The 119932-nt window shown below is 40.8% G+C and overlaps 9 protein-coding genes across 23 annotated transcripts in view; 6 read left to right on the top strand and 3 right to left on the bottom strand.

Moving 5' to 3' along the window:
- Positions 1-21932: 21932 nt before the first annotated feature.
- si:ch211-214j24.15 (GTPase IMAP family member 8) lies at positions 21933-29787 on the bottom strand. The gene is made up of 7 exons (XM_028599934.1): positions 29766-29787; positions 29211-29237; positions 28959-29006; positions 27195-27878; positions 25259-25969; positions 24442-25086; positions 21933-22744 (listed from the first exon to the last, which is right to left on the bottom strand). Exons 3-7 carry the CDS (start codon positions 28993-28995, stop codon positions 22005-22007), a joined length of 2817 nt encoding a protein of 938 aa, XP_028455735.1. The 5' UTR covers positions 28996-29006; positions 29211-29237; positions 29766-29787; the 3' UTR covers positions 21933-22004.
- Positions 29788-30795: 1008 nt separating this feature from the next.
- Positions 30796-33627, top strand: selenow2a (selenoprotein W, 2a). The gene is made up of 4 exons (XM_028599935.1): positions 30796-30934; positions 31204-31301; positions 31465-31541; positions 32621-33627. Exons 1-4 carry the CDS (start codon positions 30903-30905, stop codon positions 32702-32704), a joined length of 291 nt encoding a protein of 96 aa, XP_028455736.1. The 5' UTR covers positions 30796-30902; the 3' UTR covers positions 32705-33627.
- Positions 33628-42093: 8466 nt separating this feature from the next.
- On the top strand, positions 42094-54985 carry slc4a1a (solute carrier family 4 member 1a (Diego blood group)). The gene is made up of 21 exons (XM_028599071.1): positions 42094-42243; positions 43462-43534; positions 43774-43829; positions 46725-46819; positions 47499-47545; positions 47644-47809; positions 48029-48164; positions 48267-48336; positions 48441-48483; positions 48569-48753; positions 48890-49097; positions 49434-49637; positions 49736-49884; positions 49994-50188; positions 50301-50546; positions 50643-50732; positions 51863-52029; positions 52443-52684; positions 52773-52942; positions 53851-54024; positions 54125-54985. Exons 2-21 carry the CDS (start codon positions 43511-43513, stop codon positions 54200-54202), a joined length of 2745 nt encoding a protein of 914 aa, XP_028454872.1. The 5' UTR covers positions 42094-42243; positions 43462-43510; the 3' UTR covers positions 54203-54985.
- A 1236-nt stretch (positions 54986-56221) lies between these two features.
- On the top strand, positions 56222-66897 carry ubtf (upstream binding transcription factor). Of its 13 annotated transcripts, none has more exons than XM_028598810.1 (21): positions 56222-56597; positions 58967-59024; positions 59397-59569; positions 59655-59738; positions 59841-59996; positions 60098-60162; positions 60282-60408; positions 60489-60599; positions 60717-60850; positions 60956-61097; positions 61188-61229; positions 61365-61472; positions 61744-61899; positions 62028-62174; positions 62692-62802; positions 62890-62978; positions 63071-63260; positions 63353-63400; positions 63537-63590; positions 63678-63800; positions 63899-66897. In XM_028598810.1, the coding sequence occupies exons 2-21, from the start codon at positions 58988-58990 to the stop codon at positions 64007-64009; spliced, it is 2208 nt and encodes a 735-aa protein (XP_028454611.1). In that variant the 5' UTR covers positions 56222-56597; positions 58967-58987; the 3' UTR covers positions 64010-66897. The 13 variants fall into 13 exon arrangements, with proteins under 13 accessions (XP_028454611.1, XP_028454606.1, XP_028454613.1 ...); XM_028598805.1 differs by having other exon boundaries at positions 56227-56597; positions 58967-59039; XM_028598812.1 differs by lacking the exon at positions 56222-56597 and adding an exon at positions 56661-56844.
- Positions 66898-68202: 1305 nt separating this feature from the next.
- atxn7l3a (ataxin 7 like 3a) lies at positions 68203-75512 on the top strand (the record flags this gene model as incomplete). Its single annotated transcript, XM_028600225.1, has 14 exons — positions 68203-68444; positions 69719-69761; positions 69912-70011; positions 70206-70338; positions 70441-70612; positions 70711-70808; positions 70921-70943; positions 71060-71105; positions 71663-71700; positions 71793-71861; positions 71984-72027; positions 72608-72679; positions 74000-74136; positions 75379-75512. Coding segments are annotated over exons 3-14 (1017 nt in total), but the record flags the coding sequence as incomplete, so codon positions are not given.
- A 3803-nt stretch (positions 75513-79315) lies between these two features.
- On the bottom strand, positions 79316-83694 carry tmub2 (transmembrane and ubiquitin-like domain containing 2). The gene is made up of 3 exons (XM_028599801.1): positions 83584-83694; positions 81233-81912; positions 79316-80520 (listed from the first exon to the last, which is right to left on the bottom strand). Exons 2-3 carry the CDS (start codon positions 81895-81897, stop codon positions 80127-80129), a joined length of 1059 nt encoding a protein of 352 aa, XP_028455602.1. The 5' UTR covers positions 81898-81912; positions 83584-83694; the 3' UTR covers positions 79316-80126.
- Positions 83695-86722: 3028 nt separating this feature from the next.
- asb16 (ankyrin repeat and SOCS box containing 16) lies at positions 86723-90981 on the bottom strand. Of its 3 annotated transcripts, none has more exons than XM_028599992.1 (7): positions 90811-90981; positions 90284-90647; positions 89502-89769; positions 88178-88586; positions 87923-88006; positions 87036-87146; positions 86723-86954 (listed from the first exon to the last, which is right to left on the bottom strand). In XM_028599992.1, the coding sequence occupies exons 2-7, from the start codon at positions 90618-90620 to the stop codon at positions 86769-86771; spliced, it is 1395 nt and encodes a 464-aa protein (XP_028455793.1). In that variant the 5' UTR covers positions 90621-90647; positions 90811-90981; the 3' UTR covers positions 86723-86768. The 3 variants fall into 3 exon arrangements, with proteins under 3 accessions (XP_028455793.1, XP_028455794.1, XP_028455795.1); XM_028599993.1 differs by having other exon boundaries at positions 90284-90625; XM_028599994.1 differs by lacking the exon at positions 87923-88006 and having other exon boundaries at positions 90284-90981.
- Positions 90982-91602: 621 nt separating this feature from the next.
- Positions 91603-105940, top strand: hrob (homologous recombination factor with OB-fold). The gene is made up of 10 exons (XM_028599754.1): positions 91603-92155; positions 92334-92384; positions 92570-93544; positions 93849-93932; positions 96234-96368; positions 97880-97988; positions 101199-101284; positions 101417-101539; positions 101670-101898; positions 105395-105940. The coding sequence occupies exons 1-10, from the start codon at positions 92144-92146 to the stop codon at positions 105448-105450; spliced, it is 1860 nt and encodes a 619-aa protein (XP_028455555.1). The 5' UTR covers positions 91603-92143; the 3' UTR covers positions 105451-105940.
- A 4386-nt stretch (positions 105941-110326) lies between these two features.
- Positions 110327-119932, top strand: part of asic2 (acid-sensing (proton-gated) ion channel 2) — a 386638-nt gene continuing 377032 nt past the window's right edge. Inside the window, exons 1-2 of the mRNA XM_028599294.1 lie at positions 110327-110559; positions 113503-114123. Of these exons, the coding sequence (XP_028455095.1) occupies positions 113548-114123 (576 nt within the window). The 5' untranslated portion in view covers positions 110327-110559; positions 113503-113547. The remainder of the gene's footprint in view (positions 110560-113502; positions 114124-119932) is intronic.

Genomic DNA, 119932 nt, shown 5'->3' with positions numbered 1-119932 from the left:
GTAAGGACCAACATCTTCTCTCTATCTCTTTATTATATACGATGTGGCCAAAAGTATGTAGACACATCTACTTTTGTGGATTTTTGGTCTGGAGCTGTTTTTCATGTATTTCTCTTGTCCCAGTGGGGACTCTCTTGTCCATTTTAAGGGAAATCTTAATGATGCAGCATACTGTACAACCATATTTTGTGGCAATGTAACCTCACTAATGCTCTTGTGGCTGAAATGGAGCAAATCCCTGCAGTTTTTTACATGACATATGCTACATGCATTACATGTTTAACAATAACTTAGGGTGTAATATCAGACTGTCCACATATTTTTGGCCATATAGTGTATGACCTAATGTAATTTCCAATAGTTGTTGACACTGTGCCGTTATTGTGCTGGATTGAATTATCTTTACGTGTGTTTCTGATATTTTTTTCTTCCCCAAATATGTAAATGAGGCAGACAAAATATTAGAAACACCTTATGCACTCCAAAACAAGACCACCACAGAGTACAGCCTCAAAACTTGTCCTGAGAACTGGGTCAGCACACAAACAACTAAAGAAACCTCAATGACTGTAGGGCTAACAGGTGTTTTTTATTTTTCTATTTATTACATTTTTTGCTCTCCAAATCTGACAAGTAAATTATACAAAATCCAACTTTTTAAAGGAACTCTGTGACTTTGTGTTAGTGCAAAAACAAATGCTTGTGTGTCTCAGCTAATTACTGAGCAACATCAAAGTCCCAACATATTCCCATCAGTCAACTTCCAAAGGTACATTATCATCATGCACCACAAGAGGGCGACTCAGCTGAGCTCAGATCAGCAGCACCTTAACAATGAAGGATGAGGTTGTTCTTCCCTAAAGAGAAGTCACTTCACTGAGGGATGTGCACTGTGAAAAGGCTTCATTTTCACTGATCTCAGCCTTCACACGTTACTGTAACATACTGCTACACAATTTAGTATACATTTAGAGTGGCTTCCATTAAAACATGGCAATTTAGATTTGATGTATCTGTAAATGTGTCTGTGATGCTCAAACGTGAGTTTATAGAAATGGTATTGTAATTTTTTTTATAACAAGATGTTTATTTTTTCATTTTATTGTGGTGATATAATAGTATTCTATTTTCCATGACAGGCTGTACCATACAGTGTCTAGCACTTCTGTTGCAGAGATGGATATACTGTAGTTTGGAAAACAAATTTTTTTGGAAAACTGCTGAACATGTTGAGGTTTTAATCCATTAAGTGCTGCCTGCTGCATCGCGGATATTTTTATGTTAAGATTATACTAAATTCGGTGAGGCCACTCCAAAACCACTAATGCACATCTAAGTATTGTAATTGGGTTTGATGCCTATTGAGGTACTTAGCCTTTACACTTAAGGAGAACCAGTGTTGATGGATATTGATCCAAGACAATGTGACGATAAAGCAGCAGTAGTTACCAAAGAATTGACTGCTTTATCTGCATCCGACCTTTCCCGATCTCCATCTTGTACGATCCTCCTGACCCTGCTACTTCCACCTTCTCCACACCGATCATCAGCTGCATCAGAGGCTGCTGCCCCTGAAGCAGCAGCAGCCACAGGGTGATTTAGTTACACTGTTGTAGATCCAAATGCTCTCCAGTATTGATCTTGGGACACATCAATTTTCCCACTTCCTACATCCTCCTTTGAGATCACCCCTTCAGCACCTCCGACTCACCCCCATTCTGATGACTCTGACAGCACTCCTCTCCATCAATACCCTCTTCTTTGATATTGTGTTCGCATGTCGAGTCCTTTGAATCCAGTATTTATTGTCCGCAGTCTGAGGAAAGGCACTGTATCACCGTGGGCGTGCAGGTGGTCAATGATGGGCTCCAACTCGTTTGTCAAATAAATGCTAATAATTAATATTAACACTCTCCAGCCATGTTGTTGATATTGTTTGATCCCAACAACAGTGTAACAGAGATGTACTACAACTCTAGGCTGAAATGGATCCACCCAACAGCCAGAAATAGAAAAATGTCCTCTGGATGTGAGCTCTATTAATAGTGTTATAGATATATGGATATGTGCTGACAGGGGGTCTTCGGTAGGATACATGTATTTTTCTCTGTACGGATCACATTTCCAGCTGTATGATTGGTCAGCGAAAGGAAATGTCATGTCAGGCTGCAAGGTCACTAATAAAATACAATCTTGATGAAGATGACTTGCCGCCCGGCGGAAGTCGTCACAGTGAACAACTCGAGGGGCAGCAACAACGAAATTCACTGGAACCCGGTTTTATTCAGTCTATGTGTAGAGATCTCTTTTGACTTGTCATAGTTGGAAAAGAAAAGGTGTTTAATAACGATGTCTCTGTTCTATTCATGTGTTCCAGTGACAGTAAGCAGGCATGCACCAATATCCAAAGCTGCTAAATGGAATTCAGCCATCATTCATTTCATTATTTACACCTGTGCTTTTGCTACTGTGGCGAAGTCCAAATGTCTTCCGTGTAAAAAGGCCTATTACTGCTGTTAGTCATTTCACTGCAATAGTTAGACGTTTTGGCTGCTGAAAATCTTTATTTTGAAAAGTAAAATTTAATATGAAGTATAAAATGTATGTAACGACATCAAGAAAGTGGTGTGTGGTTGAGGTGTGTCTCAATTCGGATACATGCATGAGTAGACTTGCATGTAGTACACTGTGTATACTATGCACTCGTGTAGTGCGTAGATTTCAACGAACGGCCGTTATATGTCGACCGGAAATTACTCTTCTTCTTCTTTTTAATGGTATATTGCAGGCGGCGAAGCATTACTGCCACCTATTGTCACTCATTGGCCTTGCATGTAAAGAGAATAAATAATCCACATAATCAATCACTTTTTGGTTGTTCACGTTCTGATTGCAGGAGTGAAACAAAATAATGTCCAGGTTACAGCACTTTATCATATACATGGCTCGAGATCTAAAGAGAACCGGTTAAATATTCAAAAAATATTCTTCTCTTCAATGCAGTACAAGTACAGTTGAATATTAAATACAGATGCTATACTGTTTAGACACAGAGAAGTCTAGTCAAGACAAGAGGCTTCAGTTTGACCCTGGTGTGATGTTACAGCGATGCTGTGATTTCTTATCTTTGTGCTGTTGGGGTGACAGATTGGGGCTGATATAAGAGTTGGATGGCCACAGTATAAAGTTATTGCACAGCATGCATTGAGAGAACTGCTCTGGGAGGCATATTGAGTCCAGAGGGTGGACACCATATGTTTTGAACATTCTGCCAAGTAGGGGATAGGACGTCACCTGTGACTGGTTAAACTTCTAAAAACAAGAATTATAGTTCCCATTCGAAGCAGGAGGAGATGCATTCACCCTTCACAAATAGTTTGCAAATATAAACCACAAAAAGTACACGCTGAAAGCTGGAGCTGAGCCAGAGCTGCCGGGGAACGTACACTTTTCTTCTGGCAGGCTGTCTTTACGCTGTCATATTCATGGTTTTGTTTTTTTCTCCTTGATTAACTTTAACTCTGAAAGATTGCCTATGCCCAGAATGTTAAGCTTAAAAATCAGAGGTTCAAAGAGAAGAATACAAATGAATTTTTAAGCAGATGATCCCATCGGAGTCATTTAACTGAACATGTTACAGCATTATTACAGAACCCAGAGAGCTTTTCTTGCAGAAATATACCCATATATCGCATATATTTATGTAAAACAGTACTTGCCGACCAAACCTTTTCAACCTTAAAATTCCAGTTTTATTTTGTTTTACCCCAGACTGGCTGAAGCTGTAATCAATGGGTTTGGATATTTGGCCAATAGTAGTGGTTTCTCCTTCCTGTGGCTTCCCTACATTCAACAACATTTACTGCTGATATATTAAGTCTGCCAGCACTGTTACGTGTTGAAAGGTCCCATGACATGGTGCTCTTTGGATGCTTTTATATATACCTTAGTGGTCCCCTAATACTGTATCTGAAGTCGCTTTCACTGATGGGCAGTAGCGTGTTAGAAGTAACACGTTACTGTAATCAGATTACTTTTTTCAAGTAACGAGTAAAGTAAGGGATTACAATTGCAAAAACAGTAATTAGATTACTGTTACTTCCCCGTAAGCAGGCTGCGTTACTGCGTTACTTAACCGTGATTTTGTTTTGTGAGTGACAATGACGTATGAGCACCGCGACGTCAGTGGTAAACACCGACGTGTAGTGTTGAACAAGAGACAACATGGAGCGCGGGAGAGAGCAGGACCATGCAGCGTTTAATGCTTGGAAGTACCAACATTACTTTGAGTTTGACTCGATTAAAGGTGACAAAAACATCAGCATCTGCTGTACACTCTGTGTGGGAAGAAAACTTTTATCTACAGCGAAAAATTCCACCTCAAATCTGAGCAAACACCTAGCAAGCCGGCACAGGAATGTGAAACTCACCGAAAAAAAACCTGAACCCCCAACTGACATGAACGCTGCGGCTAATTCCACCGGGCGAACCTCCGAGGGCCCCTCTCCTGCTAAACAGGTGAAAATAGACTGCTGAACTGAAGAAGCTCGTCGCTGGCTATATTATCGAGGACATGCTGCCAATTTCGCCTGTTGACTCTGAATCGTTCCGGCGCATCGTAGAAAAAATACCAACCAAACACGGTGTCAAGCTGCCGCAGAGAAAGTCATTTGCAGGATACCTTGAGAAAGAATACGACATAATGGACGCTAATTTGAAGGCTACACTCTGAGATGTGTTTCCACCACTGCTGACATCTGGACGGTGAATAACAAAAGTTTTATGGGTGTAACAGTTCACTGGATTAATTCCACTTTACAGCGCAACAAGGCCGCCCTAGCATGTAAGAGAATTAGAGGCAGGCACACCTATGATGTAATTGGAGCAGGTTCAATTTTAGATGATGGAATATGCAGAAAGAATAGAATTAGGCTGAAAGGTCTATTGCTTTATAGCATATTCAGGTCGTGCATCGTGTTTTTGAAAAGTAACTTAGTAAAGTAACTAGTAAAGTAACTAATTACTTTTGAAAATAAGTAATCAGTAAATTAACTGGATTACTTTCTTGGAAAAGTAATCAGTAATCAGTAACTAATTACTATTTCCAAGTAACTTAACCAACACTGGTCTCTTTCCTGAAATTCAGACTTGGTTCAGAATTACAGCCACTAGAGCCAGTCCCACAATGAGCTTTCCTTAGGATGTGCCATTTCTGTGTCTGTAGCTATTGAGGAGGAGAGATGGGGGGCAAGGTGGAGGGTGGGGGTGTGGCCTTGACCAACTGCCACTTTGCTCGTTTGAAAGCCATGATGCCTCTCTCTCCTGGGTGGGCCACATTTTCTGGGTGGGCAAAGCAGAGAAAGAGGAGGTAACCTTGCTCCTTATGACATCATAAGGAGCAGATTCCAGATCGGCCCATCTGAGCTTTCATTTTCTTAAAGGCAGAGCAGGATACCCAGGGCTCGGTTTACACCTATCACCATTTCTAGCCACAAAAACCTCATAAAGTGAAATTTTCATGCCATGGGACCTTTAAATACACATGACTGAGCTTTTTTTTTTTAATAGCTCTTCTCTGAGTGGTGCCAAGTGAGTTGGTGAAGTATAAATTAACTCCCTTGCTAATCACAGTTGGTAAGTGATTAATGATTTCCACTGTGTTTGGATCCTCCGAACAGGATTAACCCTAATTTCTCTTTATGTTATTTTACATTGTGTGTGTGTGTGTGTGTGTGTGTGTGTGTGTGTGTGTGTGTGTGTGTGTGTGTGTGTGTGTGTGTGTGTGTGTGTGAGAGAGGGAAACAAACAAACAAACAATGTTCTCCAATGACTAATGTTTACTGTGCATTTTTACAAAGCCAGAATTTTCTCTCAGAGTTCAAGAGTAATTTATTGGAAACACTGCTCCGCACAAAATCAAAGCAGATAGTTAGTTCCATCATGCAGTTTTCCTCTCATTTGTTGTTCTTTGATGTTAAAGCATTGTTTTCAGCCATATACTTCCAATGTGCATTTCATACTTACGGAGCAGAACTGACCTGCAGCTAGCCGCTCATGTGAGACACCAAGTTGGACGAAGATGTGACAAAGTATATAAAGTAGATATACATCATAACTGTTTACATAAATTACAACAATTCCTGAGGTAACAAGACAGGGCATATGCATATACCTTCTGATGATGACATTTACATCATGCAAAGTCCAGCAGACCCTCTTGCTCACGCGGACAGTATAATTTTATTTAAGGTTAGTTCTTCTAATGGTGGGTTGATAAGCTAATGTACTGTATGTGCTAAAGGTTTGTGTATGTCTCTTTTGGTTTGGTGTGTGTGTGCACGGGCATGCGTGTGCCTACATGCAGAGTTCCTTTGTAAATTTTGCTTCATCAGTGTTGTATACAGCAGCCGTGCGCTGTACACATCAGCTCTAATATTCTTAATCGCGTACTAGAAACCTAGAACAGCGGTCTGGCTATTTGTATTGATTCTGCAGGTAGTTTGCAGATCTATATATTATACCTGTAGTTTCATGCGTGGCAACCTATTGCCCGCCCATCAGATTTGTTCTGGCGCAGACACTGTGTATCGTTCTGGATCAGCATCAACATATCTATAGAAATGTGCTCTATATATAATGATAACCTTTTTAGATATTGCTAGTTGCATTCAATCTAGTCGTGTCCCCCAGATAATTAATCCTATTGACTTTGATCGGTGATCCTCTGACTTTTCCTCTAGTGCCACCATGAGGTTTACGTTTGTGGTTTTGAGTAAAATGTCTTATCAAATAGCATTTTTGGATGGGTTGCGATGTACTACAAACATTTAGCCCCTTCTCAGGATAAATAGTAATAACTTTAGCGATCCCTTCACTTTTCATCTCGTGCCATCTTCCAGTCAAAATTTCAAATACCTAACCAGCATTCCCATAAGCCTCAGTATTTAGTGTTTAGTGCAAATTAGCAAATGTTAGCATGCTAACACACTAAAACTAAGATTGTGAACATCACACCTGCAAAACATCAGCATGTTACTTTATCAGTATTGTCATGGTGAGTATGTTAGCATGCAGATGTTAGCATTTAGCACAGTGCCGAAGTACAACCTCACAGAGATGCTAGCATGGCAGTAGGCTCTTAGTCTTGCTGCCTTTTCCCTTGTGTCATACACAGTAACAAGCATTAATCCCCTCCTGTCCCATTGCATATGTGGTCATTATTAAGCCATGGCTTATTTTCCGTGTTGATACAGTTAAAATTGTGCTTTTGGGCTGGGCAAGCTCGTTAAAAATCTGGTTTTGATAATATACAGTATATTTCTATAATAAAAGTAATTTTTTTCAATCAAAACTATCAAAAGAATTTGGACTAAAATTTATTTACTCCAGCACAACTGCACACCAGATCTCCAGAGGTTATTTACACATGAGATAAGAGAGTGTTTTTGGAGCAAGCGACACATTTTGCATCCAACTTTCTGAGTGGGAAATGTGTCGTTAGCTCCAGAAAACTCACTTATCTCTCTCTCAACATCTGGTGCGAGGTAAGGTTACAATATGACTACAGTATAATCTGTGCTAAATAAATGCCATTAGATTTGCAAATGCTGTGAGTGAGTGCAAATGAGGGACCACACTTAAACACAACACAAAATAACCACACTTAAACACACACAAAATAACTGTAATACCTAATAATTAATTTTGGGTAGGTTATTCATTTAAACTTCCTTCTTCCTGGGTAGCTACTCAGGCTTTTGTGCACCCGATTGTAAATTATTTCCAGCTGACATTTAAATTACAGGTCTTGAATACGCACCTCCATCAGAGTGGTGTTCATGGCCCTGATCCACATGTGCAGGATGAGCATATCTTGTCAGAAAGCCTATATTTCCTGACAGAGTGGGTGGATTCTAGGCAGACCCCAGAGGCTCATGTTCTGCACTCCCTCTGTGTCCCAGACAACGACAGGATGCAACAGAGGTGCAGTGAAGCATCTGAGTCCAGCCTCATACAGCTGACCCAACACACAGACACTAAACACCAATCGTTTCATACCTGACAAACCCAGACAGAAACATACAGGGGATGGTATCATTGAGCAGGTGCACTGTCACATTCCTGTACAGCTGTAAAAAAAGCTATCAGTGCTCTTCCTGTTTCTGTCTCCACATGGCTGGTGGTCGGAGCGTGCTTCAGCCTCAGATCCCCTGCTGTCACGGTGTGGTGGGGAGGCAGAAGCACCTGGTTGTAAAACATATGACCCTTCAGAATAGATGACCCTGATGTACCTGGGAACCAGAAGCTAAAAGGTGCAGAAGAAGAACAGCAAAGACAGGTTGTATTTACACAGGCGATGATGCTCTGGAAATCTGTCTACACAAAAAAAAAACACATTTTCTCAAATACCCCCATACTGTAGTTGTAATGCACATACTTTGGGAGGGTATGAGGTTTGAGGTAAGTTACTAGTTACTTTTTTGAAGTAGTTTTTGAATAATTGCTACTAAAAACAATTGGGTATTGGTTCCTCGGAATAATCACAGACATCACTGTGAACATTTGTAAATACCATCTATGGAAGAAAAAGTTATGATGACAGTGAAGTCTGTGGATTATCCCATGGAGGCCAGTGCACAGCTGCAATTAATACTACTAATACTATCAAGCTTCCCAATGTACTCTAGTGACTTTTTTGGCTTCCAAGCAGCAGGCTGATACTGTGTTTGTGGCATTCCTGAAGTCTTGGAGGTGAGGGCAGAAACCCACCTGGGCAGAACGTGCAAAGGAGGGCAGGAAAACGATGGAGTTCCTGCGGCAGTGGGAGAATATTACGGAGGAGACAGGGGTGCTATGTCGGGAGCTACTGGACTCGTGACGGGGACGTCTGAAGCAGCTGCTGCTGCCCCAAAGTTTGTGTGCGGAAGTCCTGCACCATTTGCACGATGGTCATGGGCATCAGGGCGTGGAGAGGACATTTCAGCTGGTTCGGGCCATATTTACTGGCCAGGGATACACACAGAGATTAAGGAGTATTGCCAGAGATGCGAGAGCTGTGTTGTGGCCAAAGCCCCACTGCCGAAAGTGGTAACGGAATTGGGAAGTTTGCTGGCATCTCGGCCATTGGAGGTGCTGGCCATGGATTTTACAGCTATGGAGCCATCAAGCGATGGTTGCAAAAATGTGCAGTTGTTCACCGATGTATTCTCCAAATTCACAGTGGCAGTGCCAACCCGAGATCAGAAGGCTGTGACGGTGGCAAGGGTCTTGGTGAGGGAGTGGACTCAAAAGTACGGAGTTCCTCAAAGAATTCACTCAGATCAAGGGCGGTGTTTTGAAGCAGAGATGATAAGGAATATGTGCAAGGTGTATGGAATGAACCGGAGCCGCACCATCCTATATCACCCCCAGGGAAACTAACAGTGCGAGTGTTTTAATCGCACCCTTCCTGACCTATTGAGGATGCTGCCCCGAGAGAAAAAGAGGAGATGGGTGGAGCACTTGCCAGAGGTGGTTTTTGCTTACAACACATAAACAGAACATGCCAGCACTGGCTACACCCCTTATTTCTTGATGTTTGGCAGGTCCCCCAACCTGCCAGTGGATGTTCTGTTGAGAGAAGGAGAAGATGAGTTTGAGGGGACGGTCGATGATTGGATCTGTGCACAACAGCAGCAGTTAAAGGCAGCTCACAGTTATGTGCAGAGGCAAATGGCACTGCATGCAGAGGCCCAGAGACAAAGCCATGGGCCCTCGTCATGGCAGAGTGCTCTGCAGGAGGGTCAGTTGGTCTACAGGCAGAATCGCACCTTGAAAGGGTCGGCACAAGATTCAGGACGTGTGGCTGCCAGTTCCATACCAAATGCTGTCTCGGCTGAATCCCAAGGGGGGCGTGTACACCGTGGCTCCAGTGGATGGGTCCTTAGCTCCCAGTAATGTACATTGGATGGAGCTCAGGCTCTGTGGTAAGGATTAGACCATGGAACCAACTCTGGGGCTAAGTGCAGAAGCTGGCATGCAGCGGAACAAGGTTTCTGCAGATGAGGGGTCAGAAGAGGAACTGGTGGTGCTGCTCAAGAAGGTTTCTCCAGAGGAGGGGTTGGACAGAAGTGACTTTGATGAAGCGCTGGGACAGGACAGTGATTCAGAGGAGGCGGCGATGGGCATGCAGGTGGGCCCTGAGGAATCAGAATAGAGTGAGGTGAGAGATGTAGCAGCTGTTGCCCAACAGGTGTTGGACACAGAGTTTTCAGAGGAACGAGACCCTTCTCCAGTGGGGTTGCGGCGGTCTGTTAGAAGCACGGCAGGAATGCACTCCAATCCATTTCATTTCATTTCCCAAGGCGAGGAGGACGGGCTGGAGCTCAAGTAGTGGCTCATCTTAACAATTTGTGGTTGGGTACCTTAAAAGAGATTCTGTCCACTGTTTTTAAGCAATTAAGCAAAACTTCAATACTGTAAGCAATTGGACCCGGAAGTTTTTGGCTCTTAGCCATATCATCAGGGCGATGATTTATGTTCTGGGTGGGTGAATCTAAGGTGCTGCAGTTACAGGTGTAGTTACACACACGGTAGCCAGGCATGCTACTGATGACGGCATAAGGAAGCGTCAAGCTTAGCTGGAGGGTAATGTTTGCTGGACGCTGATTGCCTGACAGCATGAGGCAGTTGCTTCCTCTCGGGCACTTAGGCTTTATTAATGGTATGTGTGAATCCTGTTATGTGCATAATGTTATTTAAACTGTTGTGTTATGTGAACTGTGAATATGGTTTGAGTATGAAGTGTGTGAATGTTTGTTTTTACTGTGTTTATAGTGTGAAGTTGCGCGGACGCGGTGAGGCTCGTCTAAATATCTCTTATAGTCAATGATTCTAGACCGGTATGCATCTTTATCTATGGGTATATATTGTTTGTTTCATGGTATTGGTTGTATCCTTAAATGTGTTATTCTTTTGTTGTATTAAGGGGGAGTTGGAGCAGAGTGTTAAGATCTATGCCACTGTTTTGAGGTAGTTAACCTGTATCACCATCAAAGACAAACTAACGTTGTGAATTGAATACAACTCTTGCCTGCTGATGAAATAGTTTTGGGCATTCATCTTTAATTAACCTGCACACACATTACAATATGTTGTTTTTGGAAAGAAAGGTGTTTTTTACACCACAAACAAAATCCAATTTACTTTTCTTCACACTTTCTGGGTAGCAGCAGAAGGATACAGATCTTTCAAAACACAGATAAAACAGAAACTCTCTGTATGGTTAAATAAAGGCTTTAGGTGATTGAATCAGGAGGGCACATGGGAAAATATGTATTTTTGTAATATACTTTAGGTCAACTGCCCATTTAACACTTATAACATCTTTTGCTTCAATTTTCTGCTGTACTGTAGCTGGACTGAAAATAGTTTCAAACATAACCCTTATTCCCATTTACATTAAACAGAAAGGATCATAAACACAGAACATGAACTGCTGTTCTTCACCAAGAATTAGATTGAATGCCTAAAATGTAAAAAATAAAATAAAAAAGTCTAGAAATAAGAACACTTTAAGACTGGACTAAGAGAAAACCATTTAAAAGGTTTTAAGTGCAACATTGTTCTAAACGAGATTACTTTTTATCTTGTTTAGATAAGATAACTTATTTTACAAAAAAAAAACAGTTTTGCAAAAGCTATCAGACTTTTAAATTTTCCCATGTAGATTGTCATTGTTTTCAGGGGACCAGATGATGCTTTGTTGCCTTTTTTTGTAACTTTTTTTCTCCTGCTGCATGTTATTAACAATAGTTCCATATTTTTTTATTATCCCAGATGGGCTACTTAAAACTGAGTTATTGCCTTAATCATTTGTTCCTCTTGAAAACCACAATAAAGATGTTTATAAAGGGGTTTTCAGAGCATCCTTTAGTTCCTTTATTCCTCACCTACTCCTCTCCCTGCAGTGAGGTGAAGTGCTGCCTCAGATAAGACCATTTATGAGAGAAGTAGCTCTTATCTGCTTTCTTACCGGCTTTTCTCCGCCCTCTTCAGCTAACCACTATAACAAGCCAAATGGATGGGCTGCTTCACTCAAGGTAACGGTGATGGAACATTGATGGCGTTGGTGTGATTTTAAACCTTGATGTATATCGAGGCATTATTCCCCTGCTTCTTGAGTGCATCGAGTGACTCGGCAGATAAATGGGCTGTCTCCTCAGCGCCAATCAGAAGAGCCATCGTTGTGGTGCACAAATTGGGATTCTAAAATATATTCAAATTTGAGTATTGCAATTATATTCTCTCTGTTTGCTCAAATAGAAGAAATAGAACATCTGCATAATACCCCTCTGCAGGCAAAGACATTTACATTTCACTTGCCTTGCACACATTGTCTTACGCAGGCATGACGTCCTGGGATCAAAGGAGCTACATGTCTGTGAATAAGGCAGGACGTTGTTGGTTTAGGCTTCCTTTGGTCTGTATGAGCATCCTGGGATCAAACAGGCCGCCGCTGTTGCTGTTGACTTCTTCAGCACCTGGAACATCATGTGGAAGGAGACAGGAGAGGGACGCACAACAGGCCAGGAGAGAAATCGAAACAAATGAAAAGAGATGTTAAGAGCAAAGAGAAATGGAGATGGTTGTCAAAAGGTGAGCTGTCGACTGAGAGCAACCCGAGAATGAGTATCGACAGCAGGGCACAGAAAGGGAAATAATACGATTAGCTGGTTGGATGGTATTGAATAGAATCACAGATAACCTGATCCTCTTCCTTTACCATCCTCCAAGCATCCCTAACTCTTCCTAATCTTCCTGAGCTCTGGACTTCCACAAACAGCTCAATACTCTCAAATAATATTAAGTAATCGAGGCTTTAAATCAGATGCTTGATCCCTTTTTGTAAATCCATGTGTGGGTTTAGGCATTTCCTCATCTTGATTGGAATGCATTGCTGCATGCAATGTGTAAAGTTATTAGGTGCATTTATGTGTCATGTTTGTTAGGTGTGTAGTCGTGTTCTGTTTCTGTCCCATCATGCTTTTCGTCTCATTGGCAGTGATCAAAGGCTGTAACCTTGTTTGGGTCGGACATGTTCACTCAACCAGCGTACATGGCTGGCTGCTAATGTCCTGGAAATCCTCAACACAGACACAAAAAAAATGTGTGTGTGTGTGTGTGTGTGTGTGTGTGAGTGAGTGAAGCCATATATTGTATTTATTGCATTAACTACAATTCACTGCTAGATAAAATCTGTATTCATTCTTGGTTTTCTTTCTTTATCTTGTTTTTCTACTAACAAGATAGAAGAAGAACTATAAGCCTAATTTGGACCTACCTCAATTAAAACTTTGAATAATGTTGTTTGAGGCTGTAAGGGTTGTGCAATAGCTTCATGATATAATGCATAGGATTGTGAGTAGGTTGCTCTTGTCACCGTTTGTGAAAGATGAGCAATAGATTGTGGCTGTGTGATGTGCTTCAGTCTGGCTACATATCACTTTGTTTATGTTGTTTTTTATTAAGTGTGTCAAGTCAAGTCAAGTGTTATGTGTGGAGCATTTGAACTCAAGGCAAATATCCCTCTGGGGACATTAAAGGAGGCTATCGCCTGCAAAGTGGTCTCCATGATATGTAAAAATTATAAACGTTGTCGTAGGACTATAGCAAACACATCGTTGGAAAGGTCTCAACCTCGACAGTAACATATGTCAGTCTGAAGAGGATACATTACTCCTGCTTTGAAATATTGACCTCTGAATCTGGAACCGGGTACACGTTTGAAGGTTTATCATTTAGCAACATAAGGTGCTACACACATAAGACCAGCTGTTGTAGAAAGCTCTGGACCTCAGCTGTCATGTAGACATGGTCACCAAAGTTTACCCACTGTAAGCACTGTCAAATATGGTAATAAGCAATTTTCACCTATTTAACGATTCGATTTTTAAAATCTGATGACACCAGTGTGTTCCCCATCCCAAAAAAAACCCAGGGTGTATCTACAATTCTACACTACCAACTTCTACTTATGAGAAATATACAAATATATTTTAAAACTACAACTCCCACTAGAGACGCGCCACATAACCTGTTACAAAGCTAGTGTACTTGTAGTTCTTCCGGGGTGGGTGGACTTGTTCGGCTCCTGTGTTTCTGCTGTCTGCCGTGAATGGGCTTCATTCCATTTCAGATTGCCGAGCAAACGGTACATGAGACAATTACATGAAACTGTATTTTATTATTATTGTTAACTTTATTGTTTAAATCCTCAAATACAACGTTAGAGAAAAACATCAATATTACAAATATTGTGTATTTTACGCCGAGCGGTAATTACTACGTCACTTCTGGAGTATTCCGCTGATTTTTTTAAAACGTTATTACGGTGCATAACTTACTGGAACAAAAGTGAGTAACGTGTTGTTGCTGGTGACAAAACCACTGATTAAATATGTACATTGAAGTGATACTGGCGTTAAAGACCCACTGATCACTGTCCGATTCTCTGATATGAATGTACTCTGAGTTGATTGAACCAACTCAAATCAGCTGTTCTGGAACTGAAAATTCAGAGTTTCCCATCTCAGGGTAAATCAACTCAGAGTTCAGAGTTAGACTCCTTACTGAAACAGGCCCCAGAAAACGCCATCATATATCTCTCTTTACACAACATGCATCCCATCCCATTAACCTCCTCTCATCCCTTTATGCTGTTGTCATTCAAGCCACAGAGGCTCAGGCTTCTCCACTCAACCATACATTGTCTTCCTCTGGGAAACAGACTGCAGTATCATATACTAGCAACAGAGGATTGAAGTCAGCCACCCAAATATAATGTCAAAGATTGTATCAATGCCAGAATAAATTCATGGATTCTGCCATGTATAAAATGTGACCCTGCAAATAAACTCATGCACATTCTAGCCAATAAACCAGTGGTTCCCACACTTTTTGGCTGTTATGACTCTTTGTTGAGAAACCATGTTTGGATGCAGTTCAACCATAAAGGTATTTTCCAGGCTGCCATGCTGCAATCCTGGACGCAGATAGTGGACATGTTGTAAAAGCAGATGTTTAGATTCTGTATGATATATATATATATATATATCTTATTTAAGTGCTTTTGACATATCGCAGTAATAAAATGCTGTGAAAGCATTCTGCCTCGTTGGCCGGTGTTGGGAGCTAAATGTCTGAAGGTGAAATTGACTTCAGGGTGAAACCACAAACCCAGTAAGCCTCCATTGATTTACAGGGGGCTCTCCTCTCATCCCTCCCTGTAATAGCTCTTGTAATAGCCACTTGTGAAGCAGATGGCGTCTACATTTTTAACATACAACTGTGTTGCTTTTCCTCTTTTGTGGTCTCCAGTCGCGGGGTTAATGATTTAACGAGTGAGACCTTCTGAGAAACAGAAACATATTCAAAATGGAGTTGGAATTCGGTCCACTGGTGTGCAGTTATTTCCCTTAATTGTTTCCTGAACTTTGCCCTTGAGGTTTTCCCTGACCCGGCATATCCTGATGGGGCTCAATGACAGACGTGGATTTGAGAAGATGGAAGAGGGTGAGTCCTGAGTGTGTGCATGTGTGTGTGGTTGATGCTGGTCCAGTCCAGGTGCCAGCAAAAGCCAAATGTACCTCATTTACTTCTGACACGCACTCCTCCATCACCTCCACATTTGAAGCCTGGACTTATTCAGACTATTCCTGAACAATTCCAGCGAAATTGTTCCCACAGGCTGAACGTGACGTTGTAATGGGTTCTCGATGAGGCCAGAAGCTCCCGCATTAATGTCTCGTGCTTCCTTGATTGATTGTAGTTTGGAATCAGAGCTGAAGACTTAAGACTTAGGTCACTAAAACATGGACTTGAAGTTGACTTGGCTGCTGTGAGACTGATTCATGAAGACTTGATTTACATCCATCCTTCTGTCCATCTATTCTCCATCACAAGGTAGCCCAGAAGTCTTTCTCCATATAGTACCACCCTGGGGGATCCGGAGCTTTCTCCGTCCTTAAAGACTTGAATACTTAAATTTTAAATAAAAATAAGACAGCAGCAGGGCGGCTTTGTGTAGCATGATCACATCTTGCATCATTAGTGCTTTGACCCAAAGTTCTGCTGAATTAAATGAACAGAATAATACAAAGAAATGCCTGCTGTTGTAGAGATGCAATGGATGGCACAAGAGTGGATTACACTGCACACTTTCGGACGGTCGCTCTGGTTGTATTCACGAAAAGTGACAGAGGTAATTTTGTGAAAAATGAAAAAAGACAGCTTTGATTGTCGATTTTGGAAGTTAACAAAAAGAATGTTTTCAGGTCACCTTTTTAATTTATAAAACGTTTTCTCTGAAAGCACTTAATCTCAGCTGTGCAGAAAAACACTCTTAACACAGCTTTGAAATAAGAAAGGTTTAAATGCTGTTTCATTTTAATGGTCGGCATTCAGAGACCTGAAAGATTTGCAAATGTAATTAGCTTATGAAGACTTGTGAATGTTGGACTTGTCCTCAAGGACTTAAATTAGAGCAGAGGAAACACCTCTGTAATACTTCTGTTGAGAGTTGACCAATTGTTTCGAGTTGCTTGAGATTTGACTTCAACTTGATTTAAATGAGACCAGTCCTTGAAGTGGGAAAAAAAAAGGTCCCGGACATTTGAGATTTCTACAGTGAAAAAAAAAACTTGCTACTTGGTATTGCTGGTACAACAACAATTTCTTGTTATTTAGTAACAACATAAATGTATGTCATTCGCTCCATTCTGTTGACAGCTTCAGTCCCCTCTCTGTCTGGCCAGCAGGTGACGGGATGCTGCTACATGTTTTGCAGCCCAGTTTGTTATCTTTAAAAACGAGACAGCTGTTTGTGGAGCAAAAATACATCATTTGGTCCCTTGACCAACAGTCAGGCCATCCATGTGTTTCGTTACTCACGTTATTGCTGACGTCGGTGTCATTGACTAAGGTAATGTTAAGGTTGGTAGCTGCAGACTCCTCATTAACTGGCTAGCTGTTCCGCTCACATCAACGTTAACGTTAGTTTGAAGCTCATGAATCGTACCTGATGTTTCTGGTTGGACTTGGACCTCTGTTGACGTGTCTGGCTCTGGCACACGCATTCTTTTAGTACCTTTCTGAAGCCAGGCTAACATAACGACTTAGAAACTCGACACACTTCTTTTTAGTTTCTAGGTTTTCAGCAGTGAAAAATCTGTTACGGTCAGGCCGCAGGCATGCATCAGACAGCTTTTTCAAACTAGCGCTCGTGGAGAAGCGAACTTCTGGCCGACTGCTTGCCTTTACGTGATTTGTCAAGATCTGAGATAAGTCACGTAGTGCCCTCTGGGTAGTGTAGTTTATGTAACGTTAGGGTAATTACCAATCTCTCTGACACTGACGCCTTCTCTGTCAGTGGTAGAGTACTGGCTACATGTGAGAAGTAGCGGTACGCAAGAAAAAGTGCAGGTACGCTTAAGAGTAAAATGTAGAAGTGCCGGTACTGCGTACCGCTTAGTACCGGCCCACTTTGAGCACTGAATGAGACTTGATTAGGACATGCCCCGAAACACATAAACAAAATGATCTGGTTGGGAAATGTTGTTGGTGTGAAATTGACACAACTGGAGCCTAAAGAGGAAGAAAAGCTTACTCTAAAAAGAATAATGCATCAATGCCCACACTCCATGTGGCATCGCCAAAGTGACATCACAGCTTTGACCTAAATGGTGTTTCAGCCTCAGTGATTGGGACTACACTTTTCAATAACTTGCATCACCCAACCACGACCAGGCCTGATCGCCAGCTGTTTCTGTACTGTACTCTCTGTCAGTAGCACTGTGAGGTCGTGATGCAGACTTTCTTTATGGGCTGGAAAGGGCGGAAAAGATCAGTCCTCCCGCTGAGGTGCACTGGTCGAAAGTGTACGCTGTCCCAGACATCACCCCCCGGGGGACGTCATCGTATCAGAGCATGAAGGGAAGTGGAGGATGGATGATTCCTTTACACCAGGTCTAAATCATCCGTTCTCCATCCATGTTCCCAGCCTCTGCCCATTTCTCAGCCTGTTTTTCTTTTTCCACCTGGAAAATTAGCAGGCAGCGAAACGTGATACAGGGCGGCGGGTGGGGGGTCGTGCCGGTCGCTGCTCTATCCCGCTAATGGAGATGGATGTGGGCTCGGAATTGTCTCCCAAACAGCCTCAATGACGGAGAGAAAGAGAGGAGATGCAAGTCTACTGCGCTTCCTCCCAGGCTGCTGAACTCCTTATTTGAGAGGGGGGGGAGCTAAGCACTCAGGACTTGATTTGAGAGGAGAGAATGGGATGGCGAAAAATGAGAGTGGGTTGAGAGAAAATGAGCAGCAGGAGAATGGAGTGGAGGAATGACATGTTGACAAACTGAGGAAGATAGATGATAAGACAGCAGGTAGAGGGGATTGAAGGGGTAATGATATTCAAAGAGGTACAATGCAAAGAGAGAAAGCCCCGAGAGGAAGACTGACAGAGATAAATAGACCATGATTACCTACAAATCACTCCTTTGCTATTATGCCTCCAATAAGTCCATTCTGGAAAGGTTTTTGTCCCTTTCCTGTATTCCCACAGTTGAGATTCCTATTGTCTTTATTCAAAGTTATCACAACATTTTTGGGAGCTTTTGGGCTGAACAGAGGGGTTATCTGTCAGACGGAAACAACACTGTTAATGAAGAGGCAGGAAAAGACCACTTCACTCGTACAGCATGAGGTAATGTATATTTAAAACCGAGCTACAACAAGGTTGTTGTTTTTTTTTTTTATCTCAAACAGCTCTTTTGATCATCTACATTCACACTGCAGGCAAAAGTGGCCCAAAACAGAATTTGCCCTGCTCATATGTGACTCAGATCATTTTTTTTTCATGACAGTGTGAACGGTCAGGGAAATGGGTCGCCTGAACTCAGTGTCTTGCTGCGCGAGTCCTGTGGAGAGACACTGACAGATAATTAAAGGATAGTTAAAGGTAGCCCTTGAGATCCAAAAATTCAGGATGAAATGTGGTTCAGTGAAGCCATTCACCTCACAATCCCACCACTCCTGGCCCTGACTCTGCATCCACACACACCAAAAGCTGTAATTAAAGATTTGACTCTTTCCCTCATTCTTTTTTTTTAAGATTATTTTTTGGGGGCTTTTCCCTTTAATAGTGACAGTGGATAGACTGGAAAGGGGGAGAGAGAGATGAGGGACGACACATAGCAAAGGGCAGCAGGTCGGATTCAAACCCACACCGCTGCAGGACTTTGCCACATGGGGGCGAACGCTCTTACTGGGTGAGCTAGAGGCCGCCCGTCTTTTCTTCATTCTTGTCCTGGTTATCATCTGCTCACAAATTTGCTGGCTTCCACTGACTGACTGCCCCCCCCCCCCCCCTCCCCCCTATCCAAAACTCTGATACCATGAAACTAGCACTGGAATTGTTTTTTAAAAAGTGTCAGACTGAGCCTATATAACATATTTATTGTATTGGGATATACAATGCATTTAAAATGAAAACAAGTGAAATTAATAATGTTAATATATTATAAATATCATAATATTTTATGTGATGTGATATTTTATGTGATGTTTTATTTAGCAGAATTACATTGTGTTGTTCTATCCTGTCCAATATTTCCTATATTTCTAAGCAGATTTTCCATGCTGTATTCGGATAAAATGTCATGTCATCATGTTTTTATTTTATTGGCAAAAATGGGTTAGCATACCTCTCACCGGGAGCATCTAAACAAAACTCAAACTGCAATAATCCAAAGTCAAAAAAAGCAGCGGGTCAAACGTATAAAGCATGACAGTGCAGGCAGATTGTGCAGTGGCATCAGCTTACATGGCTATTGAGGTTTAGATTTTCCAAGCATTTATCTCTCACTGCCCAGTGCAACTTTAATAAAAGGGAGACACAATGATATTGTTTGGGAGAAATAAACACATCAGATATGAGCAGAGATACTAAATAGAAAATGTATGCTTTTAGATTTCACTGTTCACTGTTCACACATCCAGATCACGAAACTAGATCAAACCGCTTTAGCTAGTCTAAAATGGCCACCTGCCTCCTGGTGTTACCATACGTTTTTATCCTGCCTTGACAGTAGAGGATGTTCAGTGTTTATTCTGCCAGAGCCTTATTAGCCTCTGCAGTAGTGTGTGTCTCTGTGTGTGACTCATATGAAAGCTCTTGATAAATTCAGGGGAAAAGCCTTTTCGATGGAAGCCGCAACAGATTCTCTGTTTTCTCAACAAAGAAAGTGGTCGGTTGGATCGACTTCCTGTTTTTAACCACTGTCATCGTGGTTGGCTGTGAACTGGGAGAGGCACACATGTGAACTATCCTGCACAGATGAACAAGGTTCATTTCAACCATTCAAGGCTTAAATGTTTGTGCAGGAAGCTGGCACACTGCAGGGAATCACTTGATATGAAAAGTGATATGAAAAGTGATATTTTAACATTTTCATTTAGATCTCGTTTCCTCTCGAGTTTTACATTATATGGCCAAAAGTATTTGGACACACTTGCTTCCAACATGGGGTCAAACATTTACACCCCTGCATTGTGACGATCATGAGTTCCATGAGATTAACCTCTGTGTACACTATTTTTAAGTTCTTCATCCTTGGTTACTTCCACAGACCCTGTGTTGCCAAACTTATATAATCATTCCTAAATATTCTCTCGGCCCCCTACCAGCTAAACTTTTTAAACATCTCTGGCCATTTCTGACACCTACAATGCACATACAAAAGGCTACTGCACCTTGTTCTTAGGTCTTTTAATAATTAATCTCTAACCTTTCATTCTTTTTGCTTTGCTGTGCGTGTGTGTGTGTGTGTGTGGTCTGTAACCTTTCCAGGTCTTTGTGGTAGAGCGGAACCTGCAAGGACATCTTCCTGGGTCCATATTCCTCATATATGTCTACTATCTATCTACCTAACATTGTCATTTTATTTGTCCATATTGTAATTTTACATATATACATTATGTGTATTTCTGTCTACTCCGTACGCAAAACATTGTCTGTATTGGAAGATGGATTCCTCCTCTGTTGCTGATCCTGAAGTTTGATTCCTTTTGTTAGGGAGTCTGATCCTAAAGATGAAGACACAGGGTCTCATATGCTGTACAGATTTTACTTGACAGGCCTGTACAGAGCCCTGACCTCAACCCCATCCAACACCTTTGGGATGAACGGGAATGCTGACTGCGAGCCGGGATTTATCGCACCATGCTCTTGTGGCTCAATGGGAGCTAATCCCCCAAATCTTGTGGGAAGCCTGAAACCAGAAGAGTGGAGACTGCAGATTAATGCCCATGGTTTTGGAATGACATGCTTAATAATCACATATGGGTGTAATGTCAAAGTGTCCACACACCATATAGTGTATGTCTCTTCATCAAATCATCTAAACTTTTAATTCTCAAAACGTACCTGACATTTAGATCAACACACAAACAACTAAAGAAGTCTCAACAAAAACTAAAAACCTTTGGCCACATACTGTAGTGCATATTGTGTATGAGAACATGTTTTGCTTTTCTTTCTTTGACCACTGCAGAAGTGAGATGTTTCGGCAGCCACATAATAACCTACTCTTATACAACAGCTCCCCCTTGTGGAGAAATAACAAACAAATCAAAGAAACGTAACAAAATTGTAGCTCCCTCAGTCAGAGAAAGTGAAGTTTTGACTATTTACTTTTTAGTTAGTCAGAAAAACACATATACATTCATTTTGTTTTATTTTCATTTTTTTTTAAGATTATTTTTGGGGCATTTTAGGCCTTTATTTTCATTTTGGAGAGAGAGGAGGAATGACATGCAGTAAAGGGCCGCAGGTCAGAGTCGAACCAAGGCCCGTTGCGTCAAGGAGTAAAACCTCTATATATGGATGCCTGCTCTACCAACTGAGCTATCCGGGTGCCCATATACATTCATTTTCACTGTATGAGAAAACAATATACTCCATCTTTATATCAACATGTATTATTATCATCCTGTTTACTTTTTTCTCTGAGTTCCTGTATGGCCTTCCAGCTGTGCTCCAGACTCGTCCTCAGCTCGGCCAGATCCCTCCTGATCTCCTCAAGCAGCTCCAGCTTTGACAGTTTCCTGTCGATGGATGAGAGCACTTCCTTCTGTCTGGCCTCCTCCTCAACGACAGCATCCCGCTCCGCGGTGGGACACTCAGCTTCAGGTTCCTGAACCGACCCCATGGCTTGCTCCCAAATCATCTCAAAGTAGGAGTCGATGAAGGCTTCCAGCTCCTCCAGGCTGCGGCTGTCGTCCCACTGGTCGATCAGCGCCTGCAGGCCTCCAGACTCAGTGAGCCTCCCGAGAGTCCGCTCTCTCAGTGCAGGACGGCAGAGGGAATGCACACTGATGCCATTTTCCTCCACAATCCGCATCTTGTGTTGTGTTTGAGGTAAAACCAGAAGCATTGTTGGATGTCTGGATGAGAACAGACGGCGTTCACTGTTCAGTCTCAGGTGCAGATCATCAGTAGGGAAACAAACAGGCAGATTTAGAGTCCACCTCAGTGCTTCTCTACCAGAGAGCGTTGAGGCCAAACAAGACATGAAGCTGTCTCTGTCCAGGATGTTGAGTCCAGTCCGTCCTCGTCTTCCTGCTGGTAGTGCCACTACCTGACCACCGTTATCTGGGCCTCCTGAGCAGTTTGGTGATGTTTGAGTAGTGGGGTTGGCTGATTCAGTCACTGTAAAGGTAATAATAATGGTAAGATTTCACGCGAGCCATAAAAATACCAACTGATGCTTTAACGACCAATATAAATCATTTTATTTCTCTATTACAGACATTGCTGCCACACTGTTTACACCATACACCAGTTTTAATTTGATCCCTCCCCATGTTACACCTGATATGACTTGTCTTTTCTTTTTTTACATTGTATGTGCTGCTTACTCTGTGGTTTGTAAACGTTTTTGTTTTAATTTGTAGCATAATGCTGTTGTATAGTGCGTATTCTTTATTTCTTGTGCATAATTACATCCTATTTCAATAACCAATTTTAATTTAATAGCTACACATTTAAAAAACACATTATTTATTAATGTGCACTGCCACTGTCAAGGTAAGTAGCTGATATTATAATATGATATATCAGTGCGCATGCTAGCAGATGTACAGTGCAGTACATAGTAAATGCTGAACAGGCTGCATGTATTATCAACACTAATTGTTATTTATTTACAAAATCATAAGTGAAGTCTTTTTTATATATATTTTTGCATTTGTTGTATTTTATTTATAATTATTCATTTACAGTCAAATTTGCTGTTACTGTTTGCATCTTTTATTGTTTTATTGTGAAATAATATCCTGCCTCAATCTTTTTTTTTGTAAAGCTATTTAAATCCAAATTTGTGGGAACTATATATTATTACAAGCATACATTTCCCTCAATTTATCAGTGAAACAATAAGTTGGTATTTTTAGTTTCTGACTCCCCAAAGAGTTTTGTGGAGCTGATAGTCTTAGCCTTTGTATCAACTCATTTGGCAAGGCTTGAATGTAACGCTGTTGACAGCCAAATAGGGCTGCAAATAACAGTTCGTTGTTGATTAATCTGTTGATTATTAAAAACGTCACCCTGTTTAAACTACAAATACGTCAGAGTCTCTAAAACAGTGGCTTCAGATCTTTTTTCCTTGCAACTCCTTAAAAAAAAAAGTAAATTCTACTTGTGACCCATCGTCAATTGGTTGCATATTGCAAGTCAACATAATGAAAATAAGTGATAGTTCAAGTAATTTTTTAAAGGCCAGAGGAGGTAATATTATCTTACTTCAGCCCCCTGCATTGCTATTCTCCCTCCATCCACCAGATACTTACAGACTTTCCCACCTGCCCCATCCTTACCTTTTTTCCATATATTTTTTTTTAAAACCTTTTTTGACCCTTGTCAGCCCTGCACTATATAACCGGCCCATTTCCACTCGTTCTCTGTCAGATTGTCAATGTTGTTTATACCTTTCTGTTCCAGCCAACTAAACCTTGTTCTGTTGTAGTTCCGGCTTTTGTCCTAACCGTTCCTGACGTGTTCACCTCCTCGTGCCCCCCTTGGATTGTGTGAGTGTTCGGACTGCCTTCCTTTTGCCAACCTGGGAGCCTGTTCCTGACTTTTGCCTCAAGTACATTTCCCTTTATCCTATTGAGTCCTCCTTCCTTTGTTTCCAGAATTCAGCGGCCGTGACAAGATTAGTGAAATGTATAATTTCTCATTTTCTATCCTGTTGATTGTCTTGCAACCTCTTATCGGGTTCTTTTAGAGCAGTGGCTCGTATATCAGGGGTCCCCTGATATACGAACCACTGCTCTAAAAGAACCATATTGTTACAAACTTCGGTCAAAAAACATGGGGAAAAACATCAGTGCATCAGGATTACTTACAGTCATGGGACAGCTGTTGTCTGCAGCTCCTGAGCATCTCTACATCTTTTTTACGCAGCGTTAGGTCTCGTGAAGAAACACCTTTCCACATGTGATCACCTCTGTGAAGAATAGCCAGCCTTTCTTTAACCAGCATCTCGTCTATCAGTTCGATGAGCTCGTAAACCTGAGCTCCATCGTCCCGGTGTTTATTGTCCAGGACGTGATATCTGTTCCCACACTTCTCAACCAGCCTCTGCAGCGGCGCTCCTTCACTCTCCATGCGCTGCTCGATGCTCGTGTCGCCCAGCCAATCGCCGTAGCTGAACAGGACCGTGGCTCTGTTCCACATCTGCCGTCCTCCTGCCTCGAGCTGTTTCTCCATGGCCTCCATGTGGCTATTTCTGAATGAGGAGCTCACATTGACAACTAGGAGGATGGCACAGGATGCCACGTGGAGGTCAGAGGTCACAGAGAAGCAGCCCGGTGTGTCCAGCACTGCCACCGTCCTGCCACGGATTTTGCCTCGTTTTTCGGAGCAGGAAGTCGTTGGGGTTCCTGTGTGGAAGCACTCTCTGCTCAGGATGGTGTCTCCACATGAGCTCTTGCCTGTTTTCCTGCCACCAACCAGCACTATTCTCAGTTCTGGAAGAGGGACGAGCTTCTCTGTTGGAAAGAAGTTTCACAAATCAAACAAACTCTTACTGGTTGAATTGTGTCCAAAAATCTAAACAGAAAACAACATAATTCTCAACAGCTACATTAAATAGTGTTTATTTAATAAGCAAGACGAGATCACGCTGCCATCGTTTATCACTTCGAAATGTATCGAACGCACCCAGCTGAGACCTCGCCATCTGCCTTTGTTTCTCCTTCCTCGCCACTCTCTCCTTGGCTCTTTCCTCCTCTCTTCTCATCTTCCCCTCCAGCTGTTCCATCACTTCCCGCTCTATTTCATAATGCTGGCCAGCGTTGCAGCCGGCCAACATTTCCTCAATCTTCCCAATCAGCTCTCTGACTTGAAATCCGTCCCCTTTATTTTTATTGTCCAGGACATGATACCAGTTGTTGCATCTTTCAACAAGCCAGCGCAGGGGCTCTCCCTCGCTCTCGATGCACTGCTCCGTGGTCGTGCCTCCTAGCCAGTCCCCGAAACTGAACAACACAATGACACGACTCCAGATGTGGTCGCTGATCAGCTGGAGGTGCTCCTGCGCTGCCCTCCTGTAGGTTTCGTTGAAGGCTCTGTCCACCCGGATCAGCAGCAGGAAGACGTGAGGCCCCGGAGGGCAGAGGGACAAACTGAGCACCAGCTGTCTCCGGTCGAAGACGGGACACTCGTCACAGAAGTAGTTCATCCACCAGCCCGGTGTGTCCACCACCGTCACCTGTCTCCCAAACACCACTCCTGTTCCAACCACGCACTGGGCGGTTCTCCTCACTCGCTGGCTGCTCTCTCTGCTCAGGATTGTGTTCAGAGCGGAGGTTTTCCCAGAACCCTTTGCTCCCACCAACACAATCCGGATATTAGAAATGGGCCGCAAGCTATCTGAAAGAATTAAGTGTTTTTTTAAGACTTATATTTAATCCATTTTCAGGTAGCACTGATTTAATGATTTACAGGTACAGAAACAGCTTGGTTACAGTATTAGTTTAACATTTAGCAAATACACTTTTTTTCCTGAGTTACCAGTAGATGAAAAGATGAATACCCCTCTAATATATGTCTGTTTAAGCATGAAGCTAGAGCCAGCAGCAAGTTAGCGTAGCATAAAGAGTTGGTGAAATGGTTATAGTCAGGAGCGTAGCACAAAATTCTGGGCCCTGTAGAAAGGCATTCACAGCTATTCATTCTAGCATCTTTTTGGGCCCTGGGTACTCAGTCCCATTTCCACCCCCAGTCCAACACCCCTGCCGAAGCTAAGTAATTAATTCAATAATCAACACGTTATATCAAGTTTGTTTAATCTGAACAAAGCCAAAGTGTAAATACGTCAATTTGTAACTCTACAGACATTATGGTGCAGGCTTGTTTCTTAGTCAGGCACAGTGACTTCCTGGAGTATTTTCCAAAATGTCTATAGTATGTTACTTTAAAAAACGTTCAAAAGTTTTTTAGACTTTAAACGGTTCTTGGAAATCGAAAATTAAATGTGTATTAATCCGCAGCTGAAAAATAGTCCCCAACAAATGCACTATTTACTTCTGTTTAAGTAATGTTTGCTAATACCCACAGTGCCCGGCTGTTTTAGGAAATGAGTGATGGTTCTTTTTTTAAATGAACTACATGTTTGTGACCTGTTTTGCCAGTAGGAGCCAATGAGCTTGGAGGGCCCAAGCCACGAGTAGAGTGGGAAAGTCAAAGTATTAAGAGATGGACAAAGGCATTTTTAGTTTCAGTTTGTTCATGAAATTTGTTGACAACAACAAAAATATAGAATATCGCCTGCCTTATCCTTTAAACTTGATGTCTACACATCTGCAAACCAGTTTAAAAAAGAGTCTAGGACACAGGGAGTAAATGTTAATAATCAACTAATTATCTGCAGCAACAAAAATATCTTTGGAATAAATTCTGCAATAGTTTACATTAACAGCAATACAAATTAGGGCTGACCCCAACCTGGAGCAGAAGATCTAGAGACAGTATACTCAGCATTGGGTTTGATTGATAGGAAGTCTCTGTGAAGAGCAGTGTACAAAACACCAAAATCCGGATTGTGGAGATTTTCTCTTTAACAGCCGAAACATTTCAAAGATCATGATTCACTCACCTCTCATGAGAGACCTGTGTTTCCTCATTCTCACAAACCTCTGCTGAGCCCTCTCCTCCACTCTCCTCTTCTCCTCTGCAGTAGACTGTAAAATGTTTTCCTGCATTTCAAACACTCTGTTTCCATTTCCTGTGACAAGTTCCTGTATCTTCTCCAGCAGCTCGGTGACTTCAGTTCCATGGCTCAAGATAACACTGTGACACCTCTGACCGCACTTGTCACTGAGCCAGCGGAGGGCCTCCCCCCCCCTGCGTACGATCTCTTCAGCTCCTGTGTGCTCGGACCAGTCAGAGATGAAGACAACCATGCAGTGACTCCACACCCCCTCACCCAGCAGCGTCACATGCTCCTCCACAGCCCTCCGACGCTTCTCGGAGAAGCCCGACCTCGCCTTAATTGTGATTAGAAATACATGTGGGCCCGGTGAGCACAGAGACACGCTGCTTACAATCTCCCTCTTCACCAGCTTGGGCGTGTCCTGAGAGCTGAAGTCGCACCACCAGCCGGGAGTGTCCACCACCGTGAGCCACCGTCCCGCCACCATGCCCAGCCTCCGGGAGCACGATGTCCTCTCTTTGGTCCCAAACTCCTCTTTGCCCAGGATTAAGTTCCCCACAGAGCTCTTCCCAGAGTTTCTGCCACCAAGAAGGATAATCTTTAACTGTGATGTACACCAGCCGTCCCCTGACAAAGAAAAGAGAAGGAACACAAAGAGAGGGTTAACAGCGAAGCTATATTGACTAAAAACTAATTTCTTGTTGATAGAAGAAAATACCAAATGCATTTAGACCACAAGCAAACACATGCAACTGTGAGTCATTTCATCCATTAGTCACTTTATGGAAACTGAAGCAGCAACAACTTTGATTGTGTAACTAATGATTGTTTGATTACTTTTCTAAAGCAAGAATTCAGTGGCTATAAATTTGAATATTTGCTGATTTCCTTTCTTTTTTTATGATGATTAAATATCTTAAATATCTAGCAAAATGACAAAATATTTACTTGTTTAAGTTTCTCTAATGTCTATACTTGCTAGTTTTCTTTCTTTGTTATTATAGTACATTTGATTTTTTTTTTTGGTTTCGGATATTAGTAATGGGCCGCAACCTGAAAGAATGAAGTGGTTTATTTAGACTTCTATTTAATCCATTTTCAGGTAGCACTGATTTAATGATTTGCAGGTACAGAAACAGCTCGGTTACAGTAATAGTTCAACATTTAGCGAATACACTTTGTGTCATAAGTAATCAGAAGATGAAAAGATTGTTACCTGACAAAATCAATGCCATTTTATAGACCAATTGGTTGATCAAATAATTGAAAAATGAAGTGGCTGTTTAATTGATGATAAGAAATAATCATAAAAAAAGCCCCCAAATGACAAAACTACAACAACGTATAGTATACAGTTGATTCTATTTGGTCGGATAAATATTATAAACTGAACAAATAATATAACCTTAAATGCTTCCCTTTTAAATCATATCATTGAAATATGATTGTTATATAAAAACAATAGATTATAGGCTAACCAATCAAATACAATGCACAAAAAATAATGTAAGCCTATGGGATGAAAAAAGTTAAAACATGCCCCAAAACAGTAAAAAATCAATAGATTATAGATAAAATATTAAGACATTTAAGATATGACACTGATAACATAACTATTACAACACAGGAAGAAAAATATCAATAATAAGACAAAGATCATCGTGGGCGTAATGCGGTTATTATGAGACATCAAGAATTAAAACTTACATGCTGACAGCTCGCTGGTTGCCATCCCATGTCTCATTCCGAAAACATCTAAAAACAAGTATACTGGAAAACAACCACCATTTATTCATATGTTACGTCCGTTTTTCTGTGTTCTTTGTAAAAAATGTGGACAAAGCTTTCTGCTGAAGGAGCGATATATACTGGCAGAAGTTGGTGTTTTATGTGTTTATGAGTCTGAAGGTTGGTTGTAATGAGTAATCAGACACATGCAGTGGACAGTAACAACCACACCTCTCGGCAGCAGGTCGACAGTCCACTCTGAAGAGAAACATAAAGACTCTGTTCAGCATTTAGTATTTACCAAACACAGACAGATAGTGAAGATAGTTCATCCACTTAGCATTACAGGGTTATCAAGTGAGTTTACCATCACAGGACATTGGACATATGGAAAGAAATAAGAAAAACTACACTAAACTATCAAAATAGAGGATTGTTAATGTGAGCAGGATTTTAAAAAGTTGGTAGTTCTGGTGAATAATGATCAATGAGCTATTGTGGGATTTATACATGTAATGAAGTACTGTACACTTTGAGGTACTATTCACTTGAGTACTTCCTTTTCTATTTTAATCTTCTAATTCTAATTCTTCTAATACACAATAATTAGCCTATAGCATAATACAATAATTAGTTTACCCTCTGTCCATGTATTTTAAGCTGGGAATCGAACCTTGTAACTCCCATGTTTACCTTGGAACATATTGGAATACAATATTAAATTAAGTTAAAAATGTGAGGTATTTAAATTAGCTGGATACATGGTTAAACCTCATTTGCTCTTACCATTGTATCGCCGTGTGTAGGACTACTTTGTCCACAGCAATCCCCACCAATCTTTTTCCCGAAAAATCCCAGTTAGAGAGTAAATGCTGTAAATATATTCTTTTTAAATCTTTACAGTCATTCCACAAAAGAACCAAGGAGGACTGCCTTGTTGCACGATCCAAATTTTCTTCAAAACTTGCCATTTTGAGCGTGTAGCTTGCTAGCTACTGTCTATGGCTCAAACCTTTGTTTCCCAAAGAGTTTGAGAATGGAAACACACAGAGAGCAGCAAGTGTGCGCCGTAGCAGATGTCAGGCAATTATCCTGGAAATGTATTTCCGTTGATCCAGACTAACTCGAAGGAACCGATTCTGTGAAAAGAGTCTGTCCGCCCATCAACACAACAGACAAAGGGAGCGCATAAGGCTACACAAGGCAACGAGGGTGGGAGGGAAAGGAGACATGTGGGCTGATCATGAATGTATTATAAGATATGAGGTGAAACACATCAGGGCGGAGCACAATCACAGAGGCGAGAAAATATTTAAAACAAGACATGACATGTGAGGAGAGTGACTTTGCAAAATGAATAAACGGACTAACCAAAAACCCAGGACCATGACAAGTAGTCCATTGCATGGTTACCATTTAAGTGTTGGGCCCTCCAAAGTGTCATAAGGTGAAATGAAGGGTTGTAAGATGATGAATGAGAAATTATCACAAGCCAAAGGACACTGGATCACATGTTTAAGGTTAAAAAAAAACGTCTGAAACGTGAATGTAAAAAGTAGCCTACAATATTTTGTAGGGAGAAGTGTTGCATTAAATGGAAATACTCTAGGACAAAATTGTAGTAGTAGCCTACAGACGTCCTTAGCTAGCTAACATTACATTTCAGCCATGTACTGTAAATAAAATTGCATTACTTTCCGGTTGGAATGACCAGAGACGGTTGGTATGACTATGATTTCAGCTGTGTTGACGGATGTCTCCCACTCCATGCTCCCAGAGGATGTCTCCCAGTTTAAACCCCGCCCCGCTGCCCGACTCGGTGTTACAAAAGCAGCTCTTACAGCTGCCAGTGCAGGAATAAATAGTCTCGCTCTCGCATATCCGCTAGCCAGACCGGAGGAACAAAAAAATACAGCAGCTACAATGGGTGTGGTAACAATTAAAGTCGAATACTGGTATGCACATTTTTTGTTATACTAATTTTTATTTCATGAAAGTTTTTAGCTAACCTGCGTCTGTTTGTATCAGGGTTCGTGCCCTGAATCCTACTTTAAAGACGTAGCTAGACATTGTCACTACAGATGAACTTAGCAGCATTAGCTAGCTAGCTAGCTCACAGCTATCTTAGCTTGGTGACTGGGCAGCAGTAGTAACGTTAGCCAATGTTAGTAGGACAAACGGCAAGTATTCTGCTTTTAAAATACATGTATGTTTCTCCTTGTAGTGGTAGATGAGGTTACGAAAGCCGCTATCAGGAGCTCGCCCGGGTTGTCAAGGCTGAGTTTCCTGATGCGGATGTGTCAGGCTTCACGGGAAGACAAAGTAAGTGTTGCTAACTTGTTTAGCATTATAATTGAACTGTGACCAACGATTTATTTGTGTCTTGATCTGTATCGTTAATGTAAAGGACCGTGCTATTCAAGGCAAAGATCATTCTAGAAAGCATGATTGACGGGTGAAGTCTTGTTTTTATTTTATTTTGAAGGCAGCTTTGAGATTGAAATCAACGGTCAGCTGATCTTCTCCAAGACTGAGACGGGCGGGTTTCCATATGAGGATGACGTGAGTACATCATAGCAACAACAACACACCGGTTTAACCGGCCCATAAAATGTAAATCATCCTGGTGAAATTTTACTACCGGTAAGTACATTTCCTCAAGTAGCTACTGTACTTGACAACAAATTTGAGGTACTGGTACTTTGGGTATTAACTAAATGTAATTGACAGCTTTAGTTACTCTTATTATACACTTATTATATGCAAAACATATGAAGCTTATAAAAGTTTTTTTGTGTGCACATTTCCAAATATTTTGATAATTGTTTAAGTATTTGCTTTTAGTTTTGAACAAAACAAACCGTGAAGTTGTGACTTTTTGGGCTCTCAGTAATTGTGGCTATTTTCTTAAATTTTTACAAATGAATCAATCAATTTTTAATGACAATAATCACAGATTAATCCATAGTGAAATGTATCATTAATTGCAGTCAATATTCAAAATGGATATAAATGAGCTCCACCTCAACTAAGTACACCACTAAAACCCTGCTTTGTCATTAGTGCATGAGTAATCATAATCTAATGACATATGTAAATGAAGTTTTATTTATATAGCATTATATATAGCATTTGATTACATTTAATCTTTTCTTTACAAAAAGATTAAATGATTTTTTTTTTTTTTAGTACAAAACACATATTACAACAGGAGGGGAAAAAAAGCACAATAAAAACAGGAACAATTCAGGGATCACTACTCCATAATAGAGCACATGACTCAAGTAACAAACATTTATAAAAAAGAGCTTCAGCTGTGACCTAAAACACTCTGACCTGACCTGAATCCCAGAGGGAGACGGTTCCTCAGCCTTTGACCCAAGACAGTAAACACCGTCTACATATGTGCGCCTGCTCTACCAACTGTGTTAACCTGGCCACTCTGCTGAATACTTTTAATACTAACTTAATTTAGCTGATAATATGTCTGTCCTCCATGCAGGACGTTTACTTGTAACAATAGTGTTTTTACAGTGTGGTATTAGTATTTTTCCTTAAGTAAAGGATCTGGAAGCGTCCTTTACCGCTGGTAACTCAAAACAATAACACTCTGAGTTTATATTTTTCTTTTTCTGCCACAGGTCTTGAATGCAATCCAGCAGGCCCATGATGGCAAACCGGTGGGGAAGATCACCAAAAGCCGTGCACCATGCGTCATTATGTAAACCTTCCCTCAGTCCTGCAGCATCAAGACAGGCCAGTGCAACTGTTTACTGCCAACAGAGATGCACTATGACCACTAGCTGCCGTCTTTGATGCAGTTCGCCAAACGTCTGACTCCCCCTCTTAGTTCTCATTGTGGTTCTCCGGGCTGTTAATGATTACTGTAGCCTAAACTCCCTTAACGGTTAAAGGGTTATAGTATGATGAATTCATTCCTGGAGGTTCCTTATTATAGGAGCTGAGATGGGGAGAAGATGTCACCGAAATTATCAAGGGATTCCACTTTACTTCTTTTTTTTTTTTTTTTATAGCCTCCATTGCCTGGTATTCTCTAACTGCCTATTTTTTACATCATTTGTTTACTGATCTCACATACAATTACCAATTTCATTGAATGCAAGTACCATGCAAAGTAGTCGCACGTATAACTTTTTTATTAATTTTTTTAAAGGCAGACTGCCTAAAAGGTTTCTGCCTCTGCGTCATGCATTGCTCTATGCGGAATAATCTTTTACTGAAGCATTTTTTCTATTAACTAATTAAAACACTCATTACTGTAAAGGCTGTGAATAGTGAAGCAATGTTATATAATGAGTGAATGCTAAATTAAATTTATACATATCAAATTGGAATTTTTTATGATAAGCACCTCTGCCACCAAAAACATGTATGTTAGCTTAGTGCTCCTCAAAAGGCACTGGCAAAAGAACTTGAGTTGGTCTCCAGGCACTGCGGAACCTTTAATCTTTTTCTGTAATTTAAACTGGTCAGGTACTAGTGCGATCATCAGAAGTGCTTCTGTAGACCACCATCCACTGGTCTGTCAGCTCCCACTCAATTGATGTCAAGCTCATTTTCCACAAATCATCTTGCATTGTTCACTCTGATTTCAAAACTTTCAATAAATAATGGTTCTCTAAGTACAGTTTGTCACTTTTTCATGATGTCATCATTTTCAAACCTATGTTAATTACGTACAGACCAAGAGTTACTATACAAGAATCTCTTGTAAGTGCGCTACATTTAGCCTTCTCTTCATGTACAGTTTTAAACAACGCACATCTATTATCTAAGAATTTCGAACTGGCTGTGGTGATGATGTGCAGCCATATGCTGCGTTCATAGACATTGGAAAAACATTTTTCCAAGTGAAAACGTCACCATTCACGTCACTTCTGTGGGAAACTCAGGCTGGATTTTGCTAACCGAGTTTCCCAGTTGGTGACGCGTTGTTGACAACTGACGTTTGATGTAGGCGACTGGTTCACTGAACATATTTCAATGACCATAAACTGTTTATTGTGGACAAATGCCTCTGCCAAGAAACGTACACAGACATAACATGTTTCAAATTATTCATAAATCGCTCCATGTATAAAAACAAACACCTTATCCGTGTCCTTTCCCGTTGGTTGTCCTGCAGATAACACAGAAACACCTGTCCGTGTGCTGTTTGGATGCTCGTATAAGAAAACTGCATCAAATCTTTTGTTATTGTGGCCTCCATGTTTTCACACACCTGATGCTCTCGGCTACGGCCAACCGTTGGTGGCAGTCATGCAACAAGTTGTTATGCCAAACGCCAATATAACAGAAGAAGAAGAACACGCATCCCGACTGTGAATGCTGGCAGTCGGAAAAACAACATAACCACGGAGGCGGTCCCTGTTATTCCCAGGTGGCATGAACGCAGCATTAACATAGAGCTGCTCATTTGGGAGGCGTTTGAGTAACGAGTCTCTCGATAATGTTGGCCAGCACCTGCCAATTATGTTGGAGCACAAGTTGAACAGGTTTCTCTTTGTTATGTTCGTGGCCTGCATAGCAACAGTTGTTTGAATCAAACAATGAACATAAACAACAGTCTTATTTTTATGCTCAAGTTCCTCTCTGCACCCACAAAGAAGTGGCATTTCTGACATTCTTCTGATTTGTTAAATTGGACATAAGTTACAAAACAAAACCGGATGGACAAGGGTTGCAGTTCATGAAAATCATGATTTGGTTTTATGGAAAATTAGATCATCCTGATTATCACGCAGAGCAAAAGACAAATCATTTAGTCATGCAGTTCCTGCCACATTGGTTACACTAAGGGGCGCCAAAGTCAACAAAGACTGCCACCTTAAGTATTTGGCATCTGGCATCCCCTAGCTCAAAGAAAAGTTCCCGTCAGACTGATGTCAAATACATTTGAATTCAAATGAAGACATACTGTAAGTATGCAGCTGTCTGAAAAACTGCTACAACCCTGGAGGGTGTTCACATAATAACTTCCTGGCACACATTTAGTTTTTTTAATACACTTAATAATGAGAATATTTTATTTACTTTGTAGTTTTGTAAAGTTAATTACATGCAACTCAGACCTCACATTCAGGTTACATGCTACAAACACTAACGTTGTAAATTAGCCAACACGGTAAATATAACCTCAACTGAGAACATTGTTAAATTAATGTTGTGTAATATTGTTTTTAGATGGATATTCTTTGTAGACGGTGCTACGACATGCCTACGGACGACCTTAGACTCTGTCGCTCCTCTCAAAAAGAAGACGATAAAGCAAAGGAAATTAGCTCCTTGGTATAACTCCCAAACTCGCAAATTAAAACAAATCTCACGAAACATCGAAAGTAAGTGGCGCTCCACCAAAGTGGAGGAATCCCGTTTGGAATGGCAAGACAGTCTGAAAACCTATAGGAAGGCCCTAAGAAAGGCCAGATCAGACTATTACTCATCATTAATAGAAGAAAACAAGAACAACCCAAGGTTTCTTTTCAGCACTGTAGCCAGGCTGACAGATAGCCACAGCTCTACTGAGCCATCTATTCCTCTAGCTCTGAGTAGTGATGACTTCATGAGCTTCTTTAATGATAAAATTATAACAATTAGAGATAAAATTCAACACCTTTTGCCCTTAACTTCTAACAGTTCATCTTTAAATGCAGGACCGCTAGAAAGAACGGCGACTCCCGACATATACTTGGACTGCTTTTATCCTATAGACCTTCAACAATTAATGTTAAAGATATCCTCAGCTAAGCCCGTCTACCTGTCTCTTAGACCCCATCCCAACGAGGCTACTCAAAGAAGCGTTACCCGTGGTAAACACTTCATTATTAGATATGATCAACATGTCCTTACTAACAGGTTATGTACCACAGTCATTTAAAATTGCTGTGATAAAACCTCTTCTGAAAAAAACCCACCCTAGATCCTGAGGTCTTAGCAAACTATAGACCTATATCAAACCTTCCCTTTCTATCCAAGATCCTTGAGAAGGTGGTTGCTAATCAGTTATGTGATTTTCTACATAGCAACAGTCTATTTGATGATTTTCAATCAGGATTTAGAAAGAATCATAGCACAGAGACGGCACTGGTGAAAATTACTAACGACCTTCTAACTGCTGCAGACAAAGGACTTGTCTCCATTCTTGTTCTACTAGATCTTAGTGCTGCATTTGACACTATTGACCATACTATCCTGTTACAGAGACTGGAACACTTAGTTGGCATTAAAGGAATCGCACTAAGCTGGTTTAAGTCCTATTTCTCTGAACGATCCCAGTTTGTTAATGTTAATGATAAACCCTCCAAGCACGCTAAAGTTAGCCATGGCGTTCCTCAAGGCTCAGTGCTTGGACCAATTCTATTTTCCTTATATATGCTTCCTCTAGGTAATATTATTAGGAAACACTCGATTAACTATCACTGTTACGCAGACGATACCCAATTATATCTGTCAATTAAGCCAGATGAAAGTGGTCAGTTAGCAAGACTTCAAACGTGTATTGAGGATATAAAATCCTGGATGACCCACAATTTCCTGATGTTAAACTCAGACAAAACTGAAGTTATTGTGATAGGACCAACGCACCGCCGAACCGTTTTCGAAAGATATAGTTACTCTGGATGGTATTACCCTGGCCTCCAGCACTACTGTCAGAAATCTAGGAGTTATTTTTGATCAGGATATATCCTTCAACGCCCACTTAAAACAAACCTCAAGAATAGCCTTTTTCCATCTTCGTAACATTGCCAAAATTAGGAATATCCTGTCTCAAACGATGCTGAAAAACTAGTCCATGCATTCGTTACTTCTAGACTAGATTACTGCAATTCCTTATTATCAGGTTGCCCAAATAAGTCCATTAAGACTCTCCAACTGATCCAGAATGCTGCAGCACGTGTTCTGACGAGAACTAAGAGAAGAGATCATATTTCTCCTGTATTAGCTTCTCTGCATTGGCTTCCAGTGAAATATAGGATTGAATTTAAAATCCTCCTCCTGACTTACAAAGCTCTAAATGGTCAAGCACCATCATACTTAGAAGAGCTCATAGTACCTTATTGTCCCACTAGAGCACTGCGCTCCCAGAATGCGGGGCTACTTATGGTTCCTAGAGTCTCTGGAAGTAGACTGGGGGCCAGGGCCTTCAGCTATCAGGCTCCAGTATTGTGGAACCAGCTCCCAGTCGGGGTTCGAGAGGCAGACACCGTTACCACATTTAGGAGTAAACTGAAAACCCTCCTCTTTGATAAAGCTTATAGTTAGGGACGAGGAGTTGAAGCGTCCACCTAACCCGGCCCACTGCTTCTCCTCGTAGTCATCAGTTTTTTTTTTTCTATACTGTATAATTAATAATCGAGCGAGAGTAGAGGGAGGCGGTCCAGTACAGCCCGACCGGTTGGGGGAGTTCTAGCCCGACCAGGCACCTCTCTTTAACCTGCCTCTCTTAAGTTATGCTATTACAATTCTAGACTGCCGGGGAGGCTGTTCCTCCCTAAGACACACTGAGCTGCTCTCTCATCTCTACTTGTTACTTTTGTATGCATCCTGTCCCAGAAATGCTTGTTACTAATCTAGCTCTGGGGAGTTTACTCCCCGGAGTCCTTATGTTTCTTCTTCGCAGAGCTATGCTCTGCGATTCTCTGCATTTCCCGGCTGCATCCTGCTGCGCCCTGCTGCATCCGCAGCCTCCCCGTGCTCTGCAGCGCCACGTTACATCCCGCCACGCCCTGCTGTGATGTTCATACGCACAGAGTAGTCAGGATCGGTATAGGAGACTGCAATACTCAGTATGACACGATGTGCCCTGCTATGACATGAACTTCCACGATAACCTTCAAAGTCAATGTGACTTCTAATGTGACTGTTATCACCACTGTTCATCACGCCCCCAACCGGCCCGTCAGACACCGCCTACCAAGAGTCTGGGTCTGCCGAGGTTTCTTCCTAAAAGGGAGTTTTTTCTTGCCACTGTCGCAATAGCCACTGCTAATGCTTGCTCTTGAGGGAATTACTGTAATTGTTGGGCTTTTGGAATTTATAGAGTGTGGTCTAGACCTACTCTATCTGTAAAGTGTCTCGAGATAACTTTTGTTATGATTTGATACTATAAATAAAATTGAATTGAAAATTGAATTGAATATTCGGTGACCATTGAGCACAAACCTTTGATTTAGGAATATAGGAAATGAGAAGCACTGAAAAGTCTATAAGCCTTAAATAGTATTCTGACTTGAATAATTGTAATACTGGTTTCAATTTACTCTTTAATTTAGTGAAGTCATTATGGCCCACACTGTATGTACTACTTGGTAGTGGATGTCAGGTTGTGTAGTTTAGTGTGTTACACTGTGACTAGGTGGGTCTTTGGTGCTGCCTCTGGCTCTCAGTGATAACTCCGAGCAGCCTGCTTGTTCTAATGCTGATAGAGCCCATCTGTGCTGCCCCAGTTAGTCCGCCATTTAGAGGTTTAAAAATGTACAGTGCCTAAAAAGTATTGAAGTTGGACCTTACAGATACAGGTGTATTTATATACACCCACAAATCTTTTACATTTAACTCATTACGTGAGTCTACTTCTGCAAAACTGTATTTTGTATTTGAAATTATTTTAGATCACTTTTTTAGAAATCTATCTCTTTAAGCCACATCAAATCTACTTTGATCCAACGTTGTAAGACAATAAACCTTGCAATGAATGAGTGCATGCTTTTTATACAAACTGTAGCCACATAAATTGATGTTTTGTTGGTCGACTGGGATTTTATATTTGACCCCTCCGAAGTATCATAATCATCTACAAACACTAGCTGGCATGATGTATTTCAGCCACTGACAGTAGGTTTCCCTCACATCCTTCTCTCTTAAAAAGTAAGTTCAAAATCCAAATCACATTTCCCCCACATGCCTTGACGCTTATGTTATAGATTTTTTGTTTTATTCTTTTATACTGGATTGTTAAAAGGAACCCTACACATTAAATTGTCTATTTTATACAAATTTCAAATCTTGCGCTGCGTAAAGCAAGATTTCCAACTGTCTTTGTATCCCAATTTGCTATAGTATGCTTTGCATTAAACAAAACTCCACAAATAATAATAATGCTGTCTGGATGAAAATCTCCTTATGAGGAAAGGGAGTGTCTGTATATGCTGTGTGTTGAGACACATGGGCACAGCAGATAGCTTCCAGAGACTGGTGATAACAGGCCTGAGCCACAGTGTCTTTAGCTGGGGGCCCACTCTTTGTGGCTGTAGACTTGTTTTTTTATTGTTTAAATATATATTCAGTGAGTTTCTTCCTGTGTGCAATATGCTATTTACCCACGCTCACAATCTCACAAATTACCTGTTGCGGTGTAAAAAAAAATCCATAGCATTGTTTGCCCTTCTGTTTCTGTTGTATTAAACTGCACCAACTCTACTTCCATCTTACAAAAAAAAACCTTACCGGAGGATCAAATCACAGTAAATTTCTTTACACAGGCAGGCAGTCTGCTGAACAGCTCCTGTACCCATACGCATCTCACTTGTTGTGTTATTGTGTAGGTCTGTAGTGTGTGTCCCTAGTCTGTGGCAGAGAGAGCCAGAGCACAAGCATGTTATTGTGTTTCCAACACACATGACAATAAAGTTGAACTACAATTTGCACAAATTTCACATTACCTGACACAGCATATCGATGGGTGAGAACAGTTCACTGCAGGTCAATTTTGGGCGGGGATGACTCTCTCTTTTAAGGGACAACACTGTCTGCATTTTTCCCATAATTACCTAATACAGGAAACATCCCTAACAAACAACGTTAACTATCAATTCATTCTTGTGTTCCCTATTAGTTTCAGGACTTGTGAAATCAAGCGTTACCTTTTCTTTTTGAGTATGAATTCCTCAACGTCAAACTTGTGACTGAGGCTCATTCTCTGGCCAAGCGAGACTCAAATCACATTCATTTGAGGTTCAATGACAAGATGGAATAGATGGAAATTGAGATGGAAATGAAGTTGGGGCTCACAATAAAAGTAATATCTGCCAGAGATAAAGTCGATGACATAGAAGAAAAAAAAAAAAAAAAAAAAAGATGTATCCTGGGATTCATTCAAAATTCAATCTTTAATTGTTTGAAGAAAAAAAAAAGAATTTGACTGAAAGAGACAATTATATCGTTAATCGCAATTATTTCTGAGAAAAATAATTGTACGGCAAAATATTGAATTGTTACAGCTCTAGTTGGAACTTGGATTTTGAATTTGTTTTCTTGTCCAGAAAAGCGTAACTGGCCGGTGCAATTGGGCTCTGAAATTTAGTTTGCCTATTTTCCTTTGAGCCCTCTGCAGTCTAGTCCATAGTTAGATTAAAGAGGTTTAAACTGTGATTTGTCAGTCCATAGTATGTTCAGCTGATATTCCAATAGAGCTTACCCTAGACTAATTTTCTATTTCTAAGTTTAAAGAACAGTTTTTTTCTAAAGCAACACATTGCCTGTTAATTCCAGCTTGTTATAGGCTGCATTATTGTGCATTTGCCACTTAAACAGGAACCTGTTCCTATTTAAATCTGCACATATTTTGATGCTAAGCGTCCAGTTTATTTTACCAAGGACTTCTTATTCAATTGTTGCTCAGAGGGATCTCTTTTTCTGCCCTTTCAGTTGTCAGTCTGGTTCAACCACTGAACAGCGTTTTGTTCTCCATGTACAAAAAAAACCCTTCACACAAAATAACTTTCTACAACCTAGAAGCATGAAAGACTATTCAGAAATATAGAGTAGTCCTCTCAGCCATCTGACTCCTTCTAAGTCTGAGAAGGAACAATAAATTGCTTGTGTCCAGACTAAGGTGATAACCTGTGATGAGGCCTTACAAGTAAACATTGCTTCATTTTAAACCAGCTAAAACTGTTGGGAACCTCCAGTTTAAGGTACTGGACTCTTGTGTATGCTGCTTAATTTCACTAATTTGTGTGATGACAGATTGATGTTATCTGATGCAAAAGGCTCAGCAGCACCTCCACTGCCTATGCCAATTAAACTCCTTTAGAGAAGACCAGAAAATATTGACAATGTTTTAGAACTGTTCTAGTGACCCTAACCTTATTTATTTTATTAAAATTTTTTTTACAGGTTCACATCCTCCAATTCCAAGGTGTTGTTAACCTCAGGTCATAAATTATTGGCAAGCATGAAGATCTCTTGCGCAGCCTAATAACAAGTCCTCAAAAAGGCATATATGATAATCTTTCACCCACACATGTCCTCTGTGACTGCTTTAAGTTAACACATTTAACATAACCTATTATGTAAAACAGATATAAAGAAGGTTATTCCAGAAGCAGTAATTGAATTGTCACTTTGAGGGACGAATAAAAGTGTTTTGAATCGGATTGAATTGAATTGTCATTAGTCCAATTAACGATTTTTCCATTCTTGCAGCACCCTTGCAGAAACTGTCATCACAGACAATAGTGGTTTTACAGATTTAGGTTTTCTTTAGTTTTAGGTTCTTTTTTCTTGTTCTTGTAATAATCTGTGTGTGATGTTTTCCTCTTTCACCAGTCTGCGCTGCATCCTTGTGTCAGCGTCTGCCATCAGACTGGGTTGGACCACCAGCATCCACCTCCAGTCAGCTGCAGAAGATGTCTTACCCTGTCGCTGCCATGTACAAACCAAGTTTGCTCGAGGGCTGTAATGAAACAAGTTGGGTTTAATGTGTTTATCTCATGACTTTCCTCAAGATATTCACAAGCAGAGGAACTACCCCCCCTTTATCATGAGGGAATCCCCAGTCTGTAAACAAGATGACGTACTAAGATGCTGTCCTCCTGATACTGTATGTTGCCCCCCTTTTTCCCCTCTTTTCCCCCTGTGTGTCCCTCAGACAGGAAGAGGTCAGGCCTGCTGGTCCAAACAGGTTCCTCTGTCCAGCCTCGGACCTCGGTTCATGCTGAGAGGGAGGAGCGAGCAAACTAGGGTTGGGATATCCCTGTGTCAAGGTGTCCCTGGCCGATAGCGCTGTTTGTCTGTCACACAGGCCTTATCTCCCCCACCCCGCCGCCAGGTTGCTCAGCAACCAGAGTGGGGTACAGCGCTTCTTAGTGTCTACGTAGTTTCATATGGGTGTTCCCGCTCCTCTCGTTCTCTGTCTGTACTCATCTTTTTCGTTTGTCTTGGCTCACTTTATCACCGGGCTCGTCTACGCTGATCGTCCCGTGTCCAGTGCTGGAGACCAGGTAGCAGTACCTGCATACAGGTAAGGGTGTGGCCCCCTCTGGGCCGGGGGTCAGACACACTTTGTGGCACTACTGGACTAGAGGGTAGAGGTTGGATAGGATAGATATATCTGAATGTACCCTGATAGCAGAAGAGCATGTTCAATCCCCTCATGTCGTTGCCAGGCGGTTGAAATTTAAAAAAATTCTCGAGCTTTAATTATATTTTAGGTAAATAAATAATATTAATCTTTGAAAACATTTTCTGCTGTGCACATTTTCTGTAACGACAATTCAAGCATTTTTAACTCATTTGAGGTCAAGGTCTAGTGGGATTATCATCTTTGGTTTTCATAATGTGTTGTAAATATTACCAAAATATTACTTATTTTGGCTGTGTTACAATATCCATTTATTCTCAGTATTTAAGGGGGAAGAATTGTTACCACTAAATGTCTTTTTAATGTGCAGCAGCCCATATCTGTGTATGCTATTCTTTGAAGCATTACTATCCAAATTTTGTGCATGTGTAAAGTGAATGTGAAGTCACATGACCTCTAAAGCCATCTGCTAAGAAATATTTTCAATTGCAATTTTGCAAATAAAAAAAAAAGCCAGGCTTGTTCACTTGTTTGTGAAATTGAAAAGCCATCTGCTAAAAGCTACAATGTTAAAATATTTTTGAGTATTCCTGTATAAATGTAACAGTTTTGTATAACTTGCTGGTACAGTACAGCTGTATTTCAAGTTGTTCACTGTACTGTTACTGAAGAGAACAGAGGTATCTGGTGGAAAAAGGGTGTAACCCAAAGATAAGGCTCTGTACGTCTTCAATGGTTGACCAACCATTGAAATCTGTCCTGAGCCGTGGCAGTGCAGGCAGACTCAGAGCAGCTGTTTGGTGGTAGATGGCGGTATCCTAATCAAAGCCACTTTAAAAAGGCTCAAAGCAGGCCTTATTGGTATTGGCTAAGAATCTCCCCAATCTATCATAAACACCCTGCCAAATTGACAACAAGATAATGGGGATTTTGCTATGATTGCTGCAAGAATATGATATATATTTATTGCAAATGATGGGCTTTGGATGCTTGTAGTTGCACCTGTTTACAATAAAAGCATGTCAGAACCCACAAGTCACAAACCACCAGTAAAAAGTTGAAGATTTAATATTTATAGTTCCCATTGAGTCAGTGGGTATTTCTAATTGTATCTCAAACTTGACTTTTTATGTTCCGGTTCTTTTCCCTCTGTCTTAGGGAATGCATTAAAAGTGCCTGAGAGTTCAAAGACATCTGAAAAACATCAATGGAAAACAATTTCTGTTTGGAGGTTAGTCTTTTTCCCCTGAACACCTTACAGTGTAACATTATTATTCAGTACAACACTTAGCAATACAGTTGCTACAAGATACATTGTAACATCACACTGGATGTTGGAAATTTGGTCAGGATGGAGAGACCGTGGAGTGTGACCAATACATCTTAGCAGCAATACATATTTTCCCTTTATCGTTCAATTTCCATTCAACTGTCTTCTTTTGATTCTGCTTTAACTTTTCTTTTGTCCAGGGCAGTGACATGTCCTATGAAGACAATGACTCAGCCTTTCCCTCTCCAGTGAGACTGTGAGTTCTTTGTCTTGTTTTCAGCAGTACTTTATATGTACATGTATTGTAGATGTACACTGTAATTCTGCATCATGTTTCTGATAAAACAATGGTAATGGGCCTTGCTTGCCCTGAACTGAGCCTGTCAGGCAGTGCTCCCAATATGTGGACCTCCCAAACTAGTCCCTCCAATCAAGTGATTATAAATAGGGTTAACTTGGTATAGCTGTTAAGTTGCTCTGATCAATAGTTGTAACACTTGACTTTGTGTAATGTGAAAGGGGTCGTATGTAGTGATGAACCCGCAGAGAATCAGTTCCTCCCAGCTCTACGGAGCATTTCAGCCTCTTTCGGCTCATTGTGTTGGTTTTTATGGGCCATAACTTTAATGTTTTGATTTCTTTCTTTTTTACGTGAAAAAGGTGTGATAAACCCACTTTACACTTCCTGCCCAGAACTAAACAGCAGACTAGCTCCTGAACATAATGCTGAGAAAAAGAAAGTGAACTCTTTATAATTACCTTTTTATGCACGATTTATCCAAAAAATGTAGTCTGATCTTCATCAAAGTCACTAAAATAGACAAATACACTCTATGTAAACTAATAACACTCAAATAATTGTTTCACCAAATTGGCATGTTGATTAAATAATCTTAATATTAAAAATCCATATAGGAAATAGTAGGCTATGTGAAACCCTTCATAATGTCTAAAAAAGCTATTACAAGTTCCCATCTATGAGTTAAATTGTAGTTAGTGGTTAGTTGTATCTTGTTCTGTACAAAACTGACACTCATCTCTTCATAAGTTGATGTGAACCATCCCTCATGCCCACGTGCTTTCAGTTTTCAGTATGGTAAAGAAAGCACTCAAATGTATGAAAAATCAGTCATCTGATACTTAATAGAAGTTGGGAGATGTTCTACGAAAATGCCCCTAAACCCAATGAAATATGAACTACAAAATGTCTTAGACATAAGAAAATATTAATGCATCACTCACGAGTGATGTAGCTTATTTTATCTTTTCGTTATGGCTTGTTACTGTTTTGCATGGTTGAACGGTGTTATAAGATGGCTTGTGGCCGATGTTGCTTGGCCGTGTTTGGATACTTGCATAATATCTTGTACTGAATGTGAATGCTGTTTGATGTTTAGATATGCTGATGCTTTGCTGCTTCTTGTGGCTCGGCATGGCAAACAGAGATAGCTTCTCTGATGCTCTAGCTCTCTGTGTGGTGTCTTGTTGACTTCTGTCTGTATAATTTAACCTGTACTAATGTCTTGCTCTTTCCTGCTGCTCTGGTCTAAAATCATCTGGCCAAAAGGACTACAGTTGAAAATTAGCCGGCTGGCTAACACTGGCACATTTACAGAAATGTTGATTACTATGTGTTGTCCTTTATAAATAAAGAATAAGAATAAGAAAAGTTTCAGAATGGTTAAGCTCAATCCTCAAATCATTTGAGATTCTGTGACATGAACTGAAAAGAGCCATTAATGATCAAGACATTCCTGAAATATCAATTAATGTTGTTTGTTTATATATATATATATATATATATATATATATATATATATATATATAGGCCTTATGTTTTTTTATAGCATTCTGTAGCTATCCAGTAGGGTTCCTTATAACTTTGAATCCAAAGTTTTGACCAAATTTTGGTCGAAATACATATGTGTTTGCTCAAGCCCTTTTAAAAGCTTTTCCTACTTAACCGGACTAGTTTCACTATCAGAATTTGATCAATTCTGTCCAATAACATTTGGAAAGTCTAGAAGAGCCACATTAAATCCTTTTTTCCTCATTCAAGTTAGCGGAGCACTAAACCTGAAGTAGCCGCAGAAGTCTCTACTGCACCTGCTCTATGGGCCCCATAGTGGGGAAGCAGCGCCGATCATCCGGGTATTTTTACACGTGGCAGTTTAACTTTTTTAGTCTCATGCGCCACTGAGCAAATCTCATAGGAATGAGCAGGGCACTGCCTCCAACGCTGTTTCCATTTCCTATACAACCTTGAGATGGACTCAACCTGGTGATAATGGGGACAGAGGGTGTAAATTAGTCATGGCTATAAGCCATGTATGCATGGCATCTACTTTGTATTCTTTATAAAGCAATGTTCTATGCATTTGTCCCTGCCAAATAAACATTAAATAAATAAATAATGTAATGACAACCGCTTGCTTGCACTGCCCCCAAGTGGCCAAAAAATACTTTAATTGATACAGGCCTAAGGTGAGGGTCATGCTGAACTCAGGTCATATTCCCATACTTGCAAGCATTCAATCCATCTGATAACTATAGAGATATTAAGTATTTACCAAAATTACAATAAAATCAGTGTATAGCTACCTTCAATTATGGAAAATGGCTGAGTTTGCTTTTTAGTTTGTTTATTTCAGAAAAATTCAAGTTTTACAGACATATTTAAATCTTGGATGTTGACATGAATGAGGGGCCAAGGCGGTGAGGTGAGGCTCAGCCAATCCTCGAAGGGAAGTGGTATTTTTAATCCAGCTCGTGGTAAATATGCATGAGTCTTAACTCAGGTCATAAAAACCAGCAGTCAATGATGAGAAATATGTTGAGCAATCTTGCCCTCTTGTGGCAAAGGGCTGAATAGCACTAATAGAATTTCACAGTTATAGAGAACTTGGTCAGCCTAAACTGAGACCCTTACTTGGATGAATTTTAAGCTATTTGCTAATCACAAGTACAGGTTTCAAAGTTTTGACTTTAACTTACAGACGCAATTATAGAAGTGCATTTTCCAAAAATATATTCTAAATTTCCTCTCCCAGTCAGGGCTGAGTTGAACTTCACAGGTGAGACATTAGGAGGTGTTGTTGAGAAGCGCTCATGCCCAAGTCTTCATTGATGTTTCTGTTTCTCCCAACCCAAGGACTCCACTCTATGACCTGGAGGCGGGGAGGCAGGAAGAGGAAGAGGAGGATGAGGCACCTGTGGAGGCCATCGTCATCCCCAGCAATTCAGAGGGTAGGTTCCCCTCACAGGCCATTCAGCTGTTGGTGATCATTTTCTGCAGTGGTGGAATAAAACTCAGTATTTCTTGTACTTTTCTTGATTATTTTCATTGTATGCTACTTTATACCTTTTACTCCACTACATTTTGACTTTCAGATTATATTCAGACAGTTTTTCATCCCCTTTCTGTTCAGTGAAAACCATGTATCTTCAGATGTGTTGAGGTTGACTGTTTAAAAGTGTTCCTTTATGTGTTGAGAAAATTATCCTACTTAGGTTAAATAAACTACTTAAATACCTCTTGGATCAGCTGGAAAAGGCACCGTCACAAAGAAAAAACAGGGCTGTTTTTCTGACAGGACAGCGACGCTACAAACATTTGATGATCTTATAGAATATGATGCATTGCTGTAGATTAAACTACCAAACAGTATATAAAGGAGTAAAAATTAGCACAACCTTAAACATCTACATTCCATGAAACATCAGATAGAATAGGAAAACACTGACAGGAAACATTTCACTGCGCAATGAATACCTTTACTTTTCATACTTTAAGTACATTTTGTTGATACATATTATTACTTAAGCAAGTTTTTGAATGCAAGACTTTTACTTCTAGTGGTGAATTTGCTACTTTTACTTAAGTAAAGGATCTGAATATTTCTTGTTTTTTGGCTCTTTATTTCAGTTTATCTGAACCTGAACACCAATGCCACCACAAGAGGGGATGCTCAAGTTAGTCAACATTCTTCTCACTGATCAGATATAAAAGTTTATTTTTATAACATTATCCACTGGTGTGTTTATTAGCTAACCACACTGCATTACCACAGGCCTATGTGGAGCTGAACGAGCTCCAGGGCAACACCTGGCAGGAGACTGGCCGCTGGGTGGGCTTCGAGGAGAACTTTAACCCCGCCTCCGGAATATGGGGTCCCTCTCATGTCTCCCATCTCACCTTCAAGAGCCTGATCCAGCTCCGCAAGACCATGAGCACAGGTGACTTTGGAACGTTAGATGAAACGGAAAATATGTGCATACAATAGGATAAAATCAAACAAAACACAATGGACTCATGTTCTTGTGAATGCATTGTGTTACTTGTGGCTATGGTTTTTATGATTATTTGTTCTTAGGTGTGTACAGGCTGTGAAAACAACTTTCTATCTATCTAGTTTGATATATATGACCACTTAAAAGCAACTCAAATGTACTCAGGTGCTGTCATCCTCGACCTGAATGCCAGCAGTCTGTCTGCTGTGGCCGAGAAGGTGGCTGATGAGCTGCTGGACATGAATGAGATTCGCGCCAGTGATCGGGACGACCTGCTGAGAGCTCTTCTCATGAGACGCAGGTAACCCACCTGACCCACTGTTTCTCCATTTCTTTCTACAAGATGTCAGCCATAAAAAAATGTCCAGCATGCACTTCGTTCTCATTTTATTTGTCCTTCCAGTCAGTCTGAAGGACCTGTGGTTACTGACACTGGAGACATTGAGATGCAGACATTCTCTGTAACCAAGAAGGTATACACTTAGTTTCTTTTCATTTTATACAGTCTTATCCACCTTTATCATTTGGGTGATCATCAATATCATGTTAATGTATCAACATAACATTCTTCTTGCAGAGAGACACCTCTGACAACATGGAGGCCTCAATTGTCCTCTCAGGTATGTTCATGTAATTCAGATGCCGTTATGTGTCTCCATGTGTGGTTCTGGAGCAGATCTGGCTAAAAGAGGATGTTTTTGATAGGTGCCCTGGACATCCTGCAGAAACCAGTGGTGGCTTTTGTGAGGCTGAGTGACTCTGTGGTGATGGACTCCTCCCTGGAGTCTCCTGTCCCCGTTCGCTTCGTCTTTGTACTGGTGGGCCCCAGCCAGAGCGGGATAGACTACAGTGAAAGTGGTCGCGCAATGGGTGCACTGATGGCCGACTGGGTGAGAGAGAAGAGACAGTATTGAGAGAGGAAAATAATAGCTCAGCAGCAAGTAGCTTCAGCAATGGGCTCACACACCAATGAGAAGTAGGCTACTTTGTTAGGTGCAGGTGAATAAAAGCGTTCTGCTCTCACAGGTGTTCTGTCTGGAGGCCTTCTTGGCTCAGACTGACAAAGATCTGACCAACGCCATCGCTGACTTCATGGATTGCAGCATTGTGATCCCTCCCACTGAGATCCAAGATAAGAGAATGCTTGAGCCAATTATTGATTTCCAGAAAAAGATGCTGCGTGACAGACTCCGTCCCAACGACACCCGTCTTGCCTTTGGTGACAGGGTCATAGGTCAGTATATTTCCCAAAATGTCAAACTATTCCTTCACACTTACAAAGTGATCGACACATTTTCAGTTCACAAATTCACCCCTTTAACTGAAATGCAATGATTTTTTTTTTTGTCTCAACCCTTTATTCCTTAAAGGTGGCATATGGCATTAAAAAAGATAAGGGTGGTGTTTTTGCTAAAACAAGAAGATAGTGATATATAGTGTACCAGAAGTGTATCAACTTCTGGTACATGACAGAGACAGACAAATGAAGCCTCTGCTGGAGAAATAAAAAAAAACATAAAACAACCTTTAATGTAATCGATATTAATGTCAGTTTGATTTGCTTGACCAGTTGAGAAACCTCCAGAGAAGCCTCAAGAGGACCCTCTGGCCCGTACAGGCTATCCTTTCGGTGGGATGGTGAAGGATCTGAAGCGCCGTTACCGCCACTACATCAGCGACTACACAGACGCTCTGAACCCTCAGGTCCTCGCTGCCGTCATCTTCATCTACTTCGCTGCCCTTTCCCCGGCCATCACTTTTGGAGGGCTTTTGGGTAAAAGAGAGATCCAGATAGAGAGATGTGTCTGATTTTTTAGGCTCAATTCATTTGATTTTATTGACCTTTAATATTATTGATAATTCTGACTCTAGCTGACAAGACAGAGAAAATGATGGGCGTGTCAGAGCTTATGATCTCCACCAGCATCCAGGGTGTCATCTTCTGTCTCATCGCCGCCCAGCCTGTCCTTGTCATTGGCTTCTCCGGACCACTGCTTGTGTTTGAGGAAGCTTTTCACGAAGTACGTATGAGTTGTCGGATGTTGAAACCCCCTGAAATAAAGCTTTTATTAGTTACTTTCTTTTCTTTTCTTCATTAGCATCTATTTTCTTGTCTTCACCCCATACTAGTTCTGCAAGTCCCAGGGCATTGAGTACATTGTGGGACGTATCTGGGTGGGGATGTGGCTGATAGTGATCGTGTTCATCATCGTGGCCGTGGAAGGCAGCTTCCTGGTCCGGTTCATCTCCCGCTTCACTCAGGAAATCTTCTCCATCCTCATCTCTCTCATCTTCATCTATGAGACCTTTTTTAAGCTCATCAAGGTTTTCCCCACCTCATCATCTCTGTCCATTTCACATCACAGAAAAAACATTTCCCTGTTATTGCCTCGTGTGTTGTCTCATATATTTTGTTTCCTCATCTCCTGTTGCTCAGATCTTCAAAACCCACCCTCTGATTCTGAACTACGAACATCTGAACAAATCACTGGATAACCCCTTCCACCCAGTTATCAAGGAGAACATTGAGATCCACCCTGATGGCAACGTAACCGTTAAGGAGCTGGAGATTGAAAGAGCTTACCCCAACACTGCCCTGCTGTCCATGTGCCTCATGTTTGGTTGCTTCTTCATTGCGTACTTCCTTCGCAGTTTCAAGAATGGTCATTACTTCCCCGGCCCGGTAAGATCTACTTTCTATGTCCAGTGACTGTGTACTTTTGAAAAGACTAAGTAGGTTCTGTGATTTTAACCATGGTGTATCCTGGTGTCTCACTAGCTCCGTCGTTTGATTGGAGATTTCGGTGTCCCCATTGCTATTTTCTTCATGATTGCTGTGGATATCTGCATTGAGGATGCTTACACTCAGGTAAGCATTGTGTTGTGGTGGGTCAAGTCAAGTCAAATAAGTTTGAACAATGCTCATACTTTTTTCTAAAAACAACATCAAGTAGGTAGATAGAAAATAGTTCCTACATGTAACTGCTCACAACCAGGTCTGTGGATTATCTTGAGTAACCGGGTCATGATTTCTGGAGAGAGACATTGCTGTTGAGTTTTTCGAATGTATTTTTTTGAGTGCCATCGAGTTTTATTATATTAGAGAGAAGACAGACATCTGTCAGCTGATACCTCCAACACTATAGGAAACTCACATCAAAACAATCTAGATTCATAGAGAAATGTCTCTGTAAAATATATTTAAATGTTCATACAGTGTGTATACAGTGTATGCAATTGACAAAATATAGCCATATTTCTATTAAAATGGCTTTCTATGACAGTCGTTGATTAATGGTTGGGAGAACATTTAAGAACAGGGAGCTTGAGTAATTTAAAATCAAGAATGGTCATATCTTGGTCTTTTATTTGAAAAGATCTGACTTAAATTACTAATTTTGTTGAGTTGAATGCATTTGTATTTTAACAAACAGACCTTTAGCACTGAGGTTTATAATACACTCGTCCTGAAGAAAAAATATAATTTCAGCTGTAATTGTTTAGAACTGATGACAAATGACAAACAAACCTGAACTTGAAAATCTATTTTTTCCTCAATCAATCAATCAATCAATCAATCAGTCAATCAAACTTTAAGTAATTCATATTTAGTTGGAGGATTTTCATGGAGCAAGCAAACACCGATAGACAAAAAAAGTTATATTTATGCTGATGTTCTATCAGCTACATTGTTGGGACAGTTCTTATTAATGTAAACTCATAGTTTATTGGCATGTCTGTCTAAAACCTTTGTAAACCCACTTCCTGCACATAAAAAGGATGTTCACATTCCTGGTTACAATGCTCTTTATGTTCTGACTCAACTAACACTTTCCTCATTCTATATAAATTAATTAAAATACTTTATAAAATCATTTCACATCGGTTGGAAAATATCAAAATTATTCACGCAGAAGAAAGTTTTTTAAGTTGATTTGTCTTTATGGGATTTTTATGGTGATAAATAAGCTGAATGAAAATCATTCTGTCCCCTTGTAGAAACTGGTTGTGCCAAAAGGCATTGAGGTGACCAACCCAAAAGCCAGAGGTTGGTTCATCAACCCCATGGGACTGCACAAGCCCTTCCCCATCTGGATGATGGGCGCCTGCTGTGTACCAGCAATGCTCGTCTTCATCCTCATCTTCCTGGAGTCCCAGATTACTACGTAAGTGACACTATAAATAATGACATTAGAGTCTGTAATATTATTTAAAGGTATAGTAAGAAATGTTAATCCAATACACTTTTTGTGAAATTCAGTGAATAGCTCCTCACGATCACCTAGCGCTCTATTTTCTGTGTGCGCTGAAAAAAACCTGATGTAAATACACAGCCCTGTCGGTATAAATAGAAAACAAACAGAAAGGAGTGCACGAGCCACAAAACACCATTTCAGCCAATCAGCAACCGGCAGTGACAGTTGGGGGCAGGCAATGTGCCGGCCGGTAGTTATCTGTCAATCTTGGGGACGGAGCTTCTGAAGGGGGGGGGGGGGTTCAAATCAACAATCTTTGTGCAGAATCACTTACTGCATCTTTAATGTGAAGTTAATAAACCCTGTTGGTGTTTGTTTGCCAGGCTGATTGTGAGCAAACCTGAAAGGAAGATGGTTAAAGGATCCGGTTTTCATTTTGATCTCCTCCTCCTGGTCACCATGGGGGGCATCGTCTCTATTTTTGGAATGCCCTGGCTGAGTGCTGCCACTGTGCGATCCGTCACCCACGCCAATGCTCTCACTGTCATGACCAAGGGCCTGAAACCAGAGATTGAGAAGGTGGTTGAGCAAAGGATAAGTGGCATGCTTGTGGCCATCATGGTTGGTAGGTGCTGCCATCTACAGTGTTCATGCAGACAAAGCAGGCTCATAACAAATTACTTCAATAATGATTCACCTTTTGTGATTTCCAGGTGTTTCTATTTTCATGGAACCTCTTCTGAAGATGATTCCTATGACAGCCTTGTTCGGTATCTTCCTCTACATGGGTATCACCTCTCTGAGTGGAATCCAGATGTGGGACAGGATACTTCTGCTGATTACACCAAAGAAATACTTTCCCGCTGACCCATATGCCACCAAGGTACGCAGCCTCCTCAAATACACTGTAATTATTCATATATTAAGACTGAAAAAATCTGAAAATGCAGTGCCAGTTCCATATATTTGCACAATATATTTATGTAAAGATTAAAATAGCAGAAGAAATTGTAAAATATTCACTAATAATGAATTAATGAATAATGCTCTTTTCATTTTTGTTGCCAGTTTGTCTTGATTCAACGGCTATCTTGGCTGTAGTTTGTGGTTATGGTTTATACTAAAACATGTTTCTAATATTTTGCATGTAGCGGCCTCACTTGACAAATACAGTATAACGAGACCATGGACAGAGACAATGAGCCCAGACAGACATGTATAAGGCCCACAACCCCTCCTACATAGGAGTGAAACAGACAGAAGAGTTTAGTGTCTCTTTGTGGTTGTTCTGAGCTTCTTTGTGGTCATTTGCATCTGTTTGTGGTCATCTCACGTCTTTGTTGTTGTTTTGAGTGTCTTGAGGCCATTTCATGTTTCTTATTGGTTATCTTATATGTCTTTGTGGCCCTTTATGGTCTTTAAAGTCACCTCACATCTTTGTCGTTGTTTTGAGTATCTTTGTGGTTGTTTCATGTCTTTTGGTGGTCGTTTTGTATGTTTTTCTGGTCCTTGAACATCTCTTTGTGGTGGTTTTGAGTCTCAGTGCTCCCTGACCCTTTGGACCCCTGGACTTGTGCCCTGTAGACCCATTAAGTAACCCTTACATGAACAAGACTGTCACATTGGATTGTATAGGGATTCCTATTTTTCCTTGTATTTCAGTGTTCTTTAGCCTATGACAATCTCCCTGTATATTACCCTATCATAAATTAGCATTTTGTATATTTTCAAGTTAGACTTTGGCTCTGTGTTCCCCCGCTAACACTCTCATCTCTCTGTCTGTTTGTGCAGGTGAAGACACTGAAGATGCATCTCTTCACTCTGATCCAGCTTGTGTGCCTGGCAGTCCTGTGGATAGTGAAGATGAGTCCCGCATCTCTGGCGCTGCCTTTTGTTCTCATCCTCACCATCCCTCTGCGCATGGTCATGACCGGCACGCTCTTCACTGTCAAGGAGATGAAATGTGTAAGTACCTCTCTGTATCTGTTACATTCACTACAATCTAAGGCACACAGTATCGTGTTGTTTGTCTAAAGTCTAAAGTTGTAACGTGTTGGTGTTGCAGCTGGACGCAGAGGGTGCCAAAGTGACGTTTGAGGAGGAACCTGGGGTGGATGTGTACAATGAGTCCCCACTGCCATAAACACCACCATATCATTAATGTTTCATTCACAAATGAACTCAGTTCTCAACTGCCAGTAATGATCTGAACATTTATTATCAGGTGTCTTTAAAAATATGTATTTGTACACATACAGTTTCAAAGTTTTCTGTTCTGTTATTATTTATCTTTAACGGAAATTAACTCTCATTTCTAGAATTCATACATTAAACACACTCAACTTAATTATTGAGTCATATTTTGATCCAGGATATATATTTTTTTTTAATGAGAAGTATTTTCCCTTAAAACATGAGGTAAATCCATGTTTTTTCTTTTACTGCATAACTACAGTATAGCTTTAAGTGAATACCGGTGCTGCCACGTTGTAGATCTGCCTATGTTATAATAATATATGTTAAGCAAATGTAAACCTATTAAGCTCTTTACATACACACAAATAATGAATTTTCATGGGATTGTCACGCCAGCCCTTTCCCTATACATTAGTTGTTGTTTATTCTCAAAAAATAGTTTTAAATTGTGTTACTTGAGTTTGCCTCATTTTATATATTTGATAGCAAGATGTGTAATGCCCTTATATCTGATTTTAAGTGTGTAATTGCTTTCATTATTATAAATGGGATAGTGGATGATGAGATATAATTGTTTTAGCTGATTGTTGTACTAATAATATAATGAGGGAAAAAAACGTATTTGTAAATGTATATTATTATGCCTGTTCATGTGTTTGTGTGCTTGAAACACGGTACATGCTTGACTGGATGGAGTTTCACTTTATTAAACGTAAAAACAACTATTAAAGTGCTTGTTTTCATTAAAGGCATTAGAAAATACAATAGTTCACATCACTGGCAGCTCACTATTATAATGTTTTATCCCAAAAGTAACAGGAGAGGGATGTTCACTTGAAGCAAAACGCCTGCCAATCAGCTGCATGCTGCGTTCTAGGTTATCAAGTAAACTCCCAACTTCTCAATACTCGTATTTGGAAAACACCGACCATTAGACGTGGCCGTAAAAACTTTTGTCCTGAAATAAGAAAATGTAACTCTATGACAAGATAATTAAATTAGGCAGCATTGCGTTTTTCTTGTGCTGTGGCTGTCAACATTTGTTCAGATGTACATTTTTTTATCAGATTACGTCATACAAATTTACAGATACCAATAACACATCAAGATGTGTCATATATGCAGGACAAAGTGCCAATAAATAGAACATTATAAAACGAATAATCGTACAAATAACTAGACAATGAAATGACATTTTGAAATGACGCAAACCTTTTTAAAACTCAGCTAATTATTATGGAATGTTATTTAATTCTGCTTAGTGTAAAAATACTTTATTACAGGTCGGCTTTATTTCTTTCAAGCAGTTCCTATAGATCACTTATTTCATAAATATTATATCATCAAAAAGTCTTCAACTGTCAAATCAAGACAAACACGGCAGAGCCGAATATGCAATTGGCTGTTGCTTTGATCTGAATGAGCAGCCAGACGTAATAATACAATAAAACAGTAATTATAAATAATAATTCAGTGTGCAATAAAAAAACGCTTTCTGTGTGCAACAACATAATGTGAAAAATTACAAGTAGGCTACAAGTCGTTTTTATACAGTGTATGTTTATTTGAAAACTCAAATAGTCAAATTCTAGATCAGCTTCCATGTTTGTGCATGCTCTTGTGCAATGATGGCAACATTTCCGACAGCAAAAGAACGCAGCACATTTTAACAAGGCCGAGTGCCTGAAAATCATTTGTTTTCCCTGAATCGGACTGACTGGATTGGACGGCCGGAGGTTCCGCCCACAAACACACAAGGTGGAGTTGGAAAGAAACAACATGCCGGGCCAAAATGAAGCTGTCAAACAGCCTCTTGCTATTTGCTAAAAGAGGATTCGAGCAACGTGAAACACATGGAGGCTTGCATTAAATCATTTTAAGATAGTAGCCTATATATCTAAAGTGGAAATCTGACATTATTAAATTAACATTATAAACTTTAAAAATATATATTGTATGTGATATGGTTGCACTAACTAACCACTGGCACAACTTTGTTTTTTCCGAAACTACTGATAAAATATTCGGGTTGCAAACTTCGTTTGGAGATCAGACAGAATGTCTGCCTACGGGAGTAAAAAAAGAATCGCTCGGTCTGGTTCAGAATCAACGGTGCAAGTTCGGAAAAAAATGGATGTCTCCGCGTAGCGAAATGGTTGGTTGGATGGAGAGAGAGGAGCTGCTGTGCGTTGAGTGGAGGGAGACGGCGAGTGAGATGGAGGCGGGGGGGAAGGACCATCTCTGCGGGGACTGGAGCCCAGGACCGACGGCGCAGTGCTGGCTGTCGTTCAACCCTCCCCTTCTTCCTCCACAACGACACCGAAGCTCACGCCGAGAGACAGGTAAGCCAACAAAACAGCCGCTCGGTTTCACGGTCAAAGTGCGTGATAAACAATCCAGAATACGCATCTAAAACTCGCAAAATCTACCTTTTAATGTTTGCTTTTGTTTACTTATAAAGCACCTCGGTCGGTAGCCTCTTTGTAGTAGCGAAATAAACCGACCGCTGTGGCAGGGTACAAACGAGGTCGGCCATAGCCGAATTTCTTGTCTTCTACAGCGGGGGATAAACTGGATGTAAACCCGGAGGTAAACGTGGTATTTACCCTACATTTACACCAAGCGACTGTTGTATGCGTTTGTATGCATTTCCGTCATCGAAACTCTACTATTTGTGCTGCAACCGGGGTATTTGCGTGGGGAAATTAACGGTGGTTTCCGCACCGAGACCTCCATGCGGCTGTTGGCGGAACAACCAGCCGCCTCTCTCGGTTAGCCATCAGGGATCTCGGTTTAATATCTCACCGTGCATAGACTCGCCCTCTCTCTCCCCCTCTCTCTCTCACTGACTAGCCCAGAACCTGCCCCGACGACCGAGCTCGGAGAACCCGCCTTCTTGCTCTCGCTTATACGCTTTTGGATCGAGGGAAAGGATTCTACAACGCCCTGGGTTTAGGTTTAAGCTCCGTATTTCTGTGTTTGCAGTGCGCCATTGGACCTAGTCACGGTAGGTTTCCTTGTAACGTTAGAGCAGAGCTGAAGCATGGCGGACCTGGAGCTGTTGTCGCGCCAGTGAAGCTACTCAGCGTCGGATGTTAATGTTTCTTTTGAGCGTTTACCTCACAATTTAGGTACAGTTTAACCGCGTAATATTGTAGCCGAAACCATTAACAGCTAACGTTAAAATGAACTATGTCGTAAAGTAAGCTCCAGGCTGTAATGTTTGACAGTTAAAATATTTTCTTCCTGCGCCTCCGCAAGTCCTTCCAACCTACCACCATGCGATTTATCTCGGACATGATAATTTGTTAAAAAAAAAGTGTTTTTACAAAACACGGTTCATATTAAATGTTACAACAGAGATTCTGTTTCTATAGTACGGTAGCTAAAAACAGTTTTTTTTATGTTTTTGTTGGTAAGTTAGTCAGGTCTACCCCCAGGAAACAGAAGATTGTCATTACGTTGAATGAGTTTAACGTTTTGTATTAAACGATAAAACATTTTCAAGATATAGCTGTAAATATTAGAGAAAAGTCAAATTTCAGCTTCATTTGGCGTACTAAGTTGCCCTTGGCCATAATGCCTCAGTCAGTTCCCATTTTTTTTAATCATCCATATGTTGTAATTTTCTTGAAACTGAAGAAAATCCGATCTTTAAACGGTTCCAAATGTACGTAAAAATAGCTTTTTAGTTATATAAATGGTGTTATCGATGGTTTTAATGTAGCTAGGTCACACCGTGGACACCACTGTGAGCTGGGGCCATCAAGGACACTATGAACAACGAGCAGCCGCCATCATTGGAGCACAGCTCGGCTACGCCTCACTGAAGAATGCACTGGTTTTTGTACTAAAATCTCAATATTAAACGCCAGAAACCTGAATAAACCGGCCTGTAAATGCTCTTGAAACACATTTATTAGCTGTAATCGAATATTATATTGACTTCCTCGCTTCAGTCTGAGGAAACATTTGAAGAGAAGATTATAGGGTTGCATGGCGGAGCTAGATCCGCATCCATCGGTGATGAGGCGCCTCTACCGAGTGGCGCATTTGGCTGCAGTGCTTCCAAGCACCATTCCCCCTTGTTGGAGACCGAAAGCAGATCCCCTGTCCGTGGTCAGCTGGTCGCCTACAGCTGCCTGTCCGTCCACGTCCATTTGCTTCCTCCTTCCGTGGATCCTCCCCAACCTCCCGTTCGACAGAAAATCCTCCATTACCGAGCGGACCAGGCGAGGAAATGGTCGCTCCTGTATTCACGATACTTTGGTCGCGGACTAAAGGACAGCACCAATACGTTAAATTCCGTCTAGCAAAATTTGCTCGACGGAGATTCCTGTTGTCGTTGCTAGCTGTGCTAGTTGAGCCCTCCGCAGTGTTATTTGAGATTTGAAGCCGTCACAAGCAATAGCCTATGTCTCACCATGTAGCGTAAACGTTTAAGGGGCGGTGTAATGAACATAAACCATTATGTCGAGGCAAATTTAAATTCCACCACTTGAAAACATCAGTTTTACCTTTTTTTATTACAGACAAATCACGTTTATATGAATAATATGTTCATGAAAATAACATTATCATAACATTATTTTAAAAACACAGCTTGTTGTAGGAGCAAAGTATGAACCTATGGGTTGCAGTGTGTTTTCTCTATAAAAGTTGATGTGTTTGATAACTAACGTTAGATGTTTTTGTTTTGTTGCTTTTGTAGATACAAGGCCATACACTCACAATGAATGGAGAAATGGAGGCAACCACCCAAGACCAAGGTGGGATTTTGACAAGTATGGAAATCATTTATTAATTAACAGTAACAACACATCTGCTATTATGAAAACCTTGTATATTAAGCCTATAAAAATACATTGTGTTGATGTACTTTACAGGTTACTGTAGCAATTGTAGTGGTGACGCCCTTTGACAATAAAACCTACCAGAAATGTATGATTTAGTCACTGAAACACCAGTATTACATACCTTAAAGTGAATATAATAAGGTTTTCTTTTCAGAGAAGAATATCTACATCATTTCAGACATACAAAGGGATAGTATAGTTAGTTTTGTAATTTAGCAGGCAGATTTGTAATTTTTGTGTCCTTTTTTCTTTTTTCTTTCCCTTTCTTTTTATTTGTTATCACAGTATGGGCACAGGATGACCTCTTAAATCTCCTGGAGTCCATGAAATTGGCTCTGCCTCAGAAAGACCTGACTAAATACAAAACATCAGAGTCCCACCTCGACTGGCAGAAGGTGGCCTTTAACTCCTTCACAGGAGAGATGTGTAAGCAGAAGTGGCAAGAGGTCTCCAAAGAGGTAAGCCAGTTTAAGTGTTGACTGTTAGAGGCCAAATGTTGTCTGGATTTTATTTAATAGTATTTTTTGTCTTCCTTAACCACAGATTCGTAAATTCCGGACTCTAACAGAACTCATATATGATGCCCAAGACTACATCAAGAACCCTTACAAGGGCAAAAAGATAAAGGTTAGTTAAAACATACATTTTACTCGACTAATGAACAAGTAGCAGTTATGAATACAACTCATAAGAGTTTTTACTTCACAACCCACATCCTCTGATTTACAGAAACATCCAGATTTCCCCAAGAAGCCATTAACTCCATACTTCCGGTTCTTTATGGAAAAGAGGGCCAAATACGCAAAGTTGCACCCTGAGATGAGCAACCTAGACCTAACTAAAATCCTGTCCAAGAAGTACAGGGAGCTACCTGACAAAAAAAAGGTTGGTTAAAAGCATCTGATGAGCAGCTAAAATAAATTTTGATTCTCTTTCTGAACTCATTCACTTCTAACAGAAACCTTGTTTTCATTTCATGGCTACAGAAAAAGTATGTTGAGGACTTCTTACGAGACAAAGAAACATTTGTGCACAGCATGATGAAGTTCAGGTAAGATTACTTATTACCATTATTCATAATTACGTCTTATTAGCACTGTGACTATTAGGTCTGCACCTGCAGCATATTTAAGGTGAGGATAATTGTGCTTAACTGTTGTATAAATGAAGAGAACTACACCCGGACCTTATGGAGAGCATGACCAAGAAAGGTTCAAATGCACCAGAGAAGCCCAAGACACCGCAACAGCTGTGGTACAACCATGAAAAGAAGGCCGTCCTCAAGACACGCCCAGATGTAAGTTAAGGCGTTCGCAACACAACATACAAAATGCATGTATGATGGGACTGATGTTAACTTTCTGTGTTTGACACCAGGCAACCACCAAAGACATTAAGGAGAGTCTTGGCAAACAGTGGACACAGCTGTCTGACAAGAAGAGACTAAAATGGATCGCCAAGTCCCTGGAGCAGCAGAAACTGTATGAGGTAAGCCTACAGTGGTGTGTGGGATTTTGTTGTTTCTATACAAGGGCTGTAGAAATATGAAGAGCAATGATGACATAGTCTTTTTTTTCAGGGTTAACTGTGTTTGCAATATTCTAGGAGACCATGCGGGAGTACATCCAGCAGCACCCAGAGTTAAACATGACCCAAGGGGATATCGTCAAGTCCACACTGACCAAGGCTGAGAGGCACCTGAAAGACAAATCTGACGGCCGACCTGACAAACCACCTCCGTGAGTCACTGCTTCAAATACACTGTTGGCACAGCTGTATGATACTGCTGGAAGGTCACTGACCTGTGAATAAATCATTTGAATATGATGTATGTGTGCTTTCAGAAATGGTTACTCGATGTTCTGTGCCGAGTTGATGTCGAGCATGAAGGATGTACCCAGCACAGAGCGCATGGTTATGTGTAGCCAGCGGTGGAAGCTTCTGAAGCAGAATGAGAAGGACGCCTACCAGAAACGCTGTGAACAGGTGAGTTCCGAATCATGTCAGATAATCAAAAAATAGAAGTAAAACGGAGTACTTGAATTTTATCTAAAAATGTCACATTTGTTTTTTCAGAGGAAGAAGGAGTTTGAAATTGATATGAACAGATTTCTCAGTGTAAGTCTTAATTTTTGGTTTCTACTTCCAACAACATATGTTTTTGTTGCAGCCATCAATGTTCTCCTTTTGTGTGCTATACTTCTTGCTGCAATACCTTCTCATGTGTATTTTCTCTGCTCTATGCATCTGTAGTCTTTGTCAGAGGAGGAGCAAAACCGGGTTTTGTCTGAGGATAAATCAGGTTTTAAGAAGGGTGGAGCGAACAGTCCTGCCGCCAAAAAGAGGGCCTCTAGAGCAAAGGTAAGACCAAGTATACACTCTTCACATTTGCTCAGATTGAACTGTGTTTTTCCGTGTTGGATATATTTTTTTATTTTTGTGTTTACCACATTAATCACTGCAATTTTATTTTATCCATAGAAATTAGACTACAAGTGTAGCACGTTAAGCTCAAGTCCCATTCGCTACATGTTTGATTCTTCATACTATTAAACAGTAAAAGTTCAAAATTGTATCGGTATTCAAAAAGTTACTTGTGTTGTCTGATATTCCCTTTCTCCATAACCTGCAGGTCAATCCAGAGAAACCCAAAAGGCCAATTTCAGCCATGTTCATCTTCTCTGAGGAGAAGCGTCCCAAACTGCAGGCGGAGCGGCCAGATCTTTCTGACAGTGAGCTCACAAGACTCCTGGCCCGCATGTGGAATGAGCTGCCGGATAAGAAGAAGGTAGTGTAACATTATACTGTAAAATGAATGTAAGATCAATAGAGTGGATTCCAAAAAAAAAACATTTTATTTATATAATTATTTATAATTTTCTAAATAAATGTCCTAATGATCTTTTTGTTGTTTAGGAGAAGTATAAACGCCTAGAAACGGTCCTAAAGGCAGAGTCAGAGAAGAAGGAGAAGGAGGATCGTAGTCGTCTGCCAGACCCACCCAAGACTGCACAGGACATCTGGCAGCAGAGTGTCATCGGAGACTACCTGGCCAGATTTAAGGTATGCATCACTCCTAGTCTCAAGAACACAAATGTTACACTATAAACACTAGTTTAAAGGGTGATACTAAACGTAGATGTATTAAAAGAATGTCCTAAAAAAACCGAGGGATATGCTCATGCTTTAAAAGGTTAAACACTTGGAATACATTTAATTTGTGTACAGTGTTTACCTTTTCACCACCAAGTCTCGTTACTCAGCCTCAGACATCAAATCATGGCAGATAACACTAGAATAAAAGTGGAGTAATAATAAGTAACAGAAGTGAAGGTATTGGAACTTTTGAATACATCTATATATTTTCTCTTCTAAATGAAGTTGAAACAGAGTGTCCTGATGTAAATATGTAGAATCTTTCAAAGGTTTAAAGAGCTTAATGGTACACAGGGTTAGGGTTAGAACAGTCACACTATTAGTAATGAACTACATCTGTATAATTTTATAGCTGACTAAGTGCTGGAAATTATACATAAAATAATCTCTACAAGTGTTTTTAATGTGAACTTGTGTTTTGCAGAGTGACCGGCCAAAGGCACAGAAAGCAATGGAAGCAACCTGGAGCACCATGGAGAAAAAAGAGAAAATTATGTGGATCAAAAAGGCAGCAGAAGACCAGAAAAGATACGAGGTTAGTGATAATTCACTGACCATGTCCAGTAGAACTCTGTTTACAGTATCCGTGAGGGCTAACCGTTGACTCCACTCTTCTCAACAGAGAGACCTGTGTGAGATGCGCTCGCCTGCCACTGCCGTTGCCTCAGGGAAGAAGATGAAGTTTGAGGGTGAACCCAAGAAACCTCCATCGTAAGTCTGTCACGTTCCAACTTGTCTGCGTTGCCTGTTCTGTGTATTCCATTGAAACCCTAAAGTTGTGATTTTTCCCTCTGACTGTCTAGAAACGGATATCAGAAGTTCTCTCAGGAGATGCTGTCCAACGGAGAGCTGAATCACCTCCCGATGAAAGAGCGGATGACCGAGATTGGCAGCCGCTGGCAGAGGTTAACGCTGAAGGAGAAGGACCGCTACAAGAAGATTGCAGAGGAGAAGCAGAGACAGTACAAAGTCCAACTGGAACAGTGGCTTGCTGTAAGAAGTGGTTGTTTGAGGAGGAGGACATTTTGTCAATGCGAATGTTGGACACTTGACTTATCTAACATGCATTTTTAATTCTTCCACAGAGCCTGTCTTCACAAGAGAGAAACACTTACAAAGAATATAATTCACAAGTAAGTCAGTTATTTCACGTCACGCTAAGCACTGTGCTGTCACAAACTGGATTAGAAATTGTATTGTAGCTCTGTAATGTTTTAAGCTTTCTGAAGTTGGCATGTTTTAAAACTGTTTACCTACTTGACGTTTCAGAAAAGGAGAACTCCAGCCAAACCAGGAGGCCCCAAGGCAAAGGTCAAGAAATCCGTAAGTGCAGACTCTCATTCTTTTTCTTGTCTCATAAATCAGCTGTATTGATCTAATGAATGATGATGAAAATCTCTCATCCCACAGGACACGGAGGAGGAGGAGGACGAGGACGACGATGATGATGATGATCGTGAGAAGGCTTCCTCTGAGGCAGACTCATCCAGTGAGGATGATGACGACGACGACGATGACGACGACGATGATGATGTGAGTAGTACGCAGAGATAAGAAGAAAAGAAATGCAAGTTGACTGTGCTAAATATATATTTATATTTAAAAACAAAATATGTATTGTTTGCTTGAAGAAGGACGAGGATGATGACGATGACGACGAGGCGGAAGACAAGGAGAACAAGTCGGAGGACAGCAGCAGCGAATCAAATTCAGAGGGGTCGTCGGACTCTGATTCGGACTGAAACTGGCCGCCTTCTACGTGAGACAAACTGAGCAGCGCTGAGCTGAGCCAAGAGTCGAGGGAGCTCTGCCACTGTGCCAACCCCACTCTCCTCCTCCCACCACCGGAGGGAGTCCCTGCATCGCCTCATCCACTTCACACTCGTCCACTTTATGTCGCTGCATTGGTGATCTCCTCCTGGAGGGACCCTGCCCTTATGTCCAAAATCTGTTTCATTCCCTCCCCGGTTTAATGATCATCTCACAACACGGGCCGCTGACGTTATGCCAAAAACGGCATCCCGCTGGTTTGGTGATGTCATGAACTTCTGCCGCCAGTTTCAGTCCTGACTTGCAGGTTCAATGGTTTAAGGTTAGAGTTTTAATGTTGATGGTAATTCATAACCTTCCAGTGTTTATTTTATGACTCTGGTAATTAGTTGAAGACAGTCGGCATGAGTTGTGAACGGGCTTCATAGAGCCAAAGAACAGTATGGTGGATCACTTTAGGGAGCGAGAGGGGAAAGGGGGGGTGTGCAGGGTACTGGAAAATTGCACTCTTCAGAATGTTTCCTTTTTTAAATATTATTTTTCCCAGAGCATTGTCACATTGTTCTGTACTCTCAATTTATGATGTAGATTTTATCATTTGGTTCTTAAAGAGTTGGTATTTTTTTCAGGAAAAAAATCAAGCCATTTTGAATGTCTTTTTGTTGCTGGAAAATTTCAGTTGTTACTTACCCATGTTCTCATTTAAAAGATAACAGTGCCTATATAAAGTATTCACCCCCACTTGGACTTTTTCATGTTTATTGTTTTAAGACGTTAAACCAAAGTGGATGCTCATTAACATAAAATTAGAGCTTGTACTGCAACATTTAGGGGGAATTTACTTTAATGCTTTCTAATTGAGAGGAAACCTGCCCACAACCAGTTGTGATGTCTGGTTTGTTTGAAGTGTAGCAGACATTTTAACACAAAAACTGAAACGGACACAAGCTCAGCAAATGTTCCTGTTATTTTCCAAGTAAATATAAATATCTACAGTATCTAAATTTAAGTGCAAGTTTAAAAAACGTACAACAATTGAGTCCATCAGGCACATGTGGACACTGCATTTCCCCGTTTCTTTTCGCGGAACCGCCCGTTTATAGTGGCTGTTTTCAAGATCTGCCACAAATTCTCTATTGGATTTAACCTCACTAATGCGCTTCTTGCACCAACACAGCCTGCTCTAAGCAGATTTACAGCTGTGCCATATTAACTTTTTTTTTTTTTTTTTTTTTTTTTTTTTAAAAGATTGACCTTACTGTAGTCTGCAGACTATTCTGTGCCTTGAAAATATGCTTGTATAATTCCCCTTGAATGGTAGCTTTTTTCAATTTATTTGGCATGTTTCTTTATCTTCACAATGTAGTTTTTAATACAAAAGAAGTTGTTGGTGCCTCCAGATACAGCTGTATTTACTGGTCACGCTTTTCATTTAGCGTGATATCTCCATTCAACTTATAAAGAAACTGTCCGCACCAGTCAATGCTCATGCAGTAAATTTTTTTTGATTTGAGTGTTAATAAAGCCTGATTGTATCCACTGTGCTTCAGAGATGTAAAACAAAAAAAAGGTTTAAGAAAGGTGAATATTTTATAGGTACTTTATGATCCATTGCCATGTGTCTGTCATTGAAAGGTGTCATTTATCAAAGTTAACTGACATGTCTCGTACACATTAATCCATCAGCCTGATATAGTTCCGTTTGACTCAGTTAATTCTGGCCTGACAGTAATACAAAGTGTTTATTTGAAGGGATACTTGTTTTCCACATGTAGAGCTCATTCAGATTCTGTGTTTTTAAAGAATATGTCATACAGTTGGTGTATGTTTCTTTTCTGAACCGTTGTTTTATGTTTACGGTTTATTTGAATTGTTAATTGTGAGCAGTTGTGTTCTGGATTCTTTTTTTTTTTGGATGTCAAACTGAATGGTCAAGTTTTTTTGTTTTGAATTTTTAATTGGTATTTTGACTGTAATCCATATGGGTTTTAGTCTGATGCTTAATCCCAAAAAAGTGTGCACTTATTGTAAATCTGTCCCTCTGTGTGAGTTTGTGTGCATGCATGCACAGAACTGTGTATATATGAGGGTGTGAGTGTGTGTTTCTTTGCTTTAATGTGTGCCGTTTTTACTGTTTTGTTGCATACCGTGACGTGACTGCAGCAGGCTGGTTTGTGCCTGTGTGGGGACGTCATACCAACGAATGTAGATATTGTTAAATCTTTACATTTCTTTCTTTAGTACTTTTTCTGCTCGACACTGTTGTGTCACTGGTTACCTGAAAACAGACTAATGACAAGACTTCCATGACTGTCATTTTGGGTCCACAGACGGATGGGTACATGGCAAATATTAACAACCTGTTAGAAATTAACTGGTTTTGACCATTTGGAATCTCATTACTGTCTGAAACTAAAACCAGCATGGACTATTTAAATGATTTGGGGAGGGAACAAGAAAAGTGATTGCTGATATTGGTATATGGGAGTTTGTAAAAGGGATTTGGGGAACTGAGTTGCCAGAGGAATTGGGGTTAAAAACTTGTAATTTTTCCTGTAAATACTGTTTTTGTATCGAGTGCTTATTGTTTTATTAGTGCTTTAATTTGGCAAACCCTCATCTGTGATTTCTGAGGCTAGTGAGTTTTTCACTCACGGGGGAGAGACTTTGATTTAATTCACCTGTTTTAGTTGTCTCTTCTCTCCCTTATGTTGGTTTATAGAGATATCTAAGACAGCAAAGCTTTACAAGTTTGTACTGCTGGTCATTTGACAAAATTTGATGTTTTCTATAGCTGAGGGTGTTCTTATGTCCTTGTAGTTCCAGTATTTGGGCAAATAAAAATGATCTTTAACAGTTAGAGTGTGTTCTGTATTGGCCCTACACAAGCAGACAAGACGTGGATCAGAACAGTGATGTGTAGGAAGAAATACACTGTTGACACCCCTGCAGGTGTACGTTTGGTCTGGGGCTGTTCCAACGAAGGAGAATTGTAATACATCATACAATTATATTTTACACAGTATGCTTCGGAGCTGCAACTATTAGTTGATCAAAAGAAAAAGGATTCTGGAACAATTTTTGAAAAGATAATTATTTAAGTCATTTATCAAGCACAAATAACCAAAATTCACTAGTTCCAGCTTCTAAAATGTTACAATTTCTGGCTATGCTCTGTGTTAAATCATTAAAAACTGGACTGTCAATTGGACAAAACAATTTGAATCGCTTGACTTTTGCTAAGGATAGTCATAATGGGCATTTTTGACTATTTTGGGGTATTTTATAGGTTAAATGTAAATTAATTGAGAAGATAATCAACAGATTAATCCATAATAAATATAATCATTTGCCACGGACCTAATGTGCTTCCAGCAGTTTGTATGGCCACATTAACCTTCTAGGAGGCCTAAATATGAGCTACTGGCCCCAGGTTGGGAAACATATAATTAAGTAATATGCAACTATAGGCACTAAACTAAAAATAATGAAGGATTTAAAACTAAACAAAAATTTAACAAAAACACCAAGACCAGATCAGAAAATAAAGCAGGACTTTTATTGTGTTGCAAACTCCCAATTTTCAAAAATCAAGCATGAGCCAGTTGATACAGGGGCTGCTGGTTCTGCGGTGTCCACATATTTTTGGCCATAAAGTGCATATTGTTGTTACAGATGACCTCATTCAACCGCTCAGGCACAACTATGTGATCACAGAAAACGAGCAAAAATATCATGTTCATTTATTAATGTCTTAAGTAGATGAACCTGCGTCCCGGAAAAATGCTGTTTGTACCTTCAAAATAAAATCATCCATAGGGCCTTAGCTGCGTCACACAAGACGGAATAGTTACCTCCACCAGCTGTAACATTAAAATACTAATTGTGCGTTAATGCTTTAGTAACACTATTCCTAAAGCGTTACCCATTATTCAAATATGATATTATAACAGTACATTTTGCTGAAATATTTTCTGCTTAAGTCAAATTATACTTTTTATTATTATATTTTTACTTGTAACAGGGTATTTTTTACATAGTGATATTGCTACTTTTATCAACGTAAAATAAAATGAGTAATTTGACAGCTCTCATCCTCGGAAGCAAGGCTTTTATTGTTAAGGTTAAACCCGGAAGTCAGTAGTTCTATTTTTTTTATGTTCGGTCGGTTCGGTCCTTCTCTGTTGGCCTGCTCTGTGTCCAGCGGGCTGGGAGCGTTCATTTAACCGACACCTGCGACAACAAACAATCTAAACGAGGTGTTTTGTTTCACCGGCGATAAAAGGATGGATGTAGCTGGGGACCAGGCTTGTTATTAACATATTTTGTTATGATGACTGACACGGTAATGTTGCTGCCTCCCTCAGAGAAACTGCCAGTTTCAGGCTGAGTTTTCGGCATGACAGGGTAACATAACGTCACTACATTGTATCCGAGTATTTCACATAAATATGCCACAAACGCGTCTCCTTCTCCTAACTAGCTAGCTAATAGAATAGCAAGGCTAGCTAGCAAACGATAACACTAAAAAGTCATGTTAGTTGACGTTCAGCAGTGTTCACGTTAGTTTGCATACAACTGCCATTACCTGCGTTTGTTTGGCCTTTTCCCCTACTAACGTTAGCTAGAGTTGGCGTGGTTGTTCAGATGGGTGTTTTATGTTTAAATGTAGTCATTAAGTGTCTCGCAGTGTCTGTAAATAAAGACGCATCTTGCCTTGATTAGGGATAGGGAGATGTAACGTTAATGTTAGAGTCCAGTTGCACTATATTAATTAAAAAATATACTTATTACTGTAAGCTGTATCTAATTAAATGTCAATCATGATATTGCTGTAACTGTAACTATATGTCTAGACTTAGGATGCGTGATCTGAAATTGTAGTTACTTATTGTTATGGGATGGATGTTTCCTCCAATGTTTAATAATTTAAGACGTAGCTATATAGCTTAACTTAACGCCCAACATCTGACACGTGTCAGATAATATTTAATTATATTATTATTATTATTATTATTATTATTATTATTATTATTTATATTATAGAATAATTTAAGACGTAGCGATATAGCTTAACTTAACGCCCAACATCTGACACGTGTCAGATAATATTTAATTATATTATTATTATTATTATTTATATTATAGAATAATTTAAGACATCCATATAGCTTAACTTAACGCCCAACATCTGACACGTGTCAGATAATATTTAATTATATTATTATTATTATTATTATTTATATTATAGAATAATTTAAGACGTAGCTATATAGCTTAACTTAACACCCAACATCTGACACGTGTACAGCTAGTATTATAGAGTAGTATAGTTTATACCATACGCTACACTATGTTTGATACTCTTTATATTGCATCTCATATCCCATACATATTATACAGTGCTATGTTATTCTATATTGTAATATGTGATACTGTTTTATTACATTATATACTATACAGACAAACACTAAGTATCATTATATCATATATATTAGTCTGATGTACACTGGGTACATATACTAGACTTCCTGACTTTGCTGCTATTAACTTTACTACTATAATGTTGTCATAAATTACTCTTGTATAGTTTCAACTTACTTTCTGTTTTCATCTGTCCTTATTTCTTCAATAACGGCTTATCTTATCCATGAATTTATATATTTTCTTCACTTCAACAGAATGAATATATATATGCAACAAGTGTCCATAACTCTTTTAAAAGTAAGTATTTTTAATTATCAGTTTGATTCATAAACCTAGCTCTTGATGACAGATTACATTTGTCTCTCTCTTTAATCTGTTACCCGTTGACCATGGCTATCACCATCTAATGATTGTGAATTGTTTTGTTTTTTTGTTCAAAATCCTCAGGTCAACATCTCATTACCTTGCTATCAAGATTTCCCATACAGATTTTCAAATGAAAATGGAGGATATGCCCCTGTCAGGCCCAGACAACACCAGGCTGGAGGTGAGTGAAAATATATATTTATTTATTTATATATATATATATATATATATATATATATTTATTTATTTATTTATTTATTTATTTATTTGTAATAAATGTAATTTTTAACTGTCACCTGCAGACCAGTGGTATGTCTTTCATCTGTTTCTTCGTGGCATCCAGTTTGAATTTGTTTTAACATGATCTTATTATAGGCCTTGGTCCATGACATCTACTCTGAGCTGGTGGAAGATGCCTGTTTGGGCCTGTGTTTCGAGGTTCACCGTGCTGTGAAACAGGGCTATTTTTTCTTGGATGAAACGGACCAAGAGAGCATGAAGGAGTTTGGTTGGTGCCATGGCTTCCAGTTTTGTTTTTGGTCTATTTGTCTTCTCATTTTCTTTGGTGTGTTTCTTTATAGCATATGTGCCTTTTTAATCCCTCTCCCAGAAATAGTGGATCAGCCAGGTGTTGACATATTTGGCCAGGTGTACAATCAGTGGAAAAACAAAGAGTGTGAATGCCCGAACTGCAAAAGATTGATAGCAGCTTCTCGCTTCGCCCCGCACTTGGAGAAATGTCTCGGCATGGGACGCAACAGCAGTCGCATCGCCAACCGCAGGTCTGTCAGTAAAGGACTGATTGTTGTAGTGATCCGAAATGGGTTTGAACATCTGATCAGATTGTTTGATGGTTGTTGGGGGTTTTACCTTTTAACAGACTAGCCAGCAACAATAACATGAGCAAATCAGAGAGTGATCAGGAAGATAATGATGACCTCAATGATAACGACTGGTCGTACGGTGCAGAAAAAAAAGGTGAGCATTTAAAAATAGTTCACCCTTCATTTTTACTGTGCTGAGTGAATAATTAAGTAAAACTTCAGATTGCTTTCACATAACAAACAAACTTCTTATTTCCATGTCACAGCCAAAAAGAGAAAGTCAGATAAGGTATTTTTTTGCATTTGTTTCCTCTTTTGCAGACTACATTAGAGTCAATTGTATGAATAATATGTTTTAATATGTATAATGAGTTTAATCTAATCTGAGTGGTTTTCTTTTTGCAGAATCAAAATTCCCCAAGAAGACCCAAATCTCTAAAACACAAAAATGGTGAGTCTATCAGGTGTCTATCTTTTTGTGTATTGGTGACGTTTTTGTCCATGCCATTCCTTTCTAAGGTGGTGTAAATGTTTGAAAGGATTCTGGGCTGGACCCAGTCCTCTCAATGTCAGCACAATGCAATAATTGGGTGAATATACAAACACTTTAGTTTAGCAAACATTCAGCCGACCTTTGGGATTTGTATGCGAATCATGGTGCATAGCAAAGTAACGATGTGCAATAATATATTGAACAATTTATTTGATTATTGTTGGCATTTGTGTAGTATAATAGTCTATAATAGTTTGACATTAACCTGCAAAACCGAAGTGTAAAAACAAAAAAATTGTGGTTCAATGGATCAAGCACTTGCAGGAGGTTTTCTATTTACAAGGGAGGAGCAAATAATATCTGATTAGCTGCAAGCTAGTTTTCAAGTTTATAAGTTGATGTGGTTGGAAAGCCTCTTTATTATGACTTAATGTCCAATTTTGATGATGTTTTAATAGTTTTATTGGTGCATGTGGTAAAAATAAAGAGGATAAACAGTTGTGTCCCCCCACCAGGTGAGCTTGGGAGCAGCGTCAGTTCAGAGCCTTACAAGGTGACAAATCCTCCTTTGTTCCTTTGTTTCATCTTGTATGGAATGTCTGTTCAAAGTATTAATACCGGTTCTTGGTCTGTATTTCGTTTCAGTACAACTATAACACTGGCATCAGTTATGAAACTTTAGGCCCCGATGAAGTCCGATCCCTTTTAACATCGGTGCGTAGCCTGCATGAATGCACCCAAGCTTAGTGCTCTTTTACGGTCTCATTTCTCTGGATAAACTGTCATTTTTGCTGCTCTGTTGTTTTTAATTAAACATGTTGTGTTTGGTTCTACAGCAATGTGGGGTGATCTCTGAGCACACCAAGAAGATGTGTACCAGGTAATTACTGTATAATCCACCGGCACTTGCTACACAATACAGCTAGCGATGAGACCTTCTTTAAACTGAACAGCTTTTGTGGTCCTGATATCTGGAATACTGCAGGGTAGTTTCAGGTACCGTGACACCCGGCCTTATGTTGGTGTTGCCATGTTATTTAATCCAAATGCTGAGGTCAGTGTCTTTATGTCCTTTCGGTGAAACTTTGTCATGAAAACTAAATGACTTCATCCATGTATTTATGAAAACATGTATGTTTGGACTAACTTGGGGACACAAGTGGCAACTCCTTGCATTTCATTGTTTAAAGTTTTTCTCGACCAGTGATTGACTTCAAAGAGCTAGATTTGAGATATTTTTAATTAGACCATGGAGGACCCTGTCAGTGACCAACGTCTACAGTAACATTTCATAACGTTTAACACCGCATTGCTGCTCTTCCCTAGCTGATTGGTCACTGATTGTGTCTGCAGCAGTCCGTCCATCCCACCTCCCTCCCCTGTGGCTGTGTGTATGCAGGCAGGGTGATGCGAGAAGTGAATGTGTCAGGGGTGTATAATGCCACCTTGTGTCCCGCCAGGTCTCATCGATGTCCCCAGCACACGGACGAACAGAGGAGGGCCGTCAGGCTGTTCCTTCTGGGGCCGTCCGCGTGAGTGTTCCACCACCCCCCCCACCCTCTGTGTACTTAACAAAATTAATATTGCAATTGCATGACTGTTGTGACCCTTTTATGGTGCAGGTGTTTGCTGATTGATATAGTGCTGCTGGTCAATGTAGTAAATACTAATTTTCACACCGAAAAAAATCTATTCACATTAGTATCACGATTCAAGCTCTACCGATTCAAAATCGATTCACAGCATTCCAAAAATCGATTAATATATATATATTTTTTTTAATTTACATTTTTTTTTTTTTTTTTGTATGTCTACGCAATCACATGGGAAAAGTAACCACATTTACATACTGTGAATTGTTTTTTAAATCGAGAATCATTTTTGAATCGAAAATCGATTTTGAATCATGACATCTTCTGAAGACTGCACCCCTAATATATATCATATTTCAAGCTTTTTAAAATCTTGATTGGTATATTCTTTCATCATTTCATACTAACACATGTTTGAAATGTTGGTTAAATTACATTAACAAGACTCTGGTTTATCACAAAAATAAAACGTGTGTACTGACGTTGATGTCTTGCTGTGTAGTTGTAACATGTTTAGCAGTTCAGACTTTGTTTCTACTGAAGTCAAACATGCTGATATTCACCATTAGGAACCCGGTGGTCCAATAACAAAAAGAAAATCAAAGGTGATGATATTATAGACCGCTTCATCAAAGTCTCTGTATATATGATACAAGTGAACAACATGTATGTACACAGCATCCCAAATTTTTTTCACAAAAACAGTTCAGCCAGACAACAATAAATATCTACGTTAATAATTATTAATTAATTAAGCAATTGGTAAGAGGGCAAAAGACAAAAAAGGCATAAAAAGATAACAATAACTAAATAGACAGATAAAGAGAAAAAATAGTTAATTAAAGAGTTTAATAAAGTTATATTAGTTAAATAATAAACCAAATGAATGTAATGCACAGCCTCTGAATCCTTCTCCCAGAGAGGGAGCGTATCATATTGGCCTGAGAACCACTCAGGTGAACATCCCTTGGGGGGTTACATCCCTTTTATATATTTTTTGAGAAAGTGTCAATAATGTTAAGATGGTGATTAAAAATGCAAGTAGGTGAGGAGCTTTTGTTGAAACATGGCAAGTAGGTGTTTGGTGCTTTAAGCTAGCCTGATGATTGATGAGTCACTGATACAGATCATTGGCTCTACGCTGTAGCGACTGCATTTAGTTTAGCAATGATATTACAAATATATAGACCTTTTTAATCACCGAGTTTTGTCCTCACCAGTCTAACCAGTCAGTATCTCTGTCTGGGTTCCATGTAACAGGCCAACGCTGCCTGATGCAGACGCTGTGGTGGAGAGCGACAGCTTTGACATTCCAGATGGACCGACCCTGATGAGCCGCCTGCAGTGGGAAGACTCCCCTGATATTTCACCCAGTGACTCGGCCTCATCTAAAGCCAGTAAGGAAGTAACGAGCATTACACTGAAAGTATTTGTTTTGATAAAACGTACAGACCGTTGATACACCCTTCTCAGGATTGGCTTACACTTTCTGTCCCTCCAGTAAAAAGTAATCTTGAAAAGACAGCTTTTAGATATGTTGCCCCATTTCTCTGGAATCATTTACAGAGTAATCTAAAATTGGATGCACTAATACCAGTGGGTCGATTCAAATTTTTGAATAGAGACCTCATTCACTTTACTGTGACTGTTTTACATAGTACAGTCATAGAAAATGTTGATGGAAACGGCAAAATGTGGAAAAACGTCCTCAAATTCTCAAAAAAGTTTTAACACGTGGCCGAGGTTAGCTCAGTTGGCAGAGCGGGCGCACATATGTAGAGGTTTATTCCTCAACGCAGAATGTCCTATCCAAAAAAACAACAACAGCTTTGCCGAATAAGTTGTGACGTAGCGAAAATGTATCTGACACGACTATAGTCCCGGTATCCATCCGATGGGGGAAGGATCGGGAAATGGGTCCCATCCAGCGCGCCGTACACTTGTGGTACAAGGTGCGTAGTGGAGTTGCGGTGTGCTATTGCCTGTGCCTCAGCCATGTCGGGTAAATTGACAAATTGGTTCAGCAGCTTGAATCTTATATGGCCCTGCGTCTACACAGCGGTGAACGGTTGTCTCGCTGACACCAAATGTCTCTGCCACAACCCTGGATTCTGCACAGGTGGCCAACTTGTACAAGGCTACCTCTCTCCATTTAGCCAAAGAACTTAGCTTCTGAACTCTTTGATTAACAAGCCGGTTTGCTATCTACAACCATGCACAACGTCAACTTGTGACAAAACTACGCTTTGCGTAGTCTGGTTTATTCGCTCTAAACCAGTTGATGAAAACACTTCTGATTTGCATTTTCTTCTTCTTTTTCGCAACATTTTAAAAGTTTGCTTAAAATTCGCTTGACAATTGGATGGAAACATGACTGTCATTTTAAAATGCACTTTTTTTTATAAATGGGTTTTTAAATGTTTTCATTTTTAACTTATTTGTATGAAAGACTTTTATAATTTTTTTTTCCAATTATGCCTGCATACTGCTGTCTTTCTTATTTTCATTTGATTGTATTTTTGTTTGATTTTTCATTTTGTACTCCAGTCTCACTTGATGATGTAAATGAGATCTTGATCTCAATGTGTTTTCCTGATTAAGTAAAGTCTATATAGATACATTTTCTGTCCTTCTCACAGGCACCAACCATTCAGATTCTAGGAGGCCCAAGAAAAAGAAGAGGACTTCTCTCGGTTTGAACAGTGGAGTAGTAGGAGGAGGAGGAGTAGTAGTAGTAGGAGTAGGAGGAGTAGGAGGAGTAGGAGGAGTAGGAGGAGGAGGAGGAGGAGTAGGAGGAGTAGGAGGAGGAGGAGGAGGAGGAGGAGGAGGAGGAGGAGGGGAGGAGGGGGAAGCCTGACTGGAGGAGGCGGCAGCAGCAGCAGCAGCTCTCAGAGTAATATCAGCTTTTCGACCAAAAAAAAGAGGCCCAAACTCTCAGCACCTTCTATTTCCAGTATCTATGATGACCTAAACTAGCATAAGCCCTGTCTGTCAGAGAAGCTCTCCGTTCATACCTACATTTACAGGCCTGAACAGGATGGGATAAAACTTTAATTCAATTTAATGAACATTTCTCCTTCTGTGCTTAGGGGTCAAAACGTCCAATCAGAGTATCTGCAGGGACCTATTGGGAAAATTCCACCTTAAAACAGACTTTACCTAGCCTCACCTAGTTTTAAATGAATAGGAAGTCTCCAGCTGTGAATCAGAAAGCGTGCCTATATGCCGATAAAGTCACCATATATGGTGTCACAGTGTCCAGGCAGGTATTTCAATTTGCCCTGTTGCACTATATGTCCACACTGTATGTGGACACATGGACAGTACACCCATATGCAATTGTTGAACATGTCATTCCAAAACCACAGGGTTTCCATCAGATATTGGAACCTGGCACAAGAGCATAAGGGAGATCGGCCACTGATGTTGAGTGATCAGGTCTGGCTCACAGTCTGAACTCCAGTTTATCCAAAAAAGGTGTTGGATGGGGTTGAGGTCAGGGCTCTGTGAAGGCCAGTCAAGTTTTTCTGAAGCCTAACTGGGAAATCCATGTTTTTATAGATCTGGCTTTGTGCACGGGGAAAGCACCGTATTGAAAAAGGAAAGGGTCTTCCATAAACTGTTGTTGGAAGCACGCTATTAGATAAAATCTCATAGCATGCTGTAGCATTAGATATTCCTTCATTTGAACTAAATGGCCACAGGGGTGTCCACATACATTTGGCTGTAAAGTGAAAACAGATCTTGAAATTGTCTGTAACAGTCCCCATCACCACATTATGTGTCTTCCAGCAAAAGGTACTGTACTGGCTTGTACAATATGATAGGAATATCATTCATTTTATTTTATGGTCGAAAGAGAACTATACAATATCACTTTTAAACTCCTAAAAACTCCATAAATGGCATTTTAACTGCAGGCATTTTGACATGACATAGCAGGAAAACCACAGGTGTAATAAATAATTTGTATTATATTTATAAGGGGCTGCACTCCATTTAGCGTTCCTAATTTCAGGGTCCTGCCACCATGCACGCTTGCTCACCGACAGGGTTTACTGATGCACTTAAATGGAACATGGAGCCATTGTTAACAGAATGAAATGCACCTTTGCTTTTCCTGCTTTGACAAGTCAACATGTCTGCTAGAAAAAAGGCCCATTGGGAATAATTTGGCCACCCTTTTGTGGAACTTTGTACAAAATGTTCTTTTACATCTGAATTCCTGATGGCCTGTTTTTCTTGAACAACGTATTTAAGTTATTGGAAGACTTTTTGTTGGCCCTTAACCTTTTCCACAAAGCATGAAAAGTCTTACATTTTGCTTTCTGAAACCTTCAGGTGCTCATTGTTGGCAATTCTGCGACCTGTCCCTCTTTTTAGATTGTGTGTTCATTGATACGCATACACTGGACTCTTCATCAGTGGCTTTTTAATTCTAGCATTGTATTGCACTGTGTGTGTGTGTGTGTGTGTGTGTGTGTGTGTGTGTGTGTGTGTGTGTGTGTGTGTGTGTGTGTGTGTGTGTGTGTGTGTGTGTGTGTGTGTGTGTGTGTGTGTGTGTGTGTGTGTGTGTGTGTGTGTGTGTGTCACTTTTTTCGCATAGTGTGTTAGTGTGGTGATTAGTGTGTGTGTGTGTGTGAGATCATTATATTTTCATAAAACTATGCATCCTAGAATGTGACATTCTTGTGAAAGTACATGTGCCATTTTAATTATTTAATGTTTTTTGTTTACATCAACAATATATTTAAGTTTTATTTGTCACTGCCTATAAAGTGATGAAGTGTATATTATTTGTGTGTAAATGCAGATTTTGATATTTGATGAGCCAGTAGGCTTTTGGGGCACATGTACAGAACATGTATGTATGACGCGTGAGATGGAAAATGAATCATGAATCAAAACTTGTCTCTTGTGTTTTCACTTAGTTTCTGCTTATAGATCACATTAAGTAGATCAGTGCTACAGTTCTGCTTGTCATTCATGATCATGAGTGATAAGTCTGTAAGCCTACATAATGTCTAATGTGAAAGATATATTACATGCTTTAGAGATCAGATGCACTATTTGACTACTATTAATGTTGTACTTGCAACTTTTCACAGTTGATGTCTTAGAGAAGCTTTTTTTATTTGGGTTTAAACAAAGACTTTACAGTTTAAGATATTTGTAGAGTCAGAGTACAAGGATGATGATTTATTTTGTTTGTATGCATCAGGACATCATCGCTGTAAAACTTAGGGACTGTATGAAAATTATTAAGGGGTAGAGGAGTTAAGAAAAAAGGGGGGGGTTAAGCTGCCAGTGTACTCCATCAGAAGTGCTTGTTGAATGGTCAAATAGCTTCAGAATAACCCCACCACCACTTTTTCGATGTCAAAGTTTTTTTCTGATACAGACGGTCCGATAATCACGGTCACATAACGTTGTGATTGGCCAACTGTGCGGAGGTGAGAAAGGAGCCAGAGTTGGATCTCTCTCTTAAGCGCTCTTTTTAAATTATTCAACTATGTCTGTCACTTTTAATGCGATTGACCAAGTGCATGCAACGTACGCCGGTATCTCCATATGTAAGCAATATGGTGTCTCGCCCCTCTCTATGACAGACAGACAGCTTTTCACTTTGCCTTTGAATCTGGCTGCTCAGAACAACTACGAATACTGTCGCTTTTTGACTGGTCGCACAACACGCTGTATGAACTAGTATAGCATAATCTGATCCGTATTTATTGTCTTTTTTTTTCTGAAAGGTTAGATGGTCTGAAATTTTTGAGTGCAGGCAAGAGTCTGACTTTTTCTCATCCCAGATTCTATTTTATTTCATTCTTCCCATGTAAGATTAATTGTAAAAAAAAAAAAACAGGATAGATAACTGTGCCGCTTGAGCCTGATTCACTCATTTGGTGGCCAAAAAAACCTATTTATTTAGCAGCTCTTAATTTAGAAATAGAGAATGGCTTGAATATTCCCAACGTTTTTGTGTTTGTTAGAATTTTATTTCCAGGTATTAGGGAAAGAGTGTTTATTTTTATTGTAAGTCTATTAAAAATAGCCAACTAAATATAAGATTCAACCTCCCTCCCCACCCAAATAAGTTCAATACAGTCCTTAAATTCAAGTGCATTCAGTTGTTAGTCTCAAATCTGTTGAGCCTGATTTCATTTCCAGTACAGTTTACACTTTGACATGTTTTTGTAGTAACTTTGACTGTGCCCTTTTGAAACTTTTTCAGTAGAGTCTTGTGATGTGCACTAAAGTTAAATGACCTGTTATTGAGATACTTTGGTAGGTGTGATTTAGATTTTTGAGCCACATTTTTGTGGATGAAGCTAACAGCTGATGTTCTCTTGTGGATCTTTGTGTGTACGTGTGGAGCACGAGGGCAATGACAAAGAAGGCAATGTGAGTTTCCAATATTTTTTCATGCACAAATCTGTGCATGTGTGAATGACTGTTGTATGTGATCATAATGTGATTATGTTCTTCACTACCATGCATACTGGTGTTTGTATATAAATAAACACAAAACATAACCAGAGACTCCCTTCTTTAGACTACAAACAGATGCTGAAACAGGTTGGTTTGAAATGCTTTAATTTGAGACATCACTGAAGCCAGAGCAGTCCAGCATAATCAGGAGGGTTCCATGTCACCCTTCCAAATCTTTAAGTGCCAGATGCAGGTTCATCTGATTCATTCTATCATTTTATTTACAGAAAATACACAATATATTTACAATATCTTCTCAAAAAATGTCTATTTTCATGTCTAGTGATTATTTAAATTAGCCTATTTCTACATAGCAACAGTATTTGAGCAACAAAAATATCGGAACATTTTAGCCTAGCGCTGGGGCAGCTGTACAAGTCCATTTATTTGCTTATTTCATTCAAAAATAACGGCGGTTGAACTGGCACACAGCACGTTGAGTGGTTCCAAAAGGTTTTAAATTATTGCATCTATCTGTTAATTATAATTTTTTTTAACACACAAATGGTGGCCTAAAAAACAAAGACAAACAAGAAAGCATTAGCAACAATAAAAGAGCGCATAAAGCTAGAGTGTTTGAACATGGTGTGAACCACTAAGTCATGTTTGGGGAGGAGCCAAAGTATGGTCTGGTTTCAGCTGAACTTCACTTGCAGCAGATTATTATTTATTCCATGTATACTGTACAATCACTTTTATCTTGTTACATGCACAAACAGCCTTACCTAGCCACCCACACACACACACACACTCTGCAGGCATCCAATCAGCTGTGGCATCTGCACCAAGCCCCGTTTTGAGTAGTCCATCTCTCCAGGCGCCGCCCACTGCTGTAGTTATTTTTATTTTACCACACAACATTCAGCTGTAAGCGTGTTCCTCCGCTCTACCTTTTTCAGCGGCTGTGCATCCCAAATATCAGAAAGCTGAAGAACACAGTGACTCCCACAAGGGAGATGGTCGCAGGGGTGGTGAAGAACTGCCTGTAGTTGATGCGGAAGTACCACACCACGGCCAGTATCACCACAAACACGGGCACCACCAGGCTGCTGGTGCTGATGGCCACACCAGCAGCCCTGAATCCTCCAGAGACCCCAGAGCCGACTCCTGCTCCGGGCCCAGACTGAGCCCCTTCCTCTGGAGGGGCCTCGTGCAGGGCCTGGGAGATGTGGCAGTGGATCACGCTGTTGTGTGTGATGTTTAGGGATAACAGAGTCTTCTTGGGATCCTGCAGCAACTGGCCTTGGTAGATAAGTTTTATTTGATTCTCCCGACCTGAGAAGTATTTACTGGGGAAGAGATCGAGGGAGACAAGAAAGAAGAGAATAATGAACGGTCATTATGGCATTTTGGAATATGCGCTTATTTGCTTTCTGGCAGGGAGTTAGATGAGAAGATCAATACAATCCTTGTGTGTTTACGATAAATGTGTAGCTACAGCCAGCAGTCGCTTAGCTTAGCTTAGCTTAGCATAGCATAAAGACTGGAAGCAGGGGGGGGAACAGCTAGCCAGGCTCTGTCCAAAAGGTAACAGAAATGTGTAAGCGGATTTTGTTACCTCTAAATTCACATTAATTAATTCTCATTAACAGGCGATGTCCAAACGTGTGAAAAGGACGAGAGCTTATGTGCTTGACTATTTCTTGGACTTCATGGAGTCTCTGCTGGTTGCCTGGCAACCGCACAGTGACAACAAGACTCGATGCCAAGAAATAGTTACCATACATAACCTCTCATAAAACCACAACATGTCGTTTTTACACTTATCACGTGTTAATTAGCAGAGCCGGGCAAGCCGTTTCCCCTTGTTCAGTCTTTATGCTAAGCTAAGCTAACTGACTGCTGACTGTAGCTTTAAATTTACCGTACAGACATGCATGTTGCATCTTCTCAGCTAGCTCTCTGCAAGAAGCAAATAAGCGCATATTTCCCAAACTGTAAAACTATTCCTTTCACAATCTATGCTTGAAGTCTGTAGGTGGATGTTCGGGGTTGTTTTACCTTTTCAGTACTCCTACTGTGTCCTCTGGTTCTACAACAGCTACCTCCTCCGTGTCATTTAAATACTTCAGACGGACAGAGATGGAAGCGGCAGTAGTAGTAGTAGTAGTAGAAGAAGAAGAAGAAGAAGAAGAAGTGGTGGTGGTGGTGGTGATGGGGCAGATGGTGCTGGACAACACTGGGATATGCTTTATAATCTTTTTATCTTCCTCCTCTAGCTCTTCCTCCTCCTCATCATCATCATCATCCTCCTCCTCCTCCTCATCTGACGTATGCACTCTTCCAGCCTGTGGTTGTTTGCTCTGTATGTCCAGCAGGAGATCGGTCCGAACCCCCTCAGCTCCCTCCCCAGTCTCCTCCCCCTCTCCCCTCTCAGTCCCAGGCTCGCCGTCATCCGGCTTGTTCTCCTGAGAAGGCGGAGGAGCCTGCTGCTCCGGAGTGTCGGCGCTAGAAGAGCCTCCGCTGTAGCTGTCGTGACCTCCCAGTCCTATCAGAGAGGCATGGGCGCCCACAGTGAGGATGGTGCCCAGTATGTGGTCCCCCCGGTCGGCCACGTGGGTTGAAAGCCAAGCGAAGACGAAGGCCAGGACCAGGAGAAACACACCGCCTGCTGCCGTGACCTCATCCTCCATCCCATCCAGCATGGTCAGTGCACACACTGCCATCTCTGTCCTCCAAACCTGAAGAAAAGACACAACAGGTTTATGTGTATAGCCTCATGTCTAACTGCGTGTCAATCACTGCTCATGCACACGCATTCATTCTCACGCATTCATTCTCCCTTGTGGGGGGAGGGGCTTAGGAGACCGTTTTCGGCTTTAGCAGAAGGGGGGGGACTGAGAAGTTGTTGATGTTCAAATTTTTTGGCTAAGTCCTGGATCTTCACAATCCTACCTATGGCACATTTAAACAAAATCTTAAAGGCTTTCCAAGTGTAGTCCAACACTTACCATTCTCTCATAGGAACATCTAAACAAACTCAATTTGATTTTACACTTTCCATATAAGTAACTCAATGGAAATGAGTTATTTTCACAAATAACTTGTCTAGTTATTTAAACTACAACTTTACTAAAAACACAGAAGGGTTGAAAGATATAATGCTGTATACTCATTACGTCAACCAATGGACATTTTGCATTACCGTTTATTATCCCTTTATTATCTATATTTGCATTGGGCCATTAGCAGGACTGCTTTATGGCAATATTGGATTTACAGGATTTTTACGTGTGACAAAGTACCTTTTTAATTCACTGGATTCTGGTTATTTCTTATCTGTAAACAGTTACTCTAATTACTTTTACTATACCATGCTATTATAGTAGGGCTGCAACTAATTATTAATTTCACTATCGAATAATCTGCCAATTATCTTTTAAATGAATCTATAGGCTAAATTGTCAGAATACAGTAAAGGAAAGGCCCAAGGTGACCTGTTTTGTCCAACCATCACAATAAACTCAAAAGCTATTATTTATTTACCATCACACAAGATGAAGAAAAGCAGCAAATCCCCACAACTAAAAAGCTGAAAATAGGATATTTTATACTTATATATATCTTATATATCCATACCTCCCACCCACGGCGTAGCTAGCCTATATGATGACAGAAGAAAACGTCCTGTTCCTGATTGTTGTAATAAATTGGTTACAGAGTGAAACCACCATACTCTTTAAAAAGCTCTGACTTTGCAGCGATGATACAGCTGTATTCTTTGAGTGAAGTGAGCCCCTGCGCATCCGGACAAAGCTACTTCACACAATACACATTACTCGTGTTAGTATACGTAGAAACAGATTATAAAGACATATGTCATAGCTCTGTAGCTACATATATGTTATACGCAGGGTTGCTGGCAGATGAATAATCTTTTAACGAGGTGTTACCAAAAGACATTAGCGTTATTTAGGGTGAAAATTACTCAACGTATAAATCCGCAGCAGCTATGGGGGCTGGTCATCAGCTGTTTGTTGTAGCTGTGAAGCTATGTCTATAAAACCCAGCTGTTCAAAGACGTGTCAACAGGGATGTGTTAAGCCACGTTAGTCATTACACTCGACATTTAGCTAGCTATACAAACCGTTATGTGACCTAGCTAATCTTCTAAGTTGCTGACTTGTCATGTTGTAACTGTTATGTTAGGTTATGTTGCTAGCTAGTTAGCGGGGTAAGTTAGCTTGCAAGCTAGCCTACCTTGCTAGCTAAAAAGAAAAAAAAAAACGACCTTCGGCTGTTTACGACTCTCGCCGCTCTGTTTTGTTTTTGTCGTGACTGTTTTCAAACTGAACACAGAGGTCGTGTGGACGTCTGTGCGTCTTTGTTGTATTGATATTAAACGATCTTACCGGCCAGCTGTATAAATCAGAGCATGTTTGAAGTCGAGGCTCGATGCTAGTTAGCAGCTGCTCCTTAAATACCACATAATAAACACAGAGGCTACGGGACGAGACGGCGTGACGTCATCGCCGGCCAGTTGGAAGCGCTTGTTTTGGAGACGGGTCACGCCTGTTGCTCCTCCTGATCATAATAACTATATAATATATAATAATGTATGACATTTGCTATGCTGGTAATTTAGGGATCTAAGTATTCACAGTGGTGAAATGTAACTTAGTACATTTACTCAAGTACTGTACTTAAATACAAGTTCAAGGTACTTTCTACTTCTACTCCACTTCATTTCAGAGGGAAATATTGTACTTTTTAGTCATTTATTTGACAGCTTTAGTTACTTTTCAATTTAAGATGTTTGCAATCAAAGCACAGGGAGAGCGTATAAAAGAAAAAATAATTGGCAACTACTTTGATAATTGATAAGATACAGACATAATATAAGGTGTAGTAGTGTAGTAATATAGTATAACATAATATAAAGTATAGCACAGAAATATAACATAGTATATGCAGTATAGTACAGCAGTAATAGCACAGAATTAAATAGAATATCAAATACAATATGGTGTCATGTAGTATGCTGTAGTATAATATAGTACCTATATAACAAGAGATCGATAAATGGAGATAAAAATGGCTTAATCAATAATGAAAAATATCAATAATTAGTTGTAGTCCTATACAAAACAGTTGAAATTGAGTTCCAGCTCAACCAACTACAACCGTGACATCCTGTTTTAATGTTACTGCATGAGTGATAATAATCTTATGATATAATATTTAATAGTATAACAGTCACAGGGGACATTTTTCAGCATGGAGTACTTTTCTTGTAATATTTAAGCACATTTTCATGATTGTACTTAAAACTTTTACTAAAGTAACATTTGCAATGCAGAACTTTTACATGTAACAGTATAAACTGACTATTTTCACAGTGGTATTAGTATTTTTCCTAAAGGATCTGAATACTTTCTCCACCACTGCCTATTCAGGACAATAGAACAAACGTTTCCATCTGCACATAGCGTGCAACATTATATCCAAGATACATACTGTACATGAAGTATTTCATTTATCTTTAATTACATTTTAAACAAAGGCTGAAAAAGTAATTATAAACAAAAGTCTTGCATTCACTTAAGTAAATAAAGTAGCATTATTTGCACACTGATCTCTTTGTGTATATTCTGGCCAGTTTTTATGGAAATTGCAAAAATAACAGAAGCATATTACAGCCACAATATTACTACTACTGTTAGTACTAGTGGTGCATATTTCTCATATGGTATTCCATCTGTGTATATTGTGTTCAAAGAAGCTATGCATGTAAATACTGTAGGCTTATTTTTGCATGCAACAGGAATGTCATTAAGTTTAATATGCAAGCACTTTGTTGCTGACATTAGTGTTAAAACAATAGTACCAACCAACCAATACAATATAAAGAAATTAAAAGTTAATAAATAATACTCCAACACGAGGTAAAGTTGTGTTTATTTGTATTTTCTTACAGAAAGACCATCTGAAAGTGTTTCAAGTTGACAAAGAAAGTGTTAGTTTGAAAAAAAAGTAACTGAAACAGGTTATTGTAATCTAATAAAAACTTGTTTTCAAATATATTTGAAAACATGTAGTGTCATGCATATATAGGGCTGCAACAACGAATCGATAAAATCGATAAAATTCGATTACTAAAAAAATTGGCAACGAATTTAATTATCGATTCGTTGTGTCGCGCAACTATTAGGCCACCTAGTCGCGGAGATTAAAAAAAAAATTGAGTTGAGCTGAGCAGCGCGGAGCGAAAGAAAAGAAAAAAGAGCAGAGCGGAGAGACCGGAGAGACCCGTAACGTTGTTCTGAAACAATCGGCGGAGGCAAAGAAATCCGTACGACCCAAGTCATCCAAGGTGTGGGAGCATTTCACACTAAATAAATCAAAAACGTGTTAATTGCAAGATAAGCAAAAGCGACACGGCATGGCACGGGCGCACCACGGTGATGATTCAGCACCTAAAACGTAAACATGTTGGAGTCCTTGATGAGGAGGAAGGGTAAAGTCACTACACTATCCTACTTCTGTTCCGTTCTGAAGTGAGGAACGTACCGTCCCTCCAGTAGCTCTTCTGGTGCTGCTGTTTACTCGTTATCCAGCTGACTAGCATGACAAGCTAGCGTTAGCTCGGTAATAACAGTAATAAAGCAGGGGTGGTATAGTTTGCAAGAATAAAGACACCGTTTTATTCACTCGCCTTTTTTGGCCCATTCATTTTTCAATCTGTTATGTATATATTATGTGCTTTGTCCCATATCAGTTATTGTTGACAAATATAATAGTGTGGGGTGTATAAACGAATTTAACTTGCACTTACTACAATGAGGGTAATAATTTAATGAATAAGTGTGTGTGTGTGTGTGTCTGTCTGTCTGTCTGTCTGTCTTTCTGTCTGTCTTGTCTGTATCTGCTATTTGGGTTAGTTACCTTTACACAACTATTAACTAAAACAATAAGTATGCATGTATTGAGTTGATGTAAATTAATGCTTTTTTTTATCCGATTCATCGATTAATTGAAAAAATAATCGACAGATTAATCGATTATTAAAATAATCTTTATTTGCAGCCCTATATATATATATATATATATATATATATATATATATATATATATATATATATATATATATATATATATATATATATATATACATATATATACATATATATATATATATATATATATATATATATATATATATATATATATATATATATATATATATATATATATATATATATATATATATATATATATATATATATATATATATATATATATATATATATATATATATATATATATATATACATATATATATATATATATATATATATATATATATATATATATATATATATATATATATATATATATATATATATATATATATATATATATATATATATATATATATATATATATATATATATATATATATATACATATATATATACATTTACACATATACATATATATATATATATATATATATATATATATATATATACATACATACATACATACACACATACACACACACACACACACACACACACACACACACAATATGAAGTTACTGGAGCGTCCCGTCCTTACACAGCAGCAGGTAATCCCTCACAGAGCTGGGAATGTCCAGTTCACGGACTGCTGCGAAACATCGGCCTCTGAGGCGCAGGCGTAAAGCACATCGGCAGAGATGCTGCAGAGAGCGAGGCTGGCCGCTCCGCTGACGCACCAGGTCAAAGAACGGCCGGTGCTCCTGAGGCAGTGAAGGGACAAACAAAACCACTTTAGAGTAGTAGTAAACGAGACGAGAAGAGGTGATTTAAACGCTGCTCACCTCATATAGCTCGGTGGACAGAGAGTCCATCCACTCACAGGGAGGGATGGATGTGTACGAGTTCAGCATCACCTCCAGAGTGGCAGGAGAGAGGACACACTGCTTCAACTTCTGTGCAGAGCAAAGAAATCATCACACTATTGTGGTATTGGACTCTTTACTTTATTTCTAAGTAATGACAACAAAACTGTCGGTGCGTCCACATGATACACCGCCCCCACCCCTCCTCCACGCAGTTACTAGTAGCCAAGGAGGACACGGAGGATTAAAAAAACATGATGGACTCTTCAGAAGAGGTAATTATCTTCTCTTGAGTTTCTGCGCGGTAAAGTCGCCGGACGACACAATCTTCTGAACATATCCATACTGAGAAATACAGAGAGAGTTGTGTGGAGCTGATGGTCTTAATTAGCTTTGTAGCAGCTCATTTGGCAATGGCTTGAATGTAATGGACCTTTATTAATGTCAAAAAGTTACTAAAGCTTTAATAGTAATGGATTCTGTTGTCTTCATTGATATACTTCAAAAACATAATATTTCTTAATTAAGTTTATGATGATATTTCTAGTTTGGATAGGAGACTTGGACTGGGTATTGTTTGATCTCCCACCCCTGTTCCCTGTTGGAACATTTCTTGTTAATAAGAGTATTATTATAATAATTATATAATAATAATAATGTGGTAATTGTCTCAGTTGTTGAATTTGGCTCCTGTTTTGACTGGTTGCTACAGCCTGTGGCTTCAGAGATGTTCTTATTTCCCTTCAATTTGGGGAGTTTAGCCATTTCTGTAACCATTTACTCACCTGTCGACCAGGTGTGCATTAGAAAACGGCTCATTTGACATGTATCAGTATCACATTCTCTCAGTGTAGTTGGTTTTTAACCTTTGGTGAAACAGGCTGAGCTCCATGGTTGAGAAGTGACCGTGCTACAGCTTCCGGTTGCTGGCCTGGGTAATCTTCAACCACCTTAAATAAGCAAAAAGTGTTAATCCTACTGCTTAAAAAGTTATAATTAATATATATATATATATATATATATATACTGGATTAATCGTATTCTAAACTTCACATCTTTGCAGTTTCACATAACTGTTAACTAACACTAACCCTGATATCCACCCAGCCCTCATGAGCTACCTGTAACAGACAGTCCATTGGTGTGTATCCTGCACAGTTGGTAACATCTGCCTTGGCTCCATGCTGCAGGAGGACGTCCACAATTCGGTGGCTGCAGTTTGCACAGGCATTGTGCAGAGGGGTGTGCTGCTTCCTGCCTGCAGTTCTGGGATCAGCTCCTGCATCCAGCAGCTTTTGAATCACACGTAAATAGCGGCCGGCCTCAGAGGGCCTCTCGGCACCGGAGCATGCAGCGTTCAGAGGGGTCTCCCCCTCTTGATTTGTGGCTGACACATCTGCTCCGTGTCTGAGGAAGAGCTCCACGTGCTCCTCCAGGCCTCGCCGGGCGGCCACGTGCAGAGGTGTGAGCCTCGACTCCCTCATCCTCACACTGACCTCTGCACCTCCGTCTATCAGCAACTCAGCACACCTGGAACAAAAGGCTCAGATTTGCAAAAAAACATCCAGTCTTCTCTCTTTAACAATAGTTAAAGTTTTCTTGGAAGAAAGAAGATTACAAATCTTTTGGTTCTCAAAGAGATTTAAAGGACCCATGGCATGGAAATTTGACTTCATGAGTTTTTTTTACATTAATATGCATTCCCCCAGCCTGCCTATGGTCCCCCAGTAGCTAGAAATGGCGATAGGTGTAAACCGAGCCCTGGGTATCCTGCTCTGCCTTTGAGAAAATGAAAGCTCTGATGGGCCGATCTGGAATCTTGCTCCTTATGAGATCATAAGGAGCAAGGTTACCTCCCCTTTCTCTGCTTTGCCCGCCCAGAGAATTTGGCCAACCCATGAGAGAGAGAGACATCGTGGCTTTCAAGATAAAAGTGGCAATTGGTCAAGGCCACACCCCCACCTTCCACCTTGCCCCCCCTCTCTCCTCCTCAATAGCTACAGACACAGAAATGGCACATACTAAGGAAAGCTCATTGTGGGACTGGCTCTAGTGGCTGTAATTCTGCACCAAGGCTGAATTTCGGGAAAGAGACTTCAGATACAGTATTAGGGGACCACTAAGATCTATATAAAAGTTTCCAAAGAGCACCATGTCATGGGACCTTTAAATGTTCTTACAGTCTGCATGAGCCATTTGTCTTATTTTAAGAAAATTAGGTTTTTAAATTAGACTCTTATTACAATAGGAGGAAATGACTCAAAAAACAAAAACATTTGCACAGTAAGAGAAGATGAACATAAAACTCAACTTCAGTTAACCTGGACTGGGCCTAACAGAGATTATTGATATGAATGTATAGTAGACCTACAAGATAAGATATACTTTATTGTCCCCGAAGGGAAATACAAACGGTTAGTCGTCAGCTCCTCTAACAACACTCACTGCAATGACTGGGCGGAGGTGCAGAGGTGAAGAGGAGCGCTGCCGTCTGCCGCCAGCAGGTCAGGATCTGCTCCGTGAGAGAGCAGCAGCTGGACACAAGCCGCGTGGCCGCCCATACAGGCGTCATGGAGGGCCGTGTTACCTCCGGGATCGTCGTTTACCTCAGCCCCACGGAACAGCAGCTCCTCCACACATCCTGTGTGTCCTCTGCTGGCAGCCAGACGTAATGCTGAAGTCTGCTTCACCTTGGAGCTCAGCGTCCACATGCCTGACAGAGGAAGAGGAAGCCTGTTCAGTGTTAACAGCATTTATGTGAGATTATATACTGTTACCAATCAGATAGCTTTATTTATTCCCAAAGGGCAATTCAGTTTCTACGGTCCACTGAAACATAGGCATCAGTGACAGAGAGAGCACATTAAAAAAGGCCTATGGGAAAGTGCGAGATCCAGAATTATAGGCTGCAACTAGAAAATATTTGAAATAAAGACGATAAAGATAAAGAAAGACGAAATAGAATAATAAAATTGAGTGTATTGCACATAAGCAATTACAATCCAGCAATTTTAAACACACAACCAATCAATATGAGGTTTGTGCAAAATACATTACATTCAGGACAGCTACTCCGTATTCAGCAGCTTAATTGCAGAGGGAATAAACAATTTGGAGTAATGGTTAGTCTTTCTGGGAGGTGGCGGATAGCGCCGCTTGGAAGGCATTAGTGTAAACTCACTGGACTAAATATGATCATTAGATTATAAGAGGTCTTGAACTTGTACCCATCTCTGGAGCCCACAGCATCTCCTCATGCACCGTCTCCATCAGGGCGTTGACCATCGCAGGGTCCTTCAGCACCGCATACACTCCTTTCATGTCCCCCCACATGAAGGTGTTGTGCACGGCCGTGTCTCTACACCGGACCTGGGGTGGAGGGGCCCGGACCTCCTGGAACCGTTGCTGCCTGGGAGGAGGCCTGGGGGCCCGGGGCAGCGGGGCCCTTGTCATGGCTCTCCTATGAGCCAACGCTTGCCGAGCATCCTCCCACTCCTGAAGCTCCTGCTCCAGTCTCAGGGAGCGGAGTGAGGAAGAAGTGAACGGAAATGTGTCCTTTGACATGGCACCTTAAAGTGAGCCCACCGGAAACTTTGACAAGTAGTACAAAAGAAAGCGAGTTCAAAAGTAGATTTTTTATGCCATGATCCTGTAAGTTCAAACATTAAACTCCTCAAAAAGCAACAGGGTCTTGCCTCTGAAGCACTGTGCAGTTACATTTCAGAGGAAATGTTAGCCTGCAGCTTTTACTCACCCTTCACTGGAACTGTTGTGAGGCACAGGGGTCCAAGCAGAGGTCAAATAAAAACTTTCAGAATTTAAATCACAATTTAAGTCTTGCTTCCCTTTTATGTCAAATATTACAACTCAAAATGAAATGCCCTTCCTTAGTGGACACAGTCAGAAGCTTGTTGCTCAAAAAAACTTCAGCACTACTGTAGTTATTAATAGAGCAGAATGCAAGCTGATACTTGTATTACCTTAAATGGCCACCAGATAGCAGTATTGATCCGGTATTTATATCCCCCCTTCCGTCATTTTAACAAAAGAACCAAGAAATGTCAATTTAGACAGCATCTCAATCCAGCTATATTGCAGGCACTGTGGTATTGTCAGTTGTCAAGTGAAGATCACAACTTTTAAAATGTATTGTGGCTATTACACGGTTTGGTTTTCTTCATAAGTGTGTGTGGGTAACCATAGGCCTACCTGACATAACATGAGCCATTTACAGCTTCCATCTGATTTAAAGGCACAGTGAGGACAAAGCATTGTGAGATCATCCTTAATGTCATGTATTTCTTGTAGAAATTTGGAATTTGGACATTCAGTGTGACATGGTAATATAAAAATAATATTAACTAATTCATGTTTGGGAAATGATTCAGCCCTAACATTACTGGTACATTGTTTTAGGATAATCTGTCCTTCTGAATGTAAAACTAATAGGATTTTGATTTGCTGCAGTGGCCCAGTAAAATAACACCCAGAAGATGTAAAGGAACTGATATCATTGCTTGGCCGTGGCATCTATTATAGGGGTGTCACGGGTGTCATGGGTGTGCTGGAGGGAGTCCACTCACAAGTGGCACAAGTGTGGATTTAGTTTGTTAGTTTTGTTTTTTTCACAGGTAGACTATTTCTAGTGCTCCAACAGTTTTTGTTTAGATGTCTGTCCTCCCCTTTCCCTTTCTTTTAGAGATTAAGTTTATGTTTTAGAAATAGTTTTAATTTAACACAGGAATTGAGGAATAACGCAGTGAAATCGATGTACTTTAGCTAAAAAGAAAAGAAAAACGAAGATACTTGGGAGTAGGAGTGAATTGTCACGCTATGTTTTAACACTCTTTGTAAAACATATCTACGTCATTACGTCGTGTTTGAACGTGGCGGCGCGGTACCTAGCAGCAGCTCAGCCCCACGGTTTTCATTTAGCTCGCTGGTTAGCAGCGTTGCGTTGTTAAATTAAGAGCTATGGGAGCCAAACAACAACAACAAATATGTATACGCAGTGATTGAATGGCATCCAATGTCTCAGTAAGTTTGGTGTGCAAACTGGGCAAATACAGCTTTCATTGCGATATCTCATGACTGCGATGGTAAGTGAACCAATCCAGCAAACAAATTAAAAACAATCTGAGCTAACTAAGCTATGCTACCAAGGCGTTTATTGCACATAGGTAACACACTTGTTTCAACCATTAATTCGCATTTGGACGTTTATTGCTGCACATGACGTGGAGACATTTAATCATCGGTTGTTAACCTCCGTTACAGACCTGCAGATTAACTGGCCTGTTCAGCATTGGCGAGGACTTTGATGATGAGGTGATTCCCAGGCAGACACACCTGATCTTACTTAACTGTTACTCAAGGCTGCTCACATTCTGTAACATAATGATCCTCCTTCTGTTCCCCCACTCTGTGTGTGTGTGTGTGTGTGTGTGTGTGTGTGTGTGTGTGTGTGTGTGTGTGCGTGTGCGTGTGCGTGTGTGTGTGCGTGTGTTTCCCAGGACCTGCTCGGGACAGACTGGGCTGTCCGCTCAGCGTCTGGACCAGCCGATGTGGCAGCTGCTGTGTCATCCTGCACGCTGCGGGCTTCCTCTGTTGCTCACAGAGAGCCGGAGAAAAACTGCCTTCAGCAAACTGGAGAGAGATCAGCCGCCCCGTGTAATGGCACAGCATCAAGGAGCAGCACGCACACTGCTGCTGGACAAACTGTTGCTCTGGGTTTGAGGCAGCCCTCCTCCTCCACTCAGCCCCGCCCTCCCACACTGAATAACTCTCAGCCTCATTTGGCCTCGCAACAGAGTCACGGCAACGCCGGGGGGCCGCAGAAGCCCAGCGTGGCTCAGGATGACTTTGATGATTGGGACGTTGACCTGGCAGACCTGGATGAGTTTGACGGCCATATGGGGCAGCCTCGTGCTCCAACCCCACCTGCGCCCGCGGTCAATCCTGCATTTTCTGCCAAAACGCTGCGCCCCCCGACCTGTGGAGCAAGTCAGACACAACCTAATCGGACCCTGAGAGACTTGAGCACTGCACGCCAGGCTTCTGGCTCATCTATTCATGACCTACCTCCTCGGAGCTCCTCCACTCCTGTTCTGCGATCCCTGAATCCCCGTCCTGCTTGCCTGCCAGCCCCTCCACAGAGTCCTCGTGTTTTCCCTGGCCTTACTGCCCCTTCTCCTGCCCCCAGCCCCATTTCCAGGACACTAAACAGGCCTCAGAGACAGTGGGCATCTCCTGTACCCTCCCCTCAGGCCCGCGTCCTTTTTGAGACGGTCTCCCCAGCGTCCTCTTCCTCCCCCTCCCCCTGTGTGAGCTCTCTGAGCCCTTATCCCCTTCACACGCCGGTCCTCACCAACCGCCTGGTCCAGCTGGTATCAGCCTCCAATAAGCTTCCTAAGAAGAGGCCTCGCTCTGAGCCTCACCAGCTCAGGACCCGGCGCTTCCCCGGCCCCGCTGGATTCCTACCACAGCAGGTTAGTTTCATCGAGCGCCGGCGCTCCCCCCTCTGCCATGTACAGTTCCTGTTTGTGTCTGCCTGGTTGCAGTGCGTTGATGATGCCTCCTTTTTTGAAATGAAAAGCACCAGAGCTGTGAAATCATGTGATCTCAACCTCATGGTTAAAAACTACGCTGCAGCTCTGTGGTTTTTGCCACCTAAGCTTTAATGGAAATTAATCGGTTTCTATTGTTTTTCCACCATGGTGCCATGTGATAATTTAATTCTCTCTCTCTCTCTCTCTCTCTCTCTCTCTCTCTCTCTCTCTCTCTCTCTCTCAGCCGCAGGGCCAGAGCCTGGACGACATCGTGGTTTCTGTTCCTCAGACTCCTGCTCACGGTGCTGTGGCCCGGTCGCCAAGCCAGGTAATGAAAGCACAGACAGATGCACGGAAGCTATCGTTGAGCTATCATTTTTTTGGTTGCGCCAGCTAGCCAGACTTTCTTATGTCTCCCAAGCAGGTGTAATTTAGAGTCATCATTAAAGGTCCCATGACATGGTGTTCTTTGGATGCTTTTATATAGACCTTAGTGGTCCCCTAATACTGTATCTGAAGTCTCTTTCCCGAAATTCAGCCTTGGTGCAGAATTACAGCCACTAGAGCCAGTCCCACAATGAGCTTTCCTTAGTCTGTGCCATTTCTGTGTCTATAGCAATTGAGGAGGAGAGAGGGGGGGCAAGGTGGAGGGTGGGGTGTGGCCTGGACCAACTGCCACTTTGCTCGTTTGAAAGCCATGATGTCTCTTTCTCATGGGTGGGCCAAATTCTCTGGGCGGGCAAAGCAGAGAAAGGGGAGGTAACCTTGCTCCTCCAGATCGGCCATCTGGCAGAGCAGGATACCCAGGGCTCGGTTTACACCTATCACCATTTCGAGCCACTGGGGGACCATAGGCAGGCTGGGGGAACTCATATTAATGTTAAACAAACCTCATAAAGTGCCATGGGACCTTTTTAAAGTAACAATTGATTATTTTCTTGACGATTCTATAAATTGTTTTGATCTATAAAATGTGAGAATGAGAGTAGTAGAATATTGCCTGTCACAATTTCCCAAAGCTTGAGTTAATATTCAAATGTCTTGTTTTCCCCGATCAACAGTCCAAAACCCAAATGTTTAGTTTAATATTATAGAAGACAAAGAAAACCAGCAAATATCCACACTGGTGGAACTGGAACTGGTGAATTATTGTTTATGTACTTTAAAAATGATTAATCCATTATCAAAATAGTTATAGAATAATGTTCTGTTAATTGACCAATTCTTTCAGCTAATGTAAATGAGTCGACATTTCCACACGCTTCTCCTCCTAATGCCTGCGGCTGGTCATATCGACACTGAACTACACTCAGTGTTGCCTTCAGGTCCTCCTAGGAAGTTCCTCCTTTCAAGTTTGAAAATATCATTTTTTATGTTTGTCTCTGAAACAAAAGAGAGATTTGTTTTTATCAACGGTAAACAAGTGCTCATGAAGAACGGAGGAGTAGCAGCGGCATGATGGCCCTCCCCTCTGCCTCTCCCCCAATGCATGCTGGGATAGCTTCCGCCTCTGTGCAACACAGAACAGAATAAGTGAGCGTAGAAACTAGATGAATTTGCTTTCACAGAATTGATGTTTTTATCAAGTTATTGCATCAAGAGAAACAACAAATGTCCAAACAAAGTCAGACCAAATCAAAGATAAAGGCACATTTGTATGTGGAGCAGAGGAGCAATAACTAATCATTTTCTTGTCTGCAGCTCACAATACTTTCATTGTTTCCAACATGACTTTTGTTGTCGTGCCGACAGCAGCTCATAAAAACAAAAAATGTGAGGGTTTCACTATTTAGTAATTACAACATGCTTTGATATTTCTGACGTGACTTGACGTTTAATTTTAATTAAATTTTTCTCTTTTTGGACGTTGTACCTTCAAAACCAGACATTTAAGTGGTCCAGGCGGCAGTGTGAAATGAAGTTTCACACAATCTGATTGACCATCTGAGCACTGTAAAGAGGCAGAGAGGATAAAAAGCAGATATATATTTTTAAGCCAGGTGTGCACAGTAACTGTTAGTCTTTGTGAGTGTATAAACAGTTTGGCTCGATTCAGACTGATCTCATGAAGTGGCGTATGTATGACACGCCAATTCGTATGCCATTATTGGCGTGTTATCAAGACGCATGCTCGCTTTTTAGCGTGTTTATCAACGCCGTTTGGACTCCATTGACTTTGCAATTGTGTGTGTGAACTGACGCCGTAGCGAGTAGTATGAAAGGCCGAAAATCTGCGTAGGGAGGTTGGTCGGGGTGGAGGATGGGTAAAACACAGGACTTTCACTCAGGAGACCGGGGATCCCACGTGTGACGTTTCTTTAATGTCCCGCATGTGATGTTTCCTTTCCACGTTTGTTTTTTTCCTAAACACAGCCGTAGCCTCGCGATAACACGTAGCCTCGCGATAACACGTAGCCTCGCGATAACACGTAGTCTCGCGATAACACGTAGCCTCGCGATAACACGCCATGTGGCTTTAGAAAGTGTATGTTTATGCTGTGACGTTGCGGACTGCCGTCCGCTGTATGCAGTGTAGACATACACGCAGATGGCTCAAAATGCGTACAGATAACGAAAGTGGCGTGTATGTTTACGCAAAGTCATGATGTCATGTTGCTCGATTTCAAAGGGCTCCAGCTCACAGACTGAAGAAGACGAGTTCAGCGGCGGTGCCTGGGCAGCGATGAAGGCAGAGATGGGATTGGATGAGAGGAACCCCTCATGCTTCCTGCACTCCTACAGCGTGGTCATGGTGCTCCGAAAGGTGATTACCTGTTACCAGTGCACATGTTTTTGTTGTTCCCTTACACACGTAAACGTCAATGCAAAAGTCTTCCTTAAAGGAACACGCCGACTTGTTGGGAATTTAGCTTATTCACCGTAACCCCCAGAGTAAGACAAGTCGATACATACCCTTCTCATCTCCGTGCGTGCTGTAACGCTGTCTGACGGTTCCAGCATTAGCTTAGCCCAGCACAGATCCTGCAGGTAAATGGTTCCAACTAGCCTACTGCTCCGAATTGTGACAAAAGTGACAAAATAACGGCAACATTTTTCTATTTACATGTTGTGATTTGTATAGTCACAGCGTGTACAAAAAACAACGAAACATGAGACACAGCCATCTTCTAATAGTAAACAAACTGGGAACTTGCTGCAGGCTTGCTGCGAGCATATCACTCCGCCCAAGTACTATATTCTTCCGCCTGAGAATATAGTTCCCGGTTTGTTTTTTGTACACGCTGTGACTCTATAAATCACAACATGTAAATAGGAACATGTTAGTGTTATTTTGTCACTTATTCGGAGCAGTAGGATTGCTGGAACCATTCACCTGCATGTTCTGTGCTGGCCTGATGCCGCTGGAGCCGTCAGACAGCGTTACAGCACGCACGGAGATGAGAAGGTTTTGTATCGACTTGTCTAACTCTGGGGGTTACGGTCAATAAGCTAAATTCCCAATAAGTCGGCGTGTTCCTTTAAAAACCATTTCCCATTTCAGTCCAGTTCAAGTATTTGCGATACGTTTTTATTTAGGTCAAGCAAGTTTTTTTAAATTTATTTATCCTCCATCATAACAGACTGTGTGGCGCTGCTGGAGGTCTATTGGCCTAATCAGGACAAATGGAGGAGCCGTACCAGAGGAGTTTTGCAATTATAAACAGTACAATCACTCATCAATCACTTTAATGAAGAGTCTGCTGTTATTCTGCTTTCCCCGGGTTCTGTCCTCTGTGGAATAACTCGCCAGTATTGCGTCGTTGAGTGCGCTTAAACGTGTTGGTTTCTGTTGGAGGTGGTTAGGGTGATGGGTGATGTGTGATGTGTCAACTTTTCAGCTCTTCTGAGTTTGCCGGTATGAGTTAGTTTGAAGAAAAACTGCTTTAAATGTTCGATATTTCTTTTTCAGGTTATGTAAGTGGTTGCGTATACATTTTCAGACACTCAGTTAATTGATTGATCAGCTGTTACAGCTTTTACAGCTCTTAAAATGTTTACACGCTACTTCTTCTCAAATAATTCTGCATTAGTGTTGAGTGAAAGTTACTATCTAGAAGCAGTAATTGCAGGTGCATTTTTTAAACTTGCTTCCCAGTCACTAACTGTGCACTGCCAGCTTGTAATTTAGTTTGCAAACGCAGAGGGTTGTTACCTCATTCGACGATTGATAGTGACTTAATAGGCATTTATCTCAATGAACATTTTCAAAAGAATTTCTTCAGCATTGCGTCATTTGATTCACGCTGACATGTTTTTTTTCCCTCGTCGTTGTAGGCTGCACTGAAACAGCTGGCGAGAAACAAAGTGCCCAACATGGCTGTGCTCCTGAAGAGCATCATCCACACACACGCCGATGCCAAGGTTGTGTTTAAAGACCCAACAGGTAGTGGACACACACAAACACACACACACACACACACACACACGGCAGCATGGTGGCCCAATGGTTAGCACTGTGGCCTCACAATCCAGGTCGTTCCTGTGTGGCGTTTGTATGTTCTCCCCATGTTTGCGTGGTTTTCCTTCGGGTGCTCTGGTTTCCACTACCATCAAAAAAATATTGTACTAGGTTCTCCCATAGACTGCATATTAATGGACAGAGCATGTGTGACGTCACCCATTGGTTTGTGGACATATGCTATCCGCCGTTGAGTTTGCCGTTATGGACGCAGCCATCCTGGTTGCGGATGTGACGATTTGAGACGAGAGGGAGGAGCTGCTTACACTCTACGTTACACATTTTTACTGGCAATCATATCATAGCCACGCCCTAAAACACCCCCTGCTTTATCGCCAATTTTTAAAATCAACGAGACCATAATTTAAAAAAATGAACATCCTTCTGTGTTGCAGAAGACTTAAAACTAGCGATTGAGACCATAAACTCATTATGAAAATGTATACTGAGGTAATAAATCAAATGAAAAGTGGGTCACTTTCTCAGAGACTTCTACAGAAACCGACCTCTATTTGCAACCGCACGTGTCGCCCCCTGATGGAATTCAGATAGAATGCAGGTTCAAGGCACTTCCGCATTTGCAGCACTTCGCTGCACCGGATGCGTTGTCCATTAATATTAACAGTCTATGGGCCCTATTTTAACGAACTGAAACGCAAGTATCAAACGTGAAACGCAAGTAGCTTTGTGGGTGGATCTCGGGCGCTGTTGCTATTATACCGGCGGGATAAATGACTCTTGCGCCCGATGCTAATCTAAAATGGGTTGGTCTGAAGTAGCTAGGTGTGGTTTGGGCGTAATGTGCAATAAAGCAATCAGAGCGGCTGCCTCTTGGGTGCATCTCCTCAAGTCTGGAGAGGATTGCTGCAGCCATGGAGCGTGGGCCTCCAATCGCACCACCTGCTCCTGTTGCCTCCTGACCGATCCAAACACCTGGAGCGCATTTTCAGTAATATTTCTCTTTTGTTATTTTGTACGGTTTGCAAAAATGGGAACTGCTGCGTCCGTTTAGATGAGAGAAGCAAAGTGTATGCACGTTGTGCACACACTACATTATGGCCAAGCATGCGCCCCTAAAATAGCATCTGAATAACGCGCTACAGACTTTAGACTAGCGCCACTGACTTTAGACCAGGTTTTTCCTTGTCAGTGGCGGAATTGTTTTCTGAAACGGAGGGAAAAGTCCGCTGTGCATCGGGTGCAAAAAAGTAATGATACATGCGTCGGTGTACAAAGGCAATTGCGCTGAGTGAAAGATAGGGCCCTATGGGTCCTCAAGTCGGTGCCCTGGATCAAGGCACTGGCTCAGATCTGGAGTTGGTCCCCGGGCGCTGTAAATGGCTGCCCACTGCTCCCTTGAGGGATGGGTTAAATGCAGAGAATGAATTTCGCTATGTGTATGTGACAATAAAGTACCTTTTTATATACACACACACACACACACACACACACACACACACACACTGGCACATTATAGCCGTGTATCAATTTGCAATACAGAAGAGAGTTGGTTGCCATTTGCTCTCTGAGCACTCGCCTGATTGAGCTCCACATGGTACAAGAGCAGAGTTCAACTGCAGGAACACACTTGATTACACACACATGTATACGTGCATATGTAGTACACACACACACACACTCCTCTGTTCTGCCCCGACAGCAGGAAGCCTCTTTCTTCTTTCCTTTACCTTTTTTCCTTCTCCTGCTCCGCCATGAGCTGTCAAGCTTTTTTGTCTGATCCTCCTCTTGAGCTTAGCCGGTTGCCGTGGCCGCCAGAGAGTGGCCACCCAGGGTGTTCTGATTAAACACTTAGGAGTGGATGTCGTACTCCACGCAGGACTCAAGTGCTTATTAGTGATGCAACGGCAGTAGATGGGCAGTGATTAGCAGTGGGTGGGTTTGAAGTGCCTGTGACACCACGAGGGAGCGTTCTGTCAGTGATGTGCATCCCACCTGCTGGAAGGTTTCCAGCTTTTGTCTCCAGCAGGCAGTTATCTCCAAATCTGCTGTCAGCCTGTCATGACTAGCCTATATAGTGTTGAAAATGTAGCCCATTAATCAATCGGCAGGACAATTAAATCACCAAATTGAATGGCTAAAAGGTTTACTAAGTGATGTTAATCCAATACACTTTTCGTCAAATTCAGCGAAATGTCTCCTCACAGTCCCCTAGCTCTCTATTTTCTGTGCGTGCTAGTGTTTTTCTCACTCGCTTTGGTACATTTCTCAGATCACTATTGACATTCTCAAAACGGCTTGTTGCAATGGATCATGTGTTTTTTTTTATTTTGTTGTTTTTTTTTTCTGTTGAATTGTCCTAATTGTCCTGTAGCCACCGTGTACATCACGAAATACATAAAGAGTAAAATGTTTTATATTGACAACATGACTAAGCTTTTTGACAAAACTAAACATCTTCTTAGTAAACAATAAGTCAACAGACAAATCAGACAGCCATAGATGTGTGAATCTGGGGGGCGGAGCTTCTGAAGGGGGAGGGGTGTATTTGTTTGGCAAGTTCAATTATCAACAATCTTTGCGAAAGCATTCCTTACTGCACCTTTTAAGTCATTTCTATCAAGCAAAAAATGTTGCTTCCTTCCTGTTGACAGGTTGGGTCAAATTCTGGATGGAGTTGGGTATTTTCTGAAATGTTAGAGTAAAAAAATAAATGGAAAGAAATGTTGTGATTTATTGATAATGAAAATGATTCTTAGTTGCAGCCAAATAAACACACACACCCTCTGATGTGGCTGCGTCGATTTTTATCCTTATTTTTTTTTAGGAGTTGTAGGGTGATGTTTTGCAGTGCTAAATCTGTGGAGTATTCTTTTAAAAGGAAAGTCTAGACCTTCCAACAAGATTACCGGGATGCATTGTATGTGTCAAATGTTGTCTAGAATTAAAGAGGATGAAGGTGTTAATTTGCTGCTTAAATATAGCATCTTTAATAGGATTTCATTTTGCAGATCAATGCATGTTTAATTTATTGCTATTGTGTTTCTCCCCTACAAACCAATATGCGAGTTGTGTAGTAAGTGGAGAGTAAGGACATCTTGGACGTAACCATTTCTTGTTTCTAAATGATTCTGTGGGATTGTCTCATAGTTCTGTTGTTCATCTATGTGACTGAAGGGGAGATTCAGGGAACAGTGCACCGGCGTCTCCTGGAGGACCGAGTGGAGGAGCTGAAGGTGGGAGCTGTACTCCTGCTCAAACAAGTGAGACTCCCCGCTTCCCTTTCTTCAAACTTTAATGATGGGAACTGCACTTCAGTATTTTAGCGTAACCTGAATATATATATATATATATAGTGGCCACAAACCCATGTATGGCTCGCTCTCTGTGGACAGGTTGGTGTTTTTTCCCCCTCCCATCGTAACCATTACCTGAACGTGACGCCCAACAACCTGCTGAGGATCTACGCCCCCGATGGAGTCAGCCTGTCCTCCGCTCAGCTCCCCCCGCTCGTCCTGGTGAGCACCGCGACCGGCGGCCTAAAAAACAAGAATAGCACAGTTCAACAAATGTGAAATGTGTCATCCAGAAAAGCCCCGTGGACCTGTCAGCTGTCCCCTCAAAACATTGTCTCTTTATGCTATCCAGGAGCCGATGTTGCGGCCACCCGCTCGGCTGCCCTCCGCCCTCCTCCGGGAGCCCGTGTCCCAGATGCAGCTGATGTTTGACGAGGAGGATGATGAGGGACTGGAGGGGGGCAAATGCTCAGAGGGAGGCGGAGACCCTAAAGCCCCAGGAGACGCTAGAGGAGCCTCCAGCAGAGGCCCCAGAGAGCCTTCTGGGAACACCGCAGCACAGGACTCAGGCTGGGATGCAGGTGGGGCCTCTAATATGTAATAACACTCGTAATGAGAGAGAGAGATTAATTCTAGTCACTCTAATATGTAATAACACTCGTAATGAGAGAGAAAGATTAATTCTAGTCACTCTAATATGTAATAACACTTGTAATGAGAGAGAGAGAGATTAATTCCAGTCACTCTAATATGTAATAATACTTGTAATGAGAGAGATTAATTCTAGTTACTCTAATATGTAATACTTGTAATGAGAGAGATTAATTCTGGTCACTCTAATATGTAATAACACTCATAATGAGAGAGATTAATTCTAGTCACTTTAATATGTAATAACACTTGTAATGAGAGAGAGAGATTAATTCTAGTCACTCTAATATGTAATAATACTTGTAATGAGAGAGATTAATTCTAGTTACTCTAATATGTAATAATACTTGTAATGAGAGAGATTAATTCTAGTCACTCTCTAATATGTAATAATACTTGTAATGAGAGAGAGAGATTAATTCTAGTCCCTCTCTAATATGTAATAATACTTGTAATGAGAGAGAGCGAGAGACTACTTCTAGTCACTCTAATATGTAATAACACTTGTAATGGGAGAGAGAGAGACTAATTCTAGGCACACTCTAATATATAATAACACTTGTAATGAGAGAGAGAGAGCGAGATTAATTCTTATCCCTCTCTAATATGTAATAACACTTGTAATGAGAGACAGAGAGAGATTAATTCTAGTCACATCCCGGTGTTGCCAGCTGTCAGACTCCAGTAAAATTAAGTTTTTGCTGAATAGAACAGCACCACATTCTGGTAATGTTTTGACACATTAACATTTGACTCGCTGACCCAAACCCAGTCTGCAGCAAAACCTGCTTGATTGCATTGTTCTGCACTAAAACGGCAACTAACCAAAGGTTTCAGTTTGATTCATTTTCTTTTTTCTTTTTATTATTCAGACAGTAAAATGGCAAAAACCTAGATGCACATGATGCTTCACGATACAAGGTAGCAGAGGCTGAAATTGTATTATAAAATGAAATGACTGGTCTGATCAGCCGCCAGCTCCTATTCATCTCGTAATTATATGAAAGGTGGGAGACGAGCCAAGTTCGGCATGTGAAATTGCTCCAGGCAACCTTAATGTCTGTCCATCAGTCAAAGACTCGTCCAGAGTCAAATATTCCAGACACTTTTACTAAATGGATTGTCATGAAAAGCAATCAACGTCCCCAAAAGATGAATACCAATGACTTTGATCCATCAACAGATCAGAAATTCCACTCAGAAGTATCAGAAAGAATAAGAAACGACTATAGATATCGAGGAGGGGGAATTTTCTTTTTAATATAAGCTTGTGTGTGTAGTTTCTGTCGCCCCCATGAGGAATTACTAAGTAATGACAACAAAACTGTTGGCGTGTCCACATGATAAAAGCCTTCTGTGACCGCGCACAGCCCCCACCCCTCCTCCACATAGTTGCTAGTAGCCACGGAAGATTTAAAAAAAAACATGATGGACTCTTCAGAAGAGGTCATTATCTTTTGATAATCGAGTTTCTGCACGTGAAAGTCTACGGACGACACAATCTTCTGAACATAGCCATACTGAGAAATACAGAGAGAGACTCCTACTCCCTATTGCACGTTCTGCCAACCTGAACAAACTGGAACTTTCCTGCACATGGTCTGGGAGTGTGAACAGGTGCATGAGTTTTGGAATAAAACAACATCAATAATATCTGATGTGATATGATGTTGAATTCCTACTGAACAGATTGTTTTGTTACTTAATGATGACTCTAAATTACACCTACTTGGGAGACAGAACAAAAAATTAGCTAGCCGGATCAACTGCGACCAAGAAAATGATAGCTCCGTGCTGGCTTCTCCCCCCATCTACTATAGACCTGTGGAAAACCGCAGCAGCACAGGTATCAGTCCTAATGACCTCAGCATCACAAGAAGTAGAGGAGAACGACTCGGGAAGGTGTGATCTCGGTTTGTTTGTTTTTTGTTTTCCTCGAGACCGTGGGGGGTGGGAGAGGGTTGTTGTTCTTGTTCAGTTGCATTTGTCTGTTCTGAATATTTAGCGGATAGTCTTCAATAGCTTTGTAGCAACTCATTTGGCAATGGCTTTAAATGTAACGGACGTTCAGTAATATCAAAAAGTTACGCACTAAAGCTTTTAAGTAAAAAAAAAAAAAAAAAGACTACTAAACTACTACATTAATATAGGACACTATCATGCTAAAAGACAGTGAGTCAGGCTGATGAAAGTTAAGCCAAAGTGTGGAGCTAAGCTTGACAGCTTTGGCTCAGGACCTCGTTGCCATTGGGGTGTGTGGATGGATAACTGAGAGGTAAAATGGTAAAAAGTGCTATACAGTATAAATGCAGTCCATTACTGTGCAGAGGATAAACCGTTTTGATTTAGGTAGCAATGTGGCCTTTCCTCTGGCGCCACCCTCCGACTAAATCTTACTTTTTTACTAGCAAAGTCAAAAAAAGGTTTTTCATCCATCCAGCGGTTTTGTTTTTTTTGGTGTGTAAGGACCATTACATCCTTTTTTTTAGACCGAAAGCCTGACTGTAGACTTTTTAAAACTAAAATGAAATGTGTATTTTTTTTTTTCACTTTATAAATTGACCCAGACCACATTTAGGTAACATGATCGTCTTAATGTTTTGTTAAGCACTCCTGTTTTCTGTGCTCTCTGGACGGACTGTCTGGACAGCTCTTGTAATTACAACTCTGTTGCAGTTGATGGTGATTTTCAGAGCCGATCACTTGTCTAAGAGACTGAGCATTGTTTAGATAAACACACTGAACGTTACCTTTTTGATTCTATCTATACACAGCAACAACATGTGTCCAAGCTCAACCACAAAGTTCATTTCCAGGCAGGGGGGGCTCTCTATGCTTATTTCCTGTCTAGATCTGTACTGTCTGCGGTCTAATAAAGGCAAAAATGACCATACAGTCTTGAAAAAAAATTAGGTTTACATATTTACTTGAGCTGAACGATTTGGGGAAAAAATTTAATTGTGTATTTCCTGCCAGATACTGCAATTACGATTCAATTTGCAATTATTTATTTTAGCTACAGTACATACTGCGCCATCTACGCACATGTTAAATAAAGTAATAAAAAATAAATGAAAAATCCACTGAAAATAGGACATTGCTGTAAACAATCCAGCATTTATCTTATGAAAATACAATATAATAATGAAAAGAGGAATACAAAATTCTTAAATCAAATGTTAGAAGCAAACATTTAACTAAATATTTAAGGTTCGATTAATCGTGGTCTTCACGAGTAGCTAATCTCATTCTTTCAAATCGCGAATTTGAATTGAAAACGATTAATCGCTCAGCCCTAATATTTACATGGAAACGATCTTTTTTTTTCAACACCAATTCCAGGCAGGTAATGATTTCTCCGTTTTCTACCATGTGAATTACACATTATTGCATGTTGTTACCTCTCTCTGCGTGTCTGATCTGCAGATGATGACCTGGACGAGCTCCTGGGAGAGTTACCCGAGGACACCTACAGCCTTTGACGTTACGTCAGCAAATATTCTGTACAGACTGTCCCCGCTGACTGGAGTTATTTTAACGACCGTAACCATGTCGTCCTTTGTTTTCTCTACATCACCTCTTTGAAATCTTAATTGTGTGACACTGAAGAACCTATGTATATGTTGTAAAGACTTGTTTTTTTTTTCTCCTCTTCATTTCCTCAACTGTGTTTGATATCCAGTTCATAAATCCCACAGAGGAGTTCATTTGTTGTTACTGTGTCATTTCTATGCATCACTGAAGCGTCACTCGAAGCCAACACATGCTCATTAATTAATTATAAAAGCTCCAAAAATCAGCTCTGTTTGATTCCTGCTTCATGTCTCACGTTCTCTTAAAGGATATAATCAGTCTGAGATTGTCTGCGTTTGTATTAGGATGCAACCCCCCCCGCCGCCGCTCACTTTACTTTCATTGTAAGCCATTGTTGCACTTCACTTCAGTGACTTTGAAATAAACAACTAATCTACACAGCATTGATTTGTTAATCATGCCAAATGAAAGCGAGGTTTTCGTCCTTGCCCTCCATTTTCAGTTGTGTGTGTTTCTCCGAGCTTGAGAGTGAAGTAGATGCCATGTGACCCTGCTTGTTTACCATGCATTAAGAGGTGTATCGGAGTTTTTTTTTTTTTTTTTTCAAGCAGGGATTGCAGGGAGGTAGTCTCAGGGTCCCATGAGGATTCCTTGACCAAAAAAAGGGTTTACCCAGCCCTGCCTGAGGAGATCCAGAGCATCAGGGTGGAGTCGCACTGTGACTAACAGGCTTTTAGGGAGGCTTTCCTGACAGGATCCACACTCCTTCGCTACCCATCCTCACTGTAAAAGATTCAGGTTAATCCTCGGCCTCTTTGTCATTTGGTGTATAACGCAGCTGCTTAAATTGCCTGGTTTATATTGAAAAGAGAGAGAATGGGGATGAGGAAATAGGGTGCATTTTCAGTCATTCCAAAATGTTTGTTTGCGCTTAGTTGTTTGGCTGAAATAAGTAGTTTACAATACAGTCTAAGTATTTGGACAGTGACACATTTTCTGCTGTTTTTGCTCTGTGATAAATGTTAGAGCTCAAATACTGTATGTTGATTTTGTGGTTGAAGTGCTGACTTTCAGTTCAAGGTAAATGGTGTTTACATCCATCATATGGGCTGAACAGTGTTGGAATCAAGCCTATAGAATCAAGTTTATAAAAAGGGGCAACTTGTTTCTCACTCACCCCTAGTGGTATCTTAGCCTGGAAATCCAGACCCAAATCCGAAAGATTAAGGGTCTGGCATTGAGTAATGAAAATGGCCCAACTCGAGGGGCAGCACCAAGCATGCATTTGAAAATCTCACTGCATGCAATTGGATAACACTACGACCAATCACAACAATGCACGGGGTGGCGTATCCAGAGCGCCATATGCTTAGCTACCAGCGGAGCTAACTGGTAGATTAAACTGTCATCTGTTTAGCTCGGCTCTGGCCCGCCTATATCAGATACAACGATGTGCAGCTCAGCTACAAGGGCATAGTTCTGAGCATCATTACTCACTGCCAGAGTCACCTGCTGAGCAAATTAAAATTGTGCTCTCGCGAGAACTCCAGGGTAGTGGTATCTAGCCTTCCAGACCGATTTGGTTTTACATGCCCACATTTTGAGTATCTTAACTTCATTTGTGGAGCTCAAACCACTTGGAAATGACATTATAACAATTCAGCAGCAACATGTCTTTCCGAAAATCGGTATCCTGATTAGTGTGGATAATCCACAACTCACTGAACAGTTTTCAGTGAAGCTGCTTTATCCTGCAGATACATGAAAACAGTTGGCAGTGTGTTCAGTGGATTATCCAGACTAACAAGGACACCGTTATTAGAAAGAGATGTTGTTGTGGAATGTATTTTAATGTTTTGAGCAGCACAAACCTGCATTGTATTTAACAAACTATCTGCATCCAGCTTATTTTATTTTTTTGTCATTTTAGGTAGACCAACCTTGATTTGTGGGTACTTACATCCGTATGGGGTGAGCAGAGCCAAAATTGTTACACAGTAATGATGTTAACTTCCTCAAATAAAGTGAAAGTCAGTACTGTAACCTCTTTCACTAATTCATTTGAAATCCAGTGTCTTGGCCGTACATGGAGCCAAAACAACAAGAATTGTCACTGTCTAAGGACACAACACAAGGGGTCCCAAGATACATCTTAGGGATTACTACAGTAGATCAGTGGCTCCTGGCCTTTTTGGCTTGTGACCCCTTTTAAAAAGAAGCAAATGTCTTTCTTTAGAGACCCGGTGGTAAAAGTATCCAGGAATTCACAACATTTGATAACATTCTGATAAAAGAAACCTGTTGGGTTTTTTTGTTTTTTTTGTAGAAATTATTTTATTTTATTCTGTTAAACATCTAACAAAACGTCAGAGTAGTGTTGGTAAAATCTGCAGTAAAGATAATTAAATTGATAAGGGCAACTATTTATGTTACACAAAATAATATTTTCTATTGTCTTTAATCTTTTTTTAATGAGAAATGCTAATATGGTCTCCTTTCCAGGCCTCTGAAAATCCTTGAAATTTAACAATTGGAGACAGAAAAATGACTCTTTAATTAAACCACTCTCACTCGGGCCATTAGATGACATAGATTCGATTCAACTATTGAAATTGCACCGAGTACAAGCACTAAGATAACCAAATGCAGTTGAGCATCTAACCACTATGGGATAAATATGAATATGCTAAGATATATACATTACAGTACATACATTCGCTGTAATGAGGGGTTACAAGTAAACTTTATTCTAATAGGTGACCAAGCTAAAAAAAAAGTTGGGAACCACTGCAGTACATCAGTACATGCACATTGTAAACAGTACGTTACTCTAGTCTTAATACCAACAGGGGTAGCATTTAACTCCCTCGTTGGCACTTCAGGTCCTAGTGGACATCATTAGTCAAGTTCATGAGCTTATGGAAGACAGTTAAGATACCTTATGATAAAACTCTTAATTGGAGGGAAACTTAATTTGACCAGAACAAGGCCCACTTGAAACTGCCTATCTTTATGTGTGTGTGCAGATGGGGTTGCTCCTTCCTTTATCTGCACATCAACCAATTAAGACCTTCACAAAAGGGGAGCGGGAGGAGGCTCGGATACAGCAAGCGTGCAGCTACTACTCACAATAATTCGCCCTTCAACTTTAATCGCCTCTCGCCAGAGGTAACAATCAACGGTGCCCAGTCTTGCCAACTCTGGTTCTTGCACAACCTAATTATCTCACTTGTAAGTGCTTATTATTTTTCATAATCCATTAAGATAGTCCAAAAGTGTAATTACTCCTTCAGTCTCTTCATGCATATAATATAGGAAGTTCCTACTATCTGACCCCATAATTTTAAAAGATAAAAAAAAAAAAGATTGTTGTCTGTGTTTTGCTCTGGTTTAGGTTCCCAATAGGAAAGAGAACTTTCTCACCTCTGATGTAAAGTACTGTTAACTCTCTGAGGTTTTGGATGAAGAGGCCTGAAATATCCAACATCCATCTTTTTTAACAAGTTCAACCCTTTAGTGTTGTGGTTGCTCACTCACAATGGGAGAAAATTGCAATCTGTAGACTCAAACAGGCATTTAGTTTGTTACGAAAGAAAAGCAACGCAACAATCTAAAGGCTCTTGTAGTCAATGGCGGGCTTACTGAGACACTCTTTTGGATTCTTCTTTAATTTGTCATCTGCATGCATTTGCTGTGACACCACTCAACTGAATGACTTACAGTATCTGCTGTCAATGTTAAGCCAAGTCAAGAAGGCAAATGTGTGCCTTTACTCTGCGGCAGAAAGAATAAATTCAAACTCATATTTCAGAGCGTTTTAGCATTAATACCTTGCAAATTAAAAAGAGAATATTATATGGTAAGGCTAACAAGGCTCCCCCCTATAATAATCCTGTGGATGGAAAATTGGCTGAATGGATAAAAGCAGATAAGATTGCTGAAGCATGAGGCCTTATTTTCAACCCTGGAGACTATTTAATCCCTGTAAAACTACGCTCATTACCTCGGTGGAAAAATGGGAGATTTGCGTAATTAAGTTGTTAAGAAACCAGCAAACCCTGCAGCTGTCTGAGACCACAGCAAATTTCATTTGGGAGAGAGACTGTGTTATCGACTGACAGAGTGTGTGTGTGTGCTTGTTTGTAAATGAGTGTGTGTTTGACAGAAGAATGAAAATAAAATAATCTACAGTAATTCTTTACTTTTAATTAGGGTTTATGTTTTGTAGCAGATTGCTGAACTTTGCTGAAATTGCTGTCTGAAAGCACAATGTGATGAGCAGATGTCCCAAGATGCAAATTAGATATAGCCTCTTATATTGTGTATAAGAATACTGACAATACGTAATATCAATACAGATTCATCATAAACAATAATTAAGTAACATTTCTATATTGTTAATCCTGGACTTCCAAAACAAATTTGATGTAGTCGTGATATTCTTGGCTTAGTGTGAAAATGTGACACATTTGTTAGCCAAAACAAAAGTGCTGCCACAAGTCTAGTTCCACTTTGTCATATATCCAATGTTTTTTCATTAGAAAATGTTGGACAGATGATTAGGCTATATTGTAGTCAGTGATTTTTCCTAATGATAAGATGAATACTTGACAGTATTCAAGGCATTTTCATTGTTCACAACATTCTGTTTAAAAAAGTGGAGGCAACAAACAAATACAAAAGAAGTACTATATTTCATGTTTCACACTAAATAAAGTTGTTACACCATTAACCAAACTATATCAATTGTTAAGTAATCTCATTTAGTTTTATTATGACGTTAATTTCTTATTATTATTACACACTTCCGGCCGCCATCTTTTGTTTATTTTACCAGGGTTTTGTTGTTTGTTTTTTAACCTGCAGGTGGACAGTAGTTAGTATGTGTTGGACACAAGCTAATACAAAGGATACATTTATTCGGAAGACGATGAGAAGCAGGATTACAAAAAAACAAGCTCGCAGTACCAACCTGTACTGTATTTTTTTTTATAGAATAGAATAGAGCGGCTCCATCATGTTCTCGAATCGCGAGGCCCGGCCCGAAATGCCAACAGGTGAGCTAACAATTTACAAAACAAACACTTATGCTAGCTAAAATGAACGTTATTTCTACGGCTGTGAAGCATATATTAGGCCTCACTTTTAACCCAGTAAAACACATAACAATATTTAACGTTGAAATACCGTTGTAAAACTCCAAAAAAAATATTAATTATTTGTGTATAATGATTGACAATAACTATTTAGCCTACGTATTGATTAATCACTTCTGTTCAATCTCTATTCAGTTAACATTTCATTATCATTAGCCGTTTTACATTATGAAAATGGATGGCAGTCCAAGCCTGACTTCGCACTCCTTAAACATATGCTAGATAATGAAAGGTTTTATTTTAGACCTCTGAAGACATCATTTTCTTGGACTGGCTGAAATGTGTCATCTAGGCTGCCCCTTACTTTTTAATCACATAATTAGTGACTGCCTGATAGTTTTATAAAATGAGGTTCTCAGCTGACAGCATGTTAAGATTTGTAAATCGCGATGTGTTTTCGTTGTTAACCAATATGATTGACTTATTGGCATGATTTCATGATATGTAACCTAAGTTTTTACAAAGGTTGGTTGTGAGTGGCATTGCAAATGGTGGAGGTGTAATGTGTGCAGGTAGTGTCAACTAGTGTCGCTGACTGTGATAATAATCTACAGGACCTTTGTTTGAACATGTCAATGTGATACAGCCAAACATAATGATGTGGATGCATGCTGACTTTCATATACAGGTCATACTGTTGGTGTAAAAAAACAATTGCGTATTGACACAAACGTAATATTCAGATTCCAATTTCCCTCCTGTTTGCTGTTAGTGTTTATTTTCCCTCGGCCACAACAATCCTTTAATTTAAAGGATCCTTACTTTTACTTATAACTTACTTTTTTACTCCTAATACCAGTGTCAGTATCAGCTACAAAGTCCAGCATCAATCAGCTTTTCTCTCTGTAACCTGAAAGTGATGAGGTAAAAATTCAGATTTATTGTCAAAGATAATGTTGACAACCTGTCTTATTTCCATTCAGTCCAAATACACACTGAAGCAGTATCCTCTTCTCTCTCACAGGCTTTCCTCATATCTCTTCACATACTGACCCTTGAATGATAAAAACACTGCTACTCACAAGGATAAAATGCCTGAGATTACAGATAGGCCTATAGGTGTACAGTTTGTGTTTCATTACATATGACAAATGCACTCTGTGTTTATTATTCCCTTTATATTTGTATCCCTGTCCTGTGAACGTGACTAACGAGCCTGACATTATGTGTCTGAATTACTTTCCTCTGTGACATTGCTGTGCAGCCTGTGACCACACTTCTTCGCTCGCTTGCTGCTCGCTCTTTTTTTAGTTTTCCTGTCTTATTTTTGTCCTCATCCCTCCCTTCAACCTCCTTTTACTCCTCCTCCTCTGCTTCTGCTTCACTTCCCATGGCATACACCCCCCCTCCCTGACCAAGCATCCACGACTGTTTTCCCCTCTACTATCTGTCTCTTCGACAGCCTCACGTTTTGCATCCATCCATCACTCTGTGGTGACAGACGAGATGTGGAAATGTGAAAGACTGAGAGACCAATGAGAGAGGGACGGTGGTGGTGGTGGTGTTGGAGGAGGAAGGAAACATATTCAATAAGAGACTTTGCTTTGGAGAGAGCAAAGGAGGAGAGCACCGTCTTCCCTCCTCTCTTTCTCCCCCCCCCCTCTCTCTCCCCTCTCTATCTCTCTCTCTCTCTCTCCTCTCTGAGCGAGCATGTGTGTTGGTGTGTGCGCCTCCCGTCTCTCCCGGCTCCGCTGTTGTTCGCTGCTGCCACAGATGAGCTGGGAAGAGAAGGGAAAGCGGATGTATCTGGCCAGAGGAAAACGGGAGGAGTTTGGATCGGCATGCGAGAATAACCAGCAGTTTTGATCAACGTCTCTCTCTCTCTCTCTCTCTCTCTCTCTCTCTCTCTCTCTCTCTCTCTCTCTCTCTCTCTCTCTCTCTCTCTCTCTCTCACACACACACGCACAAACGCGTGCACTCTCAGACTTACACACACTCGTGCCGGCTGGATGTCTTCTCTCTAGGCTGAACGAGACAGGTGCTTAGGCTTATCATTAGTTGAGCACGTGGGAGATCCTGAGAGGTGTGTGTGTGTGAGCACACTGATGCGTGTGTGTGCGTGTGTGTGTGTGTGTGTGTGTGTGTGTGTGTGTGTGTGTGTGTGTGTGTGTGTGTGTGTGTGTGTGTGTGTGTGTGTGTGTGTGTGTGTGTGTGTGTGTGTGTGTGTGTGTGTGTGTGTGTGTCAATTTGCGAGCACACTGATGCATGAGAGTGTGTGTGTGTCCGTGTGTGTGTGTTTTTGAATGAAGATGAGTTGGGACGTTAAATACACAGAGGCAGCTTTGATTGGCTTGAGGGTTAAGTGACTTCTCACCCATAGACTGTAAGCTCTCACCTCGCGCTCGGGGTGTCACAGAGGACAGAGTACTTCTGGGAATTTTGTCAATAAAATTAAGTAGTCACAGAGAACGAAAGATGATGGAGGGGGTGGGGGGCAATTTGGGATGAGTGGGTGTTGGGGGTGTAATGGGAGCCACAGGCAGACTGGCAGCCACAGTAACACTCAGCTCAAGGGAGTGATCTCCTCTGTCTCTTACATGCCGTAGTAGTTATTTGGGGTGTGGAGATCTTTGCCTCCTAATGTATACTTCCTCTTCATGTCAGTTGTTGCTTTGCTTTAAATTTTCTTTTTTTTTTTTTTTTTTTTTTCTTTTCATCAGTGTTGTTGCAGGGCTCTCATTTTTGCCTCACTTTTTTCCTCTGTCTTTCGCTTTTGATGCCTCTATTTTCCTCCCCTTTCTTGTCTCTTTCTCTCTCTTGCTCCTCGTTGGCTTTATTAATATGCTCACTATGATTATGGGCTGTGAATCTTTCACTGACGTCGTTCCCTCTCTGTCTGTGCAGGTGTGAGTGCACCAGGGGCTCCCTGGCTGAGGGGCTGGAGGGCTGATGATGGATCTGAAGGAGAGCTGTGGCAGTCAGGGGAGCCAAGAGAGCTCTAGCCTGCACCCCACCTCCTGGCAGGCCTTCGCTCACACCAGCACGCTGCACGGCCTGCGCTTCATCTTCCCTTATGGTCAGCCCAGTGTGCGCCGCTTGCTCTGGGCTGCGGCTCTGCTGGCCTGCCTGGGACTGTTGGCCCTGGAGAGTGCCGAGCGCCTGGCCTATTTCCTCTCCTACCCTCATGTGACCAGCATGGACGCCGTAGTGTCGAGCAGCCTGGTCTTCCCCGCTGTGACCATTTGTAACCTCAACGCTTACCGCTTCAGCCGCCTCACGCGTAACGATCTGTACCACGCTGGAGAGCTGCTGGCCCTGCTGGATGTGCACCTGACAATCCCCCAGCCGCACCTAGCCGAGCCTGACGTGCTGGCTTTCCTGCAGGAAAAAGCCAACTTCACCGCCTACAGGCCCAAGGCGTTCAGCATGAAGGAGTTCATCGAGAGGGTCGGCCACGACCTCAAAGAGATGATGCTCTACTGCCGTTACCAAGGCCAGGAGTGCAGCCACAGTGACTTCAAAACCGTGAGTCCACTCCTGTCTTTTTATTTTTTTTTTAAATGTCAGCTCTGTTGGGGTTAGAGCCTTTCTTCAGCATCCCATGCCTCAGAGGGCTCTGCTTGTGATGTGTTCAGGTTGCGTGGTCCTGCAAGTTTTCTGAGATTTTTTTTTGTTTTGTTTCTGGCAGCAGAGTGACTTGATGTATGCTGATTGCTGCTCTTTCCCTCCCACGCTGCTATGCTGGGTTTTCTCCTGCTGGGTTTTTCTCCTTGGGACTCTTGTGTTTGACTGCACAGGTTGGCTCTCAAGCTTTGTTCTGCAAATGTATTCTCTGCTGTTTCCTTGTTGTTGTCCTCAGCCTTCACATAGTAGCATTGTGCTTACTGGCATATACAGTTCTGCAACAGGTCTTCAGTGTTTTAGTCTCTAAACGAAAACAATTGTTTTGTCCCGGGCCTTAGTGAATAGTAAATGCAGCCAAATCCCTTTTTCTTTATTTCTCCAGCCAAGGAGTTTTATTCATTTTTTAAAACAAATCAGAGCATTCAAAGGGTGTTTGTGTACCTGCTAGATTGTCTGGTAACACAGCAGAAAAATAAGGCCAAATGTACCATTATTTGGATGGTTGCTGGTGTTAATTTCCCCCTCTAATTTGGCTTGCTATGTAGCCGCCTGTTGTTTCGTTTGTTCTTTGTTAATACTGTGCTTACAAAACCTGATGCCATACACCAGAGCTAGGTGGTGTTGTGTTGGTGAAATGCAGTGTATTTTGTTGGACTGATTGAAGGCCTAGATTTTTTAGCAAATACTTTTTTGGCAGATAAAAGCAAGCAAATTTTGAACACCCACTTGTTGCATACTTAGACTCCTTCAGACTGATTTTTAACTAAGTCCTTCAGTCAGTAAGTGGAAGAGCACACTGCATGCAGTTTACAAATTCTAGAAAAAGGAATGGTGAAGCTTTAATAGCACAACCCAGTTTCTCTGTTGAGAAAAATGACCTTGTGAATAAAAACCTTGCTATTTCTCTATTTCTTCTTGTTATTTCTTCAATGACAAACTAGGCTAGATGTTAAAAGACATTTTAGGTCTTGGGAAAGGATTTTTGTTGCTGGTACCATTTGGAAAGTTTTTTTTTTTTATAGTTTTATTCAGACTGTTGGCAGATTCTTGAGTTGTATAATCCATCACACTGAACACCACGTTTGCATTAGGTTTGTTGGTGTGCATTGTTATTGCCTGCTAATGCAGATTGATTTTGAAAAGACTGCACTGCATTCCTCATCATCATCATCATCATCATCATCATCATCATCATCATCATCATCATAATAATAATGTAACTATGACAAGCGTTAAGGTTTGATGGCATTTAATTTAATCCAGATCTTGTCAAATCACTTTTTGAATTTGAAACTGTTTAGTTTCAACATTTACAAGTAACAAAAGTTATAAATAACTAAAACTTGAAGTTGAGATTACCTTTTGTTGGCTGAGAAGACAGAAACCCTGCACTTCTTTAGTGAAAACCTAGGTACATATAGCCTAGTTCAAATTTAGAGCAGCATTGACACATTAGATTAAAGGTCCCATGGCACTTTATGAGGTTTTTTAACATTAATATGAGTTCCCCCAGCCTACCTACGGTCCCCCAGGGGCTAGAAATGGCGATAGGTGTAAACCGAGCCCTGGGTATCCTGCTCTGCCTTTGAGAAAATGAAAGCTCAGATGGGCCGATCTGGAATCTTGCTCCTTATGAGATCATAAGGAGCAAGGTTACCTCCCCTTTCTCTGCTTTGCCCGCCCAGAGAATTTGGCCAACCCATGAGAGAGAAACATCATGGCCTTCAAACGAGCAAAGTGGCAGTTGGTCAAGGCCACACCCGTCCCCCCCTCCACCTTAATTTGTGCATGAAAAATGACCGAAATGATTACATTGATATGGCATGGCAGCCCAACCCCAACGGTTACGAGTATATTGCAGCCTTGATGTTCACTGTACAGGACTGCACAGAAGTTGAAACACAGCCGCAGCTTTTTTGTTTTCCTTCAATTCCTTTGTTTTATGGTGTTCTTCTGTCCAGTACGGGTCATGTCACAGGGTCATGTAATGGGCAGTTGCCTAACTAGCAGCCTGACTTTCTATTTAAAGCTTGTACATAGATTGCAGCTGAAACAGATCTGTATTAACAAGATGTTCTGCCTTATTGTCCATCTCAAAACTGACCAGCGAAACATGCGCAACGCACACAGCCCTATGGAGCTGCCTCTGGGATGCAATGTGCTTTGATGAGGTATTCATTTTCTTCATTAACAGAGCACATCCATATCATTATTGCACCTCAGCTGTGTGTAATCGAAGACATTAAAGCTTTACTGTTGGATTGCTATCTTCGTTTTTCATCCCGAACTCAATGCAGTGATGCTAATTGCAAAAACAACAATGGTGCAGCACAGGTTGGCCGTAGTGATTTTCTAGTCATGCCTTCAGTCGGATGCTTCCCCTGGAGTTTTGATCCCTATTTCAGTGAGCTGCTGCCAAGCTACTCGTCTGCCAGAAGAACATTTTCATAATTTCATTCTGTTGAATCTTCAGGGAGTTGATGCAAAGCTAGCTTGGCTTTGTCACTGCCTCGCCGTGCAGCCCAACAAGTCTCTATTTGACTCCCCTTAGTAACCGCCTTGCATATTGTGTGACACGCCTTTGGCCTTTAATCTAGGTTCAGATATAATCATGTTGACAGAGAGGCTACTAGAAGGCACTGTCATCCTCTTTGCCCTCTGCCTGTTGCCGCTGCTGAGCTCCTCCTGCTTTCTTCCTACCATCTCTGCCGATTCGCCCTGTCTCTTCTCTCTCTTCTCTCTCTGTGTCTGCAGCGACACACCTTCATAACTCCGCTGCCTTCTGAGAGGGGAAAAAAAACAAAACAAAAAGGCCACCATGAATAGAAAAACACATGCATAAATGCACAGAGACAGATGCATCAGATAAACGCCAAAATAAACGCATACATAAATGACTACACACACACACACACACACAGACACGGGGCTGGGACGGTTACCGCCATACCGCGTTCACATGACGCCTACTGCGGGTCTGAGCTCGTCACCGTCATGACCGCAAAAAAACATTGGCCTGAGGAAGAGGATGACACGTTGTGTCTAATGACATGGATTCATTGATTCTAATGACATGGATTGTGTCTGATGACATTGTGTCTTACATGGATTCAAGGTTTTCTAAACAAAACTAATCCTCAAAAGATGGAGCAAATCTGACCTTTCGCGAGTTGGGGAGTGCAGCGTTCCATGACCCATAATAACATTCCATTCATGTTGACTATTAGGCCTATATGTAAGAGTACCTGTGTAATGTCTTGTATCGGAGAAATGTCTTTGCCTTTTTTTCCGTGTATTACCTCAGCTCCGTTCTCAGCTGAGGTAAACACATTAACGTTACAGCTGCAGTGTTTACAATTGCACATTAGCCTAGCAGCTAGCGGAGTTTCCTTCTGTTTATAGCTTTATCCCGATAAAACAGCACGGTTGAATTACAGCCTGCAGTCGGCATTGTCGGCAAACTGTGTTATTTATATTTTACTTTATTGACAAAAGAGCTTTCTGAACTGTCTGTGGAATGGATCAACGGAGATGAGAGAAACCATTGTGGCCCTAAATGACAGCAAAACTCAGTAAAGACTCTCACCTTGAGCTGAAATGGAAACGCTTTGCTGCAGTCTTTTTATATAGTCGATGGCTGCAACGTACGTTGTAAGGTTTAAGCCGATGTTTAACGGCATTCGCTTTACCGGCAGTATCTTAGCTATTGACAATAGATAAAGCCACCGTGTCTTGAGAAGCTCTAGCTTGTTGTTGTTCACTTTTAACTCCCTTTACATCATCTTTGCCATCTCTTTTTCCTCTTGCTTTTCCTCACAGCGGCACTCCTACACTACTCTCCATTACCGCTCGCTTTCCTTGCACGACCACACGGGCACTGACGTCACTCACTTAAGGCACCCTGCCATTCTCGCTCTATTACGCTACTCTGGTAAGGGGGTTGCGGTATACCGTGATACCGTGAGAATTTCTTGCTTTTTAACCGCGGTAAGAAAAAATCCATACCCTCCCAGCCCTACACACTCACACACACACAGAGGAACAACATTACCATGACACTCCAGGGACCCGACTCAGCGTTTGACTGACGTTGTGATGAATGACCGTAGGGAGGTTTGTGGGACACAGGAGTCAGTGTGATGTGACTGATGGAACTGGAGCAGAGAGGGAAACGGCAGCATCGGTGTTCACATTTCCAGCATTTTACACTCTGAAAGACTTCCCTGATGTACTGTACGGATATCATTTGAAATGTTTTCAATACCACCTAAATTTGAGATATACTGGGTTTTACTTAACTTTTTATTTATTTACATTTAACAGAAGAAGAAGCCAAATCTCATAATTGTAAATGTTGTCTAAACATAAGCAGCCACACAAGAACTTAACCTAAATAAAATTGGCAAAATGATCATTTAAATCAGATTACTATCTGATTTTAAATATGCGAAAAAGAGTACGGATCTGACCAACCGTATAGTGCCAACGTTTGATAGTTGACAGTTTGCAATACTGGCAACAACAAAAAAATATTTTTCTGGGTATTTCCCATAGTGTTTAATAGCGGATATGGGCCACTTCGGCCTCTGCTAATATCACAGAAAATGAATACACTTTAATAAAAAAATTAACCTTCAGGGGAAAAAGCAAAGGCCAAATGTCATGTATCACTATCGTTCAGATAGTCATCTATCTATCACCCACCTATCTATTAAGTAAATTGATCATGAGATGAGATGTGTCAGAATCTGGGTGCCTTGTCATTCATCTAAATACTTTCCTGTAGTGAATGAATCATATTGTGATGTATTCATATCACCCAGCATTAAAGGACAAATCCAGCGCAAAATGAACCTAGGGGTTAATAACACATGGATACCGAGTTAACCGTTCTCTGGCATATGTTTTCATGCTAATCGAATTTGACCAGTTTTAGCGCAAACCGCTAATTAGCTTATACCGCTAGTCGTCAGGCCACGGCTAAAGTAAAAATAAATCGCTATTTCTATACCACTAACAAGGCTCAAAATAGCACCACACTTCCACGGTGGCATAATGTAAACCGAAGCATTGAGAACTGTCTGTAAGTGTACAGACAGTTTATTAAAAAGATTCTTTGGTTTGCTAAGCTAATTAGCAGTTTGCGCTAAAACTGGTCACACGTGTTATTATTGCCTAGATTCATTGCACTGGATTTGTCCTTTAAGAAGGTGTGATGATGTCAGAGCGAGTAGATCATGTACACGTGACTAAGTGGACTTCGCTTTGCCTGTGTTTGTTTTGTTGTGTGTTATTACAACCATGATTAAAAAATGCTGATTGATCACACTGACAAGCCACATCAGTATCTGCCAGAGTGAATCAGTTCTGTGTCTGACCTGCACTCACTGCATGCTTCAGTGTGTGTATATATATATATATATATATATATATATATATATATATATATATATATATATATATATATATATATACACCCACCCACCCCTGGGGCACTGCAGGCCAAGAAGGACCCATTCACCCTCTCATCCTTAATGTGAAACCGGATAGCAGACAGACCCTGAGCTCTGTATCACAAAGACACTAATTAGCCACTCGTCTACAGCAACAAAGTAATTAGCCATTACATACAATCTGTGGCCTTAGTACTCCACTGGCTGATTATTGCATGGCTTGATTTTACTCGCTCTCACCAGCAGAGCAGCACAAG

This window comes from Perca flavescens, chromosome 15 (assembly GCF_004354835.1).
Source record: "Perca flavescens isolate YP-PL-M2 chromosome 15, PFLA_1.0, whole genome shotgun sequence".
NCBI classification, from domain to species: Eukaryota; Metazoa; Chordata; class Actinopteri; order Perciformes; family Percidae; genus Perca; species Perca flavescens.
Note: the sequence above shows the minus strand (reverse complement) of the source record. Positions and strands in the feature narration are given on the sequence as shown.

Coding starts and splice junctions, on each gene's coding strand:
- si:ch211-214j24.15 (XM_028599934.1), bottom strand. CDS start 28,995: ATGAGACATGGGATGGCAACCAGCGAGCTGTCAGCAT. Junction 25,970..27,194: donor ACACAGGTCTCTCATGAGAG/GTGAGTGAATCA, acceptor TAATTCTTTCAG/ATAGCTTGCGGCCCATTTCT. Junction 25,087..25,258: donor GATGGCGAGGTCTCAGCTGG/GTGCGTTCGATA, acceptor TCTTTCCAACAG/AGAAGCTCGTCCCTCTTCCA.
- slc4a1a (XM_028599071.1), top strand. CDS start 43,511: ATGGAAAACAATTTCTGTTTGGAG. Junction 48,337..48,440: donor CATTCTCTGTAACCAAGAAG/GTATACACTTAG, acceptor TTCTTCTTGCAG/AGAGACACCTCTGACAACAT. Junction 52,685..52,772: donor GCTTGTGGCCATCATGGTTG/GTAGGTGCTGCC, acceptor TGTGATTTCCAG/GTGTTTCTATTTTCATGGAA.
- tmub2 (XM_028599801.1), bottom strand. CDS start 81,897: ATGGCAGTGTGTGCACTGACCATGCTGGATGGGATGGAGGATGAGGTC. Junction 80,521..81,232: donor ACAGTAGGAGTACTGAAAAG/GTAAAACAACCC, acceptor TCTCTTCCCCAG/TAAATACTTCTCAGGTCGGG.
- ubtf (XM_028598799.1), top strand. Junction 60,600..60,716: donor AGCAGCAGAAACTGTATGAG/GTAAGCCTACAG, acceptor GCAATATTCTAG/GAGACCATGCGGGAGTACAT. Junction 61,098..61,187: donor ACCAGAAACGCTGTGAACAG/GTGAGTTCCGAA, acceptor TTGTTTTTTCAG/AGGAAGAAGGAGTTTGAAAT.
- asb16 (XM_028599992.1), bottom strand. CDS start 90,620: ATGTCAAAGGACACATTTCCGTTCACTTCTTCCTCACTCCGCTCCCTG. Junction 88,007..88,177: donor CAATGGACTGTCTGTTACAG/GTAGCTCATGAG, acceptor TGCTTATTTAAG/GTGGTTGAAGATTACCCAGG. Junction 87,147..87,922: donor CTCAGCCTGTTTCACCAAAG/GTTAAAAACCAA, acceptor TGCTCTGCACAG/AAGTTGAAGCAGTGTGTCCT.
- hrob (XM_028599754.1), top strand. Junction 93,545..93,848: donor CTGGATTCCTACCACAGCAG/GTTAGTTTCATC, acceptor TCTCTCTCTCAG/CCGCAGGGCCAGAGCCTGGA. Junction 101,540..101,669: donor AGCTCCCCCCGCTCGTCCTG/GTGAGCACCGCG, acceptor TATGCTATCCAG/GAGCCGATGTTGCGGCCACC.